The 144,179-nt window shown below is 36.9% G+C and overlaps 1 protein-coding gene and 3 pseudogenes across 1 annotated transcript; 3 read left to right on the top strand and 1 right to left on the bottom strand.

Annotated features, from left to right (window-relative positions):
- Positions 1-35,235: 35,235 nt before the first annotated feature.
- Positions 35,236-53,490, top strand: LOC149244178 (alpha,alpha-trehalose-phosphate synthase [UDP-forming] 5 pseudogene; annotated as a pseudogene).
- A 669-nt stretch (positions 53,491-54,159) lies between these two features.
- Positions 54,160-55,334, top strand: LOC149244177 (alpha,alpha-trehalose-phosphate synthase [UDP-forming] 5 pseudogene; annotated as a pseudogene).
- Positions 55,335-71,542: 16,208 nt separating this feature from the next.
- On the bottom strand, positions 71,543-77,281 carry LOC149244176 (triacylglycerol lipase OBL1-like; annotated as a pseudogene).
- A 54,080-nt stretch (positions 77,282-131,361) lies between these two features.
- LOC149244175 (putative UDP-rhamnose:rhamnosyltransferase 1) lies at positions 131,362-132,213 on the top strand. The gene is made up of 2 exons (XM_089371460.1): positions 131,362-131,765; positions 131,988-132,213. The coding sequence occupies exons 1-2, from the start codon at positions 131,362-131,364 to the stop codon at positions 132,211-132,213; spliced, it is 630 nt and encodes a 209-aa protein (XP_089227586.1).
- Positions 132,214-144,179: the final 11,966 nt, after the last annotated feature.

Raw genomic sequence — 144,179 nt, 5'->3', positions numbered from 1 at the left:
CGCTTATACCTCTGTAAGAACTCCCAGCTAAAACAAAAGATTCTTATGGAATTGCACACTTCTCCCTTAGGAGGGCACTCAGGATTTCTAAAAACTTACCACAGGGTTAAGAAGGAATTTTTTTGGGATGGCCTTAAATCAGATATTCAAAAGTTTGTGGCAGAATGTTTGTTTTGCCAACAAAATAAAGTTGAAACAATTAAGACACTGGGTCTATTACAACCTTTATCCATTCCAAGCCAACATTGGGAGGAGGTTTCAATGGATTTTATCACAGGTTTACCCAAGTCTGAGGGAAAGAGTGTCATCATGGTGGTAGTTGATAGACTTACCAAGTATGCACACTTTTGTGCATTATCACATCCATTTAAAGCTAGTACAATTTCTACTGCATTTATGGAAACAATTCAAAAGCTACATGGAAACCCAAAGATTATTGTAAGTGACAGAGATCCCATTTTCACTGGAAATTTTTGGACAGAATTATTTTCTTGTCTTGGTACTCAGTTAGCTCATAGCTCATCTTATCATCCTCAATCTAATGGGAAAACTGAGATAGTAAACAAATGTTTGGAAGGATATCTTCGTTACTTTGTATCTGATAAATAGACACAATGGGTCAAATGGTTACCTCTGGCTGAATGGTGGTATAACACTTTCTTCCATACAGCAACAAAAATGACCCCATTTATGGCACTTTATGGGTATCAACCACCATCCATCACATCATATTTAAGAGAAAATTCTAAGGTTCAGGCAGTGGAACATCACATTGAACATCAACAACAAGTCCTCCAACTCTTAAAGGATAACCTCATGTTGGCACAAAATAGAATGAAACAACAGGCAGATCAACATCGCAGTGAAAGAAGTTTTGATGTAGGCGATTGGGTATTCCTACGGCTACAACAATATAAGAAAATGTCCCTCAAGCAAGCTAAGAAGGATAATAAATTATCACCAAAGTATTATGGTCCGTACAAGGTGTTGCAAAAGATTGGTACTATGGCATACAAATTGGAGCTTCCTGCAGCTTCTTGATTGCACCCAGTTTTCCATGTTTCATGTTTAAAGAAGGTTATAGGCAACAAGCTCCCAGTTCAAACAATATTGCCAGAACTTGACGAGGAAGGAAAAATTATATTGGAACCAAAAGCATTCACAGAAACAAGAACTCGACAGCTACGAAATCGATCAATTTTAGAGTATCTTATCAAGTGGAAGAACTTATCCGCTGAAGATTCCACATGGGAGGATGAAAATTTTATGCAGAAGTATCCAGAACTACTCAAGCGTTGAGGACAACACTTTTTTGAAGGAGAGAGGCATGTTGGGTCCCTATAATACTAGTGATTACCCCATTACTATTGTAGTTATACCCCTTATTAATATTGTTGTGCCCCTATTGCCCCCATATTGTTATTACTGTGCCCCATAGAATCCCTCTATTGTTATTTTTGTGGCTTTATATTATTATTGTTAGGTCGGCTGGATTATATTGTGACTCCTTAGACTCCTATATATAGAAAGGAGGTTTTGTCATTTGAATCATCCAAGAATTGTTCATTTATGTAATGTAAAGGAGGTTGCCCCCTCGAAGAGGCTGAATTCTAAGGCGTTGATCTATCCTTTCTATCTTTTCTTGAGCTGGTTTCATAACAAAATCTATAATACTTATCTGATTTTAATTGTCAGTATGTAAGTCCAAATTGTCTTGGAAAGTATCTCCTCCCAGCCACGAGCCTAGCGATCATGTCCAAGTTCTCCCCCAAGAACTTTCTCTCTTTCACTTGGATTATATCTATCTACAGTTGGTGCTTTGGGCCTCAGGACTTCACTGTCTAGCCTCAGGCTCTCCCCCAAGCACTTTCTTTCTTTCACCTGGATTATATCTATCTACAGTTGGTGCCTTGGGCCTCAAGACTTCACTGTCTAGCCTCAAGTCCTACACTCTATTTTATTGTAATTGAGTGACTTCCCACTGGTGTTTTTCCCTAGCTCTAGGATAGCCCCCCTTTTCCTTCTTTTCCCCTCTATATTTCCCTTTCCAGGGTAGGGGTGTAACTATTTCTTGATAATTGTTTCTTTTAATTATAGTAAACAATTTATTTTTATTAACATGTCAAAATTCCTAATTAATCATAATTTAGGTAACAAATTGTACTCTGGATTTCAAGCCTCGGTCATTTTCATAATATAAAAGAAATTAATGCAGAAATATATAAAATTGAATTTAATAACCACAGTAATTCCTTCATGGAGGTTGGGATGTTACATCTCCGCACCCCCCCCCCCCACAATGAGGAAAACCGTCCCTCGTTTTCTGATGTTTGAAGGAAACAACATCGAATAAGCTTCCTGCATAAATCCCTATTCTTCCGAGGTGGCCTAATTTGGGCCAAAGTGCTTCCACTGCACTTTGACCTGGGTGATGGCTCGCCTCCACAAGGTGATTTCTCTCCAATCGAGAATACAAAGAGGTTCTGCCAGAAACTCTCCTTCCGGTTCGACCTGCACATACACAATTCATAGTCATAATTTCCTCCAAAATAGTTTATATAAAAAAATACATATTCCTTTAACTCATTACCTGAATATTTTCCCAACTTATTATATGTTGTGGGTTGTACACATGTTTTTTAAACGAGGAAACATGAAAAACATTATGGACCCGAATGTGGCTTGGTAATGCAAGCTTATAGGCTACCGGCCCAATCCATTCTAAGACTTGAAAAGGTCCACAGTACCGAGGTACTAACTTAGCACAACCCCCCCACTGTAAGGAACTTTTTCGGGGTTTTACTCTTAGATACACATGATCACCTAGTTGAAATTCTCTGTATGTCCTCTTTTTATCTGCATACATTTTCTGCCTATCCTGGACATCACTTAGATTCTATCAAACCTTCTTAACAATTTCCTCCATCTCTAGTAGCATGTTGGGGCCCAATGCTAGCTTATTAACCAGATTATTCAAATCCACAGGAACTCTGCACTGTCTTCCATATAACACCTCAAAGGGGCTCATACCGAGCAATTCATGATGTCCATTATTGTACGCAAATTCCACAAGGTGGAGGTAGTCCTCCCACTTATGTGGTTGTTGCATCACAAACATACATAGCATGTACTCCAACACTTGATTTACTCATTCAGTTTGTCTGTCTGTTTGAGGATGGTAAGCTGTACTAAATTGGATCTGGGTTCCCAATCCTAAAAAGAAGGTTTTCCAGAATGCGGATGTAAATTTCACATCCCTATCTAAAATTACCACCCTGGGTATTCCGTGTAGACGAAAAATTTCCTTCATAAATATATTTACGATTTCCAAGGTTTTGTAAGTGGATTTCAAAGGTATGAAGTGCAAAATTTTGTTGAGTTTGCATACTACCACCATGATTGAGTCATGTTGTTTCCTGGTGCGGGGTAAACTGGTGATGAATTCTTATGATATAGTCTCCCATTTCCATTCCATAATGGACACCAGTTGCAACAAACTAGTGAGATGCTAATGTTTTGCATTCACCAATTGACACTCCAAACATTTGGACAAATACTCGATAACATCCTTCCTTAAACCGAGCCAAAAACACCCTTTCTTGATGGCTGATAATAGTTTTTGGTAACCTGGGTGGCCTGCACATGGTTTCTGATGAAACTCATCCAATATTAATTGTTTAACAGAGTTTTAGTTAGGAACATAAATTATTTTTTTGAAGGTAAGGATGTTATCAAGATTTATTTCGAAATCTGATTTCTTCCCTTTCAAAAGAGCTTCCTTTGTCTGCTGCCAAAGAAAAGCATATTCTGGATCTTTGATAGATGCCTCCTTTATGATCTCTGGAATGTTTGAGCATGCTTGGCTGATGTGAACCTCATAAATACAATGTACCTTCCTCCTCAATGCATTAGCCACTCGCTTTTCATGTTAGCAAATTATATATTACAAGGCAATGGAACACATAAAATATATTGCAAAACTATAAACACATAAAATACATAAAACAAGAGAGACACAGATATATGTGGTTCACCCAATTTGGTCTACGTCCACGGGAAACAACCAGTCCTTCCTTTTATATTATCCAGCAAACTGAGGAGATACAACCTATATCATATCTGTTGTAATTCCCTCTTCGCTCTCACACAATCTCCTCTCTCTTTCTCACTTAGAATACAAATCTACATAGACGCAATACAATTCCCTCATATATAGAGAGGGGTTTCTTTTTAGGGCACAAAACCCTAAATTAAACATAACTTCTACTGTTAGATCTTCGCCTAATGAACGACCCAGATTGCCTACGAAATTACAACATTTTGCAAGGAAATTTTACATCTATTTTTAGCTTCGAGGGTGCTTTCCCCGATCCCCTCTAGGGGGGGCTCCCAAGGATTGCAAGGCCCCCTAGACCCCCCTTGTAGCGCAAATATTACGGGCAGAATTTCCTCCACATTACGAACTGGGGTCCAATGTGGTGATACCTCTGAATAAATAAGATAATTAGGCTCTGCACCCAACATTTCCTTCCTCTTATTATGTTTCATTTCAAAATTGAACTCACTTAAAAAAGTCGTCCATTTGGCCTGTCCAGAATTTAAGCTACACTGGTTGAAGAAATTGGTAAGGCTGCTATGATATGTTAACAATAGAAATTTCTTCTCTAATAAATAGTGCTGCCACATCTTAAGTGCATGCACTACTGCTGTTAATTCGAGGTCATAAGTGAAATATTATTGTTCATACTCCTTCAATTTCTGTCATTCGTAAGCAATAACGTTTCCTTCTTGTGTCAGCACTCCACCAACACCTTCTTTACTTGCCTCCATGCAAACCACGAAAGACTTTTCCGGATCTGCCGGCTTTAGCATGGGTGCAGTGGTAAGTAGGTGTTTTAATCTTTCAAATCTATGTTGACATTCAATTGTCCATTGAAAGGTGCACCCGTTTTTCTATAAGGAGGTCATTAGAAAAGCGATTTTTGAAAATCCTTCAATGAACCCACAGTGGTACCTGGCCAAACCTAGGAAGGATCTGATATCAACAACATTCTTTGGATTGGTCGATTCCATAATGGTTTTAATCTTCTCTGGGTCCACTGCTATCCCCTCTACTGATATAACATGACCAAAGTATTGGATTTGGTCTTTTAAAAAGTCACACTTGCTAAATTTAGCATATAACTGGTTCTCTTGAAAAGTTTGCAACACTATTCTCAAATGTTATTTGTGCTCCTCCTGATTTTTAAAGTATATCAAAATGTCATCAATAAAAATCAATACAAACTTATCAAGGTAGGGTTGGAAAATACCATACATCAAACTCACAAAGGTAGCTGGGGCATTTGTGAGGCCAAATGGCAGCACTACAAACTCGTAATGACCATAACAAGTTTGCAACGTTGTCTTGTAAGAGGGGTCGCGTGCCTTTCTAGCCAAGACTCCAAGATGAAGGGGTTTCGCATGTTGAAGGCGTGGCGACTACACGAGTTGGGAGGGAATTGACGCATGGCATGAGTGCCCCAACTCAACAAAAAAAACAAAATGAAGGTTCGACTCAATGTTATGAAGGGGCACAATCGTACAAACTGACGAGCTTCTAGAAACATTGCAATAGGTCGGCCAAGGGGCGCGCCCTCCTGGCAAGAGGTGCTCGCACAAGATGTAAGGTTGTCTTGAATATGTATATGGGCATCGATTAGACTTAATAGGTGATCTAGGACGCATATAAAAGAGAAATGACACGAGAGAGCAAGGCATCAATAAATCACATATGCAATATTCCAGAACAAGTTCATAAGGTGAAGTCCTGTGGTATCGCATAATTTTCTGAGGCTGTGAATAAGCCGAGGGAGTGAATAGGTAGAGAGGTGTAGGGGTATGTGCTCGCCTAGCGCATGATAGGCATACTTGCGATGAGTTTTTTGTTGGGTTTCTCTGAGCAGGACAAGCCATATGGTGTCCTAGTTTGTTTGTGAAGAAAATGGTTGTATTGTTGAAGTGCGAAGCTTAAGTGCTGAACAAAATTTGGTTATGTATTGTGGCAACAAATCTTGGGGTTCGGCCCAACCTTTGTTGTACTTCTATTGTAATATACTTGAAGTTAATAAAAGTCAAGGGGCGAACTTGTTTGGGAATTTCCCCCTCCCACTGTATATGTTTCTCTTGTTCATCGCACATTGTTGCTTTATGATATCACACTGCTCATGAATTTTTATTTCTGCTGCTTATGTTCAAGTTACGATATCACATATTTATATAAAGAGTGAATAAGATGGAAACTAAGCTTGAAAACTTGACCAAGTAAGAACGGTTGAGAAGTAGTTGTAGCCTGTGTTAGAGTGATTGTATAACTTGCAAAAAATTATTGTTGGTGCTTCACGTTTCCCATGGTGATACTAAGTCATCACAACGTGGGGATGTGACAATAACAGACAAACGAGCAAGGATGCTTGAGACCATGACAACATTTAAATCGACTTTATTATATTGACAAATAAAAGACAACATTTAACTACTCAATTCTTGTTAGCTTAACGGTGGAATCGAGCATACCAATATTTTGCAAGGTTACAATGGAAGAAAGCAACTTTGCACTTTGCACAATGAGGCAAAGGAAGTTATGTGGAACTAAATTTTTGTTGTATGGAGTACGAATGTGTAGAAGCTGAAATAACGACATATTACAGAGACTATTGCAAAAACAAAGCATTCTCAAATAATGAAAAAAGCAGACCCCACTGCCTTAATTGATGACTTAGCGGTAGAGGCAGGGACTATGTTGTGTCGCTGCTATCTCTTTATAATTTTAAGTCAAGAATTATCTTAAAGATAATTCAAAATGACGACAATTTATATTAATTTGCACATTTCCAATTCAAATTATTAATTTTGAGTTGGGAGTTATCTTAGAGACACAATTCAAATTCAATTAGTATGTTTAATCAAATGTAATTAAGGAAAAAATTATAATTAACCAATTAAAACAATTAATAAAATTATATTTGAAACATAAACTAACTCATTTATGTATATCTCAATTTCCATGGAATATTAAGATCAAAACTTATTGGAAAAGGTTGTGAGACATGCTTATAACATCTCACCCGTTTAGCAGATTTGATAACGAATGTGATCGATGAGGAATGCATATGGATAGGATTTTCATAGCACACAAAGAATGATCATAAGCACGTTTTGATAGGTAGGGGAAGATTGTGGAATATCTTTATTTTAGAGTAATAATAATTCTTTAAAGTAATGGAAAAAATATATATATAATTTTAAATTAACTAACCAAATATATATGTTAAAATAAATATATGATCTCTATATTTTATATTTCAAGATTAAAATTGTGTTCATTTCATTCTATTCTATCATATTATGATATGATGTGATATTTCAAGATTAAAATTGTGTTCATTTCATTCTATTCTATCATATTATGATATGATGTGATGGTGACCATAAAAGTTTAGAAAATTAAAATGTTGAAAAATTTATTTTCAAACTTTAGTTGAAAATATGAAGTTTTTATATTTATTAATAAATAGTGAAATTTTTTATTAGACCAGTAATATTAACAAGATCATATGGTGGTAGGCTGGTAGGTATAGCACCTATTGTCAAGTTAATGTCCAAAAGTACGTGGATAGCACATACTAATGGCAGTTCCTATTTCCACCTCCATAGCAAAGTTAATGCTATGGAGGTACACCCTGTGACAGCGGCAGCACCGTAACGAGAGTTTTGGATGCATGTTTTGGACCCCTCTCTATTCAATGTTAGATCTGTGGTTAAGATGAAACTATGCTCGTTTTAAAGCTAAATAATAATGCATTTTGTAACATTAAATAGGGATACTGATTTTATAACAAAATACCTCTAATTTCTTAAAAAGTAGTATAAAAAGTAATTTTAGCAATCCAATTTGTACTCACCAACATTTTTGCATCATACTTCAAAAGCAATAAAACTATACTAGATATAAAACAACTTATTAAATATGCCAACTTGGAAGATGTCAGAGAAAAAATTACACATTGTTTTTTGCACTAGTAAGTTTACACCTGAAGAAATTTTTTCCTTCTCTTTTCATGTTAGATTTGTGGTTAAGATGAATCTATACTCGTTTTAAAGCTAAATAATAATACATTTTGTAAAATTAAAGAGGGATATTGATTTTATAACCAAAGACCTCTAATTTCTTAAAAAGTAGTATAAAAAAGTAATTTTAGCAATCCAATTTTTACTCACCAACATGTTTGCATCACACCTTAAAAGCAATAAAACTATACTAGATATAAAACAACTTATTAAAAATGCCAACTTGGAAGATACTAGAGAAAAAAACGTCTTAGATGTAAATTTGCATGTGGAGAAAGAGGAAACCTGTGACTTTGCATGTGGAGAGAGAGGAAACCTCATCTCTTCTATTAAGATAAGGATACCTTCTTGTGAATTTACCACTCTTTTTGCCATATCATTAGCCATAGAGTTGTTTTCCATAAATACATAAACAAAAGAGTACTTTTCGAATGTGCCCTTAAGCTCAATTCCTCAAAGGATAACATCCTTCATTAAGAGGTTTTTATTTCCAAATCCTCTATTTATATCCATTCCACCAATAGTTTATAACTCCAAACACTAATATCTCTTTCAAATTCCTTTCCTTTACTAATTCCATGTGTAAGAATGTAACTATGAGTTCTTCCCAATTATTTCTATTCATACCCAATTATAGTAAAAGAAGATTCAATGAATTTCAAACAAATAAAGTATCCTTCCATTCCACATTCATTTCAGGTTACCCTCAAAGGCTCCATAAAAAAATCCTAATCTAGGTGTTGTCTTCATAGACTTTCCTATGTTTCTCGTTGATTTTAGTCTTTTAAAGACCATGATAAATGTATTCTTAAGGGCACTATATTGAAAAAAAAATTGCCATGTCATCCAAATTGACCATATCACCACTACTGCATCGGCTTGATGTTCACTAGCCTCCTTATCATCAACTCACTTCTGTTGTTAATGTATTTATTGCATCACAAACTGATTTGGAAAATTGGCATTCAATGAACAAAAAGGTTACTCTTTTTCCTTTTTCTTTGCACCAAAAGCACATAGTAGGATCCATCCAAGATCTCCCCTACAAATTATCCCAAGCCAAATTTATTTATTACGACAAGCCACAAGAAGGCTATAGTTTTAAGAGGATATTTTAGTTTCCATACTCTTGACTAACACAACCTTGGATCCTCCTCTTCTCCATGTGATTAGCTATAATGTATCTTAGAAGCATAATACACTTTACACAAGTTTTTTTCATTATTAATCTTTCCTCTTCATACCGTAAATTAAAATGCACCTTTGTTACTTCCTACATCACCCCTTTCCATTCATCCTTTTGTCTTTTTTCTAGTTTAATACCAGTGTATGTTTTCTAACTTGAAATGCATAATGTCCCCCATTTGGGTGATATATGTATGCATCATTTTTTAGATAAGACTCGTATAAGGTCTTTTAGAATTTTATTCACATCCTTCCTTCCTATCTAAAGGTTAAGACCCAATTTTACTTAACTCCCATTACTTATTCTCCAACCTAGTGAATTTCCTACTAAAGTGAAAAGTGTTGATCAAGGCCTTTCAAAAGATAGAGCCAAGAGGCATTTTTTCATAGGATCTCTAATCCAAGTTTTGATTTATTGTGGCTACATGTATTTCATCACCATGTTTTTCTACCACTCCCAATTTTGTGAAGATCAAACACCAAAGGCTATTTAATGCCATTGAGCTACCAAATTGAAGTGGAAATTTAAAGCACACCCCACCATATGGATAGTTTTGGTAGGCCTCCTCCAATGGGATAAAGGGATTCCTATATTATTTTTCCCATTTATTTCTAATTCCATTTATGATTGATTTGGTTACGAGGGATATTGATATTCAATAAAATGGAATAGGTTCAAGGCCTAATTGTATCGAAATTAATCTTCCTCCAAGAAAAAAAACCACTTATTACATCAAGTCTTGATCCTTCATTCAATTTTCTAGATTAACCATTTACAACATTTTATCTTATAATCATTTTGGATTTAAATCAAACCCTAAATAATTAATTTTGTTTTCTAGAGGGGAGATTTTATAACAAATAACTCTCCTAATACCCTACCCATGCCATGGGAGATACCTTATTCACGGAGGATGTAACATTTTTTTCAATTTTAATCGCCATTCTTTTCTATTCTTGTTTTCTCTTTCGAGCCTTTTTAGGGCTTATATTATTTGTAGTCAAATTTCCATATAAAAATACATCATCAAGAAAAAAGAGGTGTGTTAGTGATTAATTCTTTGGTGATAAATTTGAAATATTTTTATTCCTCCCATTCCATTAAGATGTCTTATGCCCTGACTAATTGTTTTACCAATAGAATAGATAGGAGTAAAGAAATTAACATCCTTATCTCATCCCCATGAGGAGATTAAGAATTTTGAAGAAATTATGTTTATTAACAAAACAAAAAATAATGAAGACAAGCATGTGTTTATCCAAATGATAAGAGGAAACTTAAAACCTACATGAAAAATAATGCATCTTAGATAAACTTTACTTACCCTATCATATGCCTTCTATATATTTAGTTTGGTGTGAGAGCTATAAAAAAATTTATCTTCATGGAAAGTAGAAATTTAATTGTAGATTCAATACTGCTCATGTAATTTACTAAAACATGAGACTCAAATCTACTCTACCCATCGGCGGAAATCAATTCATGATCGAGAACACATATAAAAAACATGCATCATGATTCAACACACATACACATAGATTTATCTAGGGGAAAGCAGCTAATCAAAACCCCTTCCTATTTGTATTGCATTAATCAAATAATTTGGATGAATACAATATGCTTTCTCAAACTTGAGCACAACCTCCATAAGTGTCTTCTATCCTCTGCCTGATTGACTCACTTTGGCTAACACTTGGCCAATTTTCTTAGCCTCGAAGCTCTTATTTCCTTGCAGTGTTTGATGAGCAATTAACCCTTATTAATTAGGGAAATTACTCATTGAGAATTGCGTAATTCCTTTATTCCCTTCTCTAATAGCATGCAAAGAGGTTAGGGTATTCACTTGCGGAGGTACTGAGAACAAGGTTCATTTCCGCTCACCGCTGCCGAATAACATGACTCTGCGACCTTTGTTCCACAGTTGTTTCTCTCCGGTGGAAAGAGTGCATAATCCCTTTAACTTTGGCATTATTTTGCATTTAGACCCTTCTTTGCACAGGCTTACCCTAGAAATATTGATTCCTTGTTGGCATGGTTGCTACACAATATTTCTATGTACAATCTTCAGCACATTGAGTTCCACCACTCACCACTAGCTCAGGTAAGATTTCTCTGGAATGATTACCCAGTTTTATTGTTTTTCCTTTCTGAGCTACATTTTCCCCTTTGAGATAAATCCTAACAGACTGACTGTTGTATGCAGGTAGAGTGGGTCAACTCTAGGGTTGACGACTTCAGTCGTTTACCCAGATGTGACAATCTTCCTCTTCCAGGTTGGATTTCGAGCATATCTCAGTCCCTTGAAGCGTTTTGGTGTATCTACCAGTTCTCATAGGACTTTGGCTTTCGGGAGTTGTGACTGAGAAAACCCTTAGGGCTCATGTTTGTGTAATGATTTCCTAGTTTTTATTTGTCGATATATACTTATGACTTGGCTGAGGGTTTAGGCTCCAAGCCTTCCTCCCCTAGCTTGTGATACAAGTTTTTCCTAATATAGTTGACATATGCATAACTATTATATTCAGTTAATTCATAACTGTATATTCGGTTGAGTTTTATATTGATGTTTTTGCTCTTATTTGTAGTTCAATTACCTGTTAAATAAATTTTATAGTATGCTTATTTGTTGTCTCAAAACAATGGGGTTACATTTTTGTTTAACGTTGCTCTTGTTACTTAATATGAGAAATAGAGTTGTTATTTACAGAAATGCAGCACCAATCTGAAGGGGATTATTCTTTCCTAGTTAGTTAATCACGCGTTCTTATTTTTCAGTTGTGCCTAAATAAATTTGATTTGTCGGGTTTCTCTCCTCCCCTTGCTGCCATGGTCATCCTGGCAGATTGCCCTCACTTCCTATTGCTTATGCCTCCTATGTTGTCACTGCAGTATGGGTTTCAATTGGTCAAGATTTCCCAAGAGTAGTGAAATTTGGAGCCATAGTACCAGGCCACAGAAGATCTTAGAGCTGCCCCAAACCCCCTCCAATGCCTAGTGCTCAGAAATAGCTTTCCAATGGTATATGAAAGTCCAAAAATGGACCCATGGAGCAGAAGTTAAAGCATTCTAAAGACTACCTTGGAAAAGCCCAACAAATCATGAAAAATGACTAAGTGTGGAGATAAATCACAATCAGGGTCCGGAGCAGATCACAATCGGCCATCATATTCTCTCGCGGAAACCTACTCTATACCCAAAGTTCTTTCTGCCCGAAGCAGACCAGGATGCATGCCCCCTGGGTTCCAGTCACATCCTTCTGAATCACTCGCGCTCATCGGGAAGAAGGACTGGGGGTGGAGACATTTCTTGCCTGAACAGATCATTTAGGGTTGGTATATGACTATTTGCGATGCGTGATCCCGGAAATGAAAGTTGGTCTACGAGCTTGACCACTCTTCCTTCGTGTGGAAAACACATTACTCTAAAGAGTGAGGAGACGATGGCTCCCATGCAATATATATAGTCTCGTCCAAGGAGTAGGTTATAATCCAAGGGTCCTTGAACGACCATCACGTTCATTTGAACGGTCTTCCCTTTCAATGTGATAGGCACATTGGGGAGGATCCCTAAAGGTATATGCCCAGTTTCCGTATATGCCCAGTTTTCGTATATGCCCAGATCTTCCGTATATGCCCAGTTTCCGTATATGCGCACATTTTCCGTATATGCCCAGTTTCCGTATATGCGGACATCTTCCGTATATGCCCAGTTTCCGTATATGCGGACATCTTCCGTATATGCCCAGTTTCTGTATATGCGCACATCTTCCGTATATGCTCAGTTTTCGTATATGCGCACATCTTCCGTATATGCCCAGTTTCCCTATATGCACACATCTTCCGTATATGCCCAGTTTTCGTATATGCGGACATCTTCCGTATATGCCCAGTTTCCGTATATGCACACATCTTCCGTATATGCCCAGTTTCCGTATATGCGCACATCTTCCGCATATGCCCAGTTTCCGTATATGCACACATCTTCCGTATCTGCGCAAACATCTTCCGGATATGCCCAGTTTCCGTATATGCGCACATCTTCCGCATATGCCCAGTTTCCGTATATGCACACATCTTCTGTATATGCCTAGTTTCCGTATATGCACACATCTTCCGTATATGCGCACATCTTCCGTATATGCCCAGTTTACGTATATGCGCACATCTTCCGTATATGCCCAGTTTACGTATATGCGCACATCTTCCGTATATGCCCAGTTTCCGTATATGCGCACATTTCCGTATATGCCCAGTTTCCGTATATGCCCACATCTTCCGTATATGCCCAGTTTTCGTATATGCACACATCTTCCGTATATGCCCAGTTTCCGTATATGCACACATCTTCCGTATATGCACACATCTTCCGTATATGCCCAGTTTCCGTATATGTGCACATCTTCCGTATATGCCCAGTTTCCGTATATGCCCACATCTTCCGTATATGCCCAGTTTCCGTATATGCACACATCTTCTGTATATGCCCAGTTTCCGTATATGCACACATCTTCCGTATATGCCCAGTTTCCTTATATGCCCAGTTTACGTATGTGCGCACATCTTTCGTATATGCACAGTGTCCGTATATGCACACACCTTCTGTATATGCCCAGTTTATGTATATGCACACATCTTCCGTATATGCCCAGTTTCCGTATATGCGCACATCTTCCGTATATGCCCAGTTTCCTTATATGCGCACATCTTCCAGCTATGCGCACATCTTCCGTATATGCGCACATCTTCCGTATATGCCCAGTTTCCGTATATGCGCACATCTTCCGTATATGCGCACATCTTCCGTATATGCCCAGTTTCCGTATATGCGGACATCTTCCGTATATGCCCAGTTTCCGTATATGCGCACATCTTCCGTATATGCTCAGTTTCCGTATATGCGCACATCTTCCGTATATGCACACATCTTCCGTATATGCCCAGTTTCCGTATATGCACACATCTTCCATATATGCCCAGTTTCCGTATATGCACACATCTTCCGTATATGCTCAGTTTCCGTATATGCACACATCTTCCGTATATGCGCACATCTTTTGTATATGCCCAGTTTACGTATATGCGCACATCTTCCGTATATGGCCAGTTTCCGTATATGCGCACATCTTCCGTATATGCCCAGTTTCCGTATATGCGCACATTTCCGTATATGCCCAGTTTCCGTATATGCCCACATCTTCCGTATATGCCCGGTTTCCGTATATGCACACATCTTCCGTATATGCCCAGTTCCGTATATGCCCAGTTTCCGTATATGCACACATCTTCCGTATATGCCCAGTTTCCGTATATGCGCACATCTTCCGTATATGCCCAGTTTCCGTATATGCGCACATCTTCTGTATATGTCCAGTTTCCGTATATGCACACATCTTCCGTATATGCCCAGTTTCCGTATATGCACACATCTTCCGTATATGCCCAGTTTCCTTATATGCACACATCTTCCGTATATGCACAGTTTCCGTATGTGCGCACATCTTCCGTATATGCCATGTTTCCGTATATGCACACACCTTCCGTATATGCCCAGTTTCCGTATATGCACACATCTTCCGTATATGCCCAGTTTTCGTATATGCGCACATCTTCCGTATATGACCAGTTTCCGTATATGCGCACATCTTCCGTATATGCCCAGTTCACGTATATGCGCACATCTTCTGTATATTCCCAGTTTCCGTATATGCGCACATTTCCGTATATGCCCAGTTTCCGTATATGCGCACATTTCCGTATATGCACACATCTTCTGTATATGCCCAGTTTCCGTATATGCGCACATCTTCCGTATATGCCCAGTTTCCGTATATGCACACATCTTGCGTATATGCCCAGTTTCCGTATATGAGCACATCTTCTGTATATGCACACATCTTCTGTATATGCCCAGTTTCCTTATATGCACACATCTTCCGTATATGCCCAGTTTCCGTATGTGCGCACATCTTCCGTATATGCCCAGTTTTCGTATATGCACACACCTTCCGTATATGCCCAGTTTCCGTATATGCGCACATCTTCCGTATATGCCCAATTTCCGTATATGCGCACATCTTCCGTATATGCGCACATCTTCCGTATATGCCCAGTTTCTGTATATGCGCACATCTTCCGTATATGCGCACATCTTTTGTATATGCCCAGTTTCCGTATATGCGGACATCTTCCGTATATGCTTAGTTTCTGTATATGCGCACATCTTCCGTATATGCCCAGTTTCCGTATATGCGCACATCTTCCGCATATGGCCAGTTTCCGTATATGCACACATCTTCCGTATATGCCCAGTTTCCGTATATGCACACATCTTCCGTATATGCGCACATCTTCCGTATATGCCCAGTTTACGTATATGCGCACATCTTCCGTATATGCCCAGTTTCCGTATATGCGCACATCTTCCATATATGCCCAGTTTACGTATATGCGCACATCTTCCGTATATGCCCAGTTTATGTATATGCGCACATCTTCCGTATATGCCTAGTTTCCGTATATGCGCATATTTCCGTATATGCTCAGTTTCCGTTTTTGCCCATATCTTCCGTATATGCCCAGTTTCCGTATATGCACACATCTTCCGTATATGCCCAGTTTCCGTATATGCACACATCTTCCGTATATGCCCAGTTTCCGTATATGCGCACATCTTCCGTATATGCCCAGTTTCCGTATATGCGCACATCTTCCGTATATGCGCACATCTTCCGTATATGCCCAGTTTCCGTATATGCACACATCTTCCGTATATGCCCAGTTTCCGTATATGCGCACATCTTCCGTATATGCGCACATCTTCCGTATATGCCCAGTTTCCTAATATGCACACATCTTCCGTATATGCCTAGTTTCCTAATATGCACACATCTTCCGTATATGCCCAGTTTCCGTATGTGCGCACATCTTCCCTATATGCCAAGTTTCTGTATATGCACACACCTCCCGTATATGCCCAGTTTCCGTATATGCACACATCTTCTGTATATGCTCAGTTTTCGTATATGCGCACATCTTCCGTATATGCCCAGTTTCCATATATGCGCACATCTTTCGTATATGCCCAGTGTCCGTATATGCACACAGTTTTGCGCAAATACGGAAACTGGACATATACGGAAGATGTGGGCATATATGGAAGATGTGCGCATATACGGAAACTGGGTATATACGGAAGATGTGCGCATATACGGAAACTGGGCATATACGGAAGATGTGTGCATATACGGAAACTGGGTATATACGGAAGATGTGTGCATATACGAAAACTGGGCATATACGGAAGGTGTGTGCATATACGGAAACTGGGCATATACGGAAGATGTGCGCACATACGAAAACTGGGCATATACGGAAGATGTGTGCATATAAGGAAACTGGGCATATATGGAAGATGTGTGCATATACGGAAACTGGGCATATACGGAAGATGTGCGCATATACGGAAGATGTGCGCATATAAGGAAACTGGGCATATACGGAAGATGTGTGCATATACGGAAACTAGGCATATACGGAAGATGTGCGCATATACGGAAGATGTGCGCATATACGGAAACTGGGCATATACGGAAGATGTGCGCATATACGGAAACTGGGCATATACGGAAGATGTGTGCATATACGGAAGATGTGCGCATATCCGGAAACTGGGCATATACGGAAGATGTGCGCATATACGGAAACTGGGCATATACAGAAGATGTGTGCATATACGGAAACTGGGCATATACAGAAGGTGTGTGCATATACAAAAACTTGGCATATACGGAAGATGTGCGCACATACGGAAACTGGGCATATACGGAAGATGTGTGCATATAAGGAAACTGGGCATATACGGAAGATGTGTGCATATACGAAAACTGGGCATATACGGAAATGTGCGCATATACGGAAATTGGGCATATACGGAAGATGTGCGCATATACGGAAACTGGGCATATATGGAAGATGTGCGCATATACGTAAACTGGGCATATACGGAAGATGTGCACATATACGGAAGATGTGTGCATATACGGAAATTGGGCATATACGGAACATGTGTGCATATACGGAAACTGGGCATATACTGAAGATGTGCGCATATACGAAAACTGGGCATATACGGAAGATGTGCGCATATACGGAAATTGGGCATATACGGAAGATGTGTGCATATACGGAAACTGGGCATATGCGGAAGATGTGCGCATATACGGAAACTGGGCATATGCGGAAGATGTGCGCATATACGGAAACTGGGCATATACGGAAGATGTGCGCATATACGGAAACTGGGCATATACGGAAGATGTCCGCATATACGGAAACTGGGCATATACGGAAGATGTGTGCATATACGAAAACTGAGCATATACGGAAGATGTGCGCATATACAGAAATTGGGCATATACGGAAGATGTCCGCATATACGGAAGATGTCCGCATATACGGAAACTGGGCATATACGGAAAATGTGCGCATATACGGAAACTGGGCATATACGGAAGATCTGGGCATATACGGAAACTGGGCATATACGGAAACTGGGCATATACCTTTAGGGATCCTCCCCAATGTGCCTATCACATTGAAAGGGAAGACCGTTCAAATGAACGTGATGGTCGTTCAAGGACCCTTGGATTATAACCTACTCCTTGGACGAGACTATATATATTGCATGGGAGCCATCGTCTCCTCACTCTTTAGAGTAATGTGTTTTCCACACGAAGGAAGAGTGGTCAAGCTCGTAAACCAACTTTCATTTCCGGGATCACGCATCGCAAATAGTCATATACCAACCCTAAATGATCTGTTCAGGCAAGAAATGTCTCCACCCCCAGTCCTTCTTCCCGATGAGCGTGAGTGATTCAGAAGGATGTGACTGGAACCCAGGGGGCATGCATCCTGGTCTGCTTCGGGCAGAAAGAACTTTGGGTATAGAGTAGGTTTCCGCGAGAGAATATGATGGCCGACTGTGATCTGCTCCGGACCCTGATTGTGATTTATCTCCACACTTAGTCATTTCTCATGATTTGTTGGGCTTTTCCAAGGTAGTCTTTAGAATGCTTTAACTTCTGTTCCATGGGTCCATTTTTGGACTTTCATATACCATTGGAAAGCTATTTCTGAGCACTAGGCATTGGAGGGGGTTTGGGGCAGCTCTAAGATCTTCTGTGGCCTGGTACTATGGCTCCAAATTTCACTACTCTTGGGAAATCTTGACCAATTGAAACCCATACTGCAGTGACAACGTAGGAGGCATAAGCAATAGGAAGTGAGGGCAATCTGCCAGAATGACCATGGCAGCAAGGGGAGGAGAGAAACCCGACAAATCAAATTTATTTAGGCACAACTGAAAAATAAGAACGCGTGATTAACTAACTAGGAAAGAATAATCCCCTTCAGATTGGTGCTGCATTTCTGTAAATAACAACTCTATTTCTCATATTAAGTAACAAGAGCAACGTTAAACAAAAATGTAACCCCATTGTTTTGAGACAGCAAATAAGCATACTATAAAATTTATTTAACAGGTAATTGAACTACAAATAAGAGCAAAAACATCAATATAAAACTCAACCAAATATACAGTTATGAATTAACTGAATATAATAGTTATGCATATGTCAACTATATTAGGAAAAACTTGTATCACAAGCTAGGGGAGGAAGGCTTGGAGCCTAAACCCTCAGCCAAGTCATAAGTATATATCGACAAATAAAAACTAGGAAATCATTACACAAACATGAGCCCTAAGGGTTTTCTCAGTCACAACTCCCGAAAGCCAAAGTCCTATGAGAACTGGTAGATACACCAAAACGCTTCAATGGACTGAGATATGCTCGAAATCCAACCTGGAAGAGGAAGATTGTCACATCTGGGTAAACGACTGAAGTCGTCAACCCTAGAGTTGACCGACTCTACCTGCATACAACAGTCAGTCTGTTAGGATTTATCTCAAAGGGGAAAATGTAGCTCAGAAAGGAAAAACAATAAAACTAGGTAATCATTCCAGAGAAATCTTACTTGAGCTAGTGGTGAGTGGTGGAACTCAATGTGCTGAAGATTGTACATAGAAATATTGTGTAGCAACCATGCCAACAAGGAATCAATATTTCTAGGGTAAGCCTGTGCAAAGAAGGGTCTAAATGCAAAATAATGCCAAAGTTAAAGGGATTATGCACTCTTTCCACCGGAGAGAAACAACTGTGGAACAAAGGTCGCAGAGTCATGTTATTCGGCAGCGGTGAGCGGAAATGAACCTTGTTCTCAGTACCTCCGCAAGTGAATACCCTAACCTCTTCGCATTGAACCTCAGTAGTTGGATGAGTGTCATATGGGGCCATTGCCAAAGGTCTTTCGTGTGGTGTTTGGGATTGGTGTGCATTTGTAGGTGTGCCTCAAAGTTTCGAGGACCACCTAGTGTCAATTAACAATGTTTAGTACCATGACATGAATTCTCTCCTTAAATATAACAAACCATACGGCTAATCTTTGTAAATTCTTTAATTATCGTCTATGGCTTCAATGAATGCAGACACATACAACACTGGTTAATACACTATCTAAATGTTGCGGTATAGTTGGTTAATGCACATTAACATGATAACTAAATGTATAAAAACTATGGGTAAGTGCAATATAATGATCCCAGGCGCCAACACTGAAGGACCCATATGTAATCGGTGGATAGAAAATTAAATGTAAACCACGTAAGTTAACCATCTATCGTATAGCATTAAGAACTTATTGTACAATAAAATTCATTAAGTATTAATTAAACAAGATTTGTAATGAGAAATGGAATCGAGTTAAATTCATGAATGAGAACCTAACAAACCTTATGTTGGGTATGATAAGGGGAGGAACCAAGATTAATTATTCAATCCGCATAATCATATAGTCGCAAGAGTCCTAGTTTGCTAGGTCTTGAAGTAATATAGTCATGTAATAAAATAAAAATAAAAAAATTATTTTGTTGTTTAGTGGTAAGGTGGAACATGTTACATTTGAATACTTTGCACCCATTTCTTTATGAAATACAATTTACAAGATCATAATTAAAGTGATATGGATGTGACTAAATCCAATGTTATTAGAAGTAATATCAATAGTTCATATTTTGTACTTTTAAGTGGTGGACAAGTACATGATGTGGTTGGAATAACTCAAAAGGCCATGAATTCCATCTTGAAAATGCAACAAGAAATTCCTAATTTAATTCTTCCTTTGATTAAATTAGGAGAAAATTGAGTTGGGGGCATGGACTTGAGTTCTCTACAGTGATTCCTAATTTTTAGGATCCTAGGTTGAGTTAATTTTAGTTGTAACATTTTAATTCAGTTAAACTAGTTCTAATTGTTGGAGGAACTTGTGGAAGGTTTAACAGTGGGTTGTAACTTCGGTGTTTAACCAGTTAACTGATCAATTGGCCTAAATTAAATCATGCATGCAGAGAATTTGAGTTACCCACTTGAGATTGGAGTTCAAGGGAAGTGTAATATCAGTTGTAGAATTTTCCAAGTTGTAGAGGTGGTGCATGCTATTAGAGAAGGGAATAAAGGAATTACGCAATTCTCAATGAGTAATTTCCCTAATTAATAAGGGTTAATTGCTCATCAAACACTGCAAGGAAATAAGAGCTTCGAGGCTAAGAAAATTGGCCAAGTGTTAGCCAAAGTGAGTCAATCAGGCAGAGGATAGAAGACACTTATGGAGGTTGTGCTCAAGTTTGAGAAAGCATATTGTATTCATCCAAATTATTTGATTAATGCAATACAAATAGGAAGGGGTTTTGATTAGCTGCTTTCCCCTAGATAAATCTATGTGTATGTGTGTTGAATCATGATGCATGTTTTTTATATGTGTTCTCGATCATGAATTGATTTCCGCCGATGGGTAGAGTAGATTTGAGTCTCATGTTTTAGTAAATTACATGAGCAGTATTGAATCTACAATTAAATTTCTACTTTCCATGAAGATAAATTTTTTTATAGCTCTCACACCAAACTAAATATATAGAAGGCATATGATAGGGTAAGTAAAGTTTATCTAAGATGCATTATTTTTCATGTAGGTTTTAAGTTTCCTCTTATCATTTGGATAAACACATGCTTGTCTTCATTATTTTTTGTTTTGTTAATAAACAGAATTTCTTCAAAATTCTTAAACTCCTCATGGGGATGAGATAAGGATGTTAATTTCTTTACTCCTATCTATTCTATTGGTAAAATAATTAGTCAGGGCATAAGACATCTTAATGGAATGGGAGGAATAAAAATATTTCAAATTTATCACCAAAGAATTAATCACTAACACACCTCTTTTTTCTTGATGATGTATTTTTATATGGAAATTCGACTACAAATAATATAAGCCCTAAAAAGGCTCGAAAGAGAAAACAAGAATAGAAAAGAATGGCGATTAAAATTGAAAAAAATGTTACATCCTCCGTGAATAAGGTATCTCCCATGGCATGGGTAGGGTATTAGGAGAGTTATTTGTTATAAAATCTCCCCTCTAGAAAACAAAATTAATTATTTAGGGTTTGATTTAAATCCAAAATGATTATAAGATAAAATGTTGTAAATGGTTAATCTAGAAAATTGAATGAAGGATCAAGACTTGATGTAATAAGTGGTTTTTTTTCTTGGAGGAAGATTAATTTCGATACAATTAGGCCTTGAACCTATTCCATTTTATTGAATATCAATATCCCTCGTAACCAAATCAATCATAAATGGAATTAGAAATAAATGGGAAAAATAATATAGGAATCCCTTTATCCCATTGGAGGAGGCCTACCAAAACTATCCATATGGTGGGGTGTGCTTTAAATTTCCACTTCAATTTGGTAGCTCAATGGCATTAAATAGCCTTTGGTGTTTGATCTTCACAAAATTGGGAGTGGTAGAAAAACATGGTGATGAAATACATGTAGCCACAATAAATTAAAACTTGGATTAGAGATCCTATGAAAAAATGCCTCTTGGCTCTATCTTTTGAAAGGCCTTGATCAACACTTTTCACTTTAGTAGGAAATTCACTAGGTTGGAGAATAAGTAATGGGAGTTAAGTAAAATTGGGTCTTAACCTTTAGATAGGAAGGAAGGACGTGAATAAAATTCTAAAAGACCTTATACGAGTCTTATCTAAAAAATGATGCATACATATATCACCCAAATGGGGGACATTATGCATTTCAAGTTAGAAAACATACACTGGTATTAAACTAGAAAAAAGACAAAAGGATGAATGGAAAGGGCTGATGTAGGAAGTAACAAAGGTGCATTTTAATTTACGGTATGAAGAGGAAAGATTAATAATGAAAAAAACTTGTGTAAAGTGTATTATGCTTCTAAGATACATTATAGCTAATCACATGGAGAAGAGGAGGATCCAAGGTTGTGTTAGTCAAGAGTATGGAAACTAAAATATCCTCTTAAAACTATAGCCTTCTTGTGGCTTGTCGTAATAAATAAATTTGGCTTGGGATAATTTGTAGGGGAGATCTTGGATGGATCCTACTATGTGCTTTTGGTGCAAAGAAAAAGGAAAAAGAGTAACCTTTTTGTTCATTGAATGCCAATTTTCCAAATCAGTTTGTGATGCAATAAATACATTAACAACAGAAGTGAGTTGATGATAAGGAGGCTAGTGAACATCAAGCCGATGCAGTAGTGGTGATATGGTCAATTTGGATGACATGGCAATTTTTTTTTCAATATAGTGCCCTTAAGAATACATTTATCATGGTCTTTAAAAGACTAAAATCAACGAGAAACATAGGAAAGTCTATGAAGACAACACCTAGATTAGGATTTTTTTATGGAGCCTTTGAGGGTAACCTGAAATGAATGTGGAATGGAAGGATACTTTATTTGTTTGAAATTCATTGAATCTTCTTTTACTATAATTGGGTATGAATAGAAATAATTGGGAAGAACTCATAGTTACATTCTTACACATGGAATTAGTAAAGGAAAGGAATTTGAAAGAGATATTAGTGTTTGGAGTTATAAACTATTGGTGGAATGGATATAAATAGAGGATTTGGAAATAAAAACCTCTTAATGAAGGATGTTATCCTTTGAGGAATTGAGCTTAAGGGCACATTCGAAAAGTACTCTTTTGTTTATGTATTTATGGAAAACAACTCTATGGCTAATGATATGGCAAAAAGAGTGGTAAATTCACAAGAAGGTATCCTTATCTTAATAGAAGAGATGAGGTTTCCTCTCTCTCCACATGCAAAGTCACAGGTTTCCTCTTTCTCCACATGCAAATTTACATCTAAGACGTTTTTTTCTCTAGTATCTTCCAAGTTGGCATTTTTAATAAGTTGTTTTATATCTAGTATAGTTTTATTGCTTTTAAGGTGTGATGCAAACATGTTGGTGAGTAAAAATTGGATTGCTAAAATTACTTTTTTATACTACTTTTTAAGAAATTAGAGGTCTTTGGTTATAAAATCAATATCCCTCTTTAATTTTACAAAATTTATTATTATTTAGCTTTAAAACGAGTATAGATTCATCTTAACCACAAATCTAACATGAAAAGAGAAGGAAAAAATTTCTTCAGGTGTAAACTTACTAGTGCAAAAAACAATGTGTAATTTTTTCTCTGACATCTTCCAAGTTGGCATCTTTAATAAGTTATTTTATATCTAGTATAATTTTATTGTTTTTAAAGTATGATGCAAAAATGTTGGTGAGTAAAATTAGGATTGCTAAAATTACTTTTTATACTACTTTTTAAGAAATTAGAGGTATTTGGTTATAAAATCATTATCCCTCTTTAATTTTACAAAATGTATTGTTATTTAGCTTTAAAACCAACATAGATTCATCTTAAACAAAGATCTAACATGAACGGAGAGGGATCAATTTTCTTCATGTGTAAACTTACTAGTGCAAAAAACAATGTGTAATTTTTATTGTTTAAATTGTATTTTTTAATGTTATAGAGATTACATAAGGTGTGCATTGGGTCATTTTATCAACCCACATTAAACTAGTTTTTTTTTTTTTTTGATATATTTTTAAGTATAAGTGAATATTAATTCATACTAAAATATTTAATTCATAATCCATATTGGATACAACATTAAAATATTTTATTTTAACAATTTTCTCTATATATAGATATATATGAAATTGATATGAGTGTTAAAAATCTTACTTACATAATATTTTTTTTTTGCTTGTAATTACATTACATGAAATTATATTAGGTCCTCCATTAAATATACATAGCATATTTATTCTTGTTTTTTATTATAGCCGACATTGCTTTTCTATTTAGAGAATATTTTATTTTTATTTTGAGAAATACACATACTTACCTATCACATTCACTTTTTATACCATTTTTGAAAACATTAGAAATATTTAGTTATAAAATCATTATCCCTATTTATGGAGTTGGTTAAAATGGTTTTTTAACTGCATATTTGGATTCAACACCCTGAAAAACCCCTGGGACACCTTCATTGTGCAGAAATTAGCTATCAAACTTGCGATTCCAATAAATTGCTGCCGGATTTTGACCGGAAAAACCCACCGGAAAGACTTCCAAAAAATCTCATTATAGACAACTGCCCTATTTATTTTTACAAAATATATTATTATTTATTTTTAATATATATATAGTTTTCTCTATATAAAATATAAAAAGTATAATAAAATTTACAATAATAATATTAAAACATACCATATAAAAATAAATAAATAAAACAGTACAATAAAATTTAAAATAATAATATTAAAAATACTCTATAAAAATAAATAAATAAAATACAAATAATAACTACGAAGAAAGCATAGCAATATAAATTACTTTAAATTAAAATAATTTAGTTTTACTGAACCTAAATTAATAATAAATGTGGTTCTTTTTATCTTTCTTAATATTTACTCAATTCTTTTTAAAAAAATAAAAAAATAAGTAATAAATATTGATAAATACCCATGAAACAATACAACCATAAAAGGAGTCTTAACGGTAGTTTCCAATAGTTTCCAATACAAGGAAGACATGAAGAAGTTTTACGAAACCTGTTAGTGCAATGGGACCTTTGCCTGCATAATAATGTGTTTGTCGAAAATCGAATCCAAAGGAATTCAAATACGCTTTGGATCCGAAAATGTTGGGAGAATTTAATTGTAAACTCCCCCTCTAGAAATAAATATATTTTATCTTTTTTGTCTAAAATGTTAACGATCGGTTTTTGGTCTTATTATCTTTTTTCCATTTCAGCATGTTAATACATTAAATGTATTAAACATTATATGCATTTTGTGGTAATTAAATTTACATGATTCATTTAAATTTGATAAACATTTACATCTTTTTGGGCTTTATGCGGAGGCTATATTATTTTCAATACACTTAGCAATGCTCATTCTGAAAATTCCTAAAATCATTCTTCGTCCAAATTAAAATTTAAAAACGTTCTTCCCCAGATTAAAATCATCTAGAAAAATTAAATTCAGAAATCCAAACACCCTTTTGAGGTATATAATTGTAACCTCCTCTAAACGGTTCTCCACTGCCAAAACAAATAAGTTGATACGGTACAATGGCGTCAATTTGGAGTCGACCATACTAAATCAAGTAGAGGGTCGGCAGTTTGTGGATGGACTAAGCGGTCTTCGATAATTTTCTCCCATCTACACGGTCGTTTTCTTCTTAATATGCTCATTTCGTTTATTACATTAAATGCATTTTGCAGTAATTAAATTGAAACGATTCGCTTGAATTTGATAAACATCTGAACCCTTTTTGGGCCTTATGCTGATGCTAATTTATTTCCAATACACTTACCAATGCTAATAAAACCTCTCACACAGCAATTTTCATTTTAACAAAATTAACATTTTATTTTACAGACCATCTCTGGATGGTTCGAATCCAAAGAACCCATTGGCTGAAAATAACAAACAAGTATCACATAATATAACTCTCTCTACAATAATGGAACTAACCCATATCATAGCAATTAACAGCTACAAATATCACACAATACAAATCTCCCTGCAATAATGGAAATAACCCATATCATAACAATTACCTACCTGATCCTAGGAAAGGCAATTAGCGACATGATGACAATGAATATGCGAAAGGGAAGAGGAGGGTTCTCAAATCCACATCTACGCAGGTGTGGCGCGGTTTCTAATAATTTAAGGCTTATTCGGAAGACTCTGTCCATGGCAATCTCTGGTGTGTCGCTGGGTGAACAGAGCAACAAGCCCCCTAGCGTTTAGAGTTGTTACCGTTAGCGGCTACAATGATACAGACTACAGTAAGTCTGTATAGCGGTCATGAGGAGAGCCAAGAAAGTAGCGACCGGAGCTACAAACTTCCAGCTCAACACAAAGTCATAAACTCTACAAACCTTCCTTTTGATTTCGTTCTTCCAATAGCTTCTTTCGGACCATTCCCGCAACGCGTGATAGAGCTCCGCTTGAACTTCGGTCACGCCGCCGTAAAGGAAAGGTTGGCCCAAGTCGTGCCACATCTTGGCTGTGCACTCATCGTCATGATATTCTATCGTCTGCAACTTCATTGACAAAACAACACTGAACAGGGAATCAATATGCAAAAGAGCGGGCCGGCCTTTTTGAAAATATTTGAAATGACCGCGGGAGATACAGCTATGCATTTTTTCCGGTTGACTGAGCTCTGAAAGAATTCGAATGTGGTTGCTGAAATATGGATGAGCGCTGAATTTTGGGCGCTTGAATTCAAATTTGAATTTGAATTCATTGCATTGATTACGCCGCTGAACCGTGGAGCCTCCCGGAGTTGGAGTGACGGAGCTGCCAGAAAATGCATGTACATAGGTCATGGTATCATGCATGGATATGGGTACAAAACATGCATCCAAAACTCTCGTTACGGTGCTGCCGCTGTCACAGGGTGTACCTCCATAGCATTAACTTTGCTATGGAGGTGGAAATAGGAACTGCCCATACTAATAGGAAGCATGTAATCAAATTGTGAATGTCCAAAAGTACGTGGATAGCACATACTTCAATTCAGAGAATGGTACAGGATGTAGTCATTATTCCACGTCTCTCCCAACAATCATTCTTTATATAATAATAGAATTTGTTCAAACACATCCCACCGACCAAAACACAATCCACGTGCTCGGCAACAAACTTTCAAGATGTAATAGAATTCGTTCCACAAACCTCTTCCTCAATATAAAAATTCCACGTAGCTTTTATTACAAGTCTATCCGAAAGGACGACCTACTCCACAAAGAGACCGATCAATTACAGTGTACTCTATATATATACTAGTGTTGCATGATATTACTGGTTGCATCCGAACATTTCCATGCTATTTAAATCTGCTTAGTTTCATATTAACGATTTTGAAATCGTTGATTACTGTGGCAATATAATTGATAAAAGGAACCATATTGGTTGGTGTGGGATTCCGTTTTTATTCACGTGAAATTACTAGGTCACAATCATCGTTTGTGTGGGGTTTGGTTTTTGGTTTTTATTGACGTGGAATCACTGTGATAACATTATTACAAAAGTAATAAATTTGGTGTGATAACATTATTAATAGAAAGTGATAAATTTGGTGGAATTTGGATTTTATAATTAGTAAAATGTAATGTAATATTAATTTTTATTTTATTTTATTTATTTATTTATTTTTCATGTTTTTAATATAATTGTTTTGGAAGTTTTTTTTAATGGATATTTACGGTTTGAATAGGCGGAGAGCTAGGGTTTTGAGGAAGAAACCCTCGACGGCGCCGACAGCACAGAGGAACGCGTTCAAGCTCCGCACAGGAATCTCTGCAGCGTGACAGAGTTGCAGGGGATCAGCGAAGGACAATGGTACCTCCTCAGGGGGGGCGTCAGAGCCCTCCCCCTCACTGCACAGCCCAGAGCAAGCGGTCATCTTTGGATCAGTTGATCCGGATTTTCTCGGCAAAGGGAAAAAGCAGCAAAGTAATGACAACGATCCACAGGAAGAAAAAGAGACTCAGGGGAACAGCCTGAAGGTTACTTCATCTACCTCCCGACCTGTAGCCAAAGAAAGGCCTCGAATAGAACTGCCAGGAGACAAGATCGATAGAAGGATAGAGTTTATGAAAGATCACGCTATCATTGGAAAATTCATAGGGTTTTGGCCAACTGAGAGAGCATTAAACGGTTGGATTGCGGCGAAATGGAAACCCAAAGGAGATGTCACTCTCCATCTTGGACCGAAGGGCTTCTTTACCGCCATCTTTTTTTGCCTAGAAGACAAATACAGGATCCTAGGAGGAGGGCCGTATTTCTTCAACTCGGCAGGTCTTTACATAAGGGATTGGATGCCAAGATTCAACCCTGACAAGGAAGATCTCACTTGGGCACCAGTGTGGATCAGGCTGTACTCACTCCCCGATGAATACTGGGAAGAAGATTGTCTAAAGCGCATAGGAAACGGAGTGGGAGAATATATCAGAGCGGCAGAAGAAACCAAATCCCGTAAGTATATCTCCTATGCAAGAATATGTGTCTTTATTCGTCTGAATGAAGCTTTACCTGAGTCAGTAACCCTTGCCCATCGCGACGAGGAATGGATCCAGCCTCTCGATTATGAGCATGTGCCCTTCAGGTGCAGAAGGTGTCATGCGCTGGGGCATCTATTCAGGGATTGCCCTCTCAATGCCAAAGCCAACTCCTCTGAACCTTCTGATTCCCCATCTCATGATGGTTTCACCAAAGTCCCAAGTCGGAAGCGCTCGCATAAAAAGCCTCAGAATGGGTCCAAACCCCAGCCTACCAAACCCCAAAACCCCGCATCTAAGAACAGCTTTGACATTCTAGGCGACTTCTCAGATGATCAGCCCCTAGACACTGAGAATATCCATGCACGCCCTTCCTCTTCCACCCATCCCCCTCCATCCGGCCCTCCTCCCAAATCTCAGCCTCCCATTATCATCCCGACCATCCTTAGCAGATTCCCGAAAGACACAGCGGAGATTCCAAAGGAAATGGAGGTGGATGGTAAGACAGACCCCCCGCAGGACTCGGAGACTAATCAAGAGGAAAGCAGTCAAGTGCACAAAATGGAGGAAGAGCGAGAAAGCATAGATCTACACGGTCTGGACATTATAGAACTAGAACTGGCATGCAAAAAAAAAGCATATGAATCCATCTCTGAGACCGATCTAGAAAAGTTGGAAGTGGTCATTTCCAGAGCCTACCACCAACACCAACTAGGTATACAACCTGGCAGCACTTGGGATGGTAGCCTGCGTCCAAAGGATACCAAAAAAAGAGGGAGGAAGACAGATCTCCAGAGAACAATAGAGATTGGGAAAATCCTGGTGGACTCCGGTAGATATGCGAAGTTGACGAAGTATTACAGTCTTGCCCAAACTAGTTGAACCATGAAGCTTGTATCCTGGAATTTAAGAGGGCTTAATAGCCCTGGAAAACTCAGGATGTTAAAAAACATGATCAAGATGGAAAAACCGCAGATGTGTTTCCTCCAGGAAACTAAATGCAATAGCGACACGCTGGGCCGCATACTCTCAAAAGCCTGGCCAGGAAGCCGATCTGTGGCTGTAGATGCCTCGGGAGCTTCAGGTGGGCTTGCTATAGCATGGAATACCCAAGCTATAACTCTCACAGATTTTCATGCCTCCCATCACCTCATACAGGCGGCCTTTCATATTCTAGGTACCAACATACATGGTAACCTATCCAACGTCTACTTTCCGCAAGATACTGGAAGCAAAATCACGCTCCTGGACACCATCGAAGCACTGAGCACAAATAGGCAACATCCACTATGGATCGTGGCAGGGGACTTCAACATGATAACCAAAATAGAGGATAAGACAGGAGGGAGAACCAGATTGGAACCAGAAGTAGATCGCTTCAAGGACTTTATCCAAAATGCCTCTCTCATAGATATGCCATTCTGTAATGGCACCTTCACTTGGAGTAATCACAGAGGTGGTAAGCACCAGATTGCCTCTAAACTAGACCGCTTTCTAATCTCAGATAATGCGGTGCATCTCGGAGGCGATCTTTCGGCGGCAATTTTGGCTCATACTGGGTCGGATCACTGGCCGATCGCTCTGCAATGGCAAAGACCAGGGGATCGGACCAAAAGACCTTTCCGTTTTGAGGGATTTTGGCTTACACACCCCGCATTCAAGGACTTTGTCAGAACCATTTGGGCCTCTTTCATCCCACCAGAGGGATCGAAAATGTACCAGCTTCAACAGAAGTTGCGATTTCTAAAAAGTCACCTAAAAAGTTGGAATAGGGAGACCTTTGGGAATATATTTAAGGCGCAACAGGAGCTAAATCAGGAATTGGGGGATCTCCATCAGAAAATAATTAATGAAGGGCACACGGAGGCAACCCTGGATCAAGAACGGCACACACACAATCAGCTTGAAGAAAGGAGAAAGCAGGAGGAAATTTATTGGAGGCAAAAGTCACGGGTCAGGTGGCTAAAAGAAGGGGAGCGCAACACCAAATTCTTCCACAGAACTACAGTGCAGAGAAGGATGCATAATAATATTCCATTCATTCAGAACCAAGAGGGGGCAAAAGTTGAGAAGCATGAGGAAATCGAAGAGATCCTCCTCAATCATTTCCAGCAGGTACACCAAGAGCAAGCAGTGGATCGGCAACAGGCGATTGGAAAGATAACCAGCAATATACCCAAACTTGTCACAGAGGAACACAACGAACTTCTCATGCGCCCCATTCTTATCCAAGAAGTAGATGAGGCAATGGCGCAGCTCAAAGAAGGTAAGGCCCCTGGACCAGATGGTTTCACAACCACGTTTTTTCATGCTTTCTGGGATTTGATTAAAATGGAGGTTTGGCAGATTGTAGAGGAATCCAGGGCTTTGCGCTGGCTTCTCCCCTCCCTCAACTCCACATTCATAACTCTCATCCCCAAAGAGGAGAACTCCATTACACCTGATAAATTTAGGCCTATAGCTCTCTGTAATGTCATCTATAAAGTCATATCCAAAGTCATTGCTAATAGGTTAAAACCTCTATTACCCATGCTCATCTCTCCGGAGCAGTCGGGATATGTAGAAGGCAGACAGATAATGGACGGCATTCTCCTCACGCACGAAATCATTCACTCGCTCAAACAATCCAAGCAAGCTGGTATGTTACTCAAGTTGGATCTCTCTAAAGCTTTCGATAAGCTCAGCTGGTCCTATATTCAACACATGTTGAAAGCTTTTGGTTTTTGTTCCACATGGGTTCGTTGGATCATGAGCCTTATTACTTCCACTCATTTCTCCATCCTTGTAAATGGTATTCCCTCCCGCCCTTTCAAGCCCTCTCGAGGCATAAGACAAGGGGACCCCCTTTCCCCTTTCCTCTTTGTTCTTATGGCTGAAGGTCTTGGTAGACACATCAAGCATGCCCTCCATTCTCAGCAGCTAAAAGGCATCTCTATCCACAACTCCCCTGCCTCCTCTCATCAACAATTTGTTGATGACACCATGCTCTATGGCTACCCCTCGGTTCAGGAAGCCTCCTGTTTAAAATCCCTGCTCAACGATTTCTCTGAAGCCTCTGGCACCCAGGTCAATTGCTCCAAGTCTCAAATTTTCTTCTTCCATACCCCTCCGTCGGTTAAATTTGCTGTTTCCCGCATCCTAGGCTTCCACTCAGCCTCTCTCCCTTCCACTTACCTAGGAGCTCCTCTCACTGCCTCTGCCATAAAGCAGCCCGCATGGCGCAATCTTCTAGAGAAACTCGAATCAAAACTCAATCTGTGGACTCACCGTTCTCTCAATTTAGCTAGTCGGGTGGTGCTCATTAAGTCCATCCTCCAAGCCATGCCTCTCTACCTTTTTTCTATCCTAGCTGCTCCAAAATGGGTATTAAAAAGGTTGAGGAACCTGCAGCGTGACTTTTTGTGGGGAAGCTCAGCCACTAATCGCAAGTGGGCACTAGTGAAATGGGCTACAGTCTGTATGCCCAAGAACAAAGGAGGCATTGGACTCAGAGATCCTGAGTACAACAACACCATCATGAACGCCAAGATCTGGTGGCAATGGGTGACTAATCCAGATAAGCTATGGGCTAAAATTTGGACTGCCAAATACGCCAACAACAGCCCCCCAGTAGAGCTCATCAGATTTACACCCGTCGACAAAGGGTCGCTAATCTAGAACGCCGCCAAGCAGCATTACCAGCTCATTCAACAACACAGCTTTTGGGAAATTAGGAATGGTCACATTGCTAGATTCTGGAATGACGCTTGGAACCAACTGCCCAAACTCTCGAGTGTTCTTCCTCCAGCTATGGTTCCGAACAGGCAGGAGCAGCAGCAGGCAACTGTCCAACAATTCTGGATACAGGAGACGGAGAATGGGTTCAGGAAATGGCAATCGAATAACCAGATAATCAGCAACACAAGCACTCAGGAAGCAGCAGAACTTGAGAACGAGTTAAGGAAGAGGAGCATCCGGTATGAGGACAGTGATGACATACTTAGATGGGGCTATCTACCTAAAGGATCCTATTCCACCTCCGAGGCCTATAACCTTATCGGCAACTTTCCCACTAGGCCGGATCCTCTCTGGGGAAGAATTTGGGGCTTCAAAGCATGGCCCAAAATCTCCCACTTCCTCTGGATGGTAGGACACAAAAAGATTCTCACCTGGGACAAGCTAAGGAGACGCAACTTTCAAGGTCCTTCGATATGTCACAATTGCTTTCAAGACGAGGAAACCTTGCAACATCTTCTGGACACCTGCTCACTAGCCAATCAGCTATGGGAAAAGGTTAGCTTCAGATGCCAAAAAAGGTGCAAAGGAGACGGCGATATCATTGACTCCATCCGACAGTGGTCGAAAAGCCCCTATGACTGTGCGATCCTCAATCACCTATGGAATATCATCCCGGGCACAGTCTTATGGAACATTTGGAAGGAAAGGAACAGGCGCATATTTAAAAACCAGAGCTCTCCCATTGAGGAAATCTGGAGCAGACTGCATGGAAATCTCAGAGAAACCATGCTACTACGATCATGGACTAAAGAGGATCTCCCTACCACAGACAATGAGAAAAACATTCTCGACAATTGGAAGCTGCAGCTGCCACAAGAGTATGCCATGCATCAGCCAGCGAATTGCAACATCAAGGAAAACAGATGCTGGACTGCCCCTCCCACCAACTCATACAAACTCAACTTTGATGGGGCCTCCAAAGGCAATCCTGGACCAGCAGGATTTGGAGGCATTATTCGAAACCATAAAGGCACCCCCCTGCAGATCTACTTCGGCAATATAGGGTGGGATACCAATAATTCCGCAGAGTTGGAGGGACTCTGGCAAGGGCTCTTAGTAGCGAGGAGACTCAATCTTCAACCCTTGATAGTGGAAGGCGATTCCCAGATCCTCATCAACATGGGCACGTGCATTCAGAATGGCTCTCAAGCCAGAAAAGTTGCTAACAGCTGGAGACTAGAAGCAAGGCTAAACAACATTGCTCATGAGTTGCGCAATCACAGAGCCCTCTCCTTTCATCACACAAAAAGAGAAGGCAACAAGATTGCTGATCTCCTAGCTAATATTGGGGTAGAAAATAACCAAACCCTCCTATCAGGTAATTTGGATATCATCCCAAGCAATCAACAGACTCAGGACTGTGAAAGTCTCATCCAAAGAGACGTTGAACCCCCGGATGCGGGTGATGGCACGTCAGACAGGGACGAGCCACATGCCCAGCATGTGCCGCCCCGTGCTAACGCTGCATAGTAATGGCTCACTGCCGCCGAGGTTTAATGTTCAGCCGCCCGAGCTCTTGGCATTCAATGCTGCGCAGGCTGAAGGGATGTGGATGCAGGAAGCAGTTATGGAGGGCTCTGTTCGAGGGAATGTTGCGAGTTTTAACAGGGAAGGCGGATCAATGCAGGCGCATTTGCATGGTAGAGCCTGGGTGGTGCAAGCTTGGAAAGATTCTGGACGGGTGGGCGCTCTCCTCCCTCAAAACGCAGACACTGCAAGTCGTCATTGCGAAGCTGGTGAACGTCTCAGGAGGGAACAAAGCTCCAAGAGCAATTGGAGTGAATTTGAGGCGAAAAGTGAAGATTCTCACTCGGGCAAAGTCCGTTCCAGGTTTGTTACTTCTGTGCGTGGTCTTTGGGCAGTTGAGTTCCGCCCTGCATCAATCTGGGTACTGCTATCCTTTGGCAGTCACAGCGGGGACTTCAAGCCCACGAGCTCGGTTCTGGAACAAGTCGAAGAAGACGTGGAGTCTATGGCACGATTGCGGGAAAGACAACCGAGCAGAAGGGGACCGGGGCAAGGTGCATCTTCACGACCCCCTGCAGCAGATGTGCACCATCACTGCTGCTGTTGCTACTGCTACAGGAGGGTGAGAGCCACCCCAATTCAGGCCAGTCAGTTCATGGAGGTGGGCAGCTCCAGTGAAGGAGAGCCCGTGCTTCCAGCATTCGGCTCAGTCGTTTTCACCTTGGGCAGCTCGAAGGATAATGCAGGCATCAGTGCACATATCTCAGTTCTCTTTACTAAGGTTCTTGAGGAGAATGAAGATGGAAAGCTGCCAATTTCGGCTGAGCCACCTCCAGAAGGCAATCGTGAGGAAAGTCCAGTGCTGCAGCCATCAATTAAAGAAGGAACTTCTGGGAAAGAGCCCAAGCAAGCCCCTCCCCAACCTCCAAAGCAGGAACCTCTGGCCACTGCAAAGGATCCTATGGCAATGTGGGCAGGCATCCCTGAAGGCCAAGGCTGGTGCTACGTCGTTGAGGAAGAGCCTGAAGATTGACCCCCAGCGGCACACTCCGGCCTTCTCTTCTCTTTATCGGCTATGGTCTAAGTCAAAGGTCTCGGCGGGTACTTGGATTATGCTTCGTTACTGTGTTTGTTTAGTTTCAGTTCTTAATTATGTCATGTGTATGGCGGTTATGCGTCTGGGCAAGGTTTACCGTGAGTTTTTTGATTGGAAGCCCCTGCGTGGGCCGTATCGCTACTGTCTGAGCTCAATTCTGTTTCATGTTCTGGTATAGCCGTGTCATTACTGTCTTATGTTTTGGTCTGTTCTGGAAGTGTTTTGGTATGTTCTGGAGGTGCTGCCCCTGCGAGGGAGAATTTTGTGTCAAGCTAAACTATCCAAGGTGCCACAGTTGGCCCTGGATAGCCTGTCTCTCTGCATGTAAAGTTTACTTGTAAATATAATATAATAGATTAGCTAGTTTTACCGAGAAAAAAAAATGGATATTTACGGTTTAATTTTTAAAAAATATAGTAGAAATTTATTGAAATCACATGGATAACCATTACACAATATAAGTGTTTTATACATTGAACAAATTAGTTTAAATAACACAAATCAATATTTCACCTCAAATTTTTTCCAATAACACCAAAAACTCCAAAAGAATCACATTAAAAACAACTCTCCTTTTTACAACTAGATTTCTAAACATTTTCTGAAATTACAATCAACATAAATTCAAGGATGATTAATGTGAAATTTAGTTTTTATCCACATGGAATTGCTTCTATATGACATCACGGATTCCATATTTGTGAGATATTGCATCCCTCCTTACAACAAGAATGTGAAAACCAGAAGCGTAAAAGATAAGAATGAACAAGACTTCCGTAAAAATGAACAAAGCCATTCAACATTAGAGAAATGACAAATCTAGTTAACAATGGCCATTGAAAACAAATTTAGGTAACAAATTGTGCACCTTTCTTAGGAGATAGAAGCCCAGAGAAGCCCCTTCAAATTGTTCAAGTAATCCTTGCACCAATCTTCAACAATTCCAACAACCTAATCACTAAGAAAGGGTTCCTACAATGCATCTGGAAGGAAACCTGAAAAAACACTAGGTGGAGAAAAGGAAGCCTATGAAAGATTTTTCACCTTTTTTAGGAAATAGAAACTAAGAGAAGCCCCTTCAAATCTTTAGAGTAATCCTTCCAACAATCATTCCAGTACTCCTTCAACAATTCCAACAACCCAAGCACTAAGAAAGAAATGCATGCATCCACGGAGTCTTTGATTATAATAGATGGAATGGTAATGAATAATAAGTACAATAACTATTTAATAGCAATTTGAAACACTCAAGATGGAGTGGCCGCGCTATTATATTATTGCTCAAGGTTACAATCGGGCATGGAGTGGAAGAGTTATTCTATTCAGAGATGGAGTGGCGGAGTTATTATTAAGAGCATGAATGGTGAAATTGATGGACACCTGTTTTTTGGAGCTATTATTTCCATTGTCGATAACTGGAACCATTGTTGGAATGGTGAAATTGATGGACAACTATTTTTTGGAGTTATAGAGACACCTGTTCTTTGGAGTTATTATTAACAACACGAAAGGGTGAAATTGATGTACAATTTAATGAAACCACATACAAGTGTTATTTCGAATTGGATAGGTCACCAATGGTTTGAAACGGATGATGATCTTATTGCTAGACAATTAAATAATAATTAAAAAACATATACTATATTTTCATATCTAAATTTTAAAATGGTAGAAAAATCTTTATCACTATCACTATGGCTATCATTATCACTATCCCTCTTATCACTCAAAAATTTTAAATAATTAATAATATACACACTATCCCTCTTATCCCTGAAATCTTTTAAATAATTAAAAATATACACACTATTAACTTTAACTTTTGTTTTAATTTAATCTTACCCTAAATTAGAAAAAGAAAAGTGTTATCAAGGGTGTGCAATTCGTTGGAAGAATGATTTATATTCATGCTGGAAGCAACAAAAAATATCATACCATTGGAAAAACAAAACTAAAATCCCCAAAATTCTCATTTCATTGTAAAGCAAATCAATTCGAATATAAAAACAATTATCATGCAAGTGAATAAAGTTTATTGAATTACATAGAGTGTTTAATATGCCACCCACCAAATCACGGTACGGTGTTTGGTAGAGTCATTTGATAAAAAACAAATTTTTGAAAATAAATATTCAAATTATTTTAATTAAAGCTTATTTTAACCTTATTTTAATTAAAAAAACTTATATATATATATATATATATATATATATATATATATATATATATATATATATATATATATAGAAAAGTAGAATAAATGAAAATAAAGTGATATATATTTATTGGAAGTAAGAGAAGTAAAGAGAAAAAATGAATTATTTAATCAAAGAAAATAAAGGAATTTTGAAGTATAAAATGGAGAATTCCAAAATGACATAATAGAGAATCTTCAATGAGGCTTTTCCAATCACACATTGTAAACTAATTACATTAAAGGGGAATATCTAAGGAAAATCAATTAATTAGCAAACTAATTATTAATTCCAGGATCAAATAGAGAAGGAAAGGAAGATATTTATCATTATTTATTACTATATTAGTTCATCTATACACTCAAAAATTAATTTAAAACACTTATTTGTCTTTCCTTTAAATTAAATTTTCTAACAACTAAAAAGCTTCATAACCATCAAATTATTATATATTGACATCTCATTATATATCAATATATACATATGCATATTCAGCACATTTCTTCATTATTTTATTCCCATATCTACATATTCACAATATTTCATCAGTAGTTTATCTCAATATCTAATTATATTTTATATTATATTTGAAGTAAGTTTATAATTACATAATTTATATGCTCCAAATCATTTTATTATAAAGTAAATTATGAGAAAATAGTGAAATTTATGTATGTGTGGATAAAGAAAGAATGCTTTCAAGATAGGTACAAAAATATACAATAAGATAGCTTGTAATAGTTGGTACAATGAAAATATAAGTCAACAGAAAATAAATTATTAAATGTCAATTGAAATGAGGAGATTCATAAAATGAGTGAATGCTAAAAAAATTATGCATACTCGGAATAATCCTCAAAAAAAAATACAAATTAATTGGCATTGTAAATTTTCATCCTAAAAATGTGAATATAGTTACATTCACAAAGTTTATTGCTAGGGAAAAAAATTAAAGATTAGATGATAACATATGTTTTCAGCTTAATAAGAAAGAGATTAAGGAAAATTTCTCCTTTCTAACTAAATGTATAATAGGTTATTTTACAAGGAAATTTAAAGAAGTGTTAAACATGTTGTTAAGAGAAAACACCCTTTATCTGATGCGGGAGCATCTAGCCCAAAGGGAATTATTGTAAATAATAGACATAGGGTCATACATTAGTTTCCTAAATTCCAATTTAATTAGATATTCTCAAAATAAATAAAAGTAGGAGAGCTTTTAGGCATAAAGGAGTGGATGTGGATCTTTAAGAGATAAGGATAGCTTTTCTATAGGAAAAAGACAGAATAAAGCTGAAAAGATGCTTTTGCCATATGTATGCATTGCATGAGTTTTAGTTGAGTGATTTTAGGATTTTTAGATCATGCTAAGTTTAATAAATTAGGAAGCCTCAAAGGCATTGTGTGTGTAAGGAAGAGTGTGAGGAGTGAGCGTGAGAAGTAAGGAAGTGTTCTCAGCCTTCGGGCAGTTTGTAAAAGGGCCATCGATTGTATATCTGGCCACGAATGTAAAGTTCTGTGTGTATGCTTGTTTTATGTGAATATATGTTGAATTCAGTTCTGTAACATGTTTGAGTTTTCCGAGATATGGTTCTGTGTATGATGGAAAAAAAAATTGAGGACATGTAATGTTAAAATTGCGCATTAGCGTGCAGATGGGCGTAAGTAGTATGTGTCTCTGTAATAACCATTTGAAATTTCATTAGCTGGCAGATGGGCGAGGTGGTCTGCGTATTTGTAATAGCCATTCAAATTTACAGTGTTTATGTCTGCGGTATGTATGCCTGTGCCGACTTTTATAACACTTGACTGTTATATATATATCATTCGTTTGTTGTTATGTATATCCAGTTCAGTCGCATAAGAGAATTGAGGCGTATCAACGCATACTTCAGAGTTGAATGATGGTATGTATGGGGACAAGTTTCAGTTAATTAAGGCGTGTATGCACAACTATTATTTCTTGAAGACCGAGCGTCATTCGGAGTTGGAGAATTCATTAATAGAACCGACACGGAACTGGCGACATATGTCTGTTGATAAGTCATAACTGAAAGTGCCGACGTATTGCCGTCAAGAGGTCAAGGAACGATTCCTTGGGTTTATATGCCGAGTTACAAATCCTTAATTGTGGAAGAGCCATAGCGTATAAAGACATCGGATCTATTGTTGACCAGCGATCTCAGGTTAGATTGAATTCCGGATTTATAAGTATAGTTTGTTGTGCATCTAGAATCGAAGGCGAAATTGGATGTCCGCATATATTGTATGCGCTCGTTCAATAGGCCGTAGGGGTTCGGTCTTCATATGCCTTTATATATTAGTGTAACCGCCGAGGTCTTCATATGCCTAAGAGAGTTATGGTAAGGGAATAGGGGCGCATGGCCATGTTTTCTCTTAAGAGTTTCATGAAGAATGCTGTGAGTTAACAAGCATAAATTTTATAAATCGCCATGAACCAAGCTTTTATACGTTTGGTTGTCAGAGATCCTGGTAGTTGTGGCCTGGGAGAGGCCTGGGCTGCATCAGGTGGTATCAGAGCGGGAATACTTTGTTGAAGATTGTTTGTTTTTTTGAATGAGTACAGTCGAAAACTAAAGTATGTTTCTTTGAATGTGTGATGAAGGGTTTTTTTATCTGATATGCAAACTACACAAGTGAATAGGATTTCAGAAGAGGAAGGAGGACAAGATCATGCAAGATCTTAAGAGGTGAGATTATTTTTCTGATTTGAAATTTGTGAATTGAAGTTTATGGTTGCATAGAAGTGGTAGTGAACCTGAAGAATCCAATAAGGAATTGGATAAAGAGGACAACTGAAGTGTTCTCAGGAGAGAGAAGGAGATTGCAGAAGCCTAGAGGGAGCAAAGGTGTTGCTCACGAGAAGGTTCCAGACAAAGGACCGTGCTTACCAAAAGACTAAGTAAGGAGAGCTTAGTGAGGTAAGATTGCAGCCAGGAGGACTAGCTGTTGCAGAGGCTTGTTGCAAAGGAGAATCAATAGAGGTTGAGGAAAGTTGCAGAGGAGAGAAGCCTGAAAGAGCAGTAGAGAATGCTCGAAAGGTTCCAGCAGAGGACCAATGATTACCAAAAGACCAGATCCGCAGGGAAGGATTGGTGAGGTAAGTGGCAGCAAGAGAGGTTGCTGTGGCAGAGGCTTCATGCAACGCATAGGTGAGGAACTCATGGCGAAGAAGATGACTACTGATAGTCATAGCAGAGGTTCAGGGAAAAGCCACGGTGGAGGACATAAGAAAGAGGATGCCAAGGTAAATGGCAAGAAAATGAGTCCAGAGGAAGTTGAAATGGAAGAATACATTTGTGAACCAGAACAAGGAGAATTTCTGGGAGATAGCGAAGACGAAGGCTTGAAGACTGAAACTTCAAGTAAGACCAAAGGGTCATATATTTTTAAATCTGACAATTTGTGGATGTTTGCAGGTGAAAGACAAAGAAATGGGATGATTGCAGGAATTCGAGAAAGAGAGATTGCAGTAATGAAGGTACAATTGCAGGTACTAGAAGAGTGGCTACAAGAGCAGAAAGATCAAAATGGGAAATGGATCTTTCCACTGAAGGGAAAGAGAGTGATTTGGCGACAGTTGCAGAGAAGTTTGAAGCAAATTATGATTGCCTTGTTGAAAAAGGGACTTAGAGTTCTTGCGCCAGAGTTGGAGTTTGAAATTCCCACATGCAGATATATTAAAAGAAAAATGTTGAAGGAAGCAGTCAAGACTGAAAAGTCTTGTGGTTTTAAAACTAATGAGTTGTGCATGTTTGCAGGTACAGAACAGGAAGATAAACAAACTTTAGAGTTTGTGCAAGAAGAGTTGAACCTGAAAGCTGTTCAGATCGATAATGAGTTAGCAAGATCTCAGAAGCAGATGGAGAAGAAGGAGTCTAATCAGGATGTTGAGGCAGAAAGAGAAGGACCAGCTGATGATTGGTCAAACACTAGTGGAGGTATAGAAAATCATGTGAAATTTCCAAGGTCTACTCCCAATGAAGTTGTTGAATTTTATAGGTAACTAGATCTCCAGAGAAGAGAGTTGGAGAGACAAAGGACTTATTGGATGGAGAAACAAGGGAAGAGACTCTTTATGAATGACAATCATAAAGCAGAAGATGGTAAGAAGGAAGGACTAGCTAACAGTCTCATGGTGAAGGCAAATCAGCATACTGATGTGCTGATTGGGATGGAACAGCATACTGAGATACTGGCAGAGGGAAGTAAGGCACCGATGCCTTGTGATTTTTGTTTTAACATGTGTTTTGTGAATGTAGGTATGGTCGCCAGTGCTGAAAAACATTTGACTCAGCTGAACAGTCAATTAAAGGGGAAAGAAGTTCTCTGTTCCAGAAGACAAGAGAGGGTGGATGATCGGGTGGCAGTAAGAAATGAGAAAGTCAGAACAGAGACCAGCATAGAAGCAAGAAATCAGCAGCTTGAAGATTTATTGGACAAGGAAATTGAATTAATCAGAAGAATCATGCTGAAAGTGTCTCAGAAAAAGACATCAGCAAAGAAGAGAAGTAGCAGAAGCAGCAAGAGGAAGACAGCAGAAGATTGCAAGAGTGCGGCTAGTGCAGCAAAGCAGCATAAAATATGGAGACCTGGAGAAGAACAGACAGAAGCAGCGGCAAGTGCAAAGTTACAACACAAGATATGGGATCCAGGCAAACATGGAGCTGAACACATGATCAGGAGATCATGAAATTTTCTACCTTGGGAGTATGATGCGGGAGCATCTAGCCCAAAGGGAATTATTGTAAATAATAGACATAGGGTCATACATTAGTTTCCTAAATTCCAAGTTAATTAGATATTCTCAAAATAAATAAAACTAGGAGAGCTTTTAGGCATAAAGGAGTGGATGTGGATCTTTAAGAGATAAGGATAGCTTTTCTATAGGAAAAAGACAGAATAAAGCTAAAAAGATGCTTTTGCCATATGTATGCATTGCATGAGTTTTAGTTGAGTGATTTTAGGATTTTTAGATCATGCTAAGTTTAATAAATTAGGAAGCCTCAAAGGCATTGTGTGTGTAAGGAAGAGTGTGAGGAGTGAGTGTGAGAAGTAAGGAAGTGTTCTCAGCCTTCGGGCAGTTTGTAAAAGGGCCATCGATTGTATATCTGGCCACGAATGTAAAGTTCTGTGTGTATGCTTGTTTTATGTGAATATATGTTGAATTCAGTTCTGTAGCATGTTTGAGTTTTCCGAGATATGGTTCTGTGTATGATGGAAAAAAAATTGAGGACATGTAATGTTAAAATTGCGCATTAGCGTGCAGATGGGCGTAAGTAGTATGTGTCTCTGTAATAACCATTTGAAATTTCATTAGCTGGCAGATGGGCGTAGGTGGTCTGCGTATTTGTAATAGCCATTCAAAGTTACAGTGTTTATGTCTGCGGTATGTATGCCTGTGCCGACTTTTATAACACTTGACTGTTATATATATATCGTCCGTTTGTTGTTATGTATATCCAGTTCGGTCGCATAAGAGAATTGAGGCGTATCAGCGCATACTTCAGAGTTGAATGATGGTATGTATGGGGACAAGTTTCAGTTAATTAAGGTGTGTATGCACAACTATTATTTCTTGAAGACTGAGCGTCATTTGGAGGTGGAGAATTCATTAATAGAACCGACACGGAACTGGCGACATATGTCTGTTGATAAGTCATAACTGAAAGTGCTGACGTATTGTCGTCAAGAGGTCAAGGAATGGTTCCTTGGGTTTATATGCCGAGTTACAAATCCTTAATTGTGGAAGAGCCATAGCGTATAAAGACATGAGATCTATTGTTGACCAGCGATCTCAGGTTAGATTGAATTCCAGATTTATAAGTATAGTTTGCTGTGGATTTAGAATCGAAGGCGAAATTGGATGTCCGCATATATTGTATGCGCTCGTTCAATAGGCCGTAGGGGTTCGGTCTTCATATGCCTTTATATATTAGTGTAACTGCCGAGGTCTTCATAGGCCTAAGAGAGTTATGGTAAAGGGAATAGGGGTGCATGGCCATGTTTTCTCTTAAGAGTTTCATGAAGAATGCTGTGAGTTAACAAGCATAAATTTTATAAATCGCCATGAACCAAGCTTTTATACGTTTGGTTGTCAGAGATCCTGGTAGTTGTGGCCTGGGAGAGGCCTGGGCTGCATCATTATCTTCCTAAGTTAGTTTTTAACTTATAGACACTTGTTATTTAGAATTGGACACACATTACCAATGGTTTGAAATGGATGATCATCTTATTCCAAAATACACCTTTCCACTACTATGCCAAGTGTATGTGTAAGGTGTGTGTTACATTTTGTAGTCTTCCCATTATGGTTAATCCTGATAGGTGTCAATTAACAAATGGCATGGTAAATTTTTAATGGAGCTTTGTAAAAAATTAATTTAAACAAGGTTTAATCATGCGATTTAGATATGCACGGAAGTTAGTGGTGTGAATTCAATCCATTGATATTGTGGCAACTACGAGAATATACTGGCATCTTTAAATTCAAACCGTCTGATGAATTTTTTTTATTAGTAAAATCATTAAAGTGCCCAACTCTAACCCTCTGATCAATTTTTTTGATTAGTAAAATCATTAAAGTGTCCAACTCCAATAGGAGGGATGCCTATCGGTGTAACAAGGTATTTTACTACGTCTTTGTCCAAATAAATTCCATCCATTCTGGTATTAAGATCTCCTTCAATGTGTTCAAAGATCAAATTGTGTATTCCAATCTTCTTCTCACGATGGAATAATGTGGGCTACAAGTTGTTAATGATATGTCTTCTTAGATTAATAAAAAAGTTTTTCATACCATATATAACAAGGTATTTTCCTATAATTTTGGCAACAACTTACTTCTAAGTCTGCTTTAATAATATATGAACATACTATATTTGTACATTGGCACAAGTGTGTGGTAGTGGAAATTTTAACGTGGACAATCTCTATGAGTTGGGTATTTGATATATATGCCCTTGAATCTTGAGAGGAATATGTGTCGACACACATATGAGGAGTACAAAATTTTTAAATATAGCCCAAATATAAAATAATCACATTACTTGAAATGGTTAAATATTATTGATAATTGATATATGTACTTGATATGGGCTTATGAGTGTTTATCAACCATATTTATTAATGTGGTTGTGTTAGTTCTATTTTTTTTTTTGGTCAAGTAAGAGTGGAGCCTTCAATTAACCGATAAAAAGATTACATATGGTATACATCTTTACAATTGTAAAGTCCAGCAAAAGACAAACCCGTTGCTGGTTAACAGACAACAGGATCAAAAAAACCCAAAATCATACACTGCATCACGGAGTTACAAAGACTCAAAAGCATATGCACACATGATTCCTGACTTGTGATATGCGATTTAACTTTTCCATCGTTGATCTCATCCGCCAGATCAATGGCTGTCGCAAGTTCACATTGCATCATCCAGTGATTTCACAGCTCTCACATGTGAAATGTGAAAACAACTGGGCTTCAAATAAATTGAAACCGCACAAAAATCTTCTCGGGTCCACTCGCCCAAGCCTGAGTGCTCAATCACCACCATCGAACTTACCTTCAAAACGACAGTTATTACTTCCTTTGATTAATAGAGCTCCTCAGTGATCTAGCGCTGTAGATCAAAACCCATTTGATTCGACGGTCTACAATGACATCGCCTAGGACCGCTTACATGACATTTAACATCCTTATGGAGCCGATAAGGACTAAACCACTTTAATCTATAAATGTTCGAGTCCATCCATGAGGTTAAAGTTCGATCCCTTTCTGGCCCGATATTCATTGGATGACGAAGGCCATTAAATCCTACGGTTTGCGGCCCTTCATCTAGCAAACAGGTTAAACAGCTCTTGACCCCCGTAGTTGACTATGAGGTAAGCACTAACTGTGGGATCGAAATTTAGGATTAACTACAACATTTCAACCCAGATCAAGGACTTCCCCCCTCTCCTACTCCCACCAGTCTATTAATCACCGTCGATCCACCATGTCGATCCGACGGTCTAGATCAATACTCACCATTCACCATTCGCCAGTACTTAGATTGAAACTTCGCCTTTCAATTCTAAGCTCCACCTTATGTGACTTAATTCTGGCCACCCATCATGAACAAATCACATCCTTTGATCTTCTAGATCCAATGGTTACTATGCTACAACACTTCACTTTTGCGCTCTTCTCTTAATTTGAGTTTTTACGGTTAGGAGTTGGTGCGGCTCAATGGCTTCTGCTCTCTCCTCCTTCCTCTAGTCTTCCTCCTTCTCATTGTTAATGGTCTAGAAGTGCTCCATATCTTTGGCAACCTGACGCTGACAATCATCACGCAGTTTACCGTAGGGTATAGAATCCGAATCATGCCAAATATAGCTTTCCTTACATAGCACTCGTTCATTCGTTAGATGATCAGCTAACATGTTGGCTTTTCTTCGCACATGAACAAAGCTAACTGTTCTTAGGGTTTTTTAGTGGGAATGAATACGCTGAAGACCTATGATAGCCTCCAATGCTTCGACACTTTTCCAGGTGCCATTCCATTACAATTTTCTTAGCCGCATTAATGACCAATTTAGAGTCAGCTTCAATGATGGCATTGTGTAAATTTGACTCCACCAGGATTTCCAAGCATTGCTCTAAGGCCATGAGCTCTACCATGTTATTGGTGGTAGTCCCCAAATGACTGTGAAATATATCCTTTATGCTCCCCTGCTCATCTCTTATGACACCGCAAAATCCAGCCATCCCTGGGTTTCCCTTAGAGGCCCTGTCTATATTGATTTTCAAAGAACCATGAGGAGGAGGCTTCCATATCTCCTTACCAATAGTTGTTTTTCTCACAACCTTGTCAATGCCTTGGGGAACCAGAGAATGGAGACCCAAATGTAGCAATATTCTAGCATCCTGGTGCGATGGAGGGTCCCCAAGAATTTTCCACATTAGGGCCCCTACTGTATCTTTGAGCTATCATAAAATTTGGGCAATGATGTTCTCGGTCGAGCCTGTTCTATTCTTGAAATCATGCCATTACGTTCTTTCCAGACATCCCAAATAATAAAGCCTTGAACCAGAGTCCAAGCCTTGTTAATGATTTCATTACCTGAGAAGTCCTTCCTCCAATTCTTCAAAGTGTTGGTGATGCTGAGTTTGTCCAAGTCAGTTTGCCTAAAGACAGAGGCCACCCAATCCCACAAGGTTGAGGTGAAGGGACGGAGGTTTAGTAAATGTTCCATCGTCTCCTCTTGTAAGCCACATAGATGGAATTTGGATGGGCCAACAAAACCCCTTTTTAGAAGATTCTCCCATGTGAGAATTTTCTTTTGGTGAACCAACCACATAAACAACTTGATTTTCATCCATTGCGAGTTCTACCAAAGGTCATTCCACACCTAATCAGGGTTTACATAATCAAAACCTAGGTCCATGCATTTAGTCTCTTTGAGGTTAAAGGTGTCGTCGGTGTTTCGACCCGATCTCAGTTGGTTAGACAAGGATGACACCAAAATATTCCTCTGCTCCAGGTCAAGAGCAAGGGAATTCGCATGGGCCTTCGAAGGACTCACTTTAGTATAACCAAGATCCTTCCACATTCTCCATTTACCATTGTCCCTTACCTGATCCCAGAAGTCACTTACCATAAGTAAACCTTTGTTGTCAGTGTCTTTTTCTAGAGTGGTTAGTTCCTCTCTAAACAAATTTGGTGTTGGAAATAATACTGAGAGGGGGGGTGGGTGAATCAGTATTAGAAAATCAATAATATTTTCATTTCCATTATCAGGTTCATATACGCTTCTTCAGTTAAGGCAAACCGCGTGTATACGCAACTGTGTTTAATGCAACTAGCACATATCTAGTAAACTTATGAATCAGTTAGTTGATCTTTAATGAGTGCATCTGTACATGATTAACCATATAAACAGTAAACAGATACAGTAAAACAAAACAGATCGTCACACATAAGAAGCACACATGAACACCATGATATAAGGTGGAAACCCAATGTGGGTGAAAACCACTTGCTGCAATTCGTCTCTATCTTCTTTTAATAAGAAACTTCTTTTTACAATATTTTTGTACTAGTGCAGTCTTATACCAGTATGCAAGCTTCTACCTGCAGAGGGCGACAACCTTCTCTCGTTGTCCATCTTCTCTTGGAAGGGAGTTACAACCCCCTTAGCTCTTGTACTAGCTGATGTACTAGTATGTAGGTGCTGACCTACAGAAGGCTACAACCTTCTCTTTTCTTTCAGGGACCACATTTCATAAATTTTCAGACTGGATCCATAACTACAAAACAATCACCACCACAATACAATCATTAAATCTGAATCACCCAACCAATGAATCACTGAAACCCTGTCATCAAAACACAGTCACCAGAACACAGACTAGAGCCCAGAACTCTGCAACAACCACTAGACCCAACAACAACCTGAAATATAAAATCTCATAATGTATACGCTACTTCACTGTGTTGAACCTGCGTGTATACGCCCTTTCACCAGAGAGAACCCACGTATAGATATAAAAATAATTACTTATATCTTTGCTGCAATTTCAACTTCAGATATACCCAGAACATAAGATATAAAGGATAAGACATGTGTCATTATTCAGATCTATTCATGATCATACCATATAATGATAATGCATTTTAGTCTTCATGATCCCGGTCCATCAACCTTTGTCAACCGTGTAGGTGCCTCCTTGGTTCAGATCAAACAAAGCATCACAAACCCATAACCAAAATACTAGATCTCACACTTTCATTAGATATTCATCACTTGCACACTTGCACCCCTCTTTGCCTAATCGTCTTCTCCTTATATAGGTTTAGGCCTCTCTCAATACCATGGTCCAAAACCATGTAGAACCAATACCTTAGACCCAATAGCTGGGGCCAACACTTCGGACCAAATACCATAAACCAAAACTTAGATTCCCAACCTATACGCGTATTTCCTTTTGTAAACATGCGTGTGTATGTATACGCGACTTGGTATATGGTGAACTTGTGTGTATACGCATTACTGTCATAGAGAACCTGTGTATACCTCTTTGATCATTCTATTTGTACTATGATCTATCATCTGAGTGAGTTTCCATTAAGGACAACACCTGTATCATACCTGTATCACAATGCCAACAATCTCCCCCTTTGGACTTGATGGCAACATTCACACCAAGTCACTCTCCCCCTTTGACATCAAGGGCAAAGACAAGATATTCTCTCCCTTGGTATACATTCTGTTGTCCATACTCCCCCTAAGTGCATGCTGAAATCTCTGATTGAGCTACCCCTTTGTACATGCCAAGATGTACCAATCCATCCATGCTCCCCCTGAGCACATGCCTAGTCTAAACAAAACCATGATAGTCATCAATAACTGTCATACACCATATCATCTGCACTATAAGCATCTGTGACTAGCATCCAGACCTGTAACCTGCAATCCGTTCTCTTGGCCAATCAACAATTAGTAGCAAGATGTGTCAATAATCATCATCACCAAAAAAACTTCTAACCATAATGCCAACAATGCATTATTCAAAGCATATGCTCCCGCTGAGCCTATGCCAACCATCACATACCATGACAAAACCATTTCCTGACTCTGTTCTGCTGCTTTTTCTTAAGAGCTACATATACATGACTCTGCAGCCTCTAACTCGTGTATATACGCAACTTATCTTCATAATATCTACGTATACAAATTAGAATACTGAAGGTCTACACTTTCAGTTTCCCCTGTATCTGTTATGTCAACTAACTGAGTTATGCCACATCTTTCTATCTCTAATTCTGTCTTCTTCAATACCTGGAATTGCGATGATGTATGATCCTCTTGCTTTGGAGTTCGAATTTTTCTCCTGCATTCACTTACTTTATGTCCAAACTTGTTACATGCATAACATCTTACATGTTTCATATTCATCCTATAGCAGTCAATGGCTTTGTTCCCAAACATATTGCAAGCAAAACAATATCCCTTGAAGTACCTGGAACGTGATGATCTTTCTCTGTGATGGTCTTGACCCATTTTGCTTTTGCATCTAGCTGCAATATGTCCAAAGTTGTGACATACATAACATTCAACATTATTCATTTGAGGAAATAACCAACTATCACTTCCATAGTTAGGAGGAAAAGATCTTCTTTGAAGAATTTCTTTCCTTGGTTGTTGCTAGGGTTGACCTCTTATCTCTTCGTTGATTATTTCAAATTTCGCATTAGAATTCCTTTCCTCACCCTGTGAGCTAGGTTCACCTTCGACAGTTTCGTAAAAACCAAGACCAGGTTTGATAGCAGGAGATCTTTGACTACTAAGAATATCATCCAAAATCTTAGTACTGTCTTGAAATCGTAACAGTTTATCCTTTTCTTCTAATTTACCTTTTAAGTTATTTTCCTCAACCTGATGTTGTTCTTCATTTTCCAGATATTGCTTCCTTATGTTTTCCTCATCTTTTCTTCCTTCTTCCACTTGTTTCCTTAATTCGAGCACTTCATGTTCTTGTTCTTCAAGAGATTCTTTATTCTGCTTCTTTGATAATTTAAGATCTTCTTTTAGAGAGAGGATCTTAGATTCAAGTCTTTGAATTGTTATTCTATGATATTTTACTACATCCTGCAGCTGCTCCCTTACTCTGGTTACTGTCTCCAGCTGTTCTTTTAATCTGGTAACTTCTTCTATTTCTATGTCCTTATTTTCATATTCCATGAGAAGTATAATGTATTCATCACTATTGGATGAGTCATTACTTTTATCATGAGTATAATAACTTCTATTACCTTCTTCAGACATCTTTCCTTTGTTATGAGGACATCTAGTAGCGTAGTGACCAACTCTACCACAAGAAAAGCATTTGAAGGGTAGCTTACCTTTGAACCTTCCAGATCCCCATTCAAGAATCTTGACAAAATTTGCCTCATATTCTTCTTCTGAAATGTATCCTGATTCATTGAGTTTCTCTTTTCCATTTGCTGATACTTCGAATGCGGCTTCTCTCATATCCGATGGTCCTCCTTTTCTCATCTCAAAAGTAGTTAAGATTTCGTGAAGCTGCTTCATAGTGATTTTCTGCGAATCCTCCTTTTCTTCTATGGCAGACACTTTGGATTTAAATTTAGTAGACAAGGATCTCAAAACTTTCACAAAAAAGACAACTTCCTTAATTTCTTCACCCAGATTCCTCATACAATTGACAATCTCATCTATACGCAGGAAGTAATTAGCTATGCTTTCATTACTACGCATCTTAAGAGTTTCATACCATATTCTGAGAGTTTGAAGCTTAGCACATTTTACCTGATCATCTCCTTCGTAGCTTAGAATGATTTTGTCCCATATCTATTTGGTTGATTTGAACTGCATGACCCTGACAAATTCTGATTGTGACAAACTTCCCAATAAGATAGTAACAACTTTGGCATTGAGTTCATATTACTTTTTACCTGTTGTATCTGTAGGATTTGCTGATGGATATGTATATCCTCCTTCCACGATTCCCAAAACATATGTTCCAAGGGATTGTAGATATTTGTAAGCAGAACTTCGTGAAAAACACATGAGGAAAGACATTTGTCGACGCGTTTCGAACCAACCAGTGTGGTTCATCGTCGGGATTCGAAACGCATCGACAAATGTCTTTCCTCATGTGATTTTCGCAGAAGTTCTGCTTACAACTATTATGGATCACAGAAGCCTTAATTCAATAATGGATTGTAGATATGTTGTGGTTCTTATCTTCCAGTAGAAAAAATTGCTCCCATCGAAGATTGGTGGTCTGATGGATCCCTCTCTTTCTTGATTACTCATCTTGATGGATCTTCCTTCAAGTGATCAAGCTTCTTCTGAAGGACCTACTCTGATACCAATTGTTGGAAATAATACTGAGGGGGGGGGGGGGGGGCATCAGTATTAGAAAATCAATAATATTTTCATTTCCATTATCAGGTTCATATACGCTTCTTCAGTTAAGGCAACCTGCGTGTATATGCAACTGTGTTTAATGCAACTAACGTATATCCAGTAAACTTATGAATCAATTAGTTGATCTTTAATGACTGCATCAGAACATTAATAACCATATAAATAGTAAACAGATACAGTAAAACAGAATAGATCATCAAACATAAGAAGCACACATGAACACCATGATACAAGGTGGAAACCCAATGTGGGTGAAACCACCTGCTGCAATTCGTCTCTATCTTGTTTTAATAAGAAACTTCTTTTTACAATATTTTTGTACTGGTGCAGTCTTATACCAGTACATGGGCTTCTACCTGCAGAAGGCTACAACCTTCTCTTGTTCTCCAGCTTCTCCTGGAAGGGAGCTACAACCCCCTTAGCTCTCGTACTAGCTGATGTACTAGTACGTAGGTGCTAACCTATAGAAGGCTACAACCTTCTCTTTTCTTTCAAGGACCACGTTTCATAAATTTTAGAGTGGATCCATTACTACAAAATAATCACCACTGCAATACAATCATTAACTCTAAAACACCCAACCACTGAATCACTAAAACCTTGTCATCAAAACGCAGTCACCAGAACACAGTCCAAAGCCCAGAACTCTGCAACAACCACTAGACCCAACAGTAACCTGAAATATCAAATCTCGTAATGTATACGCTACTTGACTGTGTTGAACCTGCGTGTATATGCCCTTTCACCAGAGAGAACCCGCATACAGATTTTACCTTTGCTGCAATTTCAACTTTAGATATGCCTAGAACATAAGATATAAAGGATAAGACATGTGTCAGTATTCAGATCTATTCATGATCATACCATATAATGATAATGAATTTTAGTCTTCATAATCCTAGTCCATCAACCTTTGTTAACCGCATAGGTGCCTCCTTGGTTCAGATCAAGCAAAGCATCACAAACCCATAACCAACATACTAGATCTCACACTTCATCAGATATTCATCACTTGCACACTTGCACCCCTCTTGGCCTAATCATCTTCTCCTTATATAGGTTTAGGCCTCTCTCAATACCATGGTCCAAAACCACGTAAAACCAATATCTTGGACCCAATACCTGGGGTCATCACTTCGAACCAAATACCATGGACCAATACCCAAATACCATGGACAATACCACGAACCAAAACTTAGATTCCCAACATATACATGCCTTTCCTTAAACACTATTATACACTATATAACTTATATATGACCAACCCCCATGTATACGCTTATTGTAAACATGCATACATACACTTGTATATGACTGTATACTTTGTCACGTATACCTCTTTGATCATTCTAGTTGTACTATAATTTGTCATTTGAGTGAGTTGCCATCAAGGACAACACCTGTATCACAATGCCAACATTTGGCTCCTGCTGTGAGTTATTGATGGGGTGTGAGAGATATCTTATTTGTGAGGAAAATTGTGAGTGGGCAAGATGTAAACGAGCGTGAGCTCGTTTCTAAGGTTGAAAGGCCTTAATTTTGTAACCGTTTTGTGTAATATATAAACCTGGGTTTAGTGTATGTTGTGTACGTTTATGGGCATTTTATAATTGAGTAAATTATGTGTTTCGAGCTTGATCGGTCATCGATCACCACCAGGAACCGATGGCGATCTAACTAATGTGTATATGTGATATATGATTGTTTGTTGAAGACAGCATGTAGGGCAAAGGAACTTTTAGATCACCTTGAGAGCGTGCTTGCAAATGAGCCTGTGGTTGTCAAAAGTGGTCATCATATTGTAGAAGTCAAGCCTCAGGGCATAAGCAAAGGTTTAGTAGCAGAGCGCCTTCTATCAACAATGGTGCGGAGAGGGAAACGACCAGACTTTGTCCTGTGCATTGGAGATGACAGGTCCGATGAGGACATGTTTGAGGGTATCACAAATGCTATGTCAGGATCTACACTTTCTCCGATAGCAGAAGTATTTGCATGCACAGCTGGTCAGAAACCCAGTAAAGCAAAATACTATCTTGATGATACTGTGGATGTCGTAAGAATGCTGCAGGGTCTGGCCACAGCTTCTAATCAGGCAGCATGGAATTTATCTGCTCAAGTTGTAGAGCTCACTTTAAGTACATAATTTGAAGACGTGTTTTCTATTTGCTGTTGTTGCAGCTACAAATAGATGGACGCATGTTGTGGTAGCAATGCACTAATCAGTAAGTGCGTTGACCAGCTTTGGAAAGCATTAAACACAGAGACGGGAATCGTCCGACGAAGACAAAGAGAAAATCGACTTGCTGTTGATGGTTGTGAGGTCCATCCTTTGCGATCTCCGATCGCCAATGATACATATCGCATCGGAATTGTTAAGACCGACGATGGATGGAGATGTGCATGCGACTGCCAATGTTTATAGAGTCGACTGTAATTATTTTAAATCCACATATTGTTGTGTATTGAATTATGGTTGAGCGTGGGGTCTTAATACTTAGCACGTATGTATGGATGGCATGATATTTAAAGAGATCCACAGTTTAAACTTTAAAAGGTTTGAAGTTGTTTAAAACACTTCCGTTTAGGCTTAGTGGGCCATAACCCACAGGCCCAGGTTCGATTTATTTGGGAATTGGGATTTTGGTTAACCCCAAAATCTCACCCCATCATCAAGTGGTATCAGAGCAGGGAAAGTTTCCTGCGAGGAGAAGGATTCCAGAGAGAAAGAAGAAGAAGCAGGAGGTACAGTTCTTGATAAAGTATGAAGAGGTATGGTCTTTATATTTTTGTGTAGGTAGCAGTAGAGGAAGGTGAGAAGATTGCAATAGCCTAGAGCATGTAATGCTCAATTGGTTCCAGAGGAGAGAGCTAGAAGTTTACCAAAAGACCAAGTCTAGAGGAGAGCTTGGTGAGGTAAGAGGCAACAGGGAGGACTTGTTGTTGCAGAGGCAGATTGCAGCTCACAAGTTAAGCTGTTACGAAGACCAGAAGCATATGACCAGGAGGTCATAAATTTTTGTGCCTCGGGAGTCTGATGCAGGAGCATCCAACACCCTTGTACAAAGGGAGGAATCCAAAGCAAGCCACGGGAGCAAAACAGGGAAAAGTTTGCTTTAAAGCAGAAAAACAGATTTAAAGTGGATTTAAAGCGGATAAGATGGATAGACTTCCTATTGTTAACAGCCATGCACGCTTTTTGGAGAGCTTTCATTGGAGAAAAATAAGGAGAAGATCTGATCGATCCTTCCTAATGCGTCTTATATAAATGTAATGTGATAGGGTGTGAGAGATATCTTATTTGTGAGGAAAATTGTGAGTGGGCAAGATGTAAACGAGCGTGAGCTTGTTTCTAAGGCTGAAAGGCCTTAATTTTGTAACCATTTTGTGTAATATATAAACCTGGGTTTAATGTATGTTGTGTACGTTTATGGGCGTTTTATAATTGAGTAAATTATGTGTTTCGAGCTTGATCGGTCATCGATCACCACCAAGAACCGATGGCGATCTAACTAATGTGTATATGTGATATATGATTGTTTGTTGAAGACAACATGTAGGGCAAAGGAACTTTTAGATCACCTTGAGAGCGTGGTTGCAAATGAGCTTGTGGTTGTCAAAAGTGGTCATCATATTGTAGAAGTCAAGCCTCAGGACATAAGCAAAGGTTTAGTAGCAGAGCGCCTTCTGTCAACAATGGTGCGAAGAGGGAAACGACCAGACTTTGTCCTGTGCATTGGAGATGACGGGTCAGATGAGGACATGTTTGAGGGTATCACAAATGCTATGTCAGGTTCTACACTTTCTCCGATAGCAAAAGTATTTGCATGCACAGTTGGTCAGAAACCCAGTAAAGCAAAATACTATCTTGATGATACTGTGGATGTCGTAAGAATGCTTCAGGGTCTGGCCACAGCTTCTGATCAGGCAGCATGGAATTTATCTGCTCAAGTTCCAGAGCTCACTTTAAGTACATAATTTGAAGACGTGTTTTCTATTTGATGTTGTTGCAGCTACAAATAAATGGACGCATGTTGTGGTAGCAATGCACCAATCAGTAAGTGCATTGACCAGCTTTGGAAAGTGTTAAACACAGAGACGGGAAGCGTCCGATGAAGACAAAGAGAAAATCGACTTGCTATTGGCGGTTGTGAGGTCCATCCTTTGCGATCTATGATCGCCAATGATACATATCGCATCGGAATTGTTAAGACCGTTGATGGATGGAGATGTGCATGCGACTGCCGATGTTTATAGAGTTGATTGTAATTATTTTAAATCCACATATTACTGTGTATTGTATTATGGTTGAGCGTGGGGTCTTAATACTTAGCACGTATGTATGGATGGCACGATATTTAAAGAGATCCACAGTTTAAAACTTAAAAGGTTTGAAGTTGTTTAAAACGCTTCCGTTTAGGCTTAGTGGGCCATAACCCACACGCCCAGGTTCGATTTATTTGGGAATTGGGATTTTGGTTAACCCCAAAATCTCACACCAGCATCAATTGATCATCTCTTTTGAAGTGACTTAATAGCTATGGTAATTGCAACATCCAAAATAAATAGGAAAATGAAAAAATGAGTTTTAAAATTTTTATTTTTTAAAATATAAAACTTATAAAGATCTATAATATTTTAATAAAAAAAAACTTGCAATATTTTAATTTAAAAAACCTTATATTTTTTAATAAGTAACTTACTATTAATTAGCTACAATTTTTTAGTATTGAATTTCTATAATCTTTTTAATATAGAAACTATTATTTTTCATTCCAATATTTTTAATTAATAAGAAACTTCTCTCTCAAATTTTTAATATAAAATTTCTAAAAAAATATTTTTTTTATTCTATCTTTTAATAAGAAACTTCTCCCAACATTTTTACTTTTTAAAATATAAAATTTATCTTTCTCTACAATATTTTCATAAAAAAACTTATAATATTTGAACAAAAAAAAACTTATATTTTTTAATAAATGACTTCCTATTAATTAGCTACAATTTTTTAATATTCAATTTCTATAATCTTTTAATATAGAAATTATTGTTTTTCATTCTTATATTTTTAATAAAAAGCTAGTGTTATTTTTTAATAAGAAATTTCTTCAAACTTTTAATATAAAATTTCTAAAAAAACTATTATTTTTCATTCTACCTTTAATAATAAAAAAACTTCTCTAAAGTTTTAATATAAAAAACAAATAAATAAACCACTATAAATAAAAAACTACTTTTTAAAAAAGTTCTCCAAAGTTTTAATAAAAAAAAATAATTATGAATAAAAAACTATATTTATTAAATCTCTGAACTTTAAAAATAATAAAAACCCAGTGATAACAATACAACCCATTGTTATTTAATTAAAAAAATTAAAAAAGCTAAATATATATACTCTGCGGGTGGTTTAAGGGAGGTTCTGCTTAGGCTTTAGTCGCCTGTACATTGCAAATAAGAATAAGTTACATGTCTCCCATGTAACGTTCGCTTCATTTGTCCACTCCATTCCTATCATTCAGTTTTTTTAATTCATTTTAATACTAGCACAACCACATTTACCAATGTGGTTGATAAACACCGATAGACCTATATGAAACATATATACAATCACATTTTCCAATATGATTGATATACGCCGATAAGCTTATATAAACCGCATTAATAATTATTATGAGTATTTTTTTAAACACCAACTATTTATCATTATTAATAACTATATAAATATTAACAAACATATTATTTATATATTTTATTATATGAATACAATAAATAATAATAATAATAATAATATAGTATTATTATTATTATTATTATTATTATTATTATTATTATTATACCAATATAATTATTAATATAATAATAATAATAATATAATAGCAGATATTATAATAATAATAATGATAATAATTACTATTATATTACTTTATTATTTTTATAATAATATATTATGATTATTATTATATTATTATAATAACAATAATATAAAATAATAATCACAATTATATTGAATTATTATTATACTAATAATATGATTCAATAATAATTATAATTGTGATAAGTGAATTAATTAATGTATATTTTTTTTAAAAAATCACTATTTTTTATAAATAATAACTAAATAAAAAAATAACAACAATATACTATTATAACTTTATGATTATTATATTAAATAATATTATAATAAAATAACACTCATAATAATAATAATAATATGATCCTAGGTTTTATTAATTCAACCATGCTATTAAAGTATTTATAAATATTTATCTTAGGGTTTGTATACATAGGGTTTTATAATATTAGTCCCTTTTGTTATTATTACCCAAGGGATAAATACTAAAACCCAAGGGATTATGAACCAAAGGGAATAATATTAAACATAAGGGACTAATATTATAAACCCAAGGAACTAATATTAGACAACCATGGTCAACCATGGTTGAATGTCACATTGTGACAAGGATTGTCTCACCATGAAAATAAACCATGTTTATTTTAGTCTTCATAATATTTATATTAGGGTTTACCAATGTTGGTTTTATAATATTAGTCCCTTGCGTTTGATATTAAACCCTATGATTAATATTATAAGCCCTAGTATCACAAATTATAAAGCCAATATTAAAATTTAGTATTATAAACTAAGTATTAGAAAGTCCTAATATTATAAACCTTGTATTAAACCCAAGTCTTGTAATGCAACAATGCGAATATTAAACCCTAGGACGAATATTAAAATCCATGATTAACAAACCCAAGGGATAAATATTGTAAACACAAGGATTAATATAAAACCCTATGAATATAAAACCTATGATTAATACTATAAACCCGAGGAATTTATCTCATAAACCTAATGGATTATAAACCTAAAGAATCTATATTAAACACTCGTTAATATTATAAACCCTATCAATAATATTATATGCTAGGAATATAATATCAATAAATATTATATGCTAGGAATATGAACAACAAGGGATTAATAGTAAAAACCTCAAAAACCAAAAAGATTAATAATATAACCCAAGGTATATAGAACCTAAGATAAACAAAAGGGACTAATATTATAAACCCAAGGAACTAATAAACCCAATGGTTTAATATTATAAACCCAAGGAATTAGTGAACCCAATGGATAAAGATTAAAAACCTAAGGGATCAAGACGCGGAAGGGATTGATATTACAAATACAAGAGATTAATAAAGATGACCATGATTGATATTATAAACCCAAGTCAATAATAAACCCAAAGATTAATACTAAAACCCAAGGGATTATGAACCCAAGGAAATAATATTAAACCTAAGGGACTAATATTATAAACCCAACTTTGGTAAACCCTAATATAAATATTAGAAATACTAAAATAAACATGGTTTATTTTCATGATGAGACAAGCCTTGTCACAATGTGACATTCAACCATGGTTGACCATGGTTGTATATGATTGACAATGGTTGACCATGATCGAACTTATAAACCTAAGGTAATAATAAACTCAAGGGATTGATATTATAAACCTAAAGGAATAATAAAACTAAGGGATTAATACTAAAACCCCAAGGAATTATGAACCCAAGGGAATAATATTAAACCCATGGGACTAGTATTACAAATTCAACATTGGTAAACCCAAACATAAATACTACAAACACTAAAATAAACATATTTTATTTTGATGGTGAGAAAATCCTTGTTATTGATGATGATGATGGTGGTGGTTAATGTCCACTGAGACCAAATTGGTCTATCGGACCTATAAGTTTCTTAGTTCTTAATTGTTTGGCTCCTCGTCATTCTTGGCGAGATTGGTGTTGAAGCTTTCTTTTTCTTTTTCTTCTCTACGGTCTTCCAACTTCCTTTATCTTGCATCTCCTTCATCTCTTCCGATTCTTGGGACATTGGTGTCTTAGCTTCGTGATCTGTTGTATTCATCCTTTTGAAGATAGTTGGAGAAAAAGTTTGGTCTAGGATATCTACTTTGATGCTTGAGCGATTGTCGAGTTCACTTTTTTGTAGTTGGGCGGGGCTTTCCCCGTGCTTGTCTTGGGAATTGTTTCTTTCTTGCTCGATTTCTTGTGATTCAGAGTTTTCTAGAGAGTATTATTCCTTGATGACAGTGTAATGTTGTTTTTGTGCTCCTTTCCACCATGTAGATTTGTGGTGATTCTTTCTAGCATAGTCTTTTTGGGAGGCTTTTGGGAAATTTTTGGCTAGATGTCCTGTCTCAAAGCAGTATTGACATCTGAGGAGGACACTTTCATAATCAAGTTTCTGGTTCCAAACATAGCCTTTACTTGTTAGGTTTATTTCAGCTGGGAATCCAGCATTGAAATCCATTTCCACACAGATGCGTGCATAGGTGGTTCTGGCATATTCCTCTATTTTTGGGCACCTGCAGTAAAATTTCCCAATTGCATTTCCAATGGCTTTTAGCGAGGAGAAATTCCAGAGATGCAAGGGTAGGTTTGGAAATCTCACCCAAACTGGTGCTGAGGTTATGACTATTGTTGAGGGATCGAATGATGGGTTCCATGGCTTCATGAATAGGCCTGAGTTTTCCCAAAACCAAGGGCTGGAATCTAGAATACATTGTCTGCTTTCAGGGTTTTCAAAATCCACTATAAAGAAACCCCTAGCACAGGGGTAGATATTAATTTGATCAGAAATGATAGGCATCCATACCTCTGAGATCCAACTGTGGAGAGCTGTAAGCCGCGGCCAAAAGCCATTGAACTGGCAGATTAGGGCACTTCCATAAAACTTGAAAGCCTCATCGAGTGAGGCCTAGACCACCTGGACAGTGGGAGTTGGGGCTTCACTAATGATATGGGCAGGAGCTTGCTCCCCAGAGGTGGACAGAGCTCAGCCAACAACTATCTTTGTGAAGCTGGGAGCCATCTGGAATCAGAGTCAAAGTGTTTCTTCCAATGTTTTCCCTTGATCGGGGGATAAGGTAATGATTTGTATTAGAAACTACAGACTTTGGTAGATCACCGTAGATCTCGCGAAACAGGAACTGAAAAGACTAAACGACAACACTAGACTTTGGTAGATCACCTTCGGTAGATTGCCCTTGGTATAGTAGATCTCGTGAAACAGGAAATGAAAAGACCAAATGACAGCACTAGACTTCAGTAGATTATCTTCGGTAGATCACTCTGGGTACAGTAGATCTCGCGAAACAGGAACTGAAAAGACCGAATGACAGCACTGGACTTCGGTTGACCATGTTTGGCTACGATTTATATTATAAACCTAAGGAAATAAAAAACCCAAAGGATTGATATAATATACCCAAATGAATAATAAACCCAAGGGATTAATACTAAAACCCCAAGGGATTATGAACCCAAGGGAATAATATAAACCCAACATTCATAAATCCAAATATAAATATTACAAATGCTAAAATATACATTGTTTATTTTTATGGTGGGACAATCTTAATGGTGAGAAAATCCTTGTTACAATGCGACATTCAAACATGGTTGACCATTTTTTGCTACGATTTATATTATAAACCTAAGGGAATAAAAAAACCAAAGGATTGATATAATAAACCCAAGGGATTAATACTAAAACCCCAAGAGATTATGAACCCAAGGGAATAATATTAAGCACAATAAACCCAAGAGAATAATATAAACCCAACATTCATAAACCCAAATATAAATATTACAAACACTAAAATAAACATGGTTTATTTTCATGGTGGGACAATCTTTGTCAAAATGAGACATTCAACCATGGGAATAATATTATAAACCCAACATTGGTAAACCCAAATAGAAATACTACAAACACTAAAATAAACATGGTTTATTTTGATGGCGAGACAATTCTTGTCACAATGTGACATTCAACCATGGTTGACCATGTTTGGCTATGATTGACAATGGTTTACCATGATTGATATTATAAACCTAAGGGAATAATAAACCCAAGGAATTGATATTATAAACCCAAATGAATAATAAACCGAAGGTATTATGGACCCAAGGGAATAATATTAAACTCAAGGGACTAATATTATAAACCCAACATTCGTAAACCCAAATATAAATATTACAAAAACTAAAATAAACATGATTTATTTTCATGGTGAGAAAATCCTTGTCGCAATGTGACATTCAACCACAGTTGACCATGATTAATATTATAAGCCTAAGGGAATAATAAACCCAAGGGATTGATATTAAAACCCAAATGAATAATAAACCCAAGGGATTAATACTAAAACCCCAAAGGACTATGAACCCAAGGGAATAATATTAAACCTAGGGGACTAATATTATAGGCCCAACATTCGTAAACCCAAATGTAAATATTACAAAGACCAAAATAAACATGATTTATTTTCATGGTGAGACAACATTTTTCAAATGAGATTTTCAACCATTGGACTAATATGGTAAGCCCAAATATAAATATTACAAACACTAAAATAAACATGGTTTATTTTCATGGTGAAACAATCTTTGTCAAAATGTGACATTCAACCATGGGACTAATATTATAAACCCAACATTGGTAAACCAAAATATAAATACTACAAACACTAAAATAAACATGGTTTATTTTGATGGTGAGACAATTCTTGTCACAATGCGACATTCAACCATGGTTGACCATGATTGATAATATAAACCTAAGGGAATAATAAACCCAAGGGATTAGTATTATAAACCCAAATCAATAATAAACCCAAGGGATTAATACTAAAACCCAAAGGGATTGTGAACCCAAGGGAATAATATTAAACCCAATGGACTAATATTATAAACCCAACATTCGTAACCCCAAATATAAATATTACAAACACTAAAATAAACATAGTTTATTTTCAGGGTGAAACAATCCTTGTCACAATGTGACATTTAGCCATGGTTGACCATGGTTGGCTATGATTGAGGGATTAATATTGAACCCTAATATTAATATTATAAACAATATGCTTAATATTAATCCGTAGGAATATAAACCCTATGAATAATATGAGAAACCCTAGGAACAATATTATAAACCCAATGGATTACTAAGCCAATTGGATTATATTAAAAACATAATGAAATAACATAATACCATGGGATTAATATTAAACCCTAAGAATATAAACCCTAATTTAATATTATGAACCTTAGGATTAATATTATAAACCCAAGAGATTTTTACTATAAATCCAAGGAATTAATATACAGAAAGGATTACTATTATAAACTAAATGGATTATAAAGTGAGGGGAATAATTTTAAACCCAAGGGATTAACATTATAAATGTAATGGATTAATAAACTCAAAATATTTATATTATAAATGCAAGTGATCGATAAACCCAAGGGATTGATATTAAACCCTATGATTAATATTATAAGCCCTAGTATCACAAATTATAAAGCCAATATTAAAATTTAGTGTTATAAACTAAATATTAAAAAGTCCTAATATTATAAACCTTGTATTAAACCCAAGTTTTGTAATGGTTGATAATGGTTGACGATGGTTGACAATGGCTGCTTTTGATATTGAGACAATTTCTGTCACTCTAAAACAAACATGGTTTATCATGGTTGACCACGATTTATCCTTGTTGAGTGTGGTTTAATATTAAAACCCCAAGGGATTAAAAACCGAGGGGAATAACATTAAACCCTAGAATGAATATTAAACCATAGGAATAAACCCTAAAATTAATAAACGCAAGGGATTAGTATTGTAAACACTTGGCTTAAAATTAAACCTAGGAACATAAACCCTATGATTAATATCATAAACCCTATGGTTGACCATGGTTGATTTTCATATTGAGACAATATTTGTCACAATTGATGTTGGACCATGGTTGACCATGGATGGCCATTGTTGTTGGACCAAGAGACAATCTTCGTTACATCGTGATCATGATTATTGACCATGGTTGACCATGATGGATCAGAGTTGATTTTCATATTAATAAAATATTTTTCATAATTAGAAATTGGACCATGGTTGACCATGGTCGACGATATTCTTATATATTGATATTGACACAATCTTTGTCATAAAGTGACATTTGACCATGATTTGTTTTCATATTGAGACAATATTTGTCATAATGCAACAAGGGTCAATTTTCATATTGAGACAATCTTTGTCACAATGCGACGTTAGACCATGATTGACAATAATATTATTATTTAATAAAAATATTTAATGTTAAAATTAATATTTATAAATATTAATAATACTAAAAGTAATATTAATATTCACATTAATATTAATTAATATTATTATTAAAATGAAAATTAATATTAATATTAAAACTTTATATTAAAATTTTATACTATTTAATGTTATTAATGTTAATTATATTCATAATAACAATACTAATTATTATTAATATTAATACTCTTAATAAATAAAACAACACAAAATTAAAAATAATATTATAAATAAATTAAAACATCACGAAATTAAAATAATTTAAATTACCACATTAAATAAATTAAAATTGAAATAAGTTAAATTTATATTATATATTATAATATAAATAATTTAATATTAAATTCTAATAATACAAACCTAAAAATTAAAACATAATAATCTAAACTTAATATAATGTCAAAACATATTAATACCTAATATAACATAAAAATATATTAATATTAAATTAATTATATTTGTTAGGCCAGGATAACTCCAGAATGAGCGGGAGAGAAAACTGATATTATTATTCATTAGCTAACTCATATTTATATACATAAATACAACGGATCAGTTCATCTTCCTGATGGCTGTCCAGTTCACCCATCCGTTTCGGATTAGGTGTCAACATTCCCCCCTTAATCTGAAGGGATGTTGGTGAGTCCAAGCATCGTTCTGAATCTTTCAAGCTTTTCTCTTCCAAGCGCTTTGGTGAAGATGTTTGCAATTTGCTCGTTTGTGGAACAATGACGGAGATGGATTGTTTTGGCCTCAACATGATGTCGGATCAGATGATATTTAGTATTGATGTGCTTAGTACGATCATGGAACTTTGGGTTCTTGGCCAACTTTATTGCAGATGTGTTATCAATCATGAGTGGAGTTGATTGTATTTGTTTTACCTGCAAATCTTCAAGAATTTTCCTGAGCCACACAATTTCTTTCGTTGCTTCAGCTGCTGCCACATATTCTGCTTCTGTTGTGGAATCTGCTGGTACTGATTGTTTGCGTGATCTCCAAGAGACAGCTCCTGATCCAAGACTCATAGCATATCCTGAAGTAGATACCCCAGTTTCTTTGTCTCCATCGAAGTTTGAATCAGAGTATCCAATCAAGTTGAAGTCGTCCACCTGTGTATACTTGATTCCAAGGTCTTGAGTTCCCTTCAAGTACCTTAGAACACTTTTTGCAGCAGACCAATGTCCCTCACAAGGCTTTTGCATAAACCTGGAGAGGATTCCAACAGCAAATGAAATGTCTGGTCTGGTAGTAGTGAGGTAGATGAGACTTCCTACAAGCTGTCTATACTTTGTTGCATCCTCAAATTCCTTTCCTTCAATAGATGTGAGCTTCAAGTTTTGTTCCATTGGAGTACAAAGGGATTGCACTCTGTCATGCCAAATCTGTTTAACAAATCTCCAATGTATTTCTTTTGAGAAAGAAATATGGACTTTGGATGTTGGGTTACTTCAATGCCAAGATAGTAATGAACATAGCCCAAATCAGTCATTTCAAAAAATTTTCCTAATTCTTTCTTTATGGATGCAATATAGCTTTCATTGTTCCCTATCATTAAAAGATCATCTACATATACCACAAGATATACAACTGTTTTGCCAACTTTCTTGATAAATAAAGTTGCATCATCAAGATCAAAATGATTGAAGTTGAGTTTCAGAAGATGCTCAGTTAGTTTTTCATACCAGGCTCATGGTGCTTGTTTGAGGCCATACAAGGACTTCACAAGTTTGCATACTTTGTGTTCATGTCCTTTCATAGCAAATCCTTCAGGCTGGGACATAAAAACATTCTCTTTTAGATCTCCATTCAAGAATGCAGTTTTTACATCCATTTGATGGACTTTCCAACCGTTCTGAGCAGCTAGTGCAAAGAGTGTCCGGATGGTGGCCCATTTTGCTGTGGGGGCAAAAGTTTCCTCATAATCGACCCCTTCCTTCTGTGCAAAACCTTTTGCCACAAGCCTAGCTTTGTGCTTGTCAAGTGAGCCATCAGCTTTGTACTTGTTCTTGTAGACCCACTTGCAGCCAATTGGTTTGGTTCCAAATGGAGGATCAACCAGCTTCCAAGTGCCACTCTTTATGAGGGCATCATACTCCTTCTGCATCGCTTCTTTCCATTCATCATGAGAAGCAGCTTCTTTGAAGGAAGTTGGTTCAAAATCTGTAGACAAGTTCAATTCACAATCATAAGTAACATCCATATCAACAGGTGAATTAGAGTTATCTACATCACCTCCATCTTGTCGGTTTGTATTTCGGGTTCCTGTTTTTCCAATTTCATCAGGATGAACACTTTCAAGTGTCTTTGTCAGCTATTTTGGGGGACCTTTCTGAGATGGTCCAGGCTGCTCTGTTGATTGAGTTGGGTCTGAATCAAGATTGAGTCTCCCAATTCTATCAATTACATCACTTAAAGCATCATCCGTTGTTGGAGTGTCATGCAGGGGATATTGTTCTTCAGAAGAAGATTCCACATGTTGATCTAGTATAGGAATCCCCCCTTCAAGATGTGGAATCTGATTATCAAACTCTTGAAATGATTTTGGTTGTGTGAATCTATCTAAGCGATCAAGTTGCCGCTCAACAACACTGTCAGATTTGGATGATTCAAGAAAAATGACATCTCTAGATAAAACAAACTTTTTATTTACTTCATCATAGAGGCGGTATGCTTTAGATGTGTTTGAATACCCCAGGAAGATACACTTACGACTTCTAGCACCAAGTTTGTTTCTATGTACCTTTGGTATTAAAGCATAATAGGTGGAACCAAAAATCCTGAGCTGTTTTACCGAAGGAACATGTCCATACCACAATTCATAAGGAGTCTTGTTTCTTATAGCACTAGATGGACATCTATTCTTTATATATGCAGCACATAGAACAGCATCAGCCCAAAATATTGTCTTTACATTTTTGAAGAAAAGCATGGATCGTACCATATTCAAGATTGTTCTATTCATTCTTTCTGCTACACCATTCTGTTGAGGATTATAAGGCACAGTTGTTTGATGTTTAATCCCATGTTGGCGAAGATAGTGTTCAAATTCATTTGATGTATATTCTTTTCCATTATCAGTGCGAATAGACCCAATATGAGATTGTGCATCATTTTCAATCCATTTATGAAAATTCTTGAATGTTTGAAAAGCATCAGATTTGTTCTTCAATAAATAAACCCAACACATTCTGGTGTAATCATCAATAAATGTCATGATATATTTATTTCCATTTGCAGAAGAAACAGGCATTGGACCACATAAATCTGAATGAATGAGTTCAAGCTTCCTATGTGCTCTTGAATTTGAATCATGAAAAGATTGTTTGCTATGCTTTCCTAGAATGCAAGCATCACATTGCTTATGTTTTCTAGGAATTGTAGGCAAACCAGCAACACCATTTTTCTTCAACAAGCGGAGACTATCATAGTTTAAATGTCCAAATCTAGCATGCCATAATAAACTTGATGGAAGTGTACCTTCTTCATGATGAGAAATATATGAAAAATGTTGTGCATGAGCAGAGGTTCCTTGCAGTTTAAGAAGTCTTTCTTCTTCTATACCCCTCATGACAAGTGAATGGTCAGATGCCTTTCTTACCTCAAGCTTTCCATCAAACATATGAATGGAGTGACCTTGCTGGCGGATGTGGAGATATAGAACATGATCCAGAAGAAAGTCTGGAAGACCAGGCAGTTTAAGCCTGATTGTGCCAAGCCCTGATGGCTTGATTTTTGACTGATCTGCAAAGTATACTACTCCATCAACATTATCAGTGAAATCTTCAAAAAAATATTTCCTATGAGTCATATGACAGGTTGCTCCTGAATCAAGAAACCAGTCATTTTTCGAAGAAGCAAGTGAAGCATTAAACAAATCTTCATTTACTCTAATGTTACATTGTGCCTCAATATAGTGAGCGGATTCAGGTGCTTTACCTTTGTCTATGTCATCAGTTTTACCTTTCTGCTGATTTATTCTCTGCTCAATTTTGTCCCATGGTAGCTTGCATGTAGAAGCATCATGTGATCCATTTCGTTTGCAGCGAATGCAATGGAGATCTACCTTTTCTGCTTGAGAATGTCGGCCCCCCTGCCTCTGAAGTATCTTCCTCTTCCTCTTCGTCCACCTCTTCCTCTTGTAGAATCTTGAGCAGGATGCTTTTCTTTATGAGCAAGGCAAACAGTCTCTTCAGAAGATTCATGGACTGTTTTCTTTCCAAAGGCTTTCTCTCTTTCAGCAAACTTTTTCACAAGAGACTCAAAGGTTATGTCTTTAAGATTTCCATTTGCTTGTAAAGACATAAGATAATTAGAGTAGGTAGGATAGAGTGCTTTGAGAAAGGCAATAAGAGAGATATCCAGCTCAACCTTAGTGGATTTAATATCATGCATTATAGAGTTTATTTCAGATGCAAGAGCAAGGGGATCATTATTTTTCAGTTCAAGAGTGAAGAGTTTAATCATGAGCTGAACAACTTCAAGTGCAGAATGAGAATCATAGAGTTCTTTAAGCTTTTGTAAATCTTCAAAGGCAGTGGAATAGGTTGAAATATGACGACTTACTTCTTCATTTACAGATGCTGCAATCAATGCATAGGCTTTGATGTTCTTGTTTTCCCAAATGACAAGTTCTTTATCTGATGTAGGCTGCACAGGGTCTTTGTCTTCTTCTCCGACACACACTCCTTTCCACAGCTCATTGTAGATGAGGGTGTGTTTTACCATCCGAGACCATTCAGAATAGTTCTCCTTGCCAGTGAGAACTATTCCGACCATAGAGATGATTGAATGCATTCTGTAAAAAAATATCTCTGCTGATAAAAAAAAACTTTCCTCACTTCAATATCACTTTAATGCTTTAAATTTTCAAAGCAGCATTATCATTCAAATGATAAAAAAACTGTGCAATATTACAACTGCTTTGAATGAACAAAACTGTGCATAGGCATTCAAATCAAAGGCTGATGATTTTAAATCCTTTCATCAGCATCTCCAAGTCTTAAAAAACTATAATCCTCTGAAACAAATGATGTGTAGACAGGCTCGACCCCCTTAAACAATGTATATATATAAATGCTACACACATTACAGGAGTTTTCAACGTTTCATAGATAAATGCTGCACCATCCAAAATCCTAGATGACCTTCTCAATTTCTAAGTCAATTGGTTTCTTAGCTCCAGATCTTTAATTCGGCATCCACATTAACATGTAATGCAACTCAGAATGACAGGAACAAAATGAATGCTTTCTCAAATACAATTAAGCTCTGCTTGGAAATGTGCTCGTAACGGAAATCTTCAAAATCTAAGCTTTAAAAATGCAGAAGAAATTGACATGAAATAATCCGATCACTTATAAAGTTTCCAGACTGGTATTTCTGGTTTCTGGAGATTTAAAAGCTGTATCAGATTATTAATTTGTTTTGAACCAAAAGAAAAATTTCCAATCTTGCTGCAAAGGAACTCTTAGATCTTCTACTGCCAAATTATGGCCCGGCTCCACTCATAGAGAGTCTATGGATAAATAGTTCATTCAGTACCTTACATTACAGTAGAGAACTATGCCTGCAATTTTGAAAACAACGTAAAATATTTAAGCCAGACATAGCCAAAACTGGAGCAGGCTTACACCAAAAAAAGCTACAAACCACGAAATCTTGGGTATGCGTGAGTAGCGGTAGCGGGCACAACATTCAAAAACACTGAAGTAGAACGGTTCTGGTGAAGGTTAGGCATATCGGTAGCCTGCCCTTCCTATCTTCTCTTCAACGCAGACCTTATCTCAAAAAACGGTTACTGTGGGTGATTACGGACAATCGGAAATTTTGAAACCCAAAGCAACAGAAACAATGTATATACACAGAGCTATCTGGAATCACCAACCGTGAGCAATCGTTGGGGCGTACAGACATAACCAAGCACATTCTTCATCTTGAAAAAATTAAAAACAATCACAAATGCAACTGCGTAAAGTATTTGGGAACGGAGTCCGAGGTTCACGTCCGTTTCAGGCAGTATGAACGCATCAACGCTTATGGTGCAGTCAGGGCAGGAATGCATTCAATATCAATTCAAAATCAGAAACGCATCAGGGAATCAAAGTCAGAGTAGCGCTCAGGATGTCAGAGCAGAGCAACGCTCAAGAGAGAGCAGCGCTCAGGTATGAGCAGCTCTTAGAACAGGAGGAGTTACAACTATTTCTGGGACCTGTGCTCTGATACCATGTCAGGCCAGGGTAACTCCAGAATGAGCGGGAGAGAAAACTGATATTATTATTCATTAGCTAACTCATATTTATATACATAAATACAACGGATCAGTTCATCTTCCTGATGACTGTCCAGTTCACCCATCCGTTTCGGATTAGGTGTCAACAATATTTTAATAAAATTGGATTTTAATTTTGTTATTAAATGTATATATCTATATTAATATAATTATGACTATAATTAAGTATAAAATTAATAAATAGAAAGTTTATTATCCAATTTAAACAAAAAATTAAATTTTCTCAAAACAGAAAATTGTATGTTTTAATGATATCTTAAATAAAAATATTAATAATATAAATTTAAAATTACTCATTTGCTTATGGCTGCTCGCAAATTTAATGTTTTCTTTAAGCTACATTTCATGCCACCGTTATCTTGGTTTCCCTGTTTATGAAAACAAAAGACTATATATTATTAAGATTTAGTAAATTAAAACAGAAAATAATATTTTCAATTATTATTAACTTATTATGTTATTAATTACTTGAATATAAATAAACCAAACATTAAGGGGTAATTGTGAATTGTGGTTGTTTAAATAAGTTTTGAAACACAATTTTACATGTTCAAGTTGTAAATTGGTTTAAAATGATTAGTTTTCACCATTTTAAATATTATTATGTATTTGCATTGTTATTTTTTTATATTTTTTAATTTTACAATTAAGTTTATATATTTGTAAGTTTTCATGAATGAATAGATTAAAACATAATAATATAAATTTAAAATGATTCATTTCATTATCTGGACTATAGATCAAGTTTATATATCCATTTTCAATAAAAATGAAATCAAAGTAACTACAAATTTATAGAAAGATCCAAGCTATTAATCCATTACATGTTTATTGCAGGTTTATAAGCATCTAATTTTTTGAGTATTTTAATTTTAAAATATGGAAATTGTGTTAGCTCAATATAGTTTCTTCAACAAAAAATACATATTTGAACAATAAATAAGTCTAAAAATGAGAGATCCTTTTAATCATCCTTTCATTTTTTGTATTGTCTACATGGAAACAATTAACAATACTTGTTTTGTATAAATGGTTTGTAGCGTTTTTATTCCTAATTTAAACATGAACATGTAGCTATAATGTGGTTGGAGAGATAGTAACACAAGGTTCTTGGCATTTGTGGTAGATGTTATTGTCTATGTTATGTTTTTATTAGCTGAATGGTTTTTTGAAGGAAGATTGAGGAAACACAAACAAATAATATATAATAATTAAGATTAAGTTTAGTTGTACAAGAAAAAAAGAATTTATATAAGTAATTTGTTCATTAAAGATCACAACTATTTATGTTATTTAAAATTTTGGGATGATAAATAAGATGGGCCATTTTTATAATAACAATTTAAGATCAATTATTTCAATTTTAATATTATACAAACCATTGAATATCAATATTAAAAATCTTAAACCTAAACTTACTGACGTAAAACCTAATCATACTACTCTAAAACCATAAAGCTAAACCTAGTTCCTTAAAACAATATTATCAAGATATAAACCTATTGTTGTAAAAAATTAACATCTAAAACCATTTTCAAAATAATGACTTCTCAACTAAATGTTGTTATTACTTTTATGAGTTCTAGTTTAAAAGACCTTGTATTCTCCTCTCCATAAAAAAATAAATAAAACCTAACATAATAATATGGACGAACATTAGATAGAACTCTTATTCTCATCTCCACAAAGAAAGAAACAAAACCTAACATAATAGTATGGATGAACATTTGCTAAATCCTCGGAATTATTAGCCGTGCTATCTTGAAGAGCATCGATAATTTCGTTTCTTTGAAGTCCCTTCCTTTTGGGTATTGCAAGAATAAACTCTACACCAATTTCCACAAACCTTTTATGCTTAGGGGGATGAAATATAATAGAGAGAAATTTTTGTTGGGCTCCTCCAGAAGATTTCGTCAAAAAATAAACAATTTAATATGAGCATGAGGTTGAGCAAAATATTGTATCAGAAATGAAATAGGATTTTCTGGTTGAAGAGAATGTGTAGAGCAGCAGTGTAAGTGCCTTATTTTTGTAGCAGTTGTTGTAGTAAAGGCATACACCAAAGTGGTTGTACTCAAATATTAGATCGTCAAAGGGCAGTCTGGGAACTAGGTCATTGCAGTAGACAATTCTAAAATATGTGGGTAGTGTTTCGTTTATGTTCTTGTTCATAAACTTTGTGAATGCTTCATCTCCAACTCTTGGTTGTTCGAATGTATACACACCAACCATTTTCTCCAATAGCACTCTTCCTTGTGTATAAATAGAATTATTGGAAACAACACAGCCAAGGCTCCACCAAGGCTGTGGCCTGTCACAATGAATTTTGCATTTCTGTGAACTTGAAATAATTCTTTCAATTTCTTACGAAGAACATAATAAGCAAAAAGATTTCCAGGATCTTCCTTATCAATATCAACAGTAGGCACAACATTTTCGGAATTACTATGATTATTGAATATCTGGGGGTTTTGTGAATGGTTTGCAAGACCCAAAGCCTCTAGAAATCCAAGATGAACCTTTCCAATTTCGCTGAATTCATACCATGAGAAATCGAGATCTATTTCCCAGTCATCTGCATTAAATGGCTATGTCCCTCTGAAGGCTATCACTATTAGTTGGGCGTCCACCTCCTTATCATAGAATATAAAGGCTTGTGTTGATTAATTTTGCAAGTGATCTGATTATATACAAGTCAATCTTAACATCAATTAGCGAATGAAAAATTATTTTCTATACATACATACATATATATATATACATATACACATACATATACATATACATATACATATATATAGATAGATATATATCTATAATATGACTTAACCATAGATTATGGAAGCCAAAGAGTTGCATATATACCGTTCCAGTAGTCTAAGAACTCCACGAAGTGCATCTATAGGATCGGGTTGAAATATTTATTAAATCAAATAGAGTTTTGCATGAAAAAAAAAGTACTAAAATTCATGGAAACTAAAGAATACCTCCCAATGTTCTGTGACTCTGTTTCTGATAACCAATTTCTTTTCATAAGCTATAGTTGAAGCCATGGCACAAAGGCATACATAGAAATTTTTCCCAGGTTCAATGGTTGAATCAATAAGTCCCTTGGATCCTCCATTATACAAGTTTACGCGATGCTCAAGAAGGCTGATGATACTGAGGAACGTGTCAGACCCTCTTCTTGGTATTACAATTCTTTTGCCTGGACAAATCAAAACACTCAGCCAAACCCTAATTAATGATGTTGGCTGAGGGTGAATTCCTTATTCAAATTTTCAATATATTAAGAAGAGATCTATGAGAAAGAAACAGACCAATAAAAATCACCAATCCCTAACTCATGATGTTGGCTGAGGATAAAATCCTTAAATTTATTTCTTAATACTTTAAAATCACATATAAAATAAAGAAAAAGATGAATAAAATCACGAGTGAGTGGCCTGAAGAGTGTTTTTAACAATCCACCATTTCTTGAAGGCAGATTTAAATAGAATTCTATCCAGGTCCCCAAGTTGACTAATGGTACAATAACAGTCTAGATAAGTTTTATCAATCTAAGCGAAAGCTTGATTTTCCAAGTCTGATTCACTTCTGATTTGATGGAGTTGGGGCATTCTAAAACATTGGATCTTCATGCCCCCAAAGAAGAGATAGCGGGAAAAGGGAGAAAATGCAAATGCCCAAGAAACTTGATGAGATGCTCGACGAAGAAACTTTACGTTACTTATCCACGTTGCGAGTTATTCCTCCATGTTCTAACAACCATACGTTTAAGAATTTAAATCGACATTAGGTCAAGTTTATGACATGCTGGGAGAAGAAACTTTACGTTATTTGTTGAGAGTTATTCCTCCATTTTATAACAACCATATGTTTAAGAATTTAAATGGACATTCGTTTCACATGCATAGAGAATTTTTTATTATTTCTAATTTAAGTTTTTTAATCTCTATAGGTGGCCATAAACAAGATCCATCGGAAATACACCTTTCCACTACTATGCCAAGTGTATGTGTAAGGTGTATGTTACATTTTGTAGTCTTCCCATTATGGTTAATCCTGATAGGTGTCAATTAACAAATGGCATGGTAAATTTTTAATGGAGCTTTGTAAAAAAATAATTTAAACAAGGTTTAATCATGTGATTTAGATATGCAGGGAAGTTAGTAGTGTGAATTCAATCCATTGATATTGTGGCAACTACGAGAATATGTTGTCATCTTTCAATTGAAACCATCCAATAATTTTTTTTTATCATTAAAATCATTAATGTGCCCAACTGCAATAGGAGGGATTCCTATTGGCGTAATAAACTCATTGTCAACCAAAGAAATTTGTATCATATCAATATCATTGTATTTTTTGGTGAATCGAATCATATAGACGAATTTTCAAATTGTTTTTCCCAATATGGGCGAACTTGATAACTATGTCCTTTTTCATACCCCATGTTGCAATTTGAAGACTATGGATGTGCACACTTCTAGGCACCTCCCCAAGCATTTTGGTTAAGTAATTCTTTTTCTAAGCTTAATTTACAAGACTTACATTACACTTTGTTCAGTGCAGACGTGCAAAGTTAAGGGAGTGTAGAGGAAGCACAATGAAAACTTCTTCAGTATTTCGCACAATGAGTGATCTTAAACCTCAATATATTTACCATTTTATAGGCTTTAAGAGTGTATCTAAGAAAATCAAGAATGAGTTTCTGATGTAAACATTGGATATTTCCATATTTAACTATATCAAAAAAGGAAAGTCTGCAAAAGTCCTTTTTGAAGTTGTCGTGGAATGGATATTTAGCGGGAGCAGTTAACTTATCCACTCTCGATTTTCCAACAATGGTTACAATCATTATACATTTTAACTCACTTGTGTACAAAATAGTAATTCAGAAGTCATAAACCGCTTGCTCGAGTCAAACCAGGTGTCCAAAAACCTATGAACCCATTTCAACACAAATTTCTTAATTTCCTAAAAAAATTCGTAATCAATGACCTCTGAAAATTTTCCTTGATCATTAAAAATACAAATACATTAGGGAAAGTCCACTCATTATACACATACATTAGGGAAAGTCCACTCATTTTAAGGGTACACTCTAGTGATATAATAACACACAAACGAGCAAGGATGCTTGATACCATATCCAGAAACGCATAGATGCAAGCAATGAGGGACACTCTAGAATAAATGTCAAGGCCTTAAGTTGGCACCACGGCCAACGGGTGCCCGGGCCATGACGACCCAAGACCACTTGGACTGGTGAAAAGTTGAAATGAGGAATTGAGATGGCAAAGCAATATGGTGAGGCAGGTCGTACAAGGCAGGGTGTCATGCCCCCAATCTTTTTTTCTTTAATTGGGCGGTGTGCGGCACCACCGAACGCCCACTTGTGACCAAGTGTACGTTTATGGACTATGCCTTAACCAAGATAACCGAGCATTAACCGATATCAACTTCTTCTTAAACGATATAAGCCAGAGGAGTTCTGGGATGGGTGACCTCCTGGGAAGTCCTGGTTACCGGGTGCAAGCCCCGGAAGTGATGATTGATGCTATGTGATTCGTTCTCCACATTTCACTAGTTTCAATCCCACTTCTTCACCCCTGTGAGCATCACCCGATGCAATGAGTGCTAAGTGAACTATTCAAAAATCATGAGAAATTAGTCAGTTACGACTACCTCTCATGGAAATGGTCATACGTTTGAATGACTTACTTAACGCAGTTGAATCCCAAAAAATGATATCTGATATAACATGCATTAACCAATTATCTTATCATATAAATGCTTTAATCTTCATTCTTCATTATACATCATAACACCATCATGCATAACTTAAACTGAAATATTAACAACAACATTCATATTAATCGGGAGGGGCAACTCCCAAACGAGTCCGCCCACAATTATATATTTATAATATGATAAAACCTTCAAAGATACAACGCAAGTGTGCCGGGCAAATCCACGGCCAACACTTGATTTCTTTCCCAATTTTACAACGAGGCGAGAAGCCTTAATCGTACACCAATTCTGCACCTTTTGGACGTGAACGAAACCCACCCAGGTCACCACACCATTCACCCAAATTCTGCACTAAATTATGTACCCAACCGAGATCATAGACCAGCACTCACAACCGTATCCTCATACCATAGACCGTGAGGTATTCTTACCGAAACTGCGCAAGCTGCTCACTCCTCAAGGTATAACCGACTGCATAAAACCGTGCTCTCATACGATCTCCAAACCGAGACAACCTGTTATGTATATCCCACTACGCTGCTGCCCGAGCGTACCCAAATACTCACATGATCTGCGCAATCATACAACCAACCTGCTGTCCAATTACCGTAGCTCGTTCTCCCAAACTCCAAGTAGAAACTCCTCGCATTCTCTTTGTCATGCGCATGAGTTATGCGCATAAGAACTGCGCAATTCCTCACTTGATATGCGAAGACAAGAGCGATGGATCGATGCCCCCAAATGAACCTCATGACATGTTATTTATACGCATATCACTATCCTCCAAGGGACGTGTCCATCCATGGGCCGACGTCCCAAATAATAATACGCTCTCCATATATCAACACGTCGGCTGTTCATTTGTCTTATTCACTATACGTTCCTTCATATTTTTAATGGCCATTCCCATTTCTCATATAAGGCCACGTATACCATTTACTTTATTCCTTTTTTGTCGTTTGCTTATATTTATATGTCACCCACATATATATATAAGCCCACATAATGTATGTCGGTTCCTCCATTGATATATATGTACATGTTTTCCTTCGTATGTTTTATGCCACCACGTCATTTACATATAGGTCCACGCATGTACACATTATATTTTATTACGCACATATAACCGCCATTATATGTTCTTTATGCCCATACATATGTCACGTTGGTTACTCGCCATGTGTCAACATTCGTCCCACGCATCCTTTTATATGTTTTAAAGGGGGCATTCACTTACGGCCATCCCCATTTACCCCATATAAATCCACGTATGCGTATTGTAATATATCTTCACATGCGTTCACGGCCTTATAACATATGTTAATGCGCTGATATATATATATATACGCTTATGCCACTTCGTGCGCATAAGCTCCATTTTCGTGCTCTTAATATATCTATTCGACACTTGGCCACATCTCGGCCAACGTGTCTCCATATATTCGTCGCACTACAACGCTGTTTCGTCGCACATTTCTACAGCCCCGTCACACTATCGGGCGTCCGCTCATCGTGTTTGTCTGCAGAACCGCGTCCTCAACCGTTGCCTCGCTCTTCCGCATAGTTCACCTATTCGTCTTGTCCACCGCACCGAACCATGGTTTGCCATGCCTAACCGCCAGCTTGGGTGACCGCACCGCTAGCTCGGGTGTCCGCACCTCAATTTCCGGCTCGTCAGCTCCGTGTGAAGGGTGTTTCGCCCGGTCGCACATCAACCCGTCGTCGTGCACGCCTGCCCGAGACTCCAGGGCGTTACATTCTCCTCCACCCGAAAACGTTGTCGTCCCGACAACATATCATCTCGGTAGCCCTCTACCAAGATCGTCATCAACAGGAAGTCATCTCAATCACATGTCGTCCTCACGTGAACTGCTGCCTTGATACTTCAACAAATGCCAACATATCTCTGTACACTGTTAACCCCCATGTTTGAACTAGTTGGGTGATCAATCCAACCGTCACGTCCAACCCATGAGAATGCACATCCTCATATCACCATCGGTTGTTCCTCAAAGCAACCTGTCACACCCCGACTCATCAAGAATCCATCCAAGTAATCAACCTTTGGTTTAGTGAACTCGGTCACCAACCACATCATCATGAGTTCCTTCTCCATAGCTCCTCCACCAAAGGTTCACCAAGACTACCTTTTGGTTTCGGTCATGAGAAGTCCACCCAAAGGTGTGCCCTTCAATCAGTCCATGAGTCACGCCGGGCACTTAGCCATGTGGCTAAAGCATGACCCCCTCATCTGCAACGATCATCAAGTTCCACCCTTGTCTGGAGGTCTTGCCCTTTCCATCTCAAGGTAGCAAGCATCCTCAACAAGCCCTTCAGCAACCAGCGGTCCTTGTTTCTCCATACAAGGCTCCATCATAGTCATCCATGGTAAAATGTCTCCATTCTTAGACAAGTTGTTCTTGTCCCCTTCTACACATGAACCATCTACCAAATGCCCAAATGAAACATATGTACCAATACTTACTTTTTCCATATGAGGCTCCTCCATATGAGTGACCTCACCCACCCATGTCGATAAGCTGCACGATCCTGGTTCAACCTGATCACCTTCAAGTTCTGCCTTCATCGAGTCCTCATCCTCATGTGGTTCTTCCATGTGAGTGTCCATCCATGATCCTGGTTCAACTGGATTAAACTCAAGTTCGGCCTCCATCATCTCCTCATCATCACATGGTCCTTCCATATGAGTATCTTCGTCGGTCCATGCCCATGAGCTACATGATTCGGGCTTAGCTTGATCATCTTCAAGTCTAACCTCCATCATAGTCAAGTCCTCAACATCTTCGGCCATCAAGACTTCCTCTTCTTGGTCCGCAATTTCATCTATTGCTTCTTCAATCTGAAGAAGTCCATTTTGTCCAAGTATTACGTCAATGCCATCAGTATTTATCACCACGAAGTCCAGCTGACCTCTACATCTTTCCAACTGTACAGGTATGTCTCGTATCATGCCTACTCCCAAGTTCCACGAGGTTATCTCCCAGTTTTCCATAGTAGATATCAGCCCAACTTCTTCTACAAACCGTGTCGATATAAGGTTATAAGGACCACCTGTTTTTGCCAACGCTTGAACATCTTTGCCACAAATATTCAAGGTTACAAGCCCTTGGTTGTTCTCCATACCTTATCTTCACCTGTCACGAGCAATTGCTCACCATCTCCGACCGAGCTCTGATACCACCTGTCACGCCCCCAATCTTTTTTTCTTTAATTGGGCGGTGTGCGGCACCACCGAACGCCCACTTGTGGCCAAGTGTACGTTTATGGACTACGCCTTAACCAAGATAACCGAGCATTAACCGATATCAACTTCTTCTTAAACCGATATAACATGCATTAACCAATTATCTTATCATATAAATGCTTTAATCTTCATTCTTCATTATACATCATAACACCATCATGCATAACTTAAACTGAAATATTAACAACAACATTCATATGAATCGGGAGGGGCAACTCCCAAACGAGTCTGCCCACAATTATATATTTATAATATGATAAAACCTTCAAAGATACAACGCAAGTGTGCCGGGAAAATCCACGGCCAACACTTGATTTCTTTCCCAATTTTACACTTGATTTATGATGCTTCATTCTTTATTAGTGTGAACCTCTTCTTTCTCACTGCACATGTGCCATGTTTGCGACTAGTTGATTTGTCATGTGAATAAACAAGAATTTCGGTTGAAGGGAACTGCATCCTGAAATCGGAATTCAACACATGTTGGATTGAAATAATATTTATATATATTAACTTACTTTTCGTTAACTTATATTTCCTTTTATCTTTAATAATTTGTTCTATGCTTGTTATTTATTAGATTTTCCAAGAAGTTGATATCATAATTATTAGATATAATTCAATCTCACATATAAGATGAATTGGTGGGAGTTATTTCTTCTTTAGGATGGTTAAAGTTGAAATTGGATTATTATCATCAAATGGAGCTTTGGAACAATTTTTGAGGTTGAAATGACCATGGATAATTGAAACACCGAAGGAATTTGTTCTAGCATATCTATCTAGATTACACACGAATAAGGTTTTAAGAGAAAGGTCATACTTGATGACTGTATGAGGGTGCAACTATATCTACAGAAGGGTCAATAAATATTGTTGTGTAAAAAGTAAAATTTCATAAAAAATAATCCATGTCATTTATATTGTTATTGAATTGACTAGATCATGAAGGTCACTATGAATTTAATAGAGGCTTTATGTCAAGAATTATTTCCTACATTTAAATTAGACTTCATATAAATATGTTTGGACATATTTATATGAACATACAAAACAATAAAGGAAAACATAAAAGGACCTAAATAACATACTTAATAAATAAATCCCCAAGGGATAGCTCAGTGTTTCAAGTTCCCATTTCTAAGTACTTCTCTTATTATGAGGTCACAAGGTCAAATCTCCTTGACGTCCTTGGAGTTAGGCCTTGCTAGTTTGGTTGATGGGTAGATCCTTTTAGGTTGATCTACCTGGATTTTCCCGTGGATGTAGTGGTCACTCAATGTTCATGAACCACCCTTAAAAGAAACATACTTAATCAATATTATAGTTCCATAATACCTACATATGATTTATCTAGATAAAACAAGTTGATGCAACCATTGGACCAATGATGGAAGATGGAAGTGAATGACTCATATAAGGGAAACCCAAGATTATTATATTTTGTAGTTACATATGTCAAATAATTATATATTGATAAAATATTCACTAAATAATTATATATTTTAGTATCGTGATCCATGCTATTGGGATATTAGGAGATCGGGTCTCCCATGTCATGAGATTTATCGAGTGACGTAACTGTTAGTAATTTTTCCTCATGCTCTTCAACTCTCTATCATCTATTTATCCTTAGCATCCTTCATGACATCTAAATTTTTTTTCATCAACCCACTGGAACTAATTCCTAACATTTGAAATTACCTTCATCTCTATTATAGGACATATCAGAGTGTTGTCTTAGTGGAATATCACAGATCCATGCACCTCAAAAATTTCTCTGGTACATTTCTATCCTAGTATAGATAGAATGTCAATTGATAGATACTGTTTTATATTAGTTAACATTACCAAATATTGAATTTTTCCATATTAAAAATTTAGAGGTTAAACACATTCATGAAACACATTACAAATTTTCTAATATGAGTTGTCTTAGTACAATTTCAAATCTTGATAGAAAGAAAATATTCCCTTTAACTAAATTTTGTTCCAAGGGATACCATGATATCGAGTGTCGAGAGATTAGGGTATTAATTATCAGGGATTTCTTAATGCACTACTCTTAACAGAGTCTCATCCCGATCTAATATGTGGAACCTTGCTAATGGAACATGAAATATGGGGATTTTAGGAGATTGAGATATCTGTTGATGGGGTGTTCAAGTATCGATTGATCAGGGCTTCAAAGTTTCAAGAGATTAGGAAAAAAAACTTTGAATTAAAATAACTAATGTGTTTCTATCCCGAATCTAGAAAAAGCATTATGCAATACACCTATTACTTGTCAATTAACATTTGGGAGTTGGGTGTTGAGTTGTCAAATTATAAAATTTAAATATTAAACACAATTCAAATGACCCAACCCTATATTTGATCTCATCTATAGAACCTTCCAACATTGGAAACATTTGTCTGATCAATGACCTATTCTAGAATGCTCCTTCTACTTGGTTTCTTAAATCGACCTCAATATTACACAATAATGCATAAATTACTTAGAATTCGATCTACAGAGAAATAAATACACATATGACCATGAGTTGGGAGATAGTCCAATCTTGTAATATCAAAGCATGTGAAGAACAACGGATCTCACTCAGAATTATACTATGTATTAACTCAAATAAAAACACATCAATCAAAGCGGGTCATACATTACTCAAAGGCATAAATACACTACACCATTACCAATGTACATAGAATTTCTCTCTAATATTTTTCTACCATTAATATCTACTCCTCATCCTTTCCGAGATTAAATTCACTAGTTTATCTTGACCACTCTCTTGGCCTAATTCAACATAGTTTGGGCCTTTGTTTGTCCTAGCCACACACTTCAATCCATTCTTGATGTCTTACATAAATAATTAGAATATGAAGCTTCCATATTATAACAAATCTAACAAATCCATAAGCTCTACAACTAATTACTGTAATAACTCTTAACTCTAACCTCTTATGGATCAAATTTATCTTCTAAATGTTATTTATACTCATACGAGGATGTCATCTTCTTACAAAGACTTCACCTTCTATAGTGATCCTAGTTTGTAATCTTAAATATCAAACCAACAATTAAACAACGCTTACATTATGGTTTGAATAAACACATTCCTAACCTTATAATATAAATTAATATAACCCACTTCCTTTAGTAAAGGTTTATTCAACTTTATAGATGTCAATATTTGGCTTTTAGGAGATTCTTCTGCACCATTGAGTAACCCTTACACAAACCCTCCAATGCTGATAGATTCCAATATGTCCATTGATGGATCGAGAAGTCCCCATCATATGTTGATGGTGTGTCGAAATTCAAGTGATGGGGAGGTTGGGTATTGGGTGATAGAGACGAGTAGGACTTCGAACCAACCTTGCTGCTAACGTAACATGATATGCCTATTAACTAATGAGAATTTTTGCAACTAGCCATAGTATATCGACCACTAAGAAATCTAGTTTTTGGGCCATTGGATATTAGATGTTGGGAAATTGAGGTATAGGGTGTTGAGTATCAGAAGGTTGGGACCTCCTTTATTGTACTTCCCTCTCAATACTGTTGAAACCTAATAAGGTTTTGACATGGCAGGTTGATGTGACATGATAGTGTAGTATTTTTTGACGTGGCATTGTATAGTGATGACATGTGGAAGGAAAGTGCCACCTGTCATTTATGTGGTAAGTTGAAATGGAATTGTATGATGGCAACATGTGGGAATAGAAACATCCACATGGAAATTGCAAGGATGCTTACATGGAAATTTGGGGATGGATTCTTAAATGGCCACAAGATATTTTTAGAAAACATAAAAAATAAACAAAGTAATTATAATTTTCAACATGGCTTCCAGCAATACCAAAATGAAATTTAAATTTTACATATATTTTGGTAAAATTTATAAAAAATTCCAAATAGTGTAAGTTAATTGAAATCAAAACAATTTAAATGAGGACTAATTACCATACACTATGTCACAAATAGGTATAATTATTCCAATAGAGCTATATATTTTTTGACTGGAAAAGAGCTTTGAGATTGAATAGTGGGAATATGTTAAATGGTTGTCTTCCATTTTTCACCATCCAATTTTGAACTTGTGAAAAAATTATCAATCTCATTCTTGTCTAACAAGTTCTTGCAACCAAGGTATAAAATTGACAGACACCTACCCATTAGTAAATTTTTTATGACAATTTCCTTTTAAAAATTCCCTTCACATGACATTTTATTTTTATTTTTACATATGATTTTAATATCATGTATTATTCATTTGTTGTTAATTTTTTATTGTGGGTGCAGAAACATTTTTTGTTGATATATGTTTTGTATTTTGTTTTAGTATTTTTTAATTTTGACTTGACCATAAAATAAACTTCAACTAAGTAATATCACATTTGTATACATTTGATATTACTTTAAAAAGATCAAACATATTCAACTAGATTCATAATGCCAAACTAGCCAATATTTGGTGCAATTATATATGGTCACTATTTACGTAACTTCAAAGGTTTTACAAATTATGCTAAACCATTCTTGAAACGTTTTCAAGTATCTTGGTCAAAACCATTAACTATAATGTATTTTTAAGAGGAAAAATCAACCTTAACTTTCAACTTGACAAGTTGGACTTAAGTAGGACCTTATAAATAAAAATATAAGTATGTGGTCAAGCATACAAAATGGATTTGTGATAGGGTATAAATAAATGAAATGGATATGAGAGTTTTACTAAAAAATAAAGTTGGGATCCATCCCAGAACTGTCACATTTCATCAAAGCTACCAATTTTCCTTATGGGTTTGAGATTGAGTATTGTGTTATATAACCATGCATCTATGGTCTGTTTGTCATAGAAAATGGTATAGTTTCGTTGGCATAATGATGAATATAGGTAAGTTTTGATTTCAAAGATGTGAACTTTGGGAACCCACGAAGCTCAATCCAAATCATCATGCGAGTTCCACATGATACAAAAAAATTTTTTTTTCCCTTTCCACCTATAAATTTTCCAGAATGCTCCCAAGATCCAAGTACATTTACAATCCATTTTTCACTACTTTTGATTTGATTTTGACTAGCTTATTATTTTCCTTCGTGAAACATTTTTCCCTTCTTCCCAACTTGGGTCCAACCTGTGCTTTCTGCTAAATCTGATGGGTCACCATTCAGTGAGTGAGCATTGTTGTCTTTAAGTTCTTCCTCACCTGCCTCATATGCCCATGATATTTCTTTTCCATCTTTATTCCTTGAGGATTCAGAAGGGGATCCAACTTTCACAAGAGTTTTCTATCTATGGGATTTCGTTGTCACTAAATCTAGAGGGTCTTCATTGAAATGCACTTCTTCTTAATTGATTTTTGTTTCCCTTAGTGAATTTTATTTGAAAATAACTTCTTCCAAGTTTTTCTTTTTCTTCTTTCTCTTCTTTTATATCGTATAATGTTCACTCTGAGCTCATTCCCACCATTTTATCGTCCAGTTATTTTTCTGGACTCTATTATTCTGCAAATACTCGGGGTATTTTTTTATTACATGCCCTATTTCATAACACACTTGACATCGAAATGAAACATTTTTCATAATTAAGATTTTAAACCTATACATCTTGGTAGGAAAACCCTTATTAAAATCCATCTCCACACATACTCGAGCATAAGTGGTCTTAGAGAAATTTTCAATTTATGAGTTGCGACAATAAAACTTCCCAATTACATTTCCAATAAAAGTTAATGATGGGAGATTCCAAAGATGCAGGGGGAGGATTAGGAGCTTGACCCAAACTAGAGTCGTGGAGATTGACATCGTAATTAGATCAAAGGTAAGAGACCAGGGCTCCAAATTCTCAAATAATATTCGTATTCTCAATATTATAAAAGACAACAAAAAAAACCAAGGTAGAGGGTAAATATTCAGTTCATCAGTTAAGAGAGGTTTCCATGAATAAAAATCCACTTGTGGAGATCAATCAAATGCGGCGAAAACCCATTAAATATGCAGAACAAACCTTGATATAAAAAAACAAAAACACAACTAATGGATTCCTCTTCCAAAGGAACATTAAAGGCAAGAGCTTCTTGAACTACTGGAAGAACAAATTCGGATTTCAACAAGGCATTGTACGAAACTGTGGCTTCAACTTTTCCTATGAGGAACAATTTTCCGAACGAACTACCATTCCTTCAAGAGAGTTATTTCCTCACTGAATCACAAGAGTTCATCATTGATCAGTGAGTTGTGGAAACCACACAACGAGGATCTACGAAAAAAATCGCACAAGAAAAATAGGCAACTAGCTAGAGAAAAACACTAGCCATTGCAAAATGTTGCATCATCCACTCCATCATAGGAACCTCGTGCTTCTTACTCCAACTTTTCTTATGGTACTTCAAGAAGTATATATGTTTTTTTAAATACAAAACTTATTATATAATAATTATTTATAGGCCTAGGTCTACATTCTCTTGTAGATGATCAATAAAAGGACGATGATAATATTCATAATGCTCCAAACCATTGTGTTCAGTTATCTGCCAAGTCCCATGTGCCTGTTGTGCACCTTCTTTGGAAAGATGATCAGAAAGTGTGTTCCTTTCCCTGTAATTTCGTTGATAAGAAATATTATAAAATTGTGCCTTTAACATCATAATTTCATCCAATAAATTATTGAGTGTGTGAGTGTGACAAATAGAAATCTGGTTGAACCAATCAATAACCACTTTGGACTCACCGAAAACCTTTAGCTATTGACAATCTTTTTCTAATGCAAAGAGAAGAAGTAACTTAAGACTGAAAATTTTTTCAAACTTATTTGTGCCCAAACCCAATCAGGACATCGATTTGAAGAAGTGAGAGTTGCTAAAGTAAATTATTGCACCACCACCACACCTGTCATTTTGAGAAAATCCATCAAAGTAAACCCATGGATTAGACTGATCAATGGATTCTGTGGAAATAATACAGGCACTGGAGCATTGTTCCTCTATGGGAAGGAGAGCATAAATCGCTAACACCTGAACCCCTATCCGCTCTAGAAGGAAATTGATTTCCTGAAAATTTTTCTGATTTCTCCCAATCCATATGCCCCACCAAATGAGCACATGAATGTTCCATAGTTTTTTAGGGTTGGCCTCATTCCACCAATTCTTCCACACTTCATTAAAATTTTCACCCTTCCACCTAATACGAATATTTAGAGTATGATAAATCCTATTTTAGATTCGTGTGGAAGGAAACAAGATAAATAGGTGATCAACCGATTCCTCATCTTTGTTACATAATACACACCATGAAGGACCCTAAAATGATCTCCTTTTAAGATTATCTCCCATAGGAATTTTATTTGAGAGTAAGCACCATAATAATAATCTAGATTTTGATGGACTCTTCAATTTCCATATGAGCTTCCACCACCATAATAGATCCTCTAACTCCTTTGACACATAAGCATATAAGTAACCTTATTTTAGAGTATAAATCCCCATTTTCGAGTGAATCCATAGCAATTCATCCTCCCTATCCTAAATTCTGACATGTGAATTTGATAAGGCATTTGTGTATTCATTCCAATCCTGATGCCAATGTGTTGGTAAGTTTAAATTTTGAGTTGATAACCAACATTGACCCCAAATGGAAGAATTTTCTGAATCTACCACTTGATTAAGAGTTTTATTACCAATCTCTTCCAGAAATGTCACTAAATCAAGAGGAAGAATGTGCATATCACCACACCTAGACCATGGGTCGATCCCTATGCACACATGCTCATGTTGGGTTGTGTTATATTCTTTCCACGTAGTTAACAAGGGTTTTGAGGGGCACCCGTAACCCCACTTTATGGGGCCCGGGGCAGCGCCCCAGAAAATTTTTGTTTTGGACCCTATGTTAGGTTGGGCGGACCCACCTATGGTTTTGTGCATGATTTTCGCACATATTTTTTGGACACGATGGTTTTTCAGTCCATGGTATTGGACGCGATGGTTTTCGGTCCATGGTATTGGACGCGATGGTTTTCGGTCCATGGTATTGGACGCGATGGTTTTCGGTCCATGGTATTGGATGCTTCGACATGTATAAATATGTATTATAACATTGAAAGGAACATAATGAAAAATCAAGTTGGTAGTCCTCGTTTTGGGATCCAAGGGAAAATCTCTGTGTATATGTGTTTTATGTGTTATGCTCTCACATTATTTTATTTTTTGTGTTTTAGAATTTGTATGGAGGTAATTTCTGTACGGGGTTAAAACCTACAACCCGAACCAATTCTCCATGCAAGACTAGACCCAATGATATTGAAAGAGTCTAAAACAACTTTCCAAATTTTCGATATAGTTTCTCTTCCCTTGCTTTTCAAAGAGATCCATATTCTGCAGAGAGTGGGAAAATATATTTCATTGTTACCATCGTTATCCAAATAATGTCAATAGTAATTAATCGCCATCCAACTTTGGCTACGAGGGATTGCAAAAAATAAGATAAGTTTTCAATGCCCCATCCTTGCCATTTTTTAAGCAGAGTGATTGATTTGAATTGGCTCCATGAAAATTATCAGAGTTTTATTACTGTATCAAATCATGACAGACTTCAAAAACTTGTGAACAATGAGCTATCATGAAAGACCTCTGGACAATGGTAGTTTATAGCTAGCGCAGAACGACGAGGACCTCGGTCAAAGCGCGCTGACTTAGGCCCATAGAAACCGCACAGTGGCACAAACTAGAAATTGGGAAATCCATATCTGGAAACAGAGGCTATTTCTGATGTGTGATTAGTGCTAATCGCGCATCGCTATGCAAAACCCCTCGAGAAGGAAAAGCCCCGACTGGTCGGTCACAAGGGAAGCTAGAGAACCATGGGAAAAGCACTAAAAGGGCAGGTGGGTCCCACACTCCAAAACTGGTGGAATATAGGAGGCATTTTGGGCGGTAAGCAGGTTTGGCCGACGACCCAATGATTCCATACGTTGGATGATGCGTGTCTGGTGGATGAGAGAGAAAAACCGCTCTCATTGTGGGCTAACATTCGAGCAAGTCACCCGTGCGATAAGAGCGATGACTGTAGGATCTGGAGGCCCCAGATCTAACGGCAGAGATTGCGCTCGATGGGAGACTTGATTTGGCAGAAGAATAAACTGAAGCATATGAAGATTTGAAGTCCGATTTGACCACTGACCTAGAGGATGAATTATTTCACAATGTAACTGAAATAACGACTGTTCGAGAAAGAGCTGGTGCTTAGTTCATGAAGGGACAAGTGGCCACCTCCCTGTGAAACGTTATATAGTGGTGATGATGCAGAGGCAAGGAATTCCAAGAGGATAGAGGCAGGCGATTCGAAGGGTCGGAAGAGGAAACGAACAGTCAAGGGATGGATTGGCTTTAAGCCATGAACTAACATAGAATAGAGACGGGAAACGAGACAGTGAGATAGAAGAGACAGAAGCAGAGAACATAGAGCCGAGCTGACCTGCAGAGTTAAGGCAACATTGAGCGGACAAAACCAGGCTTGAGATGTTCAAGCAATCCCTGAGAGGATATATGTCGGGAACTAAGTACCAAATTGGATTCATCCCATTAAGACCAATTGAAGTCGAGACTTAGTAAGGGGGAGTTTGTGCACTCTAGTGGCTTGGGGAATCCAAGAACCACCCTATTAAGCATCATCTATTTCAGGAGACTCAAATTGAGCTCCTCATTGTAAAAACTCTGCTTAAAGACACAATAAGAAAAGGCCACCACTGAAAGCTGGACCAGGAGACGTAGCCCAGGAGGATTGGGTGATATCCTTATAAAATTGTTGTGTTTTGCATTTTGCTTGCTATGTTTCTCTTATTATTTTCCATTTTCTAGTGTTTGTGTATTTTTCAATCTTATCGATCTGTTGCCTAAGATAACATAGACACACACACCAGCACATGAGTCCGTAATACCTACATTAATTAATTAACTAGGATCATTCATAAGGTGATTTCAGATCAAGTGTTATCAGAGATCTAGGTTTTTAAGGTTAGACAAGCTTGTGCTGGATTTAGTTGTTGAATGCTAACTAGATCGAAGCTCAAATTAGGAGAAGGAGAGTTGGTTGAAACTAATCCTGAAATTGGAAGAGTCTATCCTCGAAAGACAATGTAAGAGGAAGGTTCTGTGGGGCCAAACCCTTAATTCATAGATAGTTTCCTAGCAATAAGGTCCATGGTAGAGGAAATGTATAAGGACTTTAGAAAACATAAAGATGAAGATTCATCGGGTTCCAAACAAGATAAAGGAGAAGATGAGTCTCTCCTCCATGACCACTTAAAAGGAAAAGGGAAAGAAGAAATCTTTCTCACACCTCCTAATAGCCCTAAACATAAAAAGAAGACATCTTTGATTAAACTAGATGTTAAATTTGATTTACCAATATATGATGGAGAGTTGAACGCAGAAAAGCTAGACAACTGGATTAGACAAATTGATGTTTATTACAGAGTGCAGAGCATTGATTCAAATAAGAGCAAGATTCAGCTTGCAAGCCTATGCCTTGGAGGCACTGCCTCGGTTTGGTGGGAAGGCAGGACCCAAGCTGACATGAAGAGACATGGTAAGACTATTTATATCAGGAGTGAATTTGTTTCTGCAATAAAAAAGCAGTTCTATCCACTAGCCTACATGCAGCAAGCCATGATGAGCTGGCAAACTCTTCAACAGTTTAAAGGGCGAAGTGTACAAGGTTACACCCAAGAATTTAGGAAGAGAGCATTGATTCTAGGAATCTCATTAGACTCACCTGAGACTCTGTTGAAGTACATTGGTGGTCTACAGAGCTACATGAGGCACACTATCCTCATGTTTAATCCCACTAGTATAGATGAGGTATATGTTCTATGCATCTAGAAGCTAGAAGAAAGAATGGGAGTCCAGAAGTTGGGGGATCATCTTAACCCACTGCAAGCAAGAATAAGGAGAGAGGAAAATAGAAATGGAAAGCAAGGAAGGCCAACACTGCACAAAAAAGAAAGCCTTCATGCACTCACTGTAAGAAGGATGGGCATGACGATGAGCACTGTTGGATTTTGCATCCAGAGCTGAGACCTAAGAAGTTCGAGGGCAAAAAGAAGAAGACTGCTACAGCTATTCAGAAAGATTTGGGGTCAGACTCAGGAGATGAAACAACCATTGCAGCCACATGTATAAAAGGTAAGAATTCTGAAGCATCTACTAGTAATTTTGCACAATCTACTATTGATGAAGAAAATGAGAGAAAAATACATGAGCTTTTCCATATTTGAGTTATTTCCAAACATCAAAAGATTGATACTTTGTTTGATAGTGGCTCACAAGTAAATTTAATTTTTGAAGCAATTGTAAAGAAGTTAGGATTACTGGCTACATCTCACAAGAAACCATACCCATTAGGATGGTTAAATGATCAAGCACAACTACAATTGACTAGACAATGCAAGCTCAAGTTTTCTTTTGGGTCAGCATTTGTAGATGAGGTTGAGTTAGACATAATTCCTTTGGATATATGTGGATTTGTTTTAGGAAGTACTTACTTGTATGACAGAAAAGCTATTTTCTATAGAGTTGAGAACAAGTATCTACTCGTTAAATATGGAATCAAATACTTTGTAAGAGCTCATAAGCTCAAGAATAATTATACTCTCATAAACTCAGGGCAGATGAAATGAATGATAAATTCATGCAAACAATTTTCACTGACGGTTGTAAAGGAAAAGAGACCTGATAAAACTAATGTATTTGAAGGTTGTAATGCTAAACAGCAAGATGATTTAGAAAAAGTTGTTTCAGAATATGATATCTTGTTTCAAGAACCTAAAGGTCTTCCACCGAAAAAGGAAATAGTGCATGAAATTAATTTACAGCAAGATGCTCCATTTCCTAACATTGGAATGTACAGGTTGTCTACTTTAGATAATGCAGAAATCAAGAAGCAGGTGCAGGAGTTGCTTGAGAAGGGGTTCATCAGACCTAGCACATCACCATGTGGATCTCCAATCATTTTGGTGAGAAAGAAAGATGGCTCGTGGAGAATGTGCATTTATTACTGAGCACTGAATAAGATAACAATAAAAAATTGTTATCCCCTTCCTCACATAGATGATCTATTAGATAAATTGAAAGAACCTGTTTATTTTTCCACGTTAGACTTGCATAGTGGATATCATTAGGTCAGAGTTGCAGAAGAAGATGCATGGAAGACTACTTTCAAAACAAAGTAGGGATTGTATGAATGGCTGGTTATGCCAATTGGCTTAGCTAATGCTCCTGCTACTTTCATGAGAATAATGAATGATGTACTCAGGATTTTTCTTGATGATTTTGTTATTGTATATCTGGATGACATTCTGATATTTAGCAAAACATGGGAAGAACATTTAAAGCATGTTAAGCAGACAATAGATGGTTTTAAAAGAGAAAAACTTTATGCTAAACTCTCAAAATGTGAATTTGGAAAAACATCTTTGAATTATTTGGGACATATAGTAGGGGGGTGGTGAATTGAAGATAGATCCCTCTAAGGTGGTATTCATTGTAAACTGGCCTAAACCCAAATCTGCTATAGAAGTTAGGAGCTTCTTAGGAGCAGCACAATATTGGAGAAAGTTCATTTCTAACTTTTCCTTAATTGCAGCTCCCTTACAGGCTTTAACAATATTGAACAAGGTGTTTCAGTGGGGAGGCAAATAGCAAAAAGCCTTCGACGCCTTGAAAGAAAAGATTAGCACAGCACCAGTACTAGCACTTCCTGATTCAAAGACCATTTGAGATCCAAACAGATGCCAGTGACTATGCCATGGGAGCAGTGTTGACCCAGCACGGTAAACCCATATGTTATCATTCTGAGACATTTAATTCTGCAGTAGCTAACTATCCCACATATGATAAATAATTGTATGCATTGGTACAGAGTGTGAAAAAGTGGAAACATTACTTAATGGGCAAAGAGACAGTAATACATACTGATCATCAACCACTTCAATATCTACACTCCCAAACTAAGTTGCAACAATAAAGACACTATAGATGGATGGGTTTTCTACAACAGTTTCATTTAGTCATCAGATATAAAAAGGGCATACACAATAAAGTTGCAGATATGTTATCTAGACCTATTATAAATGCATCTACTATACTTAAGCATAATTCTGTGTTACATGAGAGATACATTGAACAATATGCTCAAGATATAGATTTCAAAGATGTATATGCAACTTTAAGTCAAGGAAAACGAGTAGGAGAATTGGATTATCATGTACAGGACTGACTCCTATATCATTGTGGGAAGCTATGCATTCCACAAACTGAAAGAGTAAAGATAATTTGAGAAGCAAACACTTCTCTAATATCAGGTCACTTTGGGGTAAGTAAAACAGTTGCACAACTACAAAGATTTTGTTATTGGCTGAAAATGAACGAGACAATTTCTAGATTGGTAAGAGGGTGTACTATTTGTGCTAAAAGCAAGCCCAACAATAGAAAACTAGGCTTGTACACTCCATTACCAGTTCCTTCTCATTCTTGGTAAAGTGTTTTTATGGTTTTTATTGGAGGACTACCTAAATCTAAGAAAGGTCATGATTATTTGTATGTTGTTGTGGATAGGTTCAACAAAATGTGTATTTTGATACCTTGTAATAAACAGATTACAGCTGAACAAACTACAAAATTGTTCTTTCAACATGTACGAGCTCATTTTGGATTACCCACTTCCATTATATCTGATCGAGACACCTGATTTGTGGGAAAGTTTTGGTCAAGTCTGTGGGAACTGATGGACACCAAACTGAAGAAAAGCACAACTTTCCATCCACAAACTGATGGCCAAACAAAAGTAGTCAATAGGACAGTGATCCAGTTACTCAGGGGATATTGCAGCAAGCATCCTAAGCTTTGGGATGAACATTTGTGTTATGCACAACATGCTTACAACAGAACCAAACACTCTTCTACACAGAGATCTCCTTTTGAGACCTGTTTTGGTTTCACACCAACGTCTCCTTTGGATTTTGTCTTTGGTAAGGACACAACAGTTGAGGGACACAGCGATGTGGATAGGGCAAATAGGTTCATTGAAAAAATCCAAGAGATCCACCAAGCAGTACAGGAACAACTAGAAAAGAGCCATGCCAAATACAAGGCAAGGCATGACAAGCGTCGGATGGAGCATAGTTTCCAAGTTGGTGATCAAGTTTGGCTGTATATCAGCAAGGATAGGATGCAAGGTGAGGGTAAAAAGCTAAAACCTATCAGGTATGGACCTTTCAGGATACTTGAGAAAATTGGTGAGAATGCTTTTCGCCTTGATCTACTGGCTTACATGCACATCTATTCAGTCATAAATGTAGACAGCTTGAGACTATTTGAACCTTCGTTAATTGAAGATCTTGAAGAATAGAGTCAATTTCCTTCTATTGATGACCTACTACCTGAATATCTTAATGAATTGCAGGAAGACACAGTTCTGGACAAGAAGGTGAGAACGATGCGCAGGGTAGATGTTGAGTACCTCAGAATTGGGCTCAGGGGTTCAAAGCCGAGCAGTGCAAAATGGATAGAGATTGGACAAGTGAGAAAATTGTACCCTCACTTAGTCGATGCTTGAAAACCAACTTTTGGTGGTCCAAAAGCTTTTTCAATGGGAAGGCCATGATCCGAATTGGATCCATGAAAATTATCAGAGTTTTATGACTGTATCAAATCATGACATACTTCAAAAACTTGTGAAAAATGAGCTATCAGGAAAGACCTCTAGGCAGTGGCAGTTTGTAGCCAGCACGGAACAACGAGGACCTTGGTCAAAGCACGTTGACCAAGGCCCATGGATACTGCGTAGTGGCACAAACTAGCAATTGGGAAATCCAGATTAGGAAATGGGGGTTGTTTCTGATGCGTGATTAGCGCTAATTGCACATCGCTGAGAAAAACCCCTCGAGAAGGAAAATCCCTAAGTGCTCGGTCATAAGGGAAGCCAGAGAACTATGGGAAAAGCGCTAAAATGGCAGGCAGGTCCCGTGCTCCAAAATCGGCAGAATATCGGAGGCGTTTCGGGTGGTAAGCGGGTTTGGATGACGACCCAGTGATTCCATATGTTGGATGACGCATGTCCAGAGGATGAGAGAGAAAAACTGCTCTGATCACAGGCTAATATTCGAGCAAGTCCCCTGTGCGATAAGAGCGATGACCGTAGGATCTGGAGGCCCCATATCTAACGGTGGAGATTGCACCTGATGGGAGACCGGATTTGGCAGAAAATAGGCTGAAGCATATGAAGATTTGAAGTCTGATTTGACCGCTGACTTGGCAGATGAATCATTTCACAGAGTAACCGAAATAACAACCGTTCGAGGAAGAGATGGTGCTCAGTTTGTGAGGGGACAAGTGGCCACCTCCCTGTGTAACGTTATACAGTCGTGATGATGCAGAGGTAGGGAATTCCAAGCGGAAAAAGGCAGGCAATCCAAAGGGCCGAAAGAGGAAACAAATAGTCAAGGGATGGATTGGCTTTAAGCCATGAACCAAGAGAGAACAGAGACAGGAAACGAGACAGTGAGACAGAAGAGACAGAAGTAGAGAATAGAGAGTCGAGTTGACCTGCAGAGTTAAGGCAACATCAAGCGGACAGAACCAAGCTTGAGAGGTTCAAGCAATCCCTGAGAGGATATTTGTCGGGAGCTGAGTACCAAATTAGACTCATCCCATTAAGACCAGTTGAGGTCGGGACTTAGTAAGGGGGAGTCTGTTCACTCTAGTGGCTTGGGGAATCCAAGAACCACCCTACTAAGCATCATCTATTTCAGGAGACTCAAATTGAGCTCCTCATTGTAAAAACGCTTCTTAAAGACACAATAAGAAAAGGTCACCACTGAAAGTTGGACTAGGAGACATAGCCCAGGAGGATTGGGTGAACTCCTTATTAAATTGTTGCATTTTGCATTTTTCTTGTTGGGTTTCTCTTACTGTTTTCCATTTTCCAGTGTCTGTGTATTTTGCAATCTTATCGATCCGTTGCCTAAAATAACATAGACACGCACACCAGCACATGAGTCTGTAATACCTACATTAATTAATTAACTGGGATCATTCATAAGGTGATTTCAGATCAATGATATGATCTCATCTAACCCATGCAAAAGTTCTTCCTTCTTTCGATCCCCACCATAAGTAACCATAACAAATTTTCTGGATAAGATTCAAAATACCCTTAGGAATCCATGATAAAGACATCCAAAAAAAAAGATGGCTTCATAAACAGATTTTATAAGCACTAACCTTCATGCACGAGATAATGACCTGTGAATCCAAACTTTAATTATTTTTTCAATTTTTACTAGTAACCACATCCAATCAGCTTTTCTGTAATCATTTAGGTTCAGATGAAAACCCAGATACTTAAGCGCATCATCGAAATTTATTGATTGGAAGGGGAGTTGGCCAAGACCATAAGTCATCTCATCCTTGGAACACCCTGTTGCAGATATAGTGGATTTGTGATGATTAGTCTCCATGCTTGTGGCCTTGCAAAATAAACTAAGCACCTGTTTAAATGCAACAATATCCCTATGAGAACCATCAATAAAAATGAGGACATCATCTACAATTAGTAGAAGAGTCAGAAAAATATCGCCTGCCATTGCAACACCCTTCAAATTGCCCCTTCTGTTAGCCTCACTAACCAGTCTACTAAGTGATGAGCACTAGTATTCTTAAGAAATGTCTATGAAGTTCAACTTGCCATGTGTGTCTTGGCCATGGTGCTAACTTCTATAATAGTGATGGAAGGTTTCTTTGCTTCCTTGGTCTCTTGGGAAATGACATGTATCTTGGCCAATGCATCCTCCTTCATTTCCAATTCTTGGTATAGCTAAGCCATAATCTAAGTAAGTCTCACCTCTTTCCCATTATCCAATTGAATCATTTTGTCTCCTAGTTGCATGTTGGCTTAGTGAGTCCCGACCCAGGTTCAGAGTTAGTTGCGCCAAACAAAACCCTACATTACTGGTCCTTTCGGCATCAACCCGCTTAGCGCGGACTGAAGTCTCACCTGAAGCAGTATGGGGGGATGTTGGAACCAAGTTTTCGCATCCAAAGATCATTGCGATGTCTTTTTATGTCATAGATATGCCTCCACATAGATCTCTAAGCCCTTAGGTCTTGGCATTGTAATTTCCTTCAAATGGCCAGTAGACCTCCGTGAAGGTCTACGATCGGCTTCTGCAGACCTTTAATTGATAAGTTATCTACTTACGCGCATCATAGACTAGCCTCAGATCGGAATCCACACAGATTTTCTTAATTGTTTAATAAACTTAACAGAAAGTATTATAACCTTCACGTAAATACTTAACATGCATTGTGTTCAATTAAAGGGATTAATCTAATAGATTCGTGCATCAATACATTATTAATTCATAAAGAAATTATTTCATAACAACAAATATCGCAAACATAAACAACATAGGTAAACAAATAAAACACATGAATTTATTCAACAGTCTTCTTTATTGATCTTCAGTATCAGGTTACAGACTCAAAAAATTCCCTGCACACTCAGCTGCAAGGCTCCACGCACTCAGCTGTGGACACTACTCTAGGCCTCTGCGCACTCAATTACAGAGCCTTTTTCTCATCTAAGATTTACTTCTCTGCATTATCTCTCTAAGACTCCATTCGTCATACCCATAGAAAAACACATAGATCTACCTTAGACTCTCTAAGACACACCTATTGATACAATTCCATGGTCTACGGACCATGGGTAGATCTCAAAACTGAATCAACTTTACATAAACGAGGGTAAAAGCCCTTTTTGACTACTAACTAACAACGTGCTCCACATCCATAATTCATGGATACTTTACATCTTTTTATCAAACTTTACATCAAAACTTGGGTTTTTACCCCAAAACTGACCCAAGGGACCACATCCCATCATTTCATAAGATGGACTCTACTCTTGTCCCAATCCACTAGAATAAGGGTGAGGGAGAATTTTTATCCAACGAAATGTTTCTATAGTAATAGAAAAAGATTGCATAGGTCTCAATTATTTTATAGCTATGCTAACTTTTGTTTAAAGATATGCACCTTCTCCTTCAAGTGTCAATTCTCCTATTTAATCTCTACATTGATGGCCATTGTATCTTCCTATCCCTCTCTCTTCCACATTGACTTTGCTTTCTCCTTTAGTACTAATAGCTTTATCAAGGTCAAATATTCAAATACTTTGATTGGTATGACTTGTGAATGTGGTACTTATGGCCCTCACACCTCACCAACTTGGATCTTCTACAAAAATTAAATTTTGTGCCTATTTTAGAAATTATGTAGAAATATGTCTTGATAATAGATTCCAAGGCTTCTATTCTCTTTGCATGAATGACATGGCGTAGCATATATAGAAACTTGTAGTCTAGCTTTTCTTCAAGTTCTTAGTTTTGTGACTATAGTATTAATATGGACTCCCAACCAAATCAACATTGATGCTTGATGTACAAACCAATAGACAAATTCTATCATCATTAAAAATAAATAGTGCAATTCATCAAAATTCAGTCGAATCTTTTGAAATTTTATCTACTAACTAAGATTAGTTTCTTCTAACATTTATTGTTTGATTTGGTTCCAATTATGTGTTCATTCCTAATACCTCAAGGTTGAGTTCATCAACTAAATAACTCTCAATAAATTCACTACAAGCATAGTAATAGTACCATCCATATAAAGTCAACTAATATGATACTACTATGATTTTTGTTCCCACAACACTATGGTTATCATTAACTAGATGATAAACAATAATGATTACCATGGCTCAATATAGTACTTTTGATGCAATGGTTAAAACATGGCTCAATCTAGCACTTCTAATGTCAATGATAAAATGAATGAACCACCATGTCTATTGTGAAATTAAACAACAAAATTCAAATTAAGTTCTCTACTGATTGAAACTCAAAACTATATTTAGTTTAAGTACATAAACATAGTGAAAACAATCCCCAATACCACTCTATCAAAGATATAAAGATAACTAGGTATTTATTTAGAAGTGGAAAAAGGTCTCAAAACAAATTTTTGAATGTATAAAATAATAATAAAATCAGTGTTTACCTTAAAGAATATGTGTAGTTTGATGTTTAAAAACATATGTTTTAATTGGCTTAATGTTACTAACAGATATTTTAGGTTTTTTTTGGGTAGAAATCAAATGATACGATTTTAGATGAAACTTTAATTTCTTGTTGTTTAAAATAAGTTTCCAAATACATAAATAATTCAAGCCCATTGAAAAATATTTAAATCATTCTTATTATACAAGTTAAAAATCTCAAATTACTAAATCTTTATTAAATTTTATACATATTACCATACTCAAATTATTATTATAAAAAATCTCAGTTTTCATACCAAACCTGTAGAAAAATACCAAACTGTTAAAAAAAAATCATAAATTAAAATATACCGTGAGAAGCTGCAACCAAAAAAACATAATCATGGATTAAAATATGCCGTGACAATCTACAACCATTTGTATGTCTTGGATTTAAATATATAAATATATGCAACTATTACTGTGATGTCATTTTGTATAGTATTTATTTTTATGAGATGCCTATTAAACAAATTTGTGCTCATAATATAGAACGTGGCAGCGGTAGAACCAGAAATCTCAATGGCATTGATATGAACAACTCGAACAGTTTTTTCAGTTGAGATGACAAGAGTTGAGGGAAATCTTGGTTGGTCTTTGGTTTTTATAATATCAACAAAAAAAAGTTGCTCAACAAAAATGGACTTATAGTCCTCTGAATATTTGTACAGTGCATCTAACAGAGTATATTATTCTAAAATACACGAGTTCTAACAATATGTTACAAAATTATCTCAATCACCTAAATTGTAATCATGAATCGTTCCTTGGGATCACAAATTTGGAAAAATGATGTTCTCAGTCCAGCGATTCTGCTCTGTTTTCTACCATCTGGATTCTTCTTGTTAGATCGACTGTTTGATGAGCATTGTCTCTAAGCGGGAAATCGTTTTGGGCTGCAATGCTTTGCCTGTAATTACAAAGAAGTGCAGGCATGGTTTTGTTGGGATTGTGTTCTGCCATAGGCAACAGTACGCAGTGCTACAGTATGTTCATGTATTGCAGAATGAGTGGGACTGTGTATCCACGCATATGATTCACAATTGCCATCGTAGAAGTTACTCCTGCCATGAGTAGAATAGCTGCAGTATATCTTGCAACGCCTCAACATTTTTCTGCATCTAGGTTTGAGTGGCCAACCATGTACATGGCATGAACACCGACACACCTCATCATGTGGTCGTGGTTCTGACCGCCAACGTCAAAGATCGCCATGATCATCCACGGATGGGAGCGCAGGATACAGAATGGAATGGAGGGCAACACCAGGGGCACATGGGGAGCAGGCACCGGGAGGTGAATCCCGCCGCCAGGCCTCTTGGAGGAGCCATTGTGGTTGCTACCGTAGCAGCCGTAATAGCAGGAAGCGTCGAGGGTCAGCTCCTCCGTTTCTGTTGTCTCCCCTGTGGAAATTACGGTGGCAGACATTGGGAGCGCACCTGAGGGATTCCAGAGTTTCTGTTGTCTCCCCTATGGAAATTACGGTGGCAGACATTGGGAGCACACCTGAGGGATTCCAGAGTGCTTTAGTCACCGTTGGCCATGAATTTGTTGCAACCATCATTTGCGTCATCCCTGATGCAGGCCGCATGGTTCTTCAGGCATTCCTTATGGCGAACAAAGATATTTTGACCAAATGGGAAGCGAGAGATGGTGATGAATAACATTCAAATTTTGAATTTGAAACTAAACCAAACCCTCCCATCGCATTAATCATGCCCTTTCATCATTATGAGGTGAAGTCTTTGTAAGAAGATGAGATCCTCGTATGAATATAAATAACATTCAGTCATCGTATTAATCTTGCCCTTTCATCATTATGAGGTGACGTCTTTGTAAGAAGATGAGATCCTCGTATGAATATAAATAACATTTAGTCATCGTATTAATCTTGCCCTTTCATCATTATGAGGTGACGTCTTTGTAAGAAGATGAGATCCTCGTATGAATATAAATAACATTTAGTAGATAAATTTGATACATAAGAGGTTAGAGTTAAGAGTTATTACAATTGTAGAGCTTATGGATTTGTTAGATTTGCTATAATATGGAAGCTTCATATTCTAATTATTTATGTAAGACATCACGAATGGATTTAAGTGTGTGGTTAGTACAAACTATGTTGAATTATGCCAAGAGAGTGGTCAAGATAAATCAGTGAATTTAATCTAAAAAAGGATGAGGAGTAGATATTAATGGCAGACAAATATTACAGAGAAATTCTATGTACATATGTAATGGTGTAGTGTATTTATGCCTTTGAGTAATGTATGCCCCGCTTTGATTGATGTGTTTTTATTTGAGTTAATACGTAGTATAATTCTGAGTGAGATCCTTTGTTCTTCACATGCTTTCATATTACAAGATTGGACTATCTCCCAACTTATCGTCACATATGTATCTCTGTAGATCGAATTCTAAGTAATTTACGCATTATATATTGAGGTAGATTTAAGAAACCAAGTAAAAGGAACATTCTGGCATAGGTCATTGATTAGACAAAGGTTTACAATGTTGCAAGGTTCTAGAGATAAGATCAGATATAGGGTTGGGTCATTTGAATTGTGTTTAATGTTTAAATTTTAAAATCTGACAACTCAACACCCAACTCCCAAAATGTTAATTGACAAGTAATAGGGATATTGCATAATTTTTTTGATAGATTCAGGATAGAAACACATCAATTATTTTAATTCAAAGTTGTTTTTCCTAATCTCGTGAAACTCTGAAGCCCCGACCAATCGATACTTGAACAACTCATCACCAGATATCTCAATCTCTTGAAATCCCCATATTTCAAGGTTCCATTAGCAAGGTTCCACATATTAAATTAGGATGAGACTCTGTTAAGAGTAGTGCATTAAGAAATCCCTGGTAATTAATATCTTGATCTCTCGACAGTTGATATCTCGGTATCCCTTGGAACAAAATTTAGTTAATGGGAGTATTTTCTTTCTATCAGGATTTGAAATTGTCTTCCTACTGAGACAACTCATATTAGAAAATTTGTAACGTGTTTCATGAATGTGTTTAACCTCTAAATTTTTAATATGCCAAAATTCTATATTTGGTAATGTTAACTAATATAAAAGAGTATCTATCAATTGACGTTCTATCTATACTAAGATAGAAATGTACCAAAGAAATTTTTGAGGTGCATGGATTTGTGATATTCTAGTGAGCCAACATTCTGATATGTCCTATAATAGAGATGAAGGTAATTTCAAATGTTAGGAATTAGTTCCAGTGCGTTGATGAAAAACATTTTAGATGTCATGAAGCATGCTACGGAGAAATAGATGATAAAGAGTTGAAGGGCATCAGGAAAAATTACTAGCAGCTACATCACTCGATAGATCTCATGACACGAGAGACCCGATCTCCTAATATCCCAATAGCATGGGTCACGATACTAAAATATATAATTATTTAGTGAATATTTTATCAATATATAATTATTTGACATATGTAACTACAAAATATAATAATCTTGGGTTTCCCTTATATGAGTCATTAACTTCCATCTTCCATCATTGGTCCATTGGTTGCATCAACTTGTTTTATCTAGATAAATCATATGTAGGTATTATGGAACTATAATATTGATTAAGTATGTTTTTTTTAAGGGTGGTTCGTGGACGCTGAGTGACCACTACATCCACGGGAAAATCCAGGTAGATCAACCCGAAAGGATCTACCCACTGGCCAAACTAGCAAGGCCTAACCCCAAGGGCGTCGAGGAGATTTGACCCCGTGACCTCTTAATAAGCGAAGTATTTAGAAACGGGAACTCGAAAAACTGAGCTATCCCTTGGGGCTTTATTGATTAAGTATGTTATTTAGGCTCTTTTATGTTTTCCTTTATTGTTTTGTATGTTCATATAAATATGTCCAAACATATTTATATGAAGTCTATTTTAAATGTAGGAAATAATTCTTGACATAAAGCCTCTATTAAATTCATAGAGACCTTCATGATATAGTCAATTCAATAACAATATAAATGACATGGATTATTTTTTATGAAATTTTACTTTTTCCACAACAATATTTATTTACCCTTTGCACCCTCATATAGTCATCAAGTATGACCTTGCTCTTAAAACGTTATGCATGTGTAATCTAGATATATATGCTAGAACAAATTCCTTCAGTGTTTCACTTATCCATGGTCATTTAAACCTCAAAACTTGTTCCAAAGCTCCATTTGATGATAATAATCCAATTGCAACATTAACCATCCTAAAGAAAAAATAACTCCCACTAAATCGTCTTGTATGTGAGATTGAATTATATCTAATAATTATGATATCAACTTCTTGGAAAATCTAAATAAATAACCAAGCATAGAAAAAATTATTAAAGCTAAAAGGAAAGATAAGTTAACGCAAAGTAAGTTAATGTATATAAATATTATTTCAATCCAAAATCCTTAGATTCCATTGCAGAGATGTGTCAAATTCTGATTTTAGGATGCAGTTCCCTTCAACCTAAATTCTTGTTTATTCACATGATAAATCAACTAGTTGCAAACATGGCACATGTGCAGTGAGAAAGAAGAGGTGCACACTAATAAAGAACGAAACATCATCAATCAATCGCGGGGATGACCATGAGTATCTGTTTCACAGTTTCCATATGATGGTGAGGGAGTTTTGTGGACACATCAATACTCTTTCCCCTTCTCTTCTGGGGAACAACTTCATCCTTCCAATTCTTTTCAAGGAAGAAATATGTACACTTAGTGGCCTTTCCCATCCGTGGTCTATCTCGTAAACATGAAATTTTAGAGACATGAATGTCATTGCAATGTAATCATTACATAAATTTCCAAGAATCGGGTCTATGTTTCTGCTGCAAAGATGAGACTGGACGAAGTCTACAAAATTATTGGTTTGCACCTCTAAGGCACAGGAAGAGACAAGCTTTTGGATGACAGCAGTAGTAAAGACGATATCTTGCTGCAATAACTGTTTCACCGTAGGCCCAACAATACCGCTGCATACACAGTTCCCAAAATATGTTGTAGGTAATGGCGGTTTTACCCGCCCTCTGAGGTCAATAGGCACTCTAAAATAAACGGGCTCATTCTCTAGAACTTGTTGAGCTTTCTTTACGCATATCCAAAACTACACGGAAACTGCTACAAATGAGGTTGAAGCACCCCATCGTTCCTTCAAACCTTGAATTAAATTTTCGCTAAAATGAAATGTTGATATTTCAAGATTTATTTCATCTTTGACAGAATTTTGGACAATACTGATGTCAATGTTTTCCATTTAGCTATCACCAGTGCTTGCATTGATTTCTAAATATTTTAATGGCGGCGAATTATCTGGGACAAACCTGAAAATTTGCGTCTCTTTAATAAAATGAGTGACAACTTCATTAGCCCTCAAATAAAGGTTGGGTATTGCGTGATCTCCATTGTTCCACTGAAAGAGTGTTCTCATGTGGTGAGGACTCTTGGAAATGGAAATTTCTCTCATACATTTTGCCATTTAGCTTCGGCAACCTGGTCACAAGACCTTGTCATAGAAAAGGTTAGAAGTGAGTTAGAATACCCGGTGGTGGTCAAGTTAGTTCCTTGAACAATGAAGTCGATAGGAGGGTTTTTGCCACAGTGTCGAGCCAAACCCCTGCACTTGGAATAAACCTTACACAAAAACAATGAGGATTTGAGTTAGGAGTTATGGATAAGATAAAAGAGATTGTAATAATTCTAACCCAAAAAAATACAGAAGAATAAGCGGAAATACAATAAGATCTTACCATTGGAAGGTTGTTTGTAAGCCCTGCCTCAGTAGATTGAATCCTAGGATTTTGAAGCAGTTTCAGGATCATCAGTGTATCACCAAGTTGTCGAAACATGGAGCAAATAGTCTATCAAACCACGTCTACAAATGAAAACAAAATCAAAAGCCAGAGCAGAGCCACAACTCCTTGAAATTTCTGGAACGATAGACTGACAGAATCAAGCCATACCGTCTGGAAATGAAGGACAGATTTATCAAAGGCCGTCTGATCCAACAGGTTGTGGTGAACCATCAATGGAGGAGACTAATCCTACGGATAATGCTGGATGTTGACAGATTGGTGACCTTTGGGCATCCACCTAGGTCAGGACAGAGAAAACGATAAATGTGCATGCGTTCTTATGGCGTGGTTCAAAGCTAAGGCATGTTTGCATTTAGTGCTGATGCTAGTGATGTACTAAAACATTTAAATACGATTGATTGTATTTTAATTGAAATCAACAATGTGTGTAACGAAATTCTGCCACAGTCATCAAACAAGTTATACATAGTATCTAAAATTCATTCCATTGTCTTTTCATTTGGAGTATGGGAATAGAGTTTGTCATTGGAACTTAAAAGCTATACATAGAATTTAATAATGTCAATGTTTTAACGAAAATTTGTATTTTGGTGACTTGTATTAAAGTATATATATATATATATATATATATATATATATATATATATATATATATATATATATATATATATATATATATATATATATATATATATATATATATATATATATATATATGATATTTTAATAAATGGATGTGGTACATATGGTATCAGAGCGCTCAGGTTTCCAAAATTAAGGCCTTCGAAATAAGGAATAACAAAATCATTATTGTGCACGTAGGAGACAGTAAAACAATCAGCATGAGGCGAGCAGGGAATCTACCTCATGGTTCCATATTAGGAACATGACCAACATCATTTTAGGAAGGCAATCCTGAGGTTTGGGTGCATCTGGGTGATGAGACACAAAATCCCAACATAGACATCTGGACAATTGTCCAAGAATTCAAGGGTGAGATGGCCCGACTCAAGGCAAACAACGAAAGGTTGATGCAGGAACAAGAAAAGATTCTAAAAAGCTTGTTGGATAAACAAAATCATCGACCACTAGTTCCCAGTCCTAATCACAACCATATGACTAGGGGACAAGAGTTTCAATCTGAAAATGTGGAAATGGGAGAAGGAGAAGAAAACCAAGAAGAAGAATCAGGAAATGTGTCTGATAACAAGATGCAGAAGGAACAAAAGATTGAACTTCAAGGGAGTTTCGAAAAATCACGACTCCTCTCATCGATCGAGAGCAAGAAGAGGCGTCAAAAGAATGGTTAATTAATATGAACAAGTATTTCCAGCTGTACAATTATGACTACAGTTTGAAGGTCTGTTTGACCATTTTCCAGCTTCAAGGGGGAAGCCACATTATGGTGGGAGGAATTAAAAATAGTCCATGGGGTCAATGAGAAAAACATAATTTGGGAGAAATTCTAGAAATTCCTTAAAGAAAAATATTTAACCGAGAGATCTTATGATGAGAAAGAAAAATAATTCCATGATCTCCGCCTCGACAAAATGACGATGGATGAGTTTATAACAAAATTTACGTCATTATTGCGGTATTTTCCTTATATTGGTGAAGAAAAGGCCAAAGTACAGTGGTTTATCAACAGTCTTTTGTTGTTCATGAAGGAAAGGTTGGAATTCAATAACCCAAAAACTATGGACAAATTCATTCGTAAAGCATGGATCTTCTATATGAAAATAAACCAAAGGGTGATACGAGCAAAAAGTGGGCTGATAAAAAGGGGAATAAATTTATTCCTAGCCACAAGGGGAATAAGGGTACCAGTAACAAAGGATTATATAAAGGTCAAACTAATTGAAATATGAATAAACCCATATTTAAAGTACCAGCTGAAACTAGGAAAAATGAATAGGCTGGCATAAATGAAGCAGAATTTATTAACAGACCACCTATACAGTGTTGGGGATGTAGAGGCCCGCATTATGTCAAAAATTGTCCCCACCGCAAGGGAGCATATTAGATCTCACAAATTCAAGAGGCATCTACAGTGGGAGAAGTGGCAAGGAGCATCCCTAAAATTAACATAGCTCTTGAAGATCATCAGGCAGAGTTTCAGCCGACCATGGTTGAATTTGAAGGTATTATTTTTGACTAGACCTATTCTATTTTAATAGATCCTGGGGCCACTTTAAGTTACATTAGTCCCAGGATAGTGGAATGATGTAAATTACAAGTTGTTAAATTTAAAAATCCATGGTTAGTACAGCTAGCCATAGGAGCAAAAAGAAGAGTTTTATCTAAAGTAAGCAATTGTCCTTTAAAAATAGCTAGTCAACCTATTATAGTTGATTTGAATGTGTTACCCTTGAGGTCATACGACATTCTTATAGGCATGAACTGGTTGGCGAAACACTGGTCCCTCATAAATTGTAAGACAAAAAAATTGTTAGCTTCTGAGATGAGGTAGGGGAGAGACAAGAAATTCAAGGTGTGGAGAAACCTCTGCAATTAAGGCCTATAACAGCATCCCAATTAGTCAAATGCATCAGAAAAGGTTGTCAAATTTATGCCATACAAGTAGGGTACACTGACTCAAAAGATAAATTTGTATCACTAGAGAATATACCTGTGATACAAAATTTTCCAGATGTATTTCCTAAAGAAATACTAGGCCTACCCACAAAAGGAGACATAGAGTTTACCATTGAGCTAATTTCGGGTGTTGCCCTAGTTTCTTGAGCACCTTATTGAATGAGCATACCAGAACTAACATAATTAAAAATGCAACTCCAAGAGTTTCTTGATAAGAAGTATAGCCTCCCTAGTGTGTCCCCTTGGGGAGCTCCGATATTATTTGTTAAAAATAAATATGGAACCCTGCGATGTGCATGGATTACCGCTAGCTAAACAAGTTGACCATTGAAATTAAATACCCCCTTCCCCATATAGACGATTTATTTGACCAAGTGAAAGGTGCAACCGTCTTCTCAAAGATCGATCTCCGTTATGGGTACCATTAGATCAGGATAAAAGAGGAAGATATTGCAAAAACCACATTTAGGACACATTATGGACATTATGAGTTCGTGGTTTTACCTTTTGGGCTAACGAGCACCCCAGAAACCTTCATGTGTCTCATGAACAACATATTCCATTAGTTATTAGATAAAATTGTATTAATCTTCATTGATGACATATTGATCTACTCTCAAAACATGGAGGAACATAAGGAGAATCTCTGTATTATTATGCAAGTCCTATGAGAACATCAACTGTACGCCAGGTATAGTAAATGTGATTTCTTTAAGGATAAAATCCAATACTTGGGACATGTCATCACTAAGGATGAAATTGCGATAGATCTGGAAAAGATAAGAACCATTATGGAAAGGCCGATACCAAAGGATGTAGCCAATATAAGATCATGTATGGGCCTAGCTAGTTACTATTGCATATTTCTAGAGGGTTTCTCTAGAGTGGCATATCTTGTTACCTCTTTAAAAAAGAAAGGAAAGGCTTTCAGATGGACCCCTGATTGTCAAAGGAGCTTTGATCAACTCAAACACCTTCTTACCACAACACCTATTTTGAGCATTTCCGATCCCAACAAACAATATGTGGTTTGTACTGATGCTAGTAAGGAAGGTGTCGGCGATGTATTAATGCAAGAAGGCAGAGTGGTTGCCTACGAATCTAGGAAGCTTAAAGAATATGAGCAAAATTACTTTGGATAATACTTGGAGCTAACAACGGTCATTCATGCCTTACAAATGTGGCGACATTACTTATTAGGTAAAAAAATTTCATTGATCACTAATAACCATAGTCTGATTAATTACTTCAAACATCCAACCTTAAATGCCAGGCAAGCTCATTGGGCAGATTTCCTAAGTGAGTTCGATTTTGAAATCTAACATCTGAAAGGAAAACAAAATCGAGTGGCAGATTCTTTAAGTCAGAAGGTAAGTTTTTTATATGAAATTTATTATAGTGAATCACGAACTACCTTTTTTGGGTAGATTCAAGAATCAGGCATGCAGCATTCAACATATAAACATTTATGGCAGCAAGCAAAAATTCCTAACAACCATGAACAACAATTGAGTTATGAAATAAATGCAGATCATTTGTTGATTTATATGAAGAGGATATATGTGCCTAACCAAAAATATCTTAAAAATTTAATTTTAGATGAATACCATAAGATTCCTTATGTATACTATCTTGGATACCAAAAAATGATTTATTCCCTGTAGAAGGAATTTTTCTGGCCTAGTATGAAGAAGGAGGTGGCAGAGTACATTGCCAAATGCTTGGAGTGCCAGCAAGAGAAAGCTAAGCACCAACATGCATCAAGGTTACTTCACCCTCTGCCCATCCCAGAATGGAAATGGGAAACAATATCTATTGCTTCATTACTGGGCTGCCTAAATCAAGAAAGCAAAATGACTCCATCATGGTGGTGGTTGACAGATTCATAAAATTTGCTCATTTTATTCTTGTCCAATCAACTTATAGAACAATCCAAATTGCTAATATTTTTATGCAGAACATTTTTAAACTGCATGGAATCCCCAAGATGATCATTTTTTACTGAGATGTAAAATTTACATCATCCTTTTGGAAAGCTCTCTTTGAAGGATTGGGCACACAACTGCACTTCGGTATGGCATACCATCTGCAAATGGATAGGTAGACTAAGAGAGTGAATCAAGTTGTTGAAGACATGTTGCGAACGTATGTAATGCAATAGCCCACTAAATGGGAAGATTATATACACCTGGTGGAGTTTTCCTATAACAACGGGTATCATGCATCCCTTTAGATGAGTCCCTTTAAGGTTTTATATGGGCGCAAGTGCAAGACACCTTTGACTTGGAGTGGACAGGAGGATAAGTTGTTATTAGGGCTAGACATGTTAGAAGAGATAGAAGAAATGGTGAAAAAGGTATGAATTGATTTAAAGGTTGCTTAGGATTGGCAGAAGAACTTTGCTGATCGGAATACGAGTTTCTAAGAATTCCAAGTAGGATATCATGTCTACATTCGAGTGAGAGCCAAGAAAAGCACCTTACAATGGGCCAGGTATGCTAAATTATCATCCCGATGTTGCGGATCATTTTAAATCCTAGCTCAAATTAGACCAGTGGCTTACCAACATGCCTTACCCAATCACATTCATGTACACAATGTCTTTCATGTTTCTCTACTTAATAAATATGTGTATGACGCTAACCACATAATCAAATGGCAAGATATTCAAGTATATATATATATATATATATATATATATATATATATATATATATATATATATATATATATATATATATAGATACATTTCTTTACATATGTATTACATAAATTGGTTAATGACTTAACACCTTTTGTTACTATGTTCAAGTCAAACCGGAAGGCAAGTTCTTGGTCGAACCTTTGGTTATACTAGATCAGAGAGAAGTAAAGTTGCGGAAACAAGTTATCACCCAGGTTAAAGTGCAGTGGTTGCACTATGGGCCAGAAGAGCCCACCTGGGAAGATGAACAGGTCATGAAAGAAAATCTTTCTGGGTCTATTTGCAGGAGAAGAACATCGGGACGATGTTCCATTTTAGGGGGGGAGTTGTAATATCCCCCGTTAATGTAAATATTAATTTTTACTGCAGCCAAACAGACTGTTACTATTTTTAAATTCTAAATTATTTTTGGAATTTAGTTATGGAAAGATGAATTTTTCAGTTATTCATAAATATTGTTTTATTGGTCAGTTAGTTATGCGAGACAATTATCTATCCCAAAACTAAATCCTAGAGTATTTTTATTGAAAAGATCAGGAGGATAAGTGTCACGCCCTTACACCTGCGGTAGTCTTCCAACCGCTTATAGCGAGGTGCGGCACCACCGAACACTTTCTTTTCACTAATACTTATGTTCGTGGACTACACCTATTTTCGCTTTAACATTACTTAGCTTGTGTTTCGCAACCAAGTAAACATAAATTTATCCTTTATACCAATGAATCCCATACTCATTCATTATCCATAGCAATTATAAAAGAACATCAACAATTGCAATAGTATAAAGGGGAGGGGCAAATCCCCGTAATGTGACTCTGCCCGAATTAATATATTACATAATCATCATTTTTACAATGTACAGGCTAAGTCCTTGGGAAACCCCAAATTTACACTTAGCCAAATTTTCACAACTTCGGCAAACTCGGTTGCCCAGCTCGTCGGCACCTCCGCACGGTCGCCGCACGACTCACCAACCCATCGTTCACGTCGTCGCACGTCTTCGTCGGTTCGCTCTTCGTTTGGTCGCAAACACCCAAACCGTGTATCCCTACCCACACGCAGTCCCGCTTGCCAACTCTTGACAAATGCCCAAATCATGTGCACAACACGTAGTACCGCCTGCCCAAATCAACGACCTCCAGTTCCAACCTTCCTTTCAACTTCGTGCACACTTGCACGGTGGGCGGGCGCTCACCCGAGTCGCCAAGACACCCACGCCAAGTCGCCGCACAAACGCCTCCGCACAATACACCCGGGCACGCCTTGCCCAATGCATCCACCTCTCACCAAGAGCGCTCTCACCAAGTGTGACTCATTAAGAGGAGCGCATGAGGTATGCACTCATCCTCCTCTTAAATCTGTGCACTAGAGATACTCTTCCAAGAGCGTAGAGAAGTGCGAAGTTGGATTGATGAAATGAACTCCATCGCACACAGATATATAGACTCCATCGCATGTGGGTGGGCTGCCCAGCCGACCGCCCACCATCGCACATACACACCCTTGCTCAATGCCCACTTCCTAAGTCGGCCTGCCCGCCATCGCAATTCGGATTTAAGCCAAGCGCCCCATGCTCCAAATCGCCATATAAGTGCATCGCACTTCTATTATTGTCGCATGGTTTCATCGCATTTCTTCCGCAAGGCCACAACCGCAGCTCGCACCATCGTGCACGACCGCCTGTCGCACAATTGCGTTTGACCGTGCACACGCCCGGCGCCCAACTGCACCGCAGCTCTGAGGACCTTACATCCTCCTCCATCTGAAATCGTTGTCGTCCTTGACAACATACCATCCTGGTAGCCATCCACCAAGATCATCCATGATGTCAACTCATCCACATACTGCAACTACCACTGCTTCATATGTAGAACCACTGTCTCCACCATGTCTCGCCTCGGTAACCATTTGTCACCAAGACCATCATACCAAGGTATACACCTTATCGGTATGCCGTCCATCAGAGATCATCTCAATCAATGATCATCGACCCCTCTGCCACAATCCCCATTGTAACATCTCGTGTCGACCTCGTCATGTGTCACCATGTGAACTGCTGCCATGATACTCCAACACAATGCTAACACATCTCTGCACATTGTCGACTCCCATGTCTGAACTAGTCAGATGGCCAGTCCAACTGTCACGCTCAATCATGAGAATGCACATCCTCATGCCACCATCAGTTGTTTCTCAAGACATCCTGCCACATCCTCAACTTGATCAAGAATCCATCTCCATATAAGTAAGCCATGCTGAGGTCCATGAAGTAGTCCTCATCCCATCTACAACATGTTGTCCAAAGTAGTTGAGTCTCGGCTCAACCCATGCTCAAGTGTAGTCACCAAAGCATCATCATTATTGTAACTCCATCACTCCAAAGTGTCTCATATCGATCCTCCACATCAAGTCACTCTTCCAAGCCATGCCCATACATCTACTTTGGAGGTATGCATCCCATACTCCATCAAAGTCTCTAACCTCAGCTCCTCAATGCATCAGATCCTCTAAGTCCACCTTGTATGAAGTCCCTAAAAGTCACAACCTCATGTCATCATGAGCTCCATAATCAGCTCACAAATCCAACCAAGTCCATGGCCTTGTTGTACAAGAGTGCACAAACTCTCCATCAACTCATAAGTAACAAGTCTCCATGTCACACTAGCAAATCCATCTGCACAACATCCCTGCCTTGGCACTCTTCCTTGGATGTCCATGACACCTCTACAAGTGCTCCCACACAATGTCCCTACATAAGACTGCCATGTTCCATGCCTCCAACTTGGTGTCCATGACTAACTTGCCCATGTAGTCCAACCAAGTAGACCCATCACAACAATCGGTCATCCTCATCCATGTCTACAATCTTCGGTCTAGTGAACTCGGTCACCCAACCATATCATCATGTCATGAGTCCCTCCATCATAGCTCCTCCACCAAAGTGTCCACCAAGACTATCTCTTGGTCTCGGCCATGAGAAGTCCACCCAAGAGTGTGCCCTCCAATCTGTCCATGAATCATGCCGGGCACTTAGCCAATCTTCCATATGGCTAAAGCATGACCCATTCCTCCACAACAATCATCATGTCCCTCCCTTTTCAAGGGCCTTTGTACCTTCTACCATAAGGTCACAAACAACCCCAACAAGTCCTGCAACAATCAACAATCTTTGCCCTTCATCATCATCATGAGGCTCTTCCTCATTCATCCATGTCTACAAACCGCACGATCCTGGTCCCACTTGATCATCCTCAAGTTCATCCTCCATCATGGTCATGTCTGCAACATATTTAACTATCACGACTTCCTCTTCCTTGTTAGCACAATCTGAAACTTCATCTTGCTCCATTGTCCAACCAAGTTGAAGAAGTTCATCTTCAACATTCTTTTCCAAGACTGCAAGCTTCTCTCGAATCCGGGGATTCTCTTCTTTCAACCGCTTCAACCTATATAAGGTAAGCAAGAGCTTCCCTTCGCATCCTTCCAAACTTGCCATGCCTTGTCATTCAGCTTGGCCCAAGCACTAAGATTCACTCCTGCCAAACCTATTTCCACTGTCACTTCATCACGAGCAACCTTGCTCACCAGCTCCAACAGAGCTCTGATACCAACTGTCACGCCCCTACACCTGCGGTAGTCTTCCAACCGCTTATAGCGAGGTGTGGCACCACCGAACACTTTCTTTTCACCAATACTTATGTTCGTGGACTACGCCTACTTTCACTTTAACATTACTTAGCTTGTGTTTCGCAACCAAGTAAACATACATTTATCCTTTATACCAATGAAGCCCATACTCATTCATTATCCATAGCAATTATAACAAGAACATCAAAAATTGCAACAATATAAAGGGGAGGGGCAACTCCCCGTAATGTGAGTCTGTCCGAATCAATATATTATATAATCATCATTTTTACAATGTACAGGCTAAGTCCTTGGGAAACCCCAAATTTACACTTAGCCAAATTTTCACAACTTCGACAAACTCGGTTGCCCAGCTCGTTGGCACCTCCGCACGGTCGTCGCACGACTCACCAACCCGTCGTTCACCTCGTCGCACGTCTTCGCCAGTTCACTCTTCGTTTGGTCGCAAACGCCCAAATCGTGTATCCCTGCCCACACGTAGTCCCGCTTGCCAACTCTTGACAAATGCCCAAATCGTGTGCACAACACGTAGTACCGCCTGCCCAACTCAATGACCTCCGGTTCCAACCTTCGTTTCACCTTCGTGCACACTTGCACGGTGGGTGGGCGCTCACCTGAGTCGCCAAGACACCCACGCCAAGTCGCCGCACAAACGCCTCCACACAATACACCCGGTCACGCCTTGCCCAATGCATCCACCTCTCACCAAGAGCATCTCACGAAGTGTGACTCACCAAAAGGAGCGCATGAGGTATGCGCTCATCCTCCTCTTAAATCTGCGCACTAGAGATCCTCTTCCAAGAGCGTAGAGAAGTGCGAAGTTAGATTAATGAAATGAACTCCATCGCACACACATATATAGACTCCATCGCATGTGGGTGGGCTGCCCAGCCGACCGCCCACCATCGCACATACACACCCTTGCTCAACGCCCACTTCCTAAGTCGCCCTGCCCGCCAACGCAAGTCGGATTTAAGCCAAGCGCCCCACGCTCCAAATAGCTATATAAGTGCATCGCACTTCTATTATTGTTGCATGTTTTTGTCGCATTTCTTCCGCAAGGCCGCAACCACAGCTCGCACGACCGCCCGTCGCACCGTCGTGCAGGACCACCCGTCGTACCGTCGTGAAGAATAATCGGCTTTGAAGAATTTTTCTTGTATAAGTTATTCTCTGAATCTAAGAACAATTAGCTTTACAGATTGTCCAATTTAAAGAGATAATATCAGTTAATTAATGTTGAATGATTAAGGACGTGGTTGCTTATTTTTCTTGAAGTATTTCATTAAAAGAAAGAGTAGAGTAAGTAATGGGAAATAGAGGAAAAAACCATCATAATATTCATAGAAAGAAACTATCAAAAGAATATCAAAAGAAGTAGCAAGAACTTAGATGCTTTATAGGAGAAGAAAAACTAGAAAATGGGTAAAGTTCTGTAAGCAAGTACTATCGATATACCAGATAGGGTAAATCTTTAACATAGTCTTTTATCTAAATCAGAAAAGCTGCTAAATTCATATTTTAACCGATTAATTTCCAACAATGACAGGTAAACATTACTGCTAAGATAAAAAGTAAACAAAGTTCTATGTAGGAAGCACAACCGAAATCCAAGCATGTTTAAAGATCAACGCATTCAAAATTTTCACGATTTATGTTTCCTATTCATATCCTTTCTTAAAACCCTAGTCGATGCATAGAAAATGTGCTAAATAATTATGAAAAGTACCTCGACTATATACAAAGAATAACAGAGAGTACTTAAGCTCCCAGATTAACATGTAGTACAGGTAACCTCGATTTCTGGAGATTTCGAAAAGACTACAGTCTCAGCCCAGATAACAAGATTTAGAATTTCGAGCTTATAAAGAAGTTGTCAAGACTCTTTTCTTTAAAAAAAAAAAAATTCAAGCTGAGAGAAAAATCTCTGAGCCATAACTAAAATAGTGCTGGACAAATTGAACCATAAATCAACTAAGGAAATCATGAGCCGCAATGAAGCTCTGCATAGAACGATACTTAAAAAAATGTTATAAGTAATTTGAGAATTGATAACTCTCAGTCTCAGACTCAACACTTGAATAAATATGGAACTCAATCTGAAACCCTGAAATTATTAAATGAAAACCCTCGTCTCAACAAAGAAATACAGTATTAGTAAGCTCAATCCATACATTTTAAAGGTTCAATGCTTGTACATCACACGAAGATGGTGGCCGAAGCACAACGCCAAAACTTTCAATATTCAGGCTGAAGCCGTAAAGTTCTTACAGCTCCAGAAAAAAAAGAAACAAAACTATAACAGTGGAGTCATAGCTCCAGCAACCTCGAAAATCTACACATTGCTAATATCAAAGTCATTTAGCTCTAGCAACCTGGTCACAAGACCTTGTCATAGAAAAGGTTAGAAGTGAGTTAGAATACCCAGTGCTGGTCAAGCCAGTTCCTCGAACGATGAAGCTAGTAGGAGGGTTTTCGCAACAGTGTCGAGCCAAACCCCTGCACCTGGAATAAAACTTACACCAAAACAATGAGGATTTGAGTTAGGAGTTATGCATAAGATAAAAGAGACCGTAATGATTCTAACCCAGAAAAATAATGGAGAATAATCGAAAATACAATCAGATCTTACCATTGGAAGGCTGTTTGTAAACCCTGCCTCAGAAGATTGAATCCCAGAGTTTCGAAGCAGTTTCAGGATCATCAAGGTATCACCAAGTTGCCGGAACATGGACCAAATAGTCTAGCAAACCACGTCTACAAGCGAAAACAAAATACAAAACTAGAGCAGAGCCACAATTCCTTGAAATTTTTGGAATGATACACTAACAGAATGAAGCCATAACGCCGGGAAATGAAGGAAAAATTTCTCAAAGGCTGTCTGATCCAACAAGCCATGGTGTACCGTCAATGGAGGAGATTGACCCCGAGGATAATGCTGGATGTGGACAGAATGGTGACCTTCAAGCAGTCACCTAGGTCAGGACAACCATAACGTTAAATGCGCATGCGTTCCTATGGTGGGATTTGAAGCTAAGGCCTGTTTGCATTCAGTGCTGATGCTAGCGATGTACTAAAAATTTAAATACGGTTGATTGTATTTTAATCGAAATCGACAACGTGTGTAACAAAATTCCGCCACAATCATCAAATAAGTTATATAGTATCTAAAATTCATTCCATTGTCTTTTCATTTGGAGTATGGAAATAGAGTTTGTCATTGGCACTTAAAAACTATATATTAAAATTTAATAGTGTCAATTTTTTAACGAAAATTTGTATTTTGGTGACTTGTATTAAAATATATATATATATATATATATATATATATATATATATGATATTTTAATAGATGAATGTGTTACAAATTAATAAAAATCTTTCATACACTAGCCTTAAAAATAAATAGAAATAAAATTAAAAAAACAAATTCAAATCACAAAATTGAATATAATAAAATGTTTTTTACTCTTTCATAAAATTATAAATTTTTTTATAAAGTTTTTTAACATTAAAAATAATAATTTATTAAATAATGTTTTGAGAAATAAATATATATATATTTTAATTGTATTATTTTAATTTTTAATATATCAAATAATTATAAATTGGATTCTTTTATAATATTTAGAAAATATTTATTATAAGTTATAGGAATATATATATATATATATATATATATATATATATATATATATATATATATATATATAATAACTCACATGGTAATTATTAAATTTAATTTCATTTTGACTTTAGTTCTGGCGTCCAGAATCATACTAATTTGACAAATTGAAAATCCCAATGAGTATTCAATCCTAAACCTAATTCAAATAAAAAAAACCAAAATATAATTTTTTACAATGTCATAAGAATTTTATAATATAAAATTATTGAAATTTATTTATTTTAAAAAATAAATTTTTATTTATTTAAAAAATATATCCCTTTACTATATATATAAATATAACGCGATAAAATTCGTGATTTATTAATATAATAATTACATCTTTTCCTTCTTTAATTCTCATATATATATAATTCCAAAAATATTACTTTTTATATTACAATTAAAATATATTTCTATTTCAATTTTTATATATAATTTTTATATCTTAGTTGGGATAGTCGTCATCCTTCTTCTTTATGCTAACGATATTGTTCTTTTGGAAAGGTGCCCATCTGATCTTGATAAGAAACTCAGGCTTCTTAAGGATTTCTGGTCTACCATGGGTATGACTATTAACACTGACAAAATAAAAGTTATGATTATCAAATCCAAGAAGGACACTTACACTAATTTTATGTATGACAATAATAACTTGGAGGAAGTGTATTCTTACAAGTACCTAGGAATTGATATTCATCACAAGTTCAACTGGAACCATAGCATTGAGAAAAGGATTAATGGGGGGTGGAAAGCTTATTTTGGTCTTGAAAATAAGTATAAAACAACAAACCTCATAATGTGGGGTAAAAAGAAGTTCCTCTTTGAAACTTTAGTCACTCTTGTTATCTTATATGGCTGTGATGTTTGGGGTTGCAGCATCTCCAGGGAATCATGGAGAAAGGTTGAGCAAATCCAGAAGTGTTTTATAACTTATAACCTAAAAATTAAAAGTAATACACCCTATCCTATTCTCCTTATAGAAGCAGGTCTTTCCCCTATTGAGAGCCTATATATGATTAGGTTTCTGTTGTACAAGCACAAACTCAATAACATAGATGATCATAGACTTCTTAAGCTAGCCTTACATTCCAGCGAAAACCACCTAAGGCTCAATGGGGGGTGGCATAAAGACACAAGAGCCTGGTTAAACTATTTGGAGATCAATGAGAATGATGCATTGCAAGACATAAATAACATTAAAGATATTGTTATTTTTAAGTTCAAATAAAAAATGTGGTGTGAGAAAGATTTAGTGGCTAAAAGAAAATTAAGTTATTATAAAAAGGTCATCAACCCCACCCTAGAAGATCAAAAGTATCTCTCTATTTTAACTAGCTCAAAGAAGAAATTTAATATAGCAAAGACTAGAACGAATTCTCATGAGCTCCATAGTGAAACAGGTCATTCGACAGTTCTTAAAAAACCATGGACGGAAAGGATCTGCCATATATGTGAGAATAGGAACATCAAGGATGAAAACCACTTCCTCTTAGAGTGCCCCGCGTACAATCACATTAGATCTCAGTTTCACAATCTTTGTTACAATACTGACCTTCCTAGCCTTTTACAATGTCCAAATTATAGTGAGCTCGGAAAGCTTCTCTCCAAGCTTCTCTCCAAGCTTTTTGAGCATAGGAATAAAATCTTAAATCAAATTAAATAATTTGTTTTTAGTTCCGATAGACAAATGTTTGGTCTCAGGGGACGTTAACCACCACCATCATCATCATCATCAATATGATGAGGGAAAAAAATTATTTCATTTAAATTATTCTTATAAAATTTATAATTTTATATTAAATTGTTAATATATTCTTACTTTCTCTATTATAATTAAAATAAGTTTTTATTTCAATTTTTATATACAATAATGTTAACCATCTTATAATATATTGAGAGAAAATTAATTATTTCATTTAAATTATTTTTATAAATTTTATATTAAATTGTTAATGATGATGATGATGATGGTTAACGTCTACTGAGACCAAACTTTAGTCTATCAGAGCTAAAGAAATGAATTATTTAGTTTGATTTAATATTTTATTCCAATGCTCAAAAAGCTTGGAGAGAAGCCTCTCAAGCTCACTATAATTTTGACATCCTAAAAGGTTAGGAAGGTTAGTATTGCAACAAATATTATGAAACTGATATCTAATGTGGTTGTACGCACGACACTCTAAGAGGAAGTGATTTTCATCCTCGATGTTCATATTTTCACAGAGATGGCGGATCCTTTCCATCCATGGTGCTTTAGGAACTTCCCAATGACCTGTTTCACTATGGAGCTCATGAAAGTTTGTTCTAATCTTGGCTATATTAATTTTCTTCTTTGAGCTAGTTAAAACAGAGAGATACTTTTGATCTTCTAGGGTGGGGTTGAATATCTTGATTTTCTTTTAGCTGTTAAATCTTTCTCACACCACATTTTTTCTTTGAACTTAGAAGTAACAACATTTTTAATGTTATTAATGTTTTGCACTGCAACATTCTCGTCGATCTCCCAATGGTTTAAGTAGGACCCGGTGTCTTTATACCAACCTCATTTGAGCCTTAGGTGGTTTTGGCTGGAATTTAAAGCTAGCTTAGGAAGTCTATGGTCTCCTATGTTATTGAGTTTGTGCTTGTACATCAAAAGCCTAGTCATAGCTAGGCTCTCGATAGGGGAAAGAACCACTTCTATAAGGAGAATAGGATAGGGTGTATTGATTTTAATTTTGAGGTTATACATTATAAAATGCTTCTGGATTTGCTCAATCTTTCTCCAGGATTCTCTAGAGATGTTGCAACCCCAAAACTCACATCCATATAAGATAACAGGAGTGACTAAAGTTTCAAAGAGTAATTTCTTTCTATCCCACATTACAAGGTTTTTCGTTTTACAAATATTTTCAAGACGAAAATAAGCTTTCCACCACCCATTAATCTTTTTTCTCAATGCTATAGTTCCAGTTGAGCTTGTGATGAATATCAATTCCTAGGTACTTGTCAGAAGACACTTCCTCCAAGTTACTATTGTCATACATAAAATTAACGTAAGTGTCATTCTTGGATTTGATAATCATAACTTTTTTTTTTTCAGTGTTAATAGTCATACCCATGGTAGAGCATAAATCCTTAAGAAGTCTAAGTTTCGTATCAAGATCAGATGGTAACCTTGCGAGAAGAACAATATCGTCAACATAGAGAAGAGGGATGATGACTATCCTGGCTAAGTTCGTGCCAGCACAACCTGCTTCCTCTAAACAACCTTCTAGCTTGTCGATGCAAATTCCAAATAGGGTAAAGGAGAGGGGGAAACCTTGTTTAACTCTGATATTACACTTAATATCTTTCGAATACCCCTCATTTATCTTGAACTTGGCAATTACATTCTCGTACAACTTTATAGCGGCAACTCTCAGCTTGAAAGGAACCTTTAGCTGTTCTAATCTATTCCATAGGTTGTTTTTAGGAACCGTATTAAAAGCCTTTCTAAAGTCCACAAAGCAACAAAAGAGATTGGATTTATCATTGTGGCATTCCTCCACAATGATCCTAAGTGTAATGAGGTGGTCTGTTGTTGAGTGCTACCTTCTAAAACCCACTTGGCCTCTAGCCCTCTTACCTTCACTTTCAAGCCATATGCTCAACTTCTTTTCCAAAATAATACCATATAACTTCGCTAAGAAAGGGTTGATCATAATTGTTTGATAATTAGAGGGGTTATTTTTGTCCCCACTTTTAAAAATAGGGATAATGAGGCCCTGAGTCCATGGTTTAGGGAACCTTTAAATGACCGCTTGCAAAAAAAGATTGTGGATGTGATGGATGAGGACATGACCTCCAATTTTTAAGATTTCTGCTTGGTAACCTTCAAGGGCCTTAGTTTTCCCATTTTCTAGGCATTTAACCCCAAAATCAATGTCTTCTAATGAGAAAAATTATTTCCTTGTGAGCAGGGTTTCAAAGTTATCCATGACATTTGGAGATTCATAAAGCTTTTTAAGATAGGAATTCCAGTCGTGTAAAGAAATTTTATTATTATCTTTAGTTTCCCTAGTTAGAATTTGCCTCCAGAATTTCTTAGGAGTTACCTTAGAGAGGTGTAAGAGATTATCTTGTCTTTTACGAATATACTGCCTTTTTTTCCTTTTAGTTAGGGCTTTGTATATTTTTATCTTGCTAATTCTAAGAGATTCATCAACAGCTTCCTTAATTGCTCTCCTCGCACTTTTACAATCTTTGTCATACCATGGGTTTGTTTTGCTATTTCTTTTATTACTTGAAAGTTAAATTGAGAACTTGTTAATAGAATACGAAAGGGTTGTAGTAAAATTATGATAGAGATCTTCTATGTTGTCTATACTAGATAAAGGAAGCAAAATAGTTTTTAATTCATTTAGAAAGAGATCCTTTTTTATTACTATCAAAGATTAAGTTCCTTTGGCTATAAGGATTATCTTCTATGGGATCTTTATGCATGACAAAATTGAGAGTTATAATTAATGTCCTATGATGAGAGTGTTGAAAAGTGCAACAAGAAATGCTAAAAATAGAAAATGCTAAAAATAGAATTGCTATAAATAGCCTTGCTATAAATAGTAGTTTAGCCATTGTGGATCTTAGCAACAATGGGTGAAAAGTGAAAGTGCTAAAAATAACGTTTCTAAAAATAGAATTTCGAGATCCCTTCTTATTTTAGTCAGTCCTTGGACTAAAAATAGGAAGTAAAATTCGAATTTGATATTAACAGTTGTTTGTAAATAGATTAATTAATTCATCTTGAGTTAATTAGTTGAGGAATTATGAACATGAAGTCTATGTGACGACATGCAACAATTTCTCATTTGATTGAGGGATTTATCCATCAGTTAAAGAGATAAGGATGACTTGTAATTAGTTGGCTCAGTTAACTGAGTCAAGTCCAGTTAGATTAATTTAATAGTTTGTTAAATTAATGAGAGTTCAGTTAGTTAATACTTGCATGCATGTGACTATTATATTTCTGATAACTGAGTATTCACTCATGGATAACTCATGCATGTCAGTTCATTCAGAGACCTAATTGAAATCATATGTAGAGACACTGTACTATTAGTTGCAAGAATATTCCATTGTGAATATTCCTTGCATGCAGAAGGAATATTATTCCTTGAGGATTGTGCAGTTAGATCAGAGGTTACAATGAGTGTGATAAGGCCAATTCAGACATGTGACATCATTGGACCCCAATCAAAACTGTGCAAGGAAATAGGAGGTTTGGAGGGCTTGAGGAAGATATATTCTATGTTTATTCAATATGTCAGATGTATTGTTTGATTGCAGAGAGAGCAGGATATCTTTTGAGCTGATTCTTTTTGTAACTTGAACAAGATTTCCACTTGTATGATAATATAGAGTTGGGGTTTTAGGCAGTTGCTTTCCCCAATGTTATATCTTTTGTGTTATGGTTGATTACTTCTGATTCTCAGTTATATTTGTTCTTGGTTGATGATGCTCATATCTGGTTAATCTTCCACAAAGTTTATGTTAGAAGTAGATCTAGTATTATGCTTTAGGAAATTGCATATATATGTTGATCTACAATGAAAATTCTACATGGTATCAAAGCGAAGGTGATCAAGGAAGAACACTATACAAGAAGGAGAAGTTTGAAGTTTTTTTTCTGAATATTGAAAATAAGTTCTTATCACATCTCTATTTCACCTATGGCGTTCAGTGGTTTAAGACTCGAATATGCCCTTGATGGAAGTTCGAATTATATAGCCTGGAAGGATTGCATTGAGGCAGTATTAGAAGATAGCGGTCTCAAGGACTTCATTGATCAAGAAGTCCAAAAGCCGACTGATGCTACTCAATTGGAAAATGGAAAAAGTGTGTGGCTAGAGCATGGAGAATCCTCTTGGAGGGAGTTCAAGATCACATTGTCTCGAGCCTCCATGGGAAGGAGACTCCATTTTCGATGTGGAAAACATTGAAAGATCTTTATTAGAATAGCAGCAATCAGAGGAAGCTGGCACTAAAAGACAAGCTTCGAAAGATCAAGTGCGAAAAGGGTGACACAATCTCTACGTTCCTGAACAGGCTCACCACCTGTAGGGATGAGCTTGGTAGCATAGGTATCATGACCACTAATGACGACATGGTGAGACTAGCACTCGGTCTTCCTAAGAGCTGGCATAGCTACCAGCACTTGGTTAACGTAAGAGAGAAACTACCAAATTGTGAACGACTTTGGTCATACCTAATGCAGGAGGAGATAAGGCGAAGCACCACGGATGGATCTTCATCAAATCAAGATGATGAAGAAAATCTAGCTTTAGCGATTAAAGTTAAGAAAGGGAAAGGGAAGGCATCCCAATCCAAATATTCTCATGGTGGGAAGAAGTTTGACACGTCGAAAGTGTGATGCTTTCATTGTCATGAAGTGGGCCATTATGCAACAAATTGTCTACAAAAGAAATCCAAGAACGGTTCCTCTAAGGGATTTTATGGTGAGCCATTGGCCTCTCTGTTTGAGCTAGATTTCTCTCTTATTGCATGCATGGTTTCATCCATGGTGGGATGTGTTTGGTACCTGGATAGTGGAGCTTCTTTCCACATGTTGAGTGACAAGAATCTTTTCAATACATTGGAGGAGAAGGATATCTAGATGCGGATCAAGATGGGCGATGATGGAAAGTATTGTGTCTTAGGTGAAGGTACAGTTGTGTTTGAAAGGGAGCATGGTGCTCCTCTCACCCTATCTACTGTTAAGTATGTACCAGGTCTGAAAAAGAATCTTGTGTTTATTGCTATGCTAGAAGATAAAGGCTATGATGTAGTCTTTAGTAAAGGAAAATTTTTCCTAAGGCCTATCAGCACCAGATAGACCAAGCGGATTGGGATTCGAGTAAAGAATCTCTACAAGATGGAGGTAGAAGACTGTGTTGCACTGAGTTCCACAGCAGAGGTGGTGCAAAGCCAAGATGTTGGCGAGCTATGGCATAGAAGACCGGGCCACTTGAATCATGGGGCCTTGAAGATCATGCAACAAATTTCTACTGGCTTACCCAAGGGAAAACTGGAGCAAACAGATACATGCAAAGGATGCATCCTGGGTAAGTATGAAAAATCTTCCTTTCAGAATCGGGATAGTAGAGCTGGAGCAATCTTGGAGCGAGTTCACTTAGATGTATGTGGACCATTCTCTACAGCCTCCACTACTAAACAAAGGTACTATGTTATTTTTATTGATGATTTTTCTCGTAGATGTTAGATCTACTTTATGCAAAAGAAGGATCAGACCTTCTTGAGGTTTTGTGAGTTTAAAGCCTTGGCAGAGAAATAATCTGGAAAGAAAGTAAAAGCCTTGCATAGCAACAATGCTGGAGAGTATGTTTCCCAGAAGTTTAAAGACTTCTGTATTGTAGAAGGAATTAAACGGGAACTGATGGCACCCCATAACCCACAACAGAATGAGGTGGACGAAAGGAAGAACAGATCTATTGTGGGAGCAGCTCGAGCGATTTTTCATGACCAAATCCTACCACTTCATTTGTGGGTTGAGGCATGCAATACAATAGTGTACCTTCATAACATAAGTCCTCATCGTATCTTGTGGATGAAGACACCTATGGAGGCCTTTTCCTAGAAGCGACTACATGTGAGTCACTTCCGCATCTTTGGATCATCAGTTTACTGTCATGTGACCAAAGATGCTCGGAAGAAGCTAGACCCAATAGCTGAGTTGGTGATACTTGTGGGGTACACAGATACACCCCACATCGTGTGTTTCTACCTACCAGTTATTGGACCATAGTATGCAAGGATCTTAAGTTCGATGAGCAGAGAGCCATGTGAGTGTCACTTGAGAGGGAGCTCAAGTTGCATGGAGATGAGGAAATTTTAGTTCCAAAGGAGGAGGAGCCTCCTGATGATGTGGATCAGCCGGATGCAGAGGATCCAGTAGTGGAGACCACCACTCCTGGAGAGTCTTCCAGAGATGGGCGGAAACGCTCGTGGGAAGCTGATAGATTGATGCTAGATGCGAGAGAGAATGTGGGGCAGCCATCCTCTCAGTGCAGACAGAGGAGATCTCCCGAGAGATACACTGGCTACATGGCCCTGGTTGGGGAGTGTGTAGCGACCGAACCTTCTTCTTTTCAAGAGGCAGTGCAACAACCAGTCTAGGTTGATGCAATGGTAGAAGAGTATGATTCTATCATATGGAATAGTGTGTGGGATGTTGTCCCTAGACCTAGGGACAAGTCAGTGGTTAGTTCCCAATGGCTTTACAAGGTAAAGCAGGCAGCTGATGGCAGTGTTGAGAAGCACAAGGTAAGGTTTGTTGCCTGAGGTTTCTCACAGGTTGTGGGGATCAACTACGATGAGACTTTTGCTCTTGTAGCAAGGTACTCATCTATCAGATCGATGCTAGCTCTATCAGCTCAGATGGGTTGGAGGATCCATCAGATGGATGTGAAGACGGTGTTCCTCAATGGGAATATTGAGGAAGAGGTATACATTGAGCAGCCCGAAGGATTTGAGACCTTCGATCGCGAGTCGCATGTAAGCCGAATCAAGTGAGCACTTTCTGGGCTAAAGCAAGCACCCTGTCCTTGGTATACCAGGATCAATAGCTATTTCACCGGATTGGGCTTCACCAAGAGTGAATTAGATGTGAAGATTTACCACATCATGGTAGAAGGTAAGCCATTGATTATTGTACTTTATGTCAATGATCTGATTTTGACAGGTGATGATCAACTGATCAAATCTTACAAGGGGTACTTTGCAATAGAGTTTGAGATGAAGGACATCGGCCTCATGCACTACTTTCTAGGCATGGAAGTGTGGTAGAAAGATGGGGAAGTATTTGTTTCTCAAGGAAAGTATGCCAATGAGATACTCAGGCACTTTCACAATGAGAAGTGCAAACCCATGTAGACTCCTCTAGCTGGTAACTGGAGGAAGGAGGATGCTACTTCAGGCGAGGTAGTAGATGCTACTGTTTATCAGCAGTTGGTGGGTTCACTTATGTATCTGGTCAACACACGACCCGACTTATGCTTTGCGGTGAATCAGCTGAGTCAAGCTATGGTTGAGCCTATGAAGCTATTTTCGAAGGTAGCAAAGCATGTGATGAGATACCTTAGAGGCACTACACAGTATGGATTGTGGTATAGATGAACAAATGGAGTGAAGCTGCAAGGCCTCACGGATGCAGATTGGGCAGGTAGTTCATCAGACTGGAAGAGCACTTCTGGAGGAATCTTCAACCTTGGTTCAGCTGCAGTTTCCTGGCACAGCAGGAAACAGAGATCAGTTTCACTTAGCTCAGTGAAGGCTGAATACATGGCTACCAGTCACATATCATGGGAGGCCATTTGGATGTAGAAGATTCTAGTCGGACTGTTTGGTCAGATGATGGATGCTATAGTGATATACCGTGATAATCAGAGTTACATAAAGCTCTCTGAGAATCCAGTGTTTCATGATAGGTCCAATCATATAGATATCTGTTACCATCATCTACGGGACTGTGTGGTCAAGAGGATCATGATGTTGTTGTATGTTTCGACCAAGGAACAGGGTGCAGATATTTTGACTAAGGCATTTTCAAAATGCAAGTTCGAGTTCCACAGAGACAGGATCGGGGTTATTGATAATCCCTTTCTTGTTGAGAGGGAGTGTTGAAAAGTGCAACAAGAAATGCTAAAAATAGAACTGCTATAAATAGCCTTGATATAAATAGAAGTTCAACCATTGTGGATCTTAGTAACAATGGGTGAAAGGTGAAAGTGTTAAAAATATCTTTTCTAAAAATATCATTTCGGGATCCCTTCTTATTTTAGTCAGTCCCTGGACTAAACATAGGAAGAAAATTCGAATTTGATATTAATAGTTGTTTGTAAATTGATTAATTAATTCATCTTTAGTTAATTAGTTAAGGAATTATGAACATGAAGTCTATGTGAGGACATGCAACAATTTCTCCTTTGATTGATGGAGTTATCCATCAGTTAAAGAGATAAGGATGAGTTGTAATATTAAGTTGTAATTAGTTGGCTCAGTTAACTGAGTCAAGTCCAGTTAGATTAATTTAACAGTTTGTTAAAAATGAGAATTCAGTTAGTTAATGCTTGCAAGCATGTAACTACTATATTTCAGATAATTGAGTATTCACTCATGGATAACTCATCCATGTTAGTTTAGTCAGACACCCAGTTGAGATCAGATGGAGGGACAATGTACTATCAGTTGCAAGATTATTCCATTGTGAATATTCCTTGCATGCAGAAGGAATATTATTCCTTGAGGACTACGTAGTTAGATCAGAGGTTACAATGAGTGTGATGAGGCCAATTCACACATGTGACATAATTGTTCCCCAATCAAAACTGCGCAAGGAAAGAGGAGGCTTGGAGGGCTTGAGGAAGATATATTCTATGTCTATTCAATTTGTGAGATGTATTGTTTGATTGCAGAGAGAGCAAGATATCTTTTGAGATGATACTTTCTATAACTTGAACAAAATTTCCACTTGTATGATAATACAGAGTTGGGGTTTTAGGGAGTTTCTTTCCCTAGTGTTATATCTTCTGTGTTATGGTTGATTACTTCTAATTCTCAGTTATATCTATTCTTGGTTGATGATGCTCATATTTGGTTAAGCTTCCACAAAGTTTATGGTAGAAGTAGATCTAGTATTATGCTTTAGGACGTTGCATATATCAGTTGATCTACAATGAAAATTCTACACAGAGTCAAGCTCGTGGCCATTTAAGATGTCAAAATTTATTATTTCATTATATAAATGGATATTGGAAATAACATAGTCTACGACGCTACTACCAAGCCCATGGATGCAGGTCATCTGGCTAGAATTGGGCCACTTCTTTAGACCATTGCAAATTATGATATCATGAGCACTACAGAGCTTAACCAGCTCTAACCCAAACAAATTATCCCTGAGGTCTTCAAAGCTCTTTTTGTACTGGCTAGCCAGAGTAAGGTCTTCATGTAACCTAGGAGGATTAGGGTCGAAATGATTGCTTAGAAGAATAGCTTGGTTTCTTGAAGTTAGAGCATTAAATTCACCCATTAGAAGGATATTACCTTCATTCCTTAGGCTAGAAATATCATTCTCTAAACCATTGTAAGGACTATTTTTATCTAGATTCATTTTCTTATAGAAGTTAGAATTGATGGGGGTGAAATAAAAGATTTCTATGTAGGTATTTTTATCATTAAAGTGAGTAATCTCTATCCAACTATATTGGTTGTTAGGGTTGTTTTTATAAATCCTAGCATGGGGGGATATGTTCTTCTCAATGTAACAAGCTATACCCCCAATGCCTCTACGGGAGGATTGCTTGTTCTAGGTATACTATAGTGCAAAGCCATCTAGGTTAGGGACCTTAGATTCTTTGTGCTCCTAAGTTTCAACAAGCAATATAATATCAACACCATTCGAGATCCAACTTAGCTTAGGTCCTTTGTTTCATGGAAAGTCCTCAGAGTTCCAGGAAAGAATCTGGAGCATGCTGAATTGCTATTTATTACTATCTTTTTGGTTTATATTTTGAATAATGGCTTTTTTATTTCTCATTATTTTCCATCTTCCTTCCTTCCTAGCTTCTTTTACCTTTTGAACCTCCTTTCTTAATTATGCTTGATCTTCTGGAATGAGATCTTGATTTATAAATATTCACTTGAGGTTTTACTAAGTATGTCATACTTATGGTGAGTAGAGCTCACCCTTATTCGGATTAACCTTCCTCTATTCTCATTTAGTTTCCCCAACCTTGTTGCTCCTATGAGACACGTTGTTTCAATCTGTAATCTATTATGTAATTCTATCTGGGCTACGGCTAAAGTATCCTCGTCTACCTCATCTTTCAAACCGAAGATTATAAGGTTCAAGGTCCTTTTGTTACGCTTATGGCCTAATTCTATCAATTTTTTCATTTCATCCTTAATTGGTTTGATATCTAATTTATCTTCCACACTATTTAGGGTGAGGCGACTATTAACTTTTTTTTCTAGTTCTTTAATCATGTCCTTCATTTTAAGACTCTCTAAAGTATCAACATCTCCTTGTTGGGATGTTTGGTTCGTATCTTGGTTTTGTTTTTATATAACCTGCAACATAGTCTCCATTGCCTCCATCTTATTCTCCAAAAGTTCTATTTTATTTTCTATTTTATTTTGGCCCTCTCTTCAAGAGATGTGAATTTATTTTTGAGCATGGCTTCTAGCTCTGTTTGTAGCTTGACTTCTCTTTCTTCTCTACTTTTCCATAAAGAATCTATATACTCATAAAGGCTCTGTAGAGTCACCGTGCTAGGTTACCTTTGGTAATCTTTGGTAGTTGCGGTGAATTATTCATACTTGAAAATATATGAGAAGATATGTATTAGAAAAAGATAAGGAATGTGTGCACTTGATATCAGCAAACTGTATCGTACAACACACGTTCCCTGGATTGGATCGAACCATAGCCCGTAGACCAGATGAACGTCAACCTCGTCATAGAAAAATTCATAGGGAGTTATGAATACAAAATTATATTAGGATATCATATTAATCGTTGCTTTGATTGAATCATAAGGAACTCATCGAAACACTCGGACCGCAGAGATGAATCAACAAGGAAGTAGAGAATAGATATGCATCATAGATGAATCAACGAGATCACAGATATCAAGAATAACTTTAAGTTTGTTTGACTGGACACTGTAAATCGAGGCACATTTCTTCATAAATATATTCTCCTATATATCCTTTTATGATTGAACTAGATGAATGTCAACCTCATCGCAGAAAGATTCAAAGAGAGTTATGAATACAAAAAATTATTAAGATATCATATCAATCATTGCTTTGATTTAATCATACGGAACTTAATTAAACGATCGCGCGACACAGATGAATCAATGAGGTCACAGAGATGAATCAACGAGGCGATTTTTAATATCATATATAATATATATTTTTCATATATATATATAGATATATATATTTCATTTATTTGTATAACATATAAAAGGTCGATATAGTTAAAAAAAAATAAAAAAATTATTGGAGATTTAACAAAGGAAAGTTATTTTCCATTCTTAATATATATTTTTAATATATATATAATTTTAGTTTATTTATATAAGATATAAAAAGTCGATATAGTTGAAAAAATTTGTTTTTTTAAGATTTAACAAAGGTTATTTTTCATTGTTTTATTCCCGAAAAAAATAAATTTAACTTTAATACTAGTTTTCACCATTAATATTTTTTATTAATTAATAATAAAAATTTAAAATATATAATTAATTTATTTTTATGATATTTTTAAATTATAATGATGTAAAATTATTGATTTTTAATATATGAGAATATTTATCAGCCTTTTCTTTTTGCTTTTTATCTTTTTCTATGAACTTTCTAATCATGGTTAGAAAGAGAATAAAAAAATATTAAAATGCTAAGGAACATTATTGCTATAAAAAAAAATATTAAAATGCTAAGGAACATTATTGCTATATTATAAAATATTGTGTAAAACCAATGGTTCAAATCCCATATTTAATTCTAAGTTGGAAAAGATCATAACAACAAGAGTTAAATCTGAAGGGAAGTTTGTCTATACGTAATAAACAGTGGACAAGCACCATACAAATCACTAACTTATTGTCTTTCACGGTGACCATTGAACATTGCTTTATTGTCTTTCACGGTGACCATTGAACGTTACTTTATTCTTATTTCAAGAACAAGATAGCCTAAACAGTTACATCGATAATGCCATATGCATATGGAGGCATTATTAGGCGTTGATGTGACCTTGGACGACAATTGGGCAGAGAGCTCTTACTTAAAATGGCCGGTTAGCTCCTCGTTTATGAACACTTTTCTCGGAAAGAAACCGGGTTTAAGGTATATTTTTATTTTTTTTAAGTAATTTTGTATGGAGATTTTTATTGAGTAAAAAGGTTTATTGTATAATTTATGAGTGATGTGTAAATATGTCATGTTCTCAAAAAAATAATAAAAATAATTTTAGTTGATGTTAACTAAAACCAAAAACAAAAATTAGATAACCATATAAATAAATAATTAAAAATAGTGGAGAGGCACATTCTATAATCAAATATAAGGGACATATGTAAGTGTGTCACATTTTCAAAAAATAATAATAAAAAAATTGACTAATGTCAACCAAAACAAAACATAAAAAACAAAAATTAAATAATCATGTAAATAAACAATTAAAAATGGACCAGAGGCTCATTTTACAATCAATTATTTAAGTTTTATTTTACTTGGTTGTTTGATATTTCACTTTCACTTTTCAAGTAATAAATTAAATATTTCCATGTCTATCTTAAATGATAAATAAAATATTTCCATGTCTATCTTAAATAAAATAATTTTATATAACTTTATAATATATAAATATTATAATTTTATATATATATAATAAATTGTTTGAATGTCTATATTAACTAATATATTCCAGTATGAACTTTCTCTACTATTATGTGTGTATTAATGTTCACCATAAAATATTTCAATGCTAGAAAAGAAAAGATAATTAAAGATAAAATAATGTAGTTGTTTGTTAATAAGAGAAAAAATAATTAATGATAAAATAATATAGTTATTTGGTAATAAGAGAAAAATGTGTAATTCATTTAATTTTTAATATAAAATATTAATAATAATAAAATATTCAAAAATGCAATATAAACAATGAAAAAATAAGACTATAGATCTATCTTAACCACATATTTACGTATCATTGAAAATATTAAATTTCTTAAGCTATAATTTTCTTTTCAAATTTGAAATTTGACTTCTAAGTAGATCATCCGTAATTAAAATAAATCTATACTGATAGAATAATAACATAGATTATTACACAGATCTGCCATGCTCTCTGATACAAGCATGATGGCAGGCGAGGATAGAAAGAAGCAACTTCATTTTCTACTCTTCCCATGGCTGGCGCTAGGCCACATAAATCCATTTGTAGAGCTCTCCAAGGGTCTTGCCATGAATGGCCACACCATTTCCTTCCTCTCCACTCCCGTTAAAATTTCTAGAATCAAGCGTTCATTAACGACCCACGACTGGCCAGGGCGGATCGATCTATTGGAAATTTCCTTACCGTCAATAGAGGGCCTGACTCTAGGCACGGAATGCACCGCCGATGTCCCAAACAAAATGGCAGTTATGCTCAAGAATGTCATGGACAGCTTGGAGAAGCTGTTCCGAAGCTTTCTCGAGCAACTCTCGCCCGACTATGTCATCCACGACTTCTCGCAGTTTTGGACGCAGAGCATCGCTTTTGAGATGTGTGTTCTGACATTTTTTTCATAGTCTTCTCCCCAACCACCTACGCTCATGCCTTTCACCCAGCTAAATTGTGAAACCCAGGAATAACTCTTGAGGAGGTGGATGCTCCGCCCCTTGGTTTCTCATCTTCTACTATCTCATTCACCTGTATGAAGCACAGGGTGAATTACCTACATATAGAGAAGTATCTGGCAACTCTCTCTAGCATTTCGGCTGGCTAGATGCCTGGCAGTGGTTGTGAAATCGTCATTTGCAGACGAAGAGAAGTATATTCATTATTTCCAGGATGTCATCAGTGTCTCGGTGCTTTTTGTTGGCCCACTTATGCCAGTCCTTCAGCCCGTTGCCAGTGGCAGCAAGGGCTCATATCTCATGGAATGGCTAGACCAACAGAGGGAAGCATTCATCGTGTTTGTGTCATTCAGCAACGAAACGTTTATGTCTTGAGAACAAGTCCGCGAGTTGGTGCTGGGGTTGGAAGTGAGCGACCTGCTGTTTTTGTGGTCTCTGCGTTCTCTAGAGGCTGACCTGTTGGGGCTCCTTCCTGAGGGATTCTAGACTCGAAGTCGGGAAATGGGGATTATCACTAGGGAATGGGTGCCGCAGGTGCAGATCATCTCACATCTGACAGTAGGCGGGTATCTGTGCCATGCCAGCTAGAGTTACACAATGGCCAGTATGAAGTTACAAGTGGAAAGTGATGGGATGATGCAAGTGACAAGTGAAGCCAACCCAACTCATAGGTCTCAGAGCAGTAGATTAAGTGGCCAGTGATGGGATGATGAGCAACATATTATGGCAAGTGATGGGACGATGCAAGTGGCAAGTGAAGCCAATGCAACACATATGTCTTAGAACAACAGAGCAACAGATTAATAAGCAGATCCAACCATTGAGCCAACAATAAAATCTAGCTTTTTCTTTTGAACAATCTATCTTTTTCTTCATGTTCAGAAGCTACTAAAATCTAGCTTTTGCTTCATGTTTAGCTTCATGTTTAGAAGCTAGTAAAATCTAGCTTTTGCTTCATGTTCAGAAGCTAGTTGTAGCTATTGTTTATCCAGTAGAAATCAATCGACCTAGAATGGTAAGGGGCAGACAGAGCATTTCTTCCTGTTCCGAATCTAGTTGATGTTCTGAAACTAGTTATTACTTACCCAGTAGAAGTCAACCCAGAAGCTTAAAGGTAGAATCTAGTTGTTGTTCCTAAGCTAGTTATTGTTTACCTAGTAAAATCGACCTAGAAGCGTAATAGTTGTTGTTTGTAAGCTAGTTATTGTTTACCCAATAAAATTCGACCTAGAAGTGCAAAAGGCAGAAGATAACATATTTCCATATCGAGATATAAAATAACATATTTCCGGTTTTAGAGCTAGTTTTTGTTGCTCCACCAAAGTGGGGTTTTAAGCTACTTTGCCCATGGATGTAAGTTGCAAAAGTTATTGTGGTTGTAAACTGCAAAAGTTACTGTGGTTGTAACCTACAAAAGTTACTATACTGGAAGATGAGGTTTTAAGCTGCTTTGTCCATGGCTGCAACCTACAAAAGTCATTGTGCTGGAAGAAGTTCTTGTTAGAGATAATGGATAATATCTTAGAATAGTGAGTTGGTTCACGAGACCTCAGAATAGGAATTAGTTTCTATTTTTTAGGTTATGGTTCTAGCTTCCCTAAATATGTGATTACTATATAACACGTGATGTACATAAACAATGTAGAGCATTCTGCAGAGCCAGACTCTCCTGGTTCAGACTCTCTTTTGTAGAGCTCACCAGTGGGTTTCATTTTATTTAATACAAAACATTGCATTTTTAACATGGTATCAAAGCGTCAGGGCTGAGGAACCTATATGCTAAGTGGAGGGCGCAACTAAGCCAAAATTGTCGCAAGTTTTAGGTGTACAAACGCGACGATCCCACTGTAGGACTTTTTTGTGTTTTTATTTTGCCGACTGTCGCAGATTTGAAGTGTACAGTCACGAAGACCTTCGCGAGTCCATGGTGCTAACTCGTGCCGATTGTGCAAACAAGTGAGGGGCTGCGTGGAGGTCGAGAAAAGGTTGTGTCCTGGAAAAGACTGACAACAGAAGGATTCCTGGAGGTCGAGGTTTTCCGAGGAGACTGTGGGAGAGGCCGTGAAGGAATCCACAGTGATCTGCGTGTGTGCTACGAGATCAAACAATACTGGAGATCAACGATCTCTGTCTTTGACACAGATCTGGGGTAAATCTAACAATTTTTTTTTACCTGTCGATTTTTTTTTAAATCGCCAAGATGAATAATCAAATGTTTGAAGCATGCTTGAATGAGCATAACAAGCTCGATGGCTCGAATTATGCGAATTGGAAATTAAAGATGCAGACTCTACTAGAAGTGCAGAGTGCTTGGATGACTACAAATGGGGATGAGCAGAAGCCGGCAACTAGATCAGCATCAATCCCAGACTGGGAGAAGTGAGAAGGTAAAGCAAGGACACTGCTAAAGATGTCAGTGAAAGACTGTATCATACCACACATCAGAGAATGCAAATCAACAAGCGAAATTTGGGGAATATTGAAGGATTTGTATGAGATTAGGAATACAAATCATCTTTTGTTTCTAAAGAGCAAGATCTTATCCCTGGAGATGGAGGAGAATGAAACAGTTGCTTCCTTCATAGCAAGGATCAAGGATCTGAAGAACAAATTGTCAGACATTGGAGAAATATTTGCAGACACAGATCTTGTAACAATTACCATGAATGGTGTGACTGATGACTACCAAATGTTCATCATTGGGATAAATGCGAGAGAGAAAATCATGAAGTTTGAAGAATTGATAGGGATACTGATGCAAGAAGAAGAAAGAAGATCGACTTTGAAGCCCTAGAGTGCCGATCTTGCATTGATGGCGAAAAAGAACTTCTTCAAAGGAAAAGGAAATCTACAACAACAAAAAGAAGGAAGCTCACAGAAAATACTAGATCTGACCCAAGGTATGAATCCAAATAGAAACAACTCTATAATTAAATGTTTTTATTGCGGAAAACTTGGACATATAGCTAGGGAGTGCAGGAAGAAGAAATATCGTGAAGAACAGCAGAGGCAAAAACGACAGGTAGTTCATCTCGCAAATGATAATCATGAGCAGAACTTTAGATTGTTCATGGTAGACTTTGATGAGAATGTTGATGTAGACATCTGGTATGTAGATTCAAGAGCATCAACACATATGAGAGGGAACAAGAAATGGTTTGAAGATTTTAAAGAGATCAAAGGGTGTGGGAAAATTTCTATCATTTTACCTAATGGTAATGTAAGACAAATTCATAATGTCATGTATGTGCCCGATGTAACAAAGAACTTGATGTCTGTATCTATGATTACAGATCAAGATCTTAAAGTTTAATTTTTAAAATCTAACTGTTATATTAAAGATCTGCTAGATGGCATGAAGACTATTGCTACTGGAATTCATACAAGAGGTTTGTACAAATTGGATGTAAGACCAGCACTATTTCGAGCTTTAACAACAGCGGGTTTGAATACAGAAAAGTTGTGGCATCAAAAATTTGGTCATATCAACTACAATGATTTGTTGTTACTTCAGAAAAAGGAAATGGTAAGAGATCTTCCTATGTTAAAACAAGTGCATAATGATTGTGATGCATGTACATTAGGAAATATGAATAGAGAAGAATTCCTTGTTCGAGTGGAGAAGAAATATAGAGATATACTTGAATTAGTGCATGCAGATCTTTGTGGACCCATGCAAGCAAAGTCATTAGGAGGTGCACTGTATTTTTTACTGTTTATTGATGGCTGCACAAAGTTTTCTTGGGTATATTTCTTGAGTAAGAAGAGTCACACATTTGAATACTTTAAGCAGTTCCAAAATATGACTGAAAAGAAAATAGGGAAGTAGATACAAATTATCTGCTTCGATCAAGGGGGATAATACAGGAAGGATGAGCTTATCAAGTATTGTAAAGACAATGGGATATTACAGCAATTCACAGTACCCCATACTCCTCAGCAGAATGGAATAACGGAAAGAAAGAACAGAACATTGGTGGAATGCGCTAGAAGCATGTTGAAAGGTAAGAATCTTTCGAATGGTTTTTGGGCTGAAGCATCGAATACTACGATTTATTTGAAAAATAGGAGTCCTACAAAGAGTCTTGAGTTTAAAACTCCTTATGAAACATTATATGGATTTAAGCTTGCAATAAAACATTTAACAGTATTTGGGTCTAAAGCATTCGCCCATATTCCAAAGGAAGACATAAGAAAACTAGATTTAAAAGGAATCAGATGTACCTTTATAGGGTATTTCTCACAATATAAAGCTTTCAGATTATTTAATCCCTCTACTCACAAGATTTTTGTTAGTAGAGATGTCATATTCCATGAGCAAGATCATGAATAATTTGATAAGCACAATGAGGAATGGGATATTCCATTCTTGGTGGAAGAAAGTGAAGAAATAATAAAGAATTAGGATCAACAATAGACAAAGGTAGAAGATGAACAACAGAAGATACAACAGATACAACAGTAATAGCAGCAGATACAGTAGCAATAGCAGCAAATACAACAACAACAACTGCGGGAAGAAAAATAAAATGATGATCAGACAAGGTTTGAAGCTACCCCACCACTCAAGAGATCAGGTAGGAAAGCTTAATTGCCTGCAAGATATAGGGAAAATGCTTTTATAACTAGTATGATGAATGTTGTTGAACCTTCTAATTATAAGGAAGCAAATGAATGTAGTGAATGGAAAACAACTATGGAACAGGAATATGAATCTATAATCAGGAACAACACTTGGGAACTAGTTGAACTTCCTAAAGGGAAACAAACCATAGGTTGCAAATGGTTTTATGAACACAAGATTAATGCAGATGGAACCATATATAAATTAAAAGCTAGATTGATAGCAAAGGGGTATTCACAAAAAAAAAGGCATTGACTATGAAGAAACCTTTACCCCTGTAGCTAAACTAAATACCATCAGAATGTTGATTGCTTTAACTCCTAAGAAACATTGGATGATTCACCAACTAAATGTAAAGTCTGCATTTTTAGATGGAGAATTGAAAGAGGAGCTTTAGTTAGAGCAACCTAAAGGGTTTTTCCAGAAAGGGAAAGAACATTTAGTTTGTAGATTAAAGAAATCTCTTTATGGACTAAAGCAAGCACCGAGGTCTTGGTATTAAAAAATAAATTCATTTTTTCTGCAATTTGGCTACAACAAAAGTAAAAACGACCGTAATCTATATACCATGCAAGATGAACAAGGGCACATAGTGTTGATTTATTTATATGTAGATGATTTGATTATTACAGGTGATGCTACATATCTAATCAAATAAATCAAGCAACAGATGTCACAGGTGTTCGAAATGAAACACCTTGGTGAATTAAGATATTGTTCGGGTCTTGAGATCTGGAGAGATTCAAGACAAACATTTATGTCCCAAGGAAAGAATGTCAAAGGACTATTAGAAAGATTTAGTATGGATCAGTGTAAGGCTACAAAAACACCATTACAGCATAACATCAAACTGCAGAGTGAGGATGGCTCTAAAGAGGAAGATGCGACACTTTACAGACAACTGGTTGGGAGCTTAATATACCTAACCACTACTAGACCAGATTTGGCTTATGCAGTTAGTGTGCTAAGTCAATACATGCCCAAGCCACTTGAAAGTCATTGTAATGTAGCAAAATGTGTTTTGATGTAGATTATGTTATTATTTATATTGATTCCTCTGATGTTAGATTGACAGGATTTATAGATTCAGACTGGACTAGAAATGTAGACGATCACAGATCCATAACAGGCTATGCATTCAACATTGGATCTGGGGTGATTACATGGAAAAACAAGAAACAGAACATAGTTTCCTTGTCTTCAGTGGAAGCAGAGTATCAAGCTATGTGTGCAGCAACATGTGAGGCAGTTTGGTTGCAGAGACTTCTCTAGGATGTTGGGGAAGAACAGAAAGATGCAACAACAATCAGATGCAACAATCAGAGTTCAATCGAACTTGCTAATAATCCTGTGTTTCACAAAAACACTAAACTCATTGATACACAATTCCACTTTATCAGGGAAAAAGTGCAATAAAAAAAAATCCATTTGGTATATTGTAATACATGTGATAATGTTGTAGACATTTTCACTAAGCCTCTTGGAAAAATCAAGTTTGAAATGTTTAGGGAGATGTTAGGCATATTTGTGAACCCCTTCTCCATTAAGGGGGAGTGTTAGAGATAATGGAGAATATCTTAGAATAGTGAGTTGGTTCACGAGACCTCATGATAGGAATTAGTTTCTATTTTCTAGGTTATGGTTCTAACTTCCTTAAATCTGTGATTATTATATAATGTGTGATGTACATGAAAAATGTAGAGTGTTCTGCAATGTCAGACTCTCATGATTCAAACTCTCTTTCATAGAGCTGACCAGTGGGTTTTATTTTATTTAATGAAGAAAATTGCATTTTTAACAGTGCTTGTGGTGGCTTTACTACCCATCTTCGGTCTGAATTTCTTTCCATTTACTTGGGGCCTCACTTGGAGCCTCACTTGGGGCACTCGGGGTTTTAATTTCCTTCCTTTCTTTCACTTGGGGTTTCACTTGCGGTTTTAAGTTGCTCTGTCCATGTCTGCTACCTGCGAAAGGTTGCAAGACTCGACTAACTGTTGGCATGCTTCAATAGTGGACGAATTGCACAAAGGTGTTGTCGGTACAAATTGCTGCTAAACAGACAGACAAAGCTTAAAGATGTTGTCTGTAGACATTGTTGCTAAACAAACATAGCTTATGCAAATTCAGTTTCATTTCTCAATATAGAGAATAAAAAATAATTATTAAAATTAAGTTCATGACTAACAGAAAAATTATGTTCATAACTGACATAAAAATTATGTTCCTTATTTTTAGGTTGTAACATCTAATGTATTCTTGACTCCAACTATTATCTTCTAAACTAATTCCAATAAAAATTTCAGTAAATGTATGGTAAATTTATTCAAACAAAGCTTGGTTTATTTTTATTAATGTACAATGCTCAACTATAACTTTTGATATGTAATAACTGTTTCCTATACCATTCTAACAACCTGATCTGCCTCTAAACATTGGCCTTGTAAATATTCTACTATGAAAACGAGGATGTTGAGAACTTAACCATAACATAAAATATGGGAAGGTATTTACCTTATTATTTTCTATGGAGATTTCATATAGATGGTGACAAAAATGGCTAAGAATTTTGCAGAGCCCATATTTGTACATCTTAATTTTTCTCTACAAGGTCGAAAGCCTTTGAAGTACACTTCTCTTGGTCGATTGTAAGAAAAATATGTGTGGTAGGTCCAGTCAATGAATCGAACTAGTCTTCAATGTTTCCCGACGGTATCCTCATGCACACAACAATCGAATCAACCAACACTACCGAACTAAATATTGACTCACAATCAAATCTACTGAACTGAATATTGACTCACAATTAGAGTGAAACCATGCGCAAAAATTTGATGGGGTCCCTCACAAACAAGCTTCATGGGGGTCCTTCACAATACTGACAATATTCATGGTCAAATGCTTGCAGTAAATGAAGACAACATAGACAGTATGGCTCCTAATATATTAACACATGTAAATAATGTTTAAATATTTAAGATTACTAAAAATATAATTAAAAAATACATACTTCAATATATTGATTAATTAAATTAGCAAATTATGAATCAAATTAATAAATTTATGTTTTGACGGCATATTTAAAAGAAAACAACACAAATCCAAAAATAAACCTTCAAAATTGATTAGCTCCACATCACATGTAAATAACAAATGTAAATGACGTTTAACTATTTAATATTACTCAAAAATAGAATTAAGAAGCAGATACAAATTTGTGTTTTGACAAGCATATTCTGTCGGGGATGTTTATAAATTTTTTTCTGGCCTCACTTATTTTTGCCCATATCAATGTAAATTGCCCTAGGCGTAACAGACTGTCTCAATGTTAGCATTTACTTTTACAAGTTTTCCTCTTCCTATTAAAAAGACCATCAATTGAACCCATTGAAATTGGAATAACAATTCACCCCACAAAACACAATCACAATTCATCTCACAAAACACTTATAGTATCCAGAAAAATGCCCTCCGAATAACTTTATTTTCCAACACAGAGAAATCGTTGGAGAACTACCTGCTCGGCAGGGACTTGCTGCCCTGCAGCCCATCTTGTTTTAAATAAATATCATAGATGGTTGAGATATTCAAATACATTATACAGAAATTATAAAAGTTCTGTATGTTACTTTTTCCCTAATAATTTGTCATCCTTGTCCAGAGAAGATCACAGTTTGTGCTTATGTATACGTTTATCCATTATTGCTTCCATGATCTGTCTTTGTCATCATTGTCGAATGCTGTAAAGGTACCTCTCTGTTTTTATAATGTTAACTACAATGAATATATTCATTATTGGTTCTGTGATCTATCTTTGTTATCATTGTCTAATGCTCTAAAGATGCCTCACGGCTTTTATAACGTTATTATAATGTTAAGTGCAACAAACATGCGAAGGGGCGAAGGGATATTGGCAGGGATATTGGTTAATTTAAATATTGAAATTTCTTTATGTGTTTTTTAATTAAATTGATTAATTAAGAAAATATCATATGTTTTTTTGTGTTTGTGGGTCTGTCACATTGATAAGTTATGTTATTGAACCATGATATTGTACTATATACTATTTAAATATATAATAAAATAGAGATAAATTTTGAACCATGATATTGTAACATATATTATTTAAATATATGATAAAATAGAAATAAATTTTCATGATTAATAATTTTTCAAATATACATATATTAATTCCTTTTACAATAATAGTAATAATTTATAATTTAATTATTTTTTGATAATTTTTTATTTATTTTAATCGCCCAAATATATTATGAAATAAGACTTTTGAGATTATGATGAAATTATGTTTATCACTATTAATATATATTTTTAGTTAATTTATTTATAGGGTTAAGTCATTTAGAGGGTTTGGCTAACAAAAAGATCAATCAAAATAATAATTATCTTTACTCATTGTACTGCTCTCTGCACATGTGGCTTGGGGTGTCCTTGTTTTGGTGAATGTTACATTTGCACTTGGTATCGATTGTTCTAGTATTTTCATTGTCGCAGTGGTGGAAGATTGAAGGGATTTTTTGGTTGTTGTTGAACGGGATGCAACTTATATTAGCTTAGATGTTGTGGTTTGTGTCTTTAATGCTATCAATTCCTACCTCTTTGTTTCTTATTGGATTAACTATATAATTTTAAATCAGCTAGTGTACTGCACTTTCTTCCTATTGGACTGAATTTCGGGAAGGGACAAAATCGATTGGGGAATCCTTTCATTGCATGATTACGTATTGTGAAAATTTGGTGAGATTTCTCCAGCAACTTTCAAATTTTCTTGCTTGGTTTCCCAATCTCTCCTGCTATTTCTAGGCTTTTATCCCACTCTCCGAGGCTGCATACTGAGGTGGTTGTTGATATACTGGGATCCTTCCATATTGGGATGGTGGAGTACCTTTCACGTCGTATCTTGGAAGGGTAAACTGCATTAAAGTGACATGGTATTTCTTCTTCTGAATCCTTGTAGTGTGCATCAATCGTGGATCCCATCGGGGGTGGTTGGAATTGTCTGGCAGAGTATTTATCTATGTAATTCATGGGAATATATTATATTTCTTAATCCTCATTGGGAGGCCTTACCTTCATAGTAATTTTTCTCTCCGGTCTTTGCATGGACTACGTGGTGATAGTAGGTGTCTCCTCGATACTTTCTCTTTAGGGATGGACCTTGGCCCACACACGGAACATGGGTTTGATTAACTGGATGTTGATGTGTCAGTTCATGAGGCCTTTATTCAAGCCATGGTGGCTACGGAAAAGGCATTTACTAAAAACCCGTAGTTTAACAAGGCGAAGGAGTTGCCCTGAAAGTGTTGAAGATAATGGAGAATATCCTAGAATAGGTAGAGTTGGTTCACGTAACCTCAGGATAGGAATTAGTTTCTATTTCTTAGGATGTTGTTCTAACTTCCCTAAAAACATGTTTTCTATTTAATGTGTAATGTGCATGAACAATGTAGAGCATTCTACAAAGACAGACTCTCCTGGTTCAGACTCTCTTTCATAGAGCTGACCAGTGGGTTTTATTTTTTAATACAAACATTGTCATTTTTATCATGGTATCCGAGCATCAGGGCTGAGGAACCTGTACGCTGGCTGGTGGGTGGTTCTTTGAATTGAGATCATCGTAGTTGTGAGGAGGATAACAATGATGATTTTGAGATCGTTGCTGGTTCTGAGTGTACCTCTGCGACGAGGGCACTATAGTTCCTTCGCGCATATTTTTAACTTTTTCCGCGCAAGAAAGATTTCTACAGCTACGACGAAATCGCAGAAAAGACAGGCATATCTACGATGATCATGGAAGCCAACAACAAGGCTGTGGCTGCAAGGGGAAGCCAAGAACAAGTTTGTAGCTGCTAGAGAAGCCACGTGGGGAAGCCAAGAAAAATGTTGTAGCTAACAACAGAAGGTTTTCTAGAGGCTGAGAAGGAAGGCACAATGATCTGTGGGTGTGCTGCGAGATCAAATAACATTGAAGAACAATGATCTGTCTCTGTCACAGATCTGGGGTAAATTTAACATCTTTTACCTGTCGAATTTTTTTTTCTAAATCACCAAGATGAATAACAATATATTTGAAGCATGCATGAACAAGCATAACAAGCTCGATGGTTCCAATTATGCAAATTGGATGTTCAAGATGCAGACTATGCTAGAAGCACATAGTGCTTGGATGATTATGAATGGGGATGAGCCGAAGCCTGCGACTAGATCAACATCGATCACAGATTGGGAGAAACGAGAAAGTAGAGCAAGGACAATGTTAAAGATGTCAGTGAAAGACTGCATTATGCCACACATCAGAGAAGGTAAGTCAGCTAACGAGATCTGGGAAATTCTGTAGGAATTGTACAAGATTAGGAATTCAAATCATCTTTTGTTCCTCAAGAGTAAGATCTTGTCCCTGAAGATGGAGGAGAATGAAACAATTGCTTCATTCGTAGCAAGGATAAATGATTTGAAGAACAAACTAGCAGACATTGGTCATACATTTGACGATACAGATCTTGTAACCATTACAATGAATGGTGTCACTGATGATTATCAAATGTTCACCACTGGGATAAATGCTAGAGAAAAGATCCTGCATTTTGAAGAGCTGACAGGTATATTGATGCAAGAAGAAGAGAGGAGATCGAATCTGAAGCCCCAGAGTGTCGATCTTGGATTGATGGTGAAGAAGAACTTCTACAAAGGGAAAGGAGGTCCACCAAAACAAAATGGAGAAAGTTCACAAAAGCGACCAAATCAGACTCAAGGTATGCATCCCAATAAAAACTACTCTAAAACTAAATGTTTTTATTGTGGAAAATTGGCTCATATTGCCAGGGAGTGTAGGAAAAAGAAATATCATGAAGAACAACATAAGCCAAAAAGACATGCAAGTCATCTTGCTAATGGTGATTACGTGCAGAATTTCAAATTGATCATGGCAGATCGTGATTAAAATGTTGATGCAGACATCTGGTATGTAGATTCAGGAGCGTCAATACACATGACAGGGAATAAGCACTGGCCTGAGGATTTTAAAGAAATCAACGAAGGCGCACATATTTACCTAGGTGATGACAGAAGTCATCAAATCAAAGGGTGTGGGAAAGTTCTGTCATTCTACCTAGCAGTAATATCAAACAAATTTATAATGTTATGTATGTGCCTGACATAACAAAGAACTTGATTTATGTATCTATGATTACAGAACAAGATTTGAAAGTTGAATTTTTAAAATCTAATTGTTACATTGAAGATATGCTAGATGGCATGAAGACAATTGCTACAGGAATCCAAACAGGAGGACTATAGAAGTTGGAAGTGAGACTTGCACTGGTTCGAGCATTGACAGTAGCGAGCCTGACTACAGAAGAGCTTAGGCATCAGAGATTCAGTCACATCAACTACAATGATTTGTTGTTGTTACAAAAGAAGGAAATGGTAAGAGATCTTCCTATGCTAAAGCAAGTACATAATGACTGTTATGCCTATACTTTAGGAAAAATTCATAGAGAAGAATTCCATGTTCGAGTAGAAAAGAAACAGAGGGATATAATGGAATTAGTGCACACAGACCTTTGTGGACCCATGCAGACAAAATCATTAGGAGGTGCACTGTATTTTCTGTTGTTTATTGATGACTGTACGAAGTTTTCTTGGGTGTATTTATTAAGAAGAGTCATACAATCGAATACTTTAAGAAGTTTCAAAATAT

The sequence above is a fragment of the Pinus tabuliformis genome, chromosome 8 (genome assembly GCF_031772625.1).
Source record: "Pinus tabuliformis cultivar Carrire ecotype Pingquan chromosome 8, CPIR1, whole genome shotgun sequence".
Lineage (NCBI taxonomy): Eukaryota > Viridiplantae > Streptophyta > Pinopsida > Pinales > Pinaceae > Pinus > Pinus tabuliformis.
The sequence above is the reverse complement of the archived record's forward strand: the minus strand, read 5'-3'. Positions and strand labels throughout refer to the sequence as shown.

Bases quoted from the DNA above. Each gene is read 5' to 3' on its own strand.
- LOC149244175 (XM_089371460.1), top strand. From the start codon at position 131,362: ATGGCAGGCGAGGATAGAAAGAAGCAACTTCATTTTCTACTCTTCCCA. The intron at 131,766-131,987 runs GTGTGTTCTGAC...TCGGCTGGCTAG, and splicing joins CAGAGCATCGCTTTTGAGAT to ATGCCTGGCAGTGGTTGTGA.